The sequence below is a fragment of the Vicia villosa genome, linkage group LG3 (genome assembly GCF_029867415.1).
Source record: "Vicia villosa cultivar HV-30 ecotype Madison, WI linkage group LG3, Vvil1.0, whole genome shotgun sequence".
NCBI classification, from domain to species: Eukaryota; Viridiplantae; Streptophyta; class Magnoliopsida; order Fabales; family Fabaceae; genus Vicia; species Vicia villosa.
In genome coordinates, this window is record NC_081182.1 from 33,613,293 (window position 1) to 33,757,471 (window position 144,179).

At 33.2% G+C, this 144,179-nt stretch overlaps 9 protein-coding genes, 1 long non-coding RNA gene and 1 pseudogene across 21 annotated transcripts; 7 read left to right on the forward strand and 4 right to left on the reverse strand.

Moving 5' to 3' along the window:
- The first annotated feature begins 8,195 nt into the window (after positions 1 to 8,195).
- LOC131655359 (F-box/FBD/LRR-repeat protein At1g78750-like) lies at positions 8,196 to 9,492 on the forward strand. The gene is made up of 3 exons (XM_058925242.1): positions 8,196 to 8,598; positions 8,686 to 9,125; positions 9,214 to 9,492. The coding sequence occupies exons 1-3, from the start codon at positions 8,196 to 8,198 to the stop codon at positions 9,490 to 9,492; spliced, it is 1,122 nt and encodes a 373-aa protein (XP_058781225.1).
- Positions 9,493 to 13,207: 3,715 nt separating this feature from the next.
- Positions 13,208 to 14,162, reverse strand: LOC131657849 (uncharacterized). The gene is made up of 2 exons (XM_058927205.1): positions 14,129 to 14,162; positions 13,208 to 13,974 (listed from the first exon to the last, which is right to left on the reverse strand). Exons 1-2 carry the CDS (start codon positions 14,160 to 14,162, stop codon positions 13,208 to 13,210), a joined length of 801 nt encoding a protein of 266 aa, XP_058783188.1.
- A 3,845-nt stretch (positions 14,163 to 18,007) lies between these two features.
- Positions 18,008 to 30,381, forward strand: LOC131657851 (F-box/FBD/LRR-repeat protein At5g53840-like; annotated as a pseudogene).
- Positions 30,382 to 37,639: 7,258 nt separating this feature from the next.
- LOC131655360 (uncharacterized) lies at positions 37,640 to 41,178 on the reverse strand. Of its 10 annotated transcripts, XR_009299739.1 has the most exons (10): positions 40,921 to 41,127; positions 40,653 to 40,726; positions 40,390 to 40,535; positions 40,006 to 40,167; positions 39,783 to 39,903; positions 39,308 to 39,548; positions 38,975 to 39,108; positions 38,724 to 38,879; positions 38,375 to 38,515; positions 37,640 to 38,273 (listed from the first exon to the last, which is right to left on the reverse strand). It is a non-coding gene; the product is annotated as an uncharacterized LOC131655360 (long non-coding RNA). The 10 variants fall into 10 exon arrangements; XR_009299738.1 differs by lacking the exon at positions 40,921 to 41,127 and adding an exon at positions 41,152 to 41,178 and having other exon boundaries at positions 40,390 to 40,726; XR_009299743.1 differs by having other exon boundaries at positions 40,006 to 40,158; positions 40,390 to 40,726; positions 40,921 to 41,132.
- Positions 41,179 to 47,289: 6,111 nt separating this feature from the next.
- On the forward strand, positions 47,290 to 49,041 carry LOC131655361 (F-box/FBD/LRR-repeat protein At1g78750-like). The gene is made up of 3 exons (XM_058925243.1): positions 47,290 to 47,365; positions 47,501 to 48,521; positions 48,633 to 49,041. Exons 2-3 carry the CDS (start codon positions 47,544 to 47,546, stop codon positions 48,840 to 48,842), a joined length of 1,188 nt encoding a protein of 395 aa, XP_058781226.1. The 5' UTR covers positions 47,290 to 47,365; positions 47,501 to 47,543; the 3' UTR covers positions 48,843 to 49,041.
- Positions 49,042 to 58,649: 9,608 nt separating this feature from the next.
- On the forward strand, positions 58,650 to 65,642 carry LOC131660920 (ubiquitin carboxyl-terminal hydrolase 17-like). The gene is made up of 11 exons (XM_058930277.1): positions 58,650 to 59,329; positions 59,927 to 61,346; positions 61,433 to 61,521; positions 61,774 to 61,859; positions 61,975 to 62,137; positions 62,223 to 62,343; positions 62,540 to 62,697; positions 63,764 to 63,848; positions 63,946 to 64,158; positions 64,425 to 64,486; positions 64,767 to 65,642. Exons 1-11 carry the CDS (start codon positions 59,040 to 59,042, stop codon positions 65,425 to 65,427), a joined length of 3,348 nt encoding a protein of 1,115 aa, XP_058786260.1. The 5' UTR covers positions 58,650 to 59,039; the 3' UTR covers positions 65,428 to 65,642.
- A 22,015-nt stretch (positions 65,643 to 87,657) lies between these two features.
- On the reverse strand, positions 87,658 to 89,708 carry LOC131660921 (AT-hook motif nuclear-localized protein 17). The gene has a single exon (XM_058930278.1). It carries the CDS (start codon positions 89,500 to 89,502, stop codon positions 88,654 to 88,656), a length of 849 nt encoding a protein of 282 aa, XP_058786261.1. The 5' UTR covers positions 89,503 to 89,708; the 3' UTR covers positions 87,658 to 88,653.
- Positions 89,709 to 98,932: 9,224 nt separating this feature from the next.
- Positions 98,933 to 104,579, reverse strand: LOC131660922 (uncharacterized). Of its 3 annotated transcripts, none has more exons than XM_058930281.1 (8): positions 104,498 to 104,579; positions 104,116 to 104,223; positions 103,921 to 104,012; positions 103,802 to 103,844; positions 103,552 to 103,608; positions 103,367 to 103,406; positions 99,333 to 99,460; positions 98,933 to 99,248 (listed from the first exon to the last, which is right to left on the reverse strand). In XM_058930281.1, exons 2-8 carry the CDS (start codon positions 104,215 to 104,217, stop codon positions 99,225 to 99,227), a joined length of 486 nt encoding a protein of 161 aa, XP_058786264.1. In that variant the 5' UTR covers positions 104,218 to 104,223; positions 104,498 to 104,579; the 3' UTR covers positions 98,933 to 99,224. The 3 variants fall into 3 exon arrangements, with proteins under 3 accessions (XP_058786264.1, XP_058786262.1, XP_058786263.1); XM_058930279.1 differs by having other exon boundaries at positions 98,933 to 99,255; XM_058930280.1 differs by having other exon boundaries at positions 98,933 to 99,255; positions 104,485 to 104,561.
- Positions 104,580 to 114,563: 9,984 nt separating this feature from the next.
- LOC131657852 (serine carboxypeptidase-like 2) lies at positions 114,564 to 114,989 on the forward strand. Its single transcript, XM_058927206.1, has one exon. The coding sequence runs from the start codon at positions 114,564 to 114,566 to the stop codon at positions 114,987 to 114,989; it is 426 nt and encodes a 141-aa protein (XP_058783189.1).
- Positions 114,990 to 117,676: 2,687 nt separating this feature from the next.
- Positions 117,677 to 122,353, forward strand: LOC131657853 (serine carboxypeptidase-like 19). The gene is made up of 12 exons (XM_058927207.1): positions 117,677 to 117,824; positions 119,288 to 119,364; positions 119,464 to 119,586; positions 119,658 to 119,760; positions 119,856 to 119,992; positions 120,082 to 120,168; positions 120,694 to 120,828; positions 121,124 to 121,193; positions 121,352 to 121,472; positions 121,632 to 121,745; positions 121,853 to 121,898; positions 121,971 to 122,353. Exons 1-12 carry the CDS (start codon positions 117,677 to 117,679, stop codon positions 122,052 to 122,054), a joined length of 1,245 nt encoding a protein of 414 aa, XP_058783190.1. The 3' UTR covers positions 122,055 to 122,353.
- A 19,877-nt stretch (positions 122,354 to 142,230) lies between these two features.
- On the forward strand, positions 142,231 to 144,096 carry LOC131655362 (RING-H2 finger protein ATL43-like). The gene has a single exon (XM_058925244.1). The coding sequence runs from the start codon at positions 142,271 to 142,273 to the stop codon at positions 143,516 to 143,518; it is 1,248 nt and encodes a 415-aa protein (XP_058781227.1). The 5' UTR covers positions 142,231 to 142,270; the 3' UTR covers positions 143,519 to 144,096.
- Positions 144,097 to 144,179: the final 83 nt, after the last annotated feature.

Consider the following 144,179-nt stretch of genomic DNA (forward strand, 5'->3'; position numbering starts at 1 on the left):
TTACTTGAAATCTAGCTAAAGTTCATGTTTGTACGATTATGGGTAGAATATGATTTATCTTCAAAAACATCATTTGAAAACTATAAGATTTACAAAAAAATTTATATTTATTTTAAAAATATTAATCACTTTTATAATCTAACTACAAAAATAAATAAATCCCTAAATATATGGTTAATAAGAAATGGTGAAAATATAATATTTGAAATAAAAGATAAAATTGAAATAATACAAAAGATAAAACAAAAATCAAATAAATGAGAAAGATAGAGAAACTCTTGGGAATCATGGTGGGTTCAAATCCTAGAAGATATGGTGGGTTCAAAATGTTCTTTATGGTTGAGGGCCCTTGTTAGCAATGGGGAAATGAGGTATCTAAAGGCTTCTTGAGGTATGTTTCCTACAAACTTAGTTTTGGCACAAACATTCCATTCTGGAAAGCAAACCGGTTAGGACAAAATACTTTGGTAGTCCTATTGCCAAACATCTTTCAGTGCCAGATTAACAAGTCCATAGATGTACGGAATGGCAGGCAAATGAGTGGCATTGGTGTGTACAACTTAATACCATAATGCACGGACCCCTTGACATTTCTGCCACCGAAGAACTTTTGAAGCTAGATCAGAGTTTGACACAAATTGTTTCTAGATGCAATGCAATTGATGAGTGGTTTATATTAGTGCAGGAGAAAAGTTATTTAGTGTTAAAAACTGCTATGGAAAAATCTCACAGGGGGTGTGATAACTCAGATAGAATAAGTGTGGGTAAAAGCAATGAAACTGGTGTGGGAAACAAAAGCTCCAGAAAAGTTTAAAATTTTTTGTTGGCGACTTCTACAAGATAAAATTTCAACAAGACTGCACATAGAAATATTATGCATAATGTTGAAGATTTGAAATATGTGTTTTGTGGCCAATAGGTGGAAGATAGTGAACACCTTTTCCTTAGATGTTCGGTGGTACAATGTATATGGAAAAATGTATGCATCTGGATGGAATACGATCCATCCGACACGCCAATCAGAAGGTGTGTCCCGCACCTGACACATATCGAACACTGACACGCGTACGACACACGTATTAGACACTTTTTTGAAGTGTCCAACGGAAAAAAATTAAAATGCATCTGACACGGATACGACCCACTATTTCAAATAACAGACACATACACCAACTCTTAAATTCTCAAAATTTTAAAAAATAAAAACGTTTTTTACTTTTCATATTTTATTTCCCCACTATAAAAACAACTTATATTCCTTGTTTTTTCATCCTTTGTGTTTGTTTTCATCTTCTTTGTTTGATTTCATCTTTGTCGCATGCCGCTTCGCCGCATGCTGATATCCCATCGTCTCCACCGTCCTTCTTTTACTCTTTCTCTTCCGACACTCATTATTTTTCTTTCTTAATTGAAAGTACTCAATTTAAGTATTCTTTTGGTTGATTGAAAATACTAAGTTTAAATATACATAAATTTTGATTTTCATTTTATACTCTTTATAAATTGTGCTCATAATTATTTTATTTTTTTAATATATAAAATATATATAATCGCGTTCGTGGCCTATGTTTTTTTATATTAGCGGCGGTCCTCGTGTCTGTGTCGTGTCTGGGCTTCATAGCTGAAGACACAATTGTAGACCATTTCAAGAGGTTGAGGTTGTGCTGAGGAGGGAAGGTTGATAGGAGGTATTTGAGTATCATTGATGGCTTTTAGTTGGTCAGTGTGGAACAAAACAAATGTCATTATTTTCAACAATTCAATAGCAAGCGTATCGGAGATGACCTTCAACATTACTCCCTCCGGCCTTATTTATAAGCAAAGATTCTCTTTTTAGATTCATTGAATAATGAATGTATCTTGTCTTTTATGTAGACTAGATACATTCATTATTCAATGAACCTAAAAAGAGAACTTTTGCTTATAAATCAGGCCGGAGTATTATCACTTTGTCTTGGTTTTGGCTTAGTGCTGATTTTGGTACCAATCAAAAAGGTAGTCTTTATGATTGATATAATTATTACTTTCTTTGTCTAAAGCTACTGTGATTCATTGGCTTGGCTGTATTTGTTTACTTCTAATATATACATCCTTGCTTATTAAAAAGGGTTAATAGTAGTTTACCCCCTGTAATATGAGCGTGTTTCGGTTTACCATCCACCGTTGCCAAAGGCAGGTTTTGGCAACAGTTTTTTGAAAAAACCGTTGTCAAAAAGTAGGGAGGGGGAAAACAAAATTCACTAACATTACAGGGGTGATCAATTACTATTAACCCTATTAAAAAACAAGATCGAGAAATAAATAAATATAGAAATACAAAAATCTATTATAATATTTTAAATTCATTAAAAAACATGTTTATAATGTAAATTCTTTGAAATTTAAAATTAGATTTTTTTTTGTTAGATAGTCTAATGATTAAAATCTGATGAACATATGGGATGTCGCAGGTTCGAACGCGTGGCTCTATAATTAACATCTCTACATAACTACTAACCGAATTGACATAACTGTGAATTGACATAACTGTGACAAAACGGAAAAAAAATTTAATTGAACATAATTATTTTTAAAAGTCTAATAAATCAATATAATTCTAAAAAAAACTGGTGTTAAAATAGTCACTTAAAATCTCAATATAATTCTACAAAGTCTCAAATTTTCAAAAAATATTTTATTGTTAAAATAGTCTCTTAAATCTCAATCAAATACATATATTTATTATTTTCTTATTTAAAGAAATATTTTGAAATTATATCACAATCCAATAAATATTTTAAAATCTCAACAATGAATATTTTATTTTTCCATCAAAGATATTGTAGTCATTACAATTATCTTAGACATGTCAAAATTATACTCTTATTTATTTATTATAAAAATCACGTCACATTTAAACAATATACAACTTTATTTTAAAATATAAAATTAAAATAATGATTTTTCTTGCATAAAAAATATTTAAATATGTTTAACCAAACCCTTGCATGAAAATATTAAAATATTAGGCTAAATTACAGTTTTAGTCCCCCTATTTTATTTAAGGAAATTTCTTTGGCCACCTCCCAACCTTCTAGCCCACCTCTGCTGAAAAACCCAAACTACCCCTGACTTCGGAAATGCATTTCCGAAATGCAAGAAAAATGTGTTTTTGGAGATGCATCTCCGAAAGCGCCATTTTTTTAAAAAAAATTTGACTTATTTCGGAAATGCACTTCCGAAAACACCATTTCGGAAGTTCATTTCCGAAATATTGCGCGTTTTGCAGATTAAGCAAAACAGCCCCTTTCCCCCAAATCATTTACCCTAAACCAATATCAAACTCAACTCCTCTGAGATTTTCTGCTAACACACTTCCAAGGCTGCATCAAAGGCTCCAATAACCTTGCTATACTACATTCAAAAGGCCTCAAATCACTCAATTTGTAAGTTTTATATTTGTTAGATCCATATTTCAAATGCATGTTAGGGTTGTTTTCAATTGCATAAATGATATAGGGGTAGGTTGTTAGTAGTATTTAGGTTGTTTAGAAGCATTATGGGTTGTTTTGAAGTTTGATTTTGGGGTCTGCCATTGGAGGTTGCAGAGAAGTTCTGCGCAGGGGTGTTTCGGAAGTTCATTTCCGAAAACACCTCCATCCCAGTTTTCGGAAATGAACTTCCGAACTGTATCAGAAGTGCAATTTTTTTTTGTTTTTTCTTTTGTCTCGCATATTAATCGATTTCAATTGTTTACAGGAACATGTCAGGCAACCAACCAGCACGCATCAGACAGGGTAGAGAGACCCAGACTGCGTCGGCTAGACGCGAGCGGGCGGCGGCGCAGCTGGCGTCGACCCAGGGACGGGGGCAGGGCCGGGGACGCCGTGTGCGAGTTCCCGTGGACATGGGAGAGGGTACCTCTTCATCTGGATCTAGGAGTCGGCTGGCTCGGGTATCTTCCCGCCAGCGAGAGGAGGAGGTGGCAGTGCCATACCTTGAGCCGGAGGGGGTACCGGATGTTGACCCTCCACCTGGGGAGGAGGATGAGCAGGAGGACAGCTACCCGGGAGGGCCCATTGACACTTCCGTGCTGATATCCTACCGCGACCACGTCGCTAGGCGTATCTGGGAGGGAGAGGTATTTTTTTTAATTTAACCGCTTATTCGATATTTTCTTAACAGTCTATTTAACATATGCTTTTATTTGTTTTTTTTGTAACAGGAGAGAGATCCTTTGAAAATGGTGAACCATACCCGAAATATTTTCAGTCTGTTTAAACCAGCAGCTGAGTGGTTTAACGACGCGGTGCGAGGTTCAGGGCTTAGCGGGCTCTGCATGACGGGGTACACCACCATCAGCCACGGCATGCAGGGGGCATTTGTGGAGCGCTGGCACAAGGAGACGTCTTCTTTCCACTTGCCGGTTGGGGAGATGACGATCACCTTGCATGATGTGCAGTGTCTTCTCCACCTGCCCATCAGGGGGCCGCTGTTGACCCACTCCCGGATCCAGAGGGTCGAGGCCAGTCAGTGGATGGCGCTCTATTTGGGCATGGAGCCCGAAGTTGCTGACTTTGAGTGCGCCACGACATCTGGGCCTCATATCCGGTTCACCACACTGAGCCGCTATTTCGAGCACCACCTGGACGCGACGGCCGATGCCGAAGCCGCGGGTGACGATCTATTCACACAGTATCACCGCGGCTGCGCTCTCCGGTGCTGGTACATGCATGTGGTAGGCGCTGCATGCTTTGTGGACAAGAGTGCAAGGTACGTCGACGTGACCTACCTCCGCTACTTCATGGACCTGGATACCGTTCACCAGTGGAACTGGGGGCAGCTACTCTGGCATACCTCTACCAGAAGCTGAATGAGGCCTCCAACTGTAGGACGAGACAGTTGGTTGGATCCTGCACACTACTCATGGTACGTTTCATTTTAATTGTTTCGTATTTATTTATGTTTCGTATTTGTGTTTCGTATTTACTTATGTTTCGTATTTATTTATGTTTCAGAGCTGGATCATCTCCTACTTCTCCCGCATCCACGGTTTCCACATCGATCCTGCGTACGTTGACGCCATGCCCAGGGCCGCCAGATACGTTCTCCAGAGGGGGAACAATGCGGTGGGACCATACCGTGGGTACCTGGACCGCACGATGCACGACGATATCACCTGGAGGCCGTTCAGCAACTACACTCAGATTGTCCCCTTTGACGGCATATCTCTATATTCTGGCTGGTTGGCATGCGGGACTACCATCATGGTCCGGTATCTCCCTGAGCGGTGCATGCGGCAGTTCGGATTCGTGCAGATGATACCCAGGTCACCCTTCGAGGCTGCTCCCGACACAGTGACCAGAGTGCAGCTCACTGCCATGTGGGACGATTGGGAGCATCATGTGGTACCGGAGGAGTACCGTCTCATGCGGGTCACCCAGGACTGGCACAGTGTGGAGGGGTACGTCACATGGTTCTACCGGGTGTCTCATCCTCTGCTGACACCTGACGCTCCCGGCGCTCCTAGGCCAGCACACGAGGAGATCCTGGAGAACCAGCAGGCCGAGGATGACCACGCCATTGATCTCCTGCCGATCTGTCAGCGAATATAGATGCTTGGGCGGGACGCGTTGGATCGAGGTGTCGTTCATCAGGGCGGTCCAGAGGCAGTCGCCGTGATGGAGATGATCGTCACTGATGCGGGCCGTGCGGCGGCATACAGGCGGCAGAGGATGGCCCAGGGTGAGAGGGTTAGGCACACCCAATAGTGGTCGGGTTTATTTATTTTTTGTTTTCGGATTGTATCTTTAGCACACTATTTTTATTTGGATTTGGATCGGCTTGTATATATTACTATTTTTATCATATTAGTATTTTATGTTTATATGTCGCTTATTTTATTTCCTAGTTTCCTTTAATTAAAAATACGAGACTGTGAAAAACATTAAAAAAAACCAGTTTCTGCATAATTCGGAAGTTCATTTCCGAAACCCCTCAAAATCTGAACAAAGGTGTTTTTGGAAGTTCATCTCCGAAAACACCCCCCATGAGGTGTTTTCGGAGATGCACTTCCGAATTTTGGAAATTTTATTTAAAAAAAAAGTGCTTCGGAAGTTCATTTCCGAAGCAGGGGTTATTTGGGTTTTTCGCTGGGGGTGACCCCCATAGGGAAGTGGCTAAAGAAAAAACCTTTATCTAATTCACGAAATTAGTCCCCCTATTTTAAATTCAAACAATTTTGGTCCTCCTATTTTAAATTTATACAGTTTTAGTCCCCCTTTCATGTTTTTTCAAAGAAAATCGATGAGATTTTTGTATTTTTGAGTTTTATTTTTATCTACAAAGTTCAATAATAGGTTTATATACGATGATTTGTCATATTTTACAAGTAATTTATCATTTAAAATGTAAAAATAACGTTATTTTAAGTGCAAAATTATGAAAAGGGGGCCAAAACTGTTTAAATTTAAAATAGGGGGACCAAAACTGTTTAAATTTAGAATAGGGGGACCAATTTCGTGAATCAGGAAAAATAGGGGACCAAAACTGTAATTAAGCCTAAAATATTTAATAAAAATTATAATTTAATGATAGTATACAGTCAATGCAAATGCAAAGAAGTATTACACAAACCTATATTCAAAATATTTTAAAGTTTCAAATCATATAAATAAGAGTTTAAAGGTAGTGTGTTATGAGTGTAAAATAATTTACACGGTCAGTGCATCACATTCTTTAAAATGAAATATTTTATGAGCTTAAAGGTAGTGATATCTATGTAAAATATTTTACACGGTCAGTGCATCACAACCATTAAAAAGAAATATTTTAATATAATTTAAAGAAAAAGTCAAAATTTTACTATAAAAATTAACGGTTATGATTTCATCGACGGTGTAAAACTGCTTTATACTGTCAGTATATTTCCATTAAATCCATATTTTATATGTGATCTAAAGAAAAAGTCAAATTTCTATAAATTTAACGGTATAATTTACTCGGTGTATTTTCATTAAATTCTATATATAATTTAAAATTTACATTCTAATTTGGCTGAATACATAATTATTATTGGTTCACTGTATAAAATTAATTTATACTAAAAATAACTTAAATACTAATGCCATCTCTTAATGTACGTGTAAACAAAATTTATTTAAAATTTTAATTTTATTTAAAAGGGTCCTGCTAACCAGTGCCTCAGGGGCACTGGATAAGGAGTATTAAGTGATCATTAATTATATTTTTATTCTTATAAAAAAATGATAATTAAATATATTTAATTATTATGTTGACTCAAATTAATTTATTCATTCAATTTCACTTTTATATGCAACATAATTTATACACGTGAAAATTAATGAATTTGGGGTTCAAATATTGAAACTTCATTTCAATACTATTATATTTCAATGAGAATTTCATTTACTAAAAACAAAATAAGCAAAATTAAAACTCATAAAAAATTAACAATAAAATATTTCAAAAACAAAAAATAATAACTAAAAAACACACAAAAATTTATATTCAATTTAAATATTCAAATATTTTGATAAATTTAAAAAAAAAATATAAAGAAAACTTTATCCACTGTATATTTTTTAAACTAAATATGAAAACAAATAGTAGTGTTATTTGAAAATAAAAATTACTAGGCATTGAAAATAAAATGTGCACAAACAAGTAGCAATAAATAAAAATTGAATATAATAAATATAACGTATTAATTTTTTTTATGGTTTAAAAAATTTAAATCTTTTGTCTTAAATAATACAATTAATAAACTCTTTTTTTAAAGATTAATAATGAATCAAAAACTAATTAATGATCCTTATCGAGTGCCCCGGACACTCGTTAGCATTGCCCTATTTAAAATCATGTATTATAAATAAGTAACATGCCATTCAACTAAATAATGAATATGCACCCAACTAAACTCTAGGGCAATCGTTGAGTGCAAACCCTAGAAGACGCAAGTCACAATTCTCCAGGTATTTCACATTTCACTTTTCTATTTTTTTTTTTATGGTGTTGATCTGCTGCTATCAGTGCAGAAGTATTTTCTTCTTTTTCCTTGCTGTTGTGTGTTTTTCCATATATGGGGAATCGGTTTCAAAACAATAATTCCGTTTTTTTTTTGTCGTTTTGATTAGGTATTTATCAGAATGTCTGAGACAAAGAAAGTTAAACTCAACGATAATGAACTTATAGACATGCTCAGCGACTTACCGGATTGCATTATACTTCACATACTTTCACTTTTGAATACCAAAGATGCAGTTCAAACTTGCATTCTGTCGGTAAGATGGAAGGATCTATGGAAACGTCTTCCTGCACTTGTATTTCATATATCAGACTTTAGAACTATCAGGAAATTCACCAAATTTGTGTCTAAGGTTTTATCTCTTCATGATTCCTCATTAGCGCTGCAGTATGTGGATTTCGATAATACTGGACCCTTGCGGCCTCATCTAATCAAAAGGGTTGTGAATTATGCTATTTCACACAATGTCCAGCAATTAGGGCTCTGTGTGAATTGTAACATTCCACAAATTCCTCTTACATTATTTTCATCTCAGTCTTTAACACATCTTAATCTTTCTATTTTCAATCAAGACATTGACATTGCACAATTTTCTCTCAATTTGCCAGAATTAACACATCTTAAGCTTAGGCTTTTACTCTACCCTTCTGAGGACAAAATATTGTTTCCAAAATCTTTCAATTTACCTTCATTAACAAACTTGCATCTGGAAAGGTTTGCCTTTTGTGCAGACGATAATGTACGCGCTGAACCATTTTCAGCCTTTAACAGGTTGAATAGTTTGATCCTTGACAGTTTCGCTGTGAGGAATACACTAAGCCTCTGCATATCAAGTGCAACCCTTGTCAATTTCACTACAAAAAATTACTCCGAAGATTATTTTGAAATTGAGCTTTTAACTCCAAGTCTTGTTACCTTTGTTTTTACTGGTAGACCATATCAAAAAGTCTTTGGGAGTGATCTTTCTTATCTTAAGCATGTAGATATTGATGCAGTAGTTTTTTCATTGGAGGATATCAACCCTTCTTTGTTACTACTAAGCTGGTTGTTAGAATTTGAAAATATAAAATCATTGACGGTCACTACAAGTACTCTTCAGGTACGTTACATTAAATTGTTAGTATTTTCTTGTGATATTTTTTCTTCTTTATTGCATAAGACTGATTTACTCTATCCTCGTTGCTTAGTTTCTCTCTTTAAATTCTAATTTATTGAAGACCAAGCTCCCTTCCTTTGGCAATTTGAAATTGTTGAAAGTGAAAAAGAAATCACTTGTTTATTCGTTTGAATGGCAACTGATGGAAGCCAAGTTAGAGAAAATGAAGTCACGGAAAGAAGCTGCTAAGTTACGAAAATCATTTAAAGCAGGATTGGAACCGTCTGCACCCATACCAGATGGAATAGTAGACTTGTTGATTCAAAATTCGCCATCAGCTGAAGTTGAAATCATTGATTATCCACTGTGAAAAACAAAGTCAACTTCTTAAGAAGGATTTATTTTACTGCAATCCACTGTGAAAAACAAAGTCAACTTCTTAAGAAGGATTTATTTTGCTTGCAGTAAAGGCACATAATTACATTGGTTGAGTAGTGAAAGGTTTGGTACTTGTTTCAACTTGTTAGATAATGCTATCTGCCTGTCTGTGCAATCAACTCTATTTGTTGGCCGCACCATGTTATACCAAACAGACTATAATTGGCAATTTTATTTTTCTTTAATCTTCGCTTGTTATACCAAACAGACTTTAACATTATTCTTTCATCTTAGCATCATAATAGAAACATTGGATAAAGGAAAGTTTCAAATAAAAATTAGAAGTTGGTATAATCTTGTATCTAATATCCACTGTTGCCAATGTTGAGGCTTAAGGCGAAATTAAAAGTCAAATATTTATAAAATATTGAAATTATAAAATAATGAAATAAATTATCATATTTTATATTAAATTTTTTTTATTACTTTATCGACGAATTTAAAAATCAAATGTTTGTTTTTTAAATGAGTGTGTGTTGCTCAAGTGTCGACTTGATTATACTCAAAATCATTTATCTACTATACAAACAATTAATTAATACAAACAATTAATAAAAGATTGACCAATCTGACTATTATGCCTTTAGTTAAAAAAATTTTTACAAATAAAAAAGGGCAATTCGGTAACTAACAAAATCACATATCACTTTTTCAACCTTTCAATAACCAAGCGCCAATCGTCGGCCTCTCATTGGTTCAACTTTTTAACTTTTCAATAACCAACTTTTTCTCCCCAACACACTTCTTCTCTCTCTTACTTAAATTTTCAAATTTCTTTCACATTTCATTTTCCCACACTTTCTTACTTTCATTTTAATTTTTTTTCATTTAATCACAAAAATTATTAATAATCTTTTTTTTAACTTTAATAAAATTAAATATTTATTTATCTCACGGATCAATACAATATTTAATTTATTTTAATCGATCATTACACACTTTCTCTTTCTTAATTAAAATTTCAAATTTCTCTCAAATTTTCTTCCCACACTTTCTTACTTTCACTTTAATTATTTTTCTCTATTTATGTATCAACTCTAAAAAATAATTTATTTTTTAATTTTATAAATTAAAAATATTGTAATATCACGGGTCATTATCAACATAATACTTTTTTTATTTTAATCAATCATTGTTTTTATTAGAGAGATAATATCCTTATTTTTAATTTTTTTTTCTTTTCTTCATTTCACGATTTTTTTTAAAGATTATTTAATACGATTAAATTCATATGATTATTTTTCATTTTACATTTGTATTTAAATATATTTTATATCAGATCAAATAAATTTTTTATTTCACGGGTCATTATCAACAAAGTATCTATTTTATTTTAATCAATAATTACTATAAATTGAGAGATAATTTTTATTTTTAAATATTAAAATTTCATTTTTTTTATCTTCATCTTCCAAATTCTTTTTTTATATAATTATTTAATATAATTAAATTTATATAATATTTTTTATTTTTAATTAAATTATTTATTAAAAATTTATATGTATCTAATTAATTTCATACAATATTAAATAAATTTACCCGTGCGGAAGCACGGGTATCTTACTAGTTTATAATTGTAATTGATTTCACTCAAAAAATTTGCATTCAATAAATAAATTATTAAATTTAACTAATTTTTTTGGTTTTTTTTTTTTAGTTTTCTAACTTCTAAATTTAAATGTTAATTATACTCTAAAACAAAAACTAAATATGTCACTATAGGTTAAAATGAAATAAAAACTATAATCTAAATATAAATATGATAAATATTCGAACAATACAACTTAACTACCAATATGTTATTTTGTATAAAAATCATTTTATACACTGCTTTTCTACCACTATAGTAAAATTGTTGATGGAAATTAAATTTATATAAGTAAAAATGAAAAAAAAAACACCTTTTTTTTTAATGTAGTTTGGAATTTTCTTAGATTTAATGTTTAAGAAAATGGGGTGATCTATGGATGAGATGGATGAAATTGTTGATTTTTCATAGCAACATGTCGGTGTTGGTTAACGGGAGCCTGACTAAAGAGTTTGTGATGGAGAGAGGGTTGAGACAAAGGAGATCCGCTTTCACCGTTTCTTTTTGTTTTAGTAGCAGAAGGGTTAACGGGGTTGGTTAGGAAAGCGGTTGAGATTGGGGAATTCAAAGATTTTAATATTAACGGTATTTGCAAGGTTGATATTCTACAATTTGCGGATGATATTTTATTGGTCGGAGAAGGTAGTTGGAGGCATGTGTGGGCTATCAAGACGGTGTTGAGGGCTTTTGAGTTAGTGTTGTGTCTTGGCATTAACTATCACAAAAGTAAGCTTATATGTATCAATATTAGCAAAAACTTTATGGAGGACGCGTCGTCTTTCCTCTCTTGTAGGGTGGAAGGTAAAGAGTTTAATTTCCTTGGCATTCCCATTGGCTCCAATCCTAGGAGGATTTCAACTTGGAATCCACTATTGATCAAATTGAAGAAGCGACTTTCAGGGTGCAAGAATCATTTTATCAACCTCGGGGGGGGGGGGTTATTCTTCTTAAATCGGTTTTGTGTTGTCCATCTATCTTCATTATGTCCTTTTATAAAATACCGATAGCTAAGCTGGAACTCACCCAAGTATCTAATTCTGGAACTCACCTTGCATCTATGGAGGTTAAGATGATAGCTAAGCTGCAAATGAACTCCCATCATGCTCCAAACTTTATTTCCACCATCATCGAATCCGTAGCCCTCTTTTGTCAACTTTCAGCATCTCATGCTCAACTTCAAACATGTTTTTCTGTTTCAATATAGACATCCAAGCAACGAAACTCATATGCAAATTGAAGGGAATTTCGTAAGCTTTCTGAAATATCTGGAATCACTTAAATCAGAGTTATAAGCAGAGAGTTATTATCTGTTTAGTGAGAGTTGTTCCAAAGTTACAAAAATGGAAATATGAACATGGTACACTTGAGTTATTTCTCTTCTCTTTCTTGCTTCTACCCAAATTCTGATTTGATGGAATAAGACAATGAAATGGGCATCCAAACAAACCCTTAATACACTTATTCAAGTGAAAAATGACCATGTTACCCTTTAACTAAGTGGTATTTACCAACTTGTCATGTAGTCAGATTCTAACTATTTTCTTTTGATTTCAACCATTCTTCCTTAATGGCCACTTAACTAATTTAAACGACAATTATCGGTATCGGAGAACCAAGGTATTACAATTATCTTAGACATCAAAGTTATTCTCTAATTTATTATAAAAATCACATCACATTTAAACCATTTATAACTATTTTAATTTAAAATATAAATTAAAAAAATAAAATTAATTAATATTTTTTTGCATAAAAAGAAGAAGAAAAGGAGTATGCACTGACAGTGTAAAATATTTTTACACTGTCAACCAATCATGAGCTTCTATCCCACCAAGTCAAATACTAATATTTTTTCCAATAGGCAATGAGATTAAAGAGGAGTAAAAGGGGTACTCTGCCCGAGAAACAAACCGGAAAGCATCTACTACTCAAAACAAGTGAGTGGTAGACCATTCCAAACGTAAAAATTACAACAAACTTTTAGCTTGTAAAAAGAACATAACCACAACCACGAATTAGAAACCACCGCTGAAATACAATTGGTAAAACTAAACGACTCCTACTTAAAGATAATCGCATTTCGCTCCAACCAAATGCCCCACACGGTTGCTAGCCAAATAACCGCTATAGTAGCCCTACAATCTGTACTTTTCACCTTATGCATAGCAAAAGGAAACCTAAAAAATTCCTCCAATGATAAAACATCAATGGCACCAATCCACTCGAAGACCTTCTTCCAAACACCCACGACTACCACACAACCTCCTAAAAGATGAGATAAATTTTCGTCTACCACGGAACAAAAGACATAGTTTAAAACACTACTATCCAAAATACCCCTCTTATGCAATTGAGCCTTACTAGCGATTCTATTGTGAATAATCCTCCACCCGAAAAAAAGAAGTTTAGACGGAGTCTTTACCTTCCACAAAAGAGATGCAGCTTTAACAATAGAAGGATCGATGGAGAGTCCAAACAACTTGGCTTTGAACCTCTCATAACAAGACTTAACCGTGAAAACTCCTTCGTTAGTGATACTCCACACAAAACTGTCTTTAACAGTGGGATTAGGGATAATATGCTGAATGGACAAGTACATCTCTTGCCATAAGAAGTCTTTAACCGCGCCAACATCTTCAAAAATGGCGTTGCCATTCCAAACCCAGCCTGTGCTAGTGTGAATTCCTGCGTCAGCAACAGAAAGGCCATCACGGCCAGCCAACATATAAAGCTCCGGAAATGCCGCAGTCAGTGGCTGATTGGCAGCCCAGCAACAGTGCCAAAACGGAGAGTCAGCCCTGCTACCTATGTTACACGAAACAGCACCTGAAAAATTATGGTTGAGTAATCATATATAATTGTCAGATAAGAGAATATCCCTCCACCAAATAGAGTCGGTCTTCTCGATAACCGAAACATCCCCAATAAGAACCTTCCTCTTCACATCCCCATATCTAGAAATAAAAATTATGCGCCAAACCGCCTCCTCGTCCGCTAAAATCCTCCACTTCCATTTGCTTAGCAACGCGACATTCATCACCTCCACATTCTTCACTCCTAATCCTCCCTCATCTCTCTCTTTACAAACCATATCCCATCGAACCCAATGAATTGTCCTTTTAAATTCGCTACCATTCCAAAGAAAAGAACTTTGTATAGCACGAATCTCATTGAGAACCTTCGAAGACGCTTTGTAAAAAGACAAAGAGTAGATTGGTATGGCGTTCAACATAGAATTGATTAAGCACACCCTACCCGCTAAATTAAGGTTCAATCCTTTCCAAACATCTAGTCCCCACATTCTATAACAGGATCCAACACCGGATCCAGCTCTCGCTCCCCCACCAAGCGAACCACGACTCTAATACTCCTGTTGGGGAGTCCAGGAGAGTCGAGAGCACCAACGGGAACAATGCTCCAGGATCACAAGAGAGGTAGACACCACATCTCAACCCATAACCTTAAGGTGTTAGGTAAATGAGTCATCTCTCTTATAAATCTAACATTCTACCCATTCATAGACAATGTGGGACTTTAATCACTCACACTTTCACCCAATAAGTAACACTTAATCAAATTGATGATTTAATGTCATACATTCAGTTAAGGAGCATAAATAATATTAAAGTGTACTATTAAAAAATTATATTACTTGTTATAAAAATTACTATAATTATTTGCAAGGTGTTCAATTAGTCTATGATTTATATATATATATATATATATATATATATATATATATATATATGTGTATATATATATATATGTGTATATATATATATATGTGTATATATATATATATATATATATATATATATATATATATATATATATATATATATATATATATATATATATATATATGTGTGTGTGTGTGTGTGTGTGTGTGTAAGGACAAGCCTACACTCATCAAGAAGTTTTCGATTCATGGCAAACATCTTAAGTGAACAAATACAAAAGCACAAGTGAATGACTCAAGGAAAAGTAGGATTTTGGCTATCTAAGACACTTTAGGTCGACCTACCACTTGCCCTGGTCGACCTATAAAGCTTCAGTTACTCAGCATATGGTTTTGTATCAGTTAGGTCGACCCAGCTAGTCCTTAGGTCGACTCAAGCTGAAGCAAACAAAGAAGATTCACTTCTGTCCCATTTAGGTCGACTCAACCAAGTACTCAGGTCGACCTAAACTGAAGAAAAATCCCAAGAACCAGTTTCAACTGATCTTAGGTCGACCCAAATCCCCAACAGGTCGACCCAACTGGCAACAATCATAACTTGGTTGAATCTGCTCCATTTAGGTCGACCCAATCAATGAAGTAGGTCGACCTATCTCCTCAAAACTTTCCAAATTATGTGTTTGCTCTGCATCAACGTACCAGCACCTATATATATCTTTTTTCTGTTAATTATTCATCTTCAACACCAATAACTGAAAGATACACAAAGGCTTCTCATCTTCGTTCTTCTTCTCAACTCCAACACAATTACACACAATCATTCTTGCGTTGAGGGTTTGTGATCAAGATCGATAACGTCCATGGAAAGGAATTGAAGGTTCCTAGTGGGTGAAGATTTGTGGGGTTTTTGGTGAATAAAATCAGCGGATTTTGTCCTCCAATATTGGTGAATTTTGGGGGTTTTTATCAAGAGGCTTCATCAAGGATTCAACTGAGTGTGAAGATTGAAGAACAAAGGTTCGAGCAATTCATAACACTGCAGAAAGGGAATCAACGATAAGCTCTTGGAGGATACTTGATCTGACTTAAGATCAAGGGGAAGAAGATACAAAGAATCAACATAATCGGTTTTATCGTTATTGCTTTGTTATCTTCTTTGTACAAACTGTTTTCAATCATAATGAAAGACATCCCAATTCCTGTTTGGAATTGGAGGCAGATGTAGTCGTAGCGAGGACGATCGACGAACTGCCTGAACAAATATCGTGTTCTTATTGCTTTTATCTTTTTGTTTACGTTTCGCTTATTTCTGGTTATAATTGCAAATTGATTAACTTGTTAAGTGTTAAACTTGTGTGATAAGATTCTGCATAATCATCACAAGTCACCACACTTTGAATCATAATCAATTTGGACATTATCACCAAGTGTTTGATACATTGCTTCAACTATTATCAAGTCATTGCAAACAAAGTCAATCAAGCAAATAGTTAAACGATCTATATTAGCTTAACCGATTGATTCTCAGAATTGTTTTCATCTTTAATTCATAACTATTTTGTAGTTTAAACACATATCTAATTCTTTCAATAGTGGTTCGGAATAGACGCGAGTCGATCCTGAAACGCTTTCGCCTAAGTTTAAGAAAAGTCCGAAAAATTTTGAGGGATCTATTCGCCCCCTCTAGATCCTTAAGCCTAGCGTCTAACAATAAATATATATATATATATATATATATATATATATATATATATATATATATATATAAGGTTAAATAACAGTTTTAGTTCCCCTATTTTATCTGATTCATGGAATTAGTCCCCTTATTTTAAATTCAAACAATTTTGGTTTCCCAATTTTAAATTTAAACAGTTTTAGTCCCCCTCTCATGTTTTTTCAAAGAAAATCGACGAGATTTTTTATTTGTTAACTTATATTTTTATCTACAAAATTCATTAATAGGTTCATATAATTGTCATGTTTTACAAGTAATTTGTCATTTAAAAAGTGAAAAATATCATTAATTTTAAGTGCTAAAGTATGAAGAGAGGACTAAACTGTTTAAATCTAAAATAAAAGGATCACAATTATTTAAATTTAAAATAGAGGGATCATTTTCGTGAATCAGGAGAAACAAGGGATCAAAATTGGAATTAAACCTATATATAATAATTATTTTTGTTGAAATATATTTAGAGTTCATGTTTGTACTTTTGTGGATAAATTATAGAATTCATAAAAAAAAATATTTGTTTTAAATAAGAAAATATATAAATTCCAAAATCTATCCCTAACAAGGAAGGATGAGAAAACAATATATAAAATAAAGTAAAATCAAAATGATAAAAAGATAAAAGAGAAATCAAATAAATGGGAAAGATGGAGAAAATTTCTTAAAAATCATAATAAAATATAATAAATACAAAATTCTATTAAAATATCTAAAATTCATTAAAAAAACAGAGTTGTAATATAAATTCTCTGAAATTCAAAATTCAAAATTTACTGAAATTCACCTTTTAAAAATAAATTGGTGGAATGTGGCAGGTTCAAACCCATGTCCTTGCAACTGATTTTCCAACACAACCACCAATTAATTTAATTCAACGAAGACAAAACTGGAAAAAAATGTTAATTAAAAACAATTATTTTCAAAAATCTAATAAATCAATATAATTCTACGAAATCTTAAATTTTTAAGTTTTTTTTACCTAAAACAATCTCTTAAAATCTCAATCCAATACATATTATATTTATTATTACAATTATACATGTCAAAATTATTCTCTTATTTATTATAAAAATCACATCCTATTTAAATCATATATAACTATTTATATTTTAAAACTTTTTTTTTCATAAAAAAATTTAAATATGTTTAATCAAACCATTGCATTGAAATATTGAAATATTTAATAAAAATCACTTCTAAAATACTACTGATAAGTTTTAGTTAAGGATGGGGTATGCACCCAACTAAACTCTAGGGCAATCCTTGAGTGCAAACCCTAGAAAACGCAAGTATTTCATTCGGTGCCTACCACTCAAATCAACAACTCAGTCACAACTCTCCAGGTATTTCATATTTCACTGTTCTATTTTCTTTTTATGGTGTTGGTCTGCTGCTACAATAATTACGTTTTTAAGTCGTTCTAATCAGGTATTTCCGTATTTATTAGAATGTCTAATTCAGACTATGAGATAATCATTCCACCTGAGAGGAAGAAAGTTAAACTCAATCATAATGAACTTATAGACATGCTTAGCGATTTACCGGATTGCATTATACTTCACATACTTTCACTTTTGAGCACCAAAGATGCAGTTCAAACATGCATTCTTTCAGTAAGATGGAAGGACCTATGGAAACGTCTTCCCATGGTTTTAAATTGCGGTTGCGGCTGCGGATGCGGTTGCGGATGTTGCGATTGCGGTCATTGCGCTTGTTGCGATGCGCATTGCGGCCGTTGCGGCGTGAATTTTTAAAAGGAAGTGTTTGAAATATTATATTGAAAAACATGTTTTTTCATTATATAAGAAGTAAATTGAGTTTTAGACTTCTAATATATTGATTTTTGATGAAAATACTTACAAAAACATGATTAAAATTGTCTGATGGGGTTCCTAATGCATCCGGAAGCGAGACTTTAAAATCACATCGCAATTGCGGTCCGATGCGGTTGCGGAGGCGACCGCATCCGCAATATTGCGGGTGCAATTGCGGTTGCGGACCGCAATTTAAAACCATGCGTCTTCCTGCACTTACATTCGGCTGATCAGACTTTAGAACTATCAGGAAATTCACCAAATTTGTGTCTAAGGTTTTATCTCTTCATGATTCCTCATTGGCACTGCGGTCTGTTGATTTCGACAATACTGGTCGCTTGTGGCTTCATCTAGTAAAAAGGGTTGTGAATTATGCTATTTCACATAATGTTCAGCAAATAAGACTCGCTGTGAATTGTAAAATTGCAGAAATTCCTCTTACATTATTTTCATCTCAGACTTTAACACATCTTGAGCTTTCTATTTACAATCAAGACATTGTCATTGCACAAACTTCCCTCAACCTCAATTTGTCAGCATTAACCCATCTTAAGCTTTCAGTTTTGTGCAGACGATAATGGACGCGCTGAACCATTTTCAGCCTTTAACAGGTTGAATAGTTTGTCCCTTCACAATTTTGTTGAAACTGTGACGGATACACTAACCCTCTGCATATCAAGTGCAACCCTTGTCAATTTGACTTTGAACAATTACTCTGACGATTATTTCGAAATCGAGCTTCTAACTCCAAGTCTTGTTAACTTTGCTTTTTATGGTAGACCATATCAGAAAGTCTTTGGGAGTGATCTTTCTTATGTTAAGCACGTAGATATTGATGTGCCAGTTTTTTCATTGGATTTCAAGCCTTTGTTACTACTTAGCTGGTTGTTAGATTTTGATAATATAAAATCATTGACGGTCACTGCAAGTACTCTTCAGGTACGTTCTTCTTTATTTCTAATTTTATTCATGAAAATCAATTGACTTACATAAGACTGATTTACTCTCCCCTCATTGCTTAGGCTCTCTCCTTCGATTCTAATTTATTGAATATCAAGCTCCCTTCCTTTGGTAAATTGAAGTCGTTGAAAGTGAAAAAGAAACCATTTGTTTATTTGTTTAAACGGCAACTGATTGAGGCCAAGTTAGAGAAAATTAAGTCACGGAAAGAGGCTACTAATTTACGAAAATCATTTAAAGCATGATTGGAACCGTCTGCACCCATACCTGATGGAATAGTGGACTTTTTGATTCAAAATTCTCCATCAGCTGAAGTTGAAATCATTGATTGTCCATGGGGAAAAACAAGGTCAACTTGTTAGAAGAGATTATAACTGGATTAATTTTGCTTGAAGTAAGTAGTGGAAGGTGAGTTACTTGTTTCAAGTTGTTAGATGTGGAAGACAATGTTCATCAACAGAACTTGACAGATGAGTATAGTATGTCAAACTGTTTATCGCAATCGATACCAGACAGACATGACATACGACTATAATTGGCAATTTTCTTTCTCTTTTAAATCTTCACTTGTGAAGAATATGAAGTACTTTAACACACTTTAGTGTCATAATAGAAACACATGATAAATGCAAGTCTAAAAAATAATTCAAAAGACAATAGAAGCAACTGAATACCAGGAAAATTAGAAGGTACTATAATGTCTTTCTGTATCTTTCTGTATCTAACATCCGATGTTGCCAATGTTTTTCTTGTCAAACTATAGAAAAATGCAAATGTCCAATAAATTTCTAACGTTGCAAATTAGAGTTTTTAAAAAAATTATAACTTTACATAATTCAAATGCTTTAATTGAATTGAATTTATTTTAAAAATTATTTTGCTTGTTTAAAGTATTAAAGTTATTCATTGGTACAAAAATTTAGGTAATTTTTATAAATTCTAAATGTTTTACATCAAATTAATATAAATGATTAATTTGTAAATTTTAGGGTCAATTTGAAAATTTTAAATGATATAGCGATCATCTTGTAAAAGTTTAATGATTTATAATAACCAATTTAATATTCAAATTGTATAGAATAAAAGATTAGTTTTTATGTGTTATTTGAAATTCTTTAAATTTGACTTTGATTAAATATTTATAAATTTTTAGCATTTTACCAATTCTTCATTTATTTTTAAAAAACAATAAATTTTGGTCAAATCATTTAAATGTTCTTAAAAGTTACTTTTCTTCATTCAAACACTTTGAAAAATCTTAATATTTTAGGTGTTTAAACAAAATAATAATAACCACTATAAACTCGAACAATTATAATATCACAAATCTGATCTTGAATTTTGTTGACTCTCAAATTGAGTCTCTTAGGGAGGTGTTCAGTGCCTTTTCTATTTGAGAGTTGAGCATGGTGTCATCTCGGCGGAGGAGTTTGAGACGAGGAGTAAGGCTTCCTTGGATCTTTGGGCTTCTTCGGATCAAAGATTCTCATACTTTTCAAAGGTCTAGAGTAAAATGGCTCAAGGAGTGTGATGGCAATGCGGATTCTTCCACGTCTGTGTTAAGAGTAGGAGCAAAAGGAATGATATCCTAGTTCTCAAGGTCGTGGATGAATGGAAGGGACTGAGATCCATTAGGTTGTGGTTGAGCACTTTCTAGTCACTTTAAAGAACCCTATGATGTCCATCTGTAGTTAAATGAGGTCGCATTTTGTTCTTTCTATGAGGAGGATGATGTCAGGCTTACTATGTCTTTTTTTCTAACGGGGATTGATCGAGCGATTACTTTTTATAACGGGAATCTTGACCCTGATGGTTTCAACTTTTTCTTCTTCAAGAGTTATGGCCCTTTCTCTGGGAGGAAGTAAGGGTGATGTTTGACCACTTTCATAAGTTTACAACTCTACCCCATAGCTTTTTCTCATCTCCTTCTTTATTACCATGATTTCAAAGGTTGACTCCTCTTCTCATTTAGGGGATTTTAGACCTATTTTTTTTGTTGGATCTTGCTGCACCATAAAATTTGCCCTCTTCATTTGTGCTATAAGTTATGGTAGACGATTATTTCTTCGTTCAAAAAGCAAGAGAAAAATAATAAAGAGTTTCTTTTTGTTTCAAGACAGTTTGGTGCAAAAGTCTATTTTTACGGTGCAAATGCAAAATTCATAACTTCTGACTGGGAGGTTGTATGGGCTTGGTTCTCACGAAAAACGAGACACTTTCGACGTTCTCTACATCTTCCATGTTCAGGCAGGAAGCCAATTCATTGAGGAAGATATCTGAAAGTGCAAATTACCTGAGATTTGAATCTACCGTTCCACTGTCTTTTGGATATTTGAAAATTCATAACTTCTGACCACTACATCATTTTGAAGTGAGCCATATGCCAAAAGTTTCATCTTGAGGTCTACTATGTCATGTGTTGGGGTCGACAATTTTTTCTTTGAGGAAGATCCCAGAATTCTCAATTTACTTGAGGATATACAGTGAAAAATATGTTGAACCGATGTCTTTTGGATGATAAAAAATTCATAATTTTCACACCGTTTACCCGATTGGGTTGAAACTTTAACAGGAATTATGTCTCAATGTCCCCGACATTTCGTATATTGGAACCTAAGGCAAATTATACACCAAAAACTCCAGAATATTGCAAAAGCATCATGATTTTACCGTCGAAATGCATTTTCAAGCACTATCTGATAGATTTCTGTATAAGATCCTCACTAAGATCTTGGTCTTTAGGCTCTCTGAAGTTATGAATAAGCTCATTTCCCCTAACTTGTTTACCTTCCTTAAAGGTAGACTCTTAGTGGATGGGGTGGTTTCTATAGATGAGCTATAGATGCCTATGGTACTACAACTCAAATCAACAATGGATAAGGACTAAGATTAAAGATGATGAATAGTGCCAAACACACACACACACACACTAATTCACAATACATCAACAATAAATTAGATGTAAGTGAATAAAGAATACACACAAAGGTTCTCTCAAGTTGTTGGATAAAATGGGTCTTGAATAATGATAGTTATAATGAGGTTGACCAATATTGAATCACTACAAGATTGATCAATTCACTTTCTCTGGTTTCTCTCAATAAAAACAAATTAGAGAAAAAAAGGTGTATAAAAAAAGAGATGTAATCTGAAATGGATTAACACTTAAGAAGTTGTTCTTCAAAAACAAGAGAAAGATTCAAATGTGTTAGCAAAAGAAACTATAGAGAAGGAAAGACAAATTGACATTTTTGTCTAAAGGTTCATCCAAACTTTCATCAAGAAAAATAATTATAATGAGGTTTTTGTTTGGATCCAAGAAACAACTATTTAAATATAGGGAAATTTTTTGGATTTTTGAAGTTATGATTCAATTCACTATTCAAACTCCTGACTCAAGTCAAGAGCAAACCATGATTTGAGTCATTCGGTGTTGTGAGGTCTCCCTCATAGGAACCTTGGGAGCGCGAATCTTGATTATTGGCGAAGTCTCAAATTGCATTGCCTCCAGGATGCATGTTATGTATCGGACAAAGGAAAGCATCGCCTGATGCTAAATCTTTGCCAAACGATCCCTCTTCTCTTCAAGAGGGACCTCCATCATCTTGCCTACAAATAATAAATATCATTAAAATATGAAAGAAAATAGAGTTAGGTCAGAAAATATTTTTTCATACCTAAATACTCATCCACTCCATCGCCGTCTTCATTATCCCAGTTAATAAGGATGCTAGACTCCATGGAGACGAAGCATTCCAAAACCTGAGTTACTTCTCGATTGAGGGGAAGATACGTAGATTATTAATTTATAAGGCGTTCAATTAGACCCGATAAACTATCCCTTAATTTATATTCATTTTGTATATCTATGATATATAATTACTATTTAAGTTGAAATCTATTAAAAGTTCATGTTTGTAATGGGTAAAATATGATTTATCTCCTCAAACATCATTTGAAAACTATAAAATTCATAAAATAAATAAATCCCTAAATTTATAGTTAATAAGCAATGATAAAAAATACAATAAGTATAGTAAATCAAATAAATGAGAAAGATAGAGAAAATTTCTTAAAAATCAAAGTAAAATAAATAAATATAGAAATACCAAATTCTATTAGGAGGTGTTTAAACAAAATTATAATAACCACTATAAACTCGAACAATTATAATATCACAAATCTGATTCTGAATTTTGTTGGATTCTCAAATTGAGTCTCTTAGGAGGTGTTCGGTGCCTTTTTATTTGAGACGAGGAGTAAGGCTTCCATGGATCTTTGGGCTTCTTCGGATCAAAGATTCTCATACTTTTCAAAGGTTTAGAGTAAAATGGCTCAAGGAGGGTGATGGCAATGCGGGTTTCTTCCACGTCTGTGTTAAGAGTAGGAGCAAAAATGATATCCTGGTTCTCAAGGTTGTGGATGAATGGAAGGGACTGAGATCCATCAGGTTGTGGTTGAGCACTTTCTAGTCACTTTAGAGAACCCTATGATGACCATCCCTAGTTAGATGAGGTCACATTTTGTTCTTTCTCAAAGGAGGATAATGTCAGGCTTACTATGCCTTTTTTTTATAACGGGAATCCTGACCCTGATGGTTTCAACTTTTTCTTCTTCAAGAGTTATGACGCTTTCTCCGGGAGGAAGTAAGGGTGATGTTTGACCAATTTCATGAGTTTACAACTCTACCCCGTAGCTTTTTCTCCTCTCCTTCTTTATTACCATGATTTCAAAGTTTTTTTTAATAAGCAATTGATTATAAGAACTCGCACTAGGGGTGCAACACTTACAAACCGAACAAACTAAACAGTATTGAAACAATCCAACGGTACTTTGTACCACTCATAAAAACTACTCGACAAGAGCGGATTAGAAGAAACCATCCAACTCCAAGAGTGAAACATCACATTAAAACACACCTTGTCGAAACTATATTCAACCTTGTCGAAAATCATTACATTTCTCGTATTCCAAAGGCTCCACACAGTAGCAATCCAAATCGAATTGATCTTCCTCCTGATATTAACATTTCTCACCTTCTCATTTAGGGGATTTTAGACCTATTTCTTTTGTTGGATCTTGTTGCACCCCAAAAATTTTAATTGAACACAATTATTTTTAAATTCTAATAAATTAGTATAATTCTACAAAAAAATAATGTTGTTAAAATAGTCACTTAAAATCTCAATATAATTCTACAAAGTCTTAAAATTTTCAACAACAAAAAAACTTTATTGTTGAAATAGTCTCTTAAAATCTCAATCTAATACATATATTTATTATTTTCTTATTTAAAAAAAAATTGAAATCATATCACAATCCAATAAATATTTTATTTCTCAATCAAAGATATTGCAGTCATTACAATTATCTTAGACATGAAAAAATTATTTTCTTATTTATTATAAAAATCGCGTCACATTTAAACCATATTTTATTTTGCATAAAAAATACTTAAATAGGTCTAATCAAACCCTTGAATAAAATATATTATAAAAATAAGAGTTTAATCGTATTGGATTGTCAGTGCAAATAGGTATTACTCAATCAAAACATTTTAAACTAACAAATAATACCATTAATTTAAGATTTATAATCCCGATAATTGGCGGAACAAAATTTATTTAAAATCATGACATTCAATTCAAGGATGAGTATGCACCCAACTAAACTCTAGGGCAATCATTGAAGGCAAACCCTACTACCCTAGAAAACGCAAGTTTAACTTCTTTGATCGCTCCAAATTCGTTCGGCGCCTACAACTCAAATCAACAGTACGTAGATTTCGACAATACTGGACCCTTGCGGCCTCATCTAATCAAAAGGGTTGTGAATTATGCTATTTCACACAATGTCCAGCAATTAGGGCTCTGTGTGAATTGTAACATTCCACAAATTCCTCTTACATTATTTTCATCTCAGTCTTTAACACATCTTAATCTTTCTATTTTCAATCAAGACATTGACATTGCACAATTTTCTCTCAATTTGCCAGAATTAACACATCTTAAGCTTAGGCTTTTACTCTACCCTTCTGAGGACAAAATATTGTTTCCAAAATCTTTCAATTTACCTTCATTAACAAACTTGCATCTAGAGAATTTTGCATTTTGTGCAGACGATAATGTACGCGCTGAACCATTTTCAGCCTTTAACAGGTTGAATAGTTTGATCCTTGACAGATTCACTGTGAGGAATACACTAAGGCTCTGCGTATCAAGTGCAACCCTTGTCAACACTACGCCAAAATTGATATTTTGTAGCGCCTAATTTAATAGCACTTTTAAAAAAAATGCTATTAAAAAGGAAAAAAATTATTTATAATAGCACTTTATGGTCGGGCGCTATTATAAAATACAAACAATGTTATTTTGATAGCACTTAGTAAAAAAACGTTATTATTAAACTTCAGTAAGATAGCGCTTTCTGAAAAGCGCTATTAATATCGTACATTTAGATAGCGCTTTTTGAAAAATGCTATTAATATTATTTACTAAGATAGCGCTTTCTGAAAAACGCTATTAATATTCTTCACTATTTTTTTTGAAAAAAATATTTTTCATTTAGATAGCACTTTATGTAAAAGTGCTATTATTTTAGTCATCCCTAAATACTAATGTGGAACTTAATAAATTAATAAAATAAAATAAAATAAGTGGACACTTTTTTCCCTTTTTTCATTACTCTTATTTTCAATCCGATTCTCACAATTTTCTTTGGGAAATGCTAACCAGTGCCCACATGGCAATAGTTAAGATTTTAAAATAGTAAATTTATCCCGGTAATCTGCGTATTTAATGCATTGAAAATTGAAATATTAAAGTTTCTATAAAATATTTTCTTTTTTTAGAATACTTAACAATTGCCCTGAGGGCACTGGTTATTTTGATGTTAAATAGCGCTAATTTAATAGCGTTTTTTATAAAAACGCTATGAAAAATTTCAAATAGATAAATTTTTATTTGGTGAGTTTTTTTTTATGATTGTTCTTGAATAAATTTTTAGAGTTCTTTTGTGTGTATTAAGAGTATGCGTATAGTTACTGCATAAGTAAGTTGTGAATCTTTCAATTAATTTGTTTGGTTAAAATGACAAAATGAATTTGTATTGCCTCTTGTAAACTTTTATAGAATTTTTTTTTTACTCCAGCTCCTATACCATCATCAAATGAAAGTAAATATGGAGGCTATTACATAAAGAAATCTAAAAGATAATGTGTCTAATGAAGATTCTTCTACATCTTACACAAATGATTGTTCATACCAATCTCCGAAACATGCAAAAACAAAGATCATGCAAAGGTTTCCAAGTGCGGGTTACATCACAAAACCGGAGCATAAAGATGGAAATAATTGATTTTGCCTATTCTTGTCGAACTACTTCAAGGAGTGGAAATAATATATTTTCCCCTGTGTAATTGTATATTCAATGAAACCAACTCATATAACTTTATATTTATGATGTCATTTCCAATTTCCATACTTGTTAATTGTATTTGAAACTTTACTTTTATGATGCCATTTCCGTACTTGTTAATTGTATTTGAATTGCATTTGGTTGTTATATATTTTCTTAATGAATATGTTGAATTGTTTATATGATTAAATTCTTTTTGATGATCTTCGAGGAAATATGGGTTGGATTGAAAGGCAATGCCTACTTTACTCGTTACCGTTATCACATTTTTATCATGGCTGAGCAATTTTTAATATTAAAAATTAGGGTCTTTAATGGCACTTTAGTGTAAACTGCTATTAAAATCTGGGTCTAAAATAGCATTTATTTGAGAAGTGCTATTAAACACGAGTTATATATTAGCGCTTTTTTTAAAAGTGCTATCAAACATGAGTCATATATTAGCGCTTTTTTTAAAAGTGCTATCAAACATGAGTCATATATTAGCGCTTTTATTGAAAGCGCTATCAAACATGTGTCCTTTAATAACATTTAGTTTGAAAGTGCTGTCAAAATCACAACAAAACAAACGCAAAATGCATACTTCAATAGCGCTTTAGAAAAAATGCTATTAAAAATGGGCACTTTAATAGCGTTTTAAAAGTGCTATCAAAGAAAAAACATTTACAATAGCGGCGCGGTTAATAGCGCTTTTAAGTGCTATCAAAAACAAAAAAAAAGTGCTATTAAATAGCTTATTTGGCGTAGTGACGCTTCCTTTGGTAATTTGAAGTCGTTGAAAGTGAAAAAGAAACCATGGGTTTATTGGTTGAAATGGAAACTGTTAGAGGCCAAGTTAGTGAAAAATGAACCAGATGGAATAGTGGACTTCTTGATTCAAAATTCTCCATCAGCTGAAGTTGAAATCATTGATTGAGCTTTTAACTCCAAGTCTTGTCAATTTGAATTTGCTCAATTACTCCAAAGATTATTTGTTACCTTTATTTTTACTGGTAGACCATATCAGAAAGTCTTTGGGAGTGATCTCTCTTATGTTTAGCATGAAGTTGAAAATCATTGTTTCAACTTGTTGGATAATGCTGTATGTGCAATGAACGCTATCTTTTAATCTTCACTTGTGAAGAATATGAAGAAGTACTTTAACACTATTCATTCATCTTAGCATCATTAATAGAAACACATGATAAATGATAGTTTCAAAAATCATTAAAAAAAACAACAGAAGCAACTGAATACTAGGAAAAATTAGAAGTTAGTTGTATATTGTATCTAATATCCGATGTTGCCGATGTTGAGGCCTAAGACAAAATTAAAAGTCAAATATTTATAAAATATTAAAATAAATTATTATATTTTAATTTAGTTTTTTTTATTATTTTAACGATGAATATAAAAATCAATCGTTTGTTTTTTAAATGAGTTGTGTTGTTGAAATGTCAACTTGTTTATACTCCATAATATTTATTTATTATTGTAATTGATTTCACTTAATATTTTAGCATTCAATAAATAAATTATTAAATTTAACTAATTTTTTTTTTGTTTTTTTTTAATTTTCTAACTTCTAAATTTAAATGTTCATAATACTCTAAGAAAAAAAATAAATATGTCACAATAGGTTAAAATGAAATAAAAACTATAATCTAAATATAAATATGATGAATATTTGAACAAATAAACTTAACTACGAATAAAGTTATTTCGTGGAAGATTGGGCATGATGCAGACTTCTCGGTCCGTTCGTGTTACTCTTTCATTGCAGGTTCTCATCTTCTGTTTGGTCCACCTAACAAGTACGATACGACTTTGCCCATGGTTTGGAAAGTGGCGGTTCCGTTTAAGATCCAGGCTTACGGGTGGACAATTCTTATCAATCGGCTCCCGACTAAGGATCAATTAAAAATTAAAGGTATGACTTTTTCTAACGATTCTCTATATTGTATTTTTTGTGGGAATGAAGGCAAAAATTTGAAGCACTCCTTCTTTAATTGTTGCATCGTTAAGTTGATTTGGAAGGAGATACTGGAGTGGATAGGTTTGGTGTTTGTCTTGGAGTGGATAACTTGTGCAAGGCTTTGAAGGTGACTTTTGACGGACGCGCTCACTTCGTGTTCTGCTTTATTTGCGGGACACGATATTGTCTCCATTTATGATTATATTCTATCTATTGCTTTGTCTGGATTGCGATTTTCTTACAGGTGTATCGGATGTGTACTAACGCACATTCCGACTTTTGATTCGCTTTCACACCAATGCTTGATGCTTATGTCAGATGATTAGACTTTCTGACTCGTCTTGTTATTGGTAACAGCTTACGCGAAGTTTTTTGGGTTTCTCGCTTTCGTTTGCCTGCTTATTACGGATTTACTATCCATTCGATAACGAATCTTGTTCCCTTTTATTCTTTCTCGCATCATCTATTGCCATGAGAAGTAGGATAGACATTCATCTTCTAGCTGGAAGTCCTCACAGGAGGCCATGTTTTTGTTTGTTTATATGTGTGCTCTGCGGTAGGGTGCCACGGTGCCATAAGACCTCAAAAGGGCAACATCGTTAAGTCCTCATGGTAGGCAAGCGGAGAGGGTTCGTAATAGTCCCCCGCCACGTTTCATCGAGTCTGTTCTGTTAGCGCGCGTTACACGTAATTGCTTTTGAACCGTCCCCCTGATCTTGTTATCGAGTATGTCAAATGGACAAGGATCTTGTAACCGGATCCACATGCTTTGTCTAGCTCGCGTTACCCGATGCTGATGCTTTGTGCACGAACGCATAGGTTATTATTTCCCTTTCTTTGCATTGATAGCTTGTTTGCCGCTGAGGACTTTCCCCGTGGGCTAAAGCCCCCCTTGATAGCTTGTTTGCCTCGGAGGACTTTCCTCGTTGGCTAAAGCTCCTTTTTAATGTTTGATAGCTTGCTTGCTTCGAGGGACCTTTCCCGTTGGCTAAAGCTCCTCTTTTACTGCCTTTTGCTTGTTTGCCTCGGAGGACCTTCCCCGTTGACTAAAGCAACCCCCAGTCCCCAAGTTGCTACTTTAATAGTTGTTTGCTTTGCGAGCAATGCTCGATTGTATGCCTTTGTGTGCTATTGTGATGTACTTGCTTGTCGTATGTTATCTGATATGTATGTTTATCTGTGATGCCTGTTCGTATGATATTTAGGATGTTTGTTCACATATTTGACATGTATTCCTGTTACATGTTTGTCATGCATGTATGCATGTTACGTGTATTTGACATTAGAACATTAACATGGTCAAACATAAACAATCTATCACAAGAACTCAATTAAGGTTTAAATATAAAAAATATGATTACCGTGAATTTGACATTCAATGTTTAGACAGTACATCAACAGTAGCAGAAGTTGAGAACCTGAGTTATCCCATAGATCTCCTTCTTTCCCCATTCTTACTGCAACCAACTCTGGACCGATTAACATAGGTTCTGCGGCTGATTCGGGTGTTTCTGGTGGAAGGGATGTTCCTTTCTCAGCGCCGTTAGGGGAGATGTATGGGAGGAAGGGAGGTGTCAGGGTTCAGGAAGGCGTTTCAATGGAAGGTGTGGTAAAAGAAGCGGTCGTGGGTGGTGCCGATGTTGAACTTTGTTGGGAGGAAGGAGGTTTCACGGAGTGAAGGGAAGGGGAAGCCTATTGAGGTGAAGAGTGAGAGCAATGTGCAGTGGGCTCTAGGAAAAGCGGGAGAGGATCGGGTTCATGTGGTGGTTTCGGAGGAGCAAGGCTGAGAGAAAGATGAAGAAAGGATGAGAGAAGAAGGTAGGCGTAAATGAAACAATCTTTAATATATTAAAACATAATACATGTTTAGGCGCCAACTTTAGACCAAAATCCCGCCTAAACACGTGCATCGCACCAATCCTAGGAGGATTTCAACTTGGAATCCACTTTCGATCAAATTGAAGAGGCGGCTTTCGGGGTGCAAGAATCATTTTATCAACTTCGGGGTGGTTTATTCTTCTTAAATCAGTTTTGTGTTCTCTATCTATCCTCACTATGTCCTTTTATAAAATGCCGATAAAGATAGTGAAAGAAATTACGAAGCTTCAAAGCAATTTCTTGTGTGTGGGGAGGGGGGGAGGAGTGGAGGAGAGAAGAAAAAATCATTGGGTGGGGTGGAAGGATATTTGTTTACCTTTTAAAAAAGGTAAACAAATATACGAATGCATCCCCATTCTTCCCAACCATGCATCTGTATTACAAACATGTTAAGGCATCACAGGAACATAAATTCCACTAATTAAACAAACATGCAATGGATTACTGACAGTTTCAGGCAATTCTTCTCACTACCCATTACATGTAATTCATCCATCAAATCCTACCTAAGTATCTAATTATGGAACTCACCTTGCATCTATGGAGGTTAAGATGATAGCTAAGCTTCAAATGAACTCCCATCATGATCCAAATTTTACTTTCATCATCATCATCAAATTTGTAGCCCTCTTTTGCCAACTTTCAACATCTGATGCATCTATTTGGTTTTACTACTTTATTTCATTACTTGGATAATTATGGGTAGGTGCTAAGGAATGGGAAATAGTTAGTTTGTAGAGGACCACATGACTTAGCAGTAACTTAATAATAACTCAGTATCAACAGTGATGAGGTAACACAGTAGGTTAGAATTTTAGTAGACAACAGAGGGATTATTCTATGACAGTAGATAGTGAATTAATTGGATAAATCGGATAACCGATAAAGAATTGAATTGTGTCCAAATTAACCCGGTTTGAATTGTGTTTTTAGTGACATGGTATTATAATTCGAGGACTTATAAGAATCGTGAATAGTATGACATAACCAAAGATTAGACAACCGGTAGTGACGGAAAATTTGTCCGATCAATTAATTAGAGATTATTAGGTGAATAATTTTGGTTAGTTGATAATGGATTAGTGAGTTAATCAAAATACTAATTTATAGAGAATTATGAGACTAATGTGAATTGACTTAATATGTTGATTTGTTGTGATGTACCGAAACATGATGATATTGTGATGACTTTGTTAATATGTGAAGTTATATGTTTGTCATGATATACGGAAGCATGATGATGTTGCGATGATTCTTGTTAACATGTGAAGTTATATGTTTGTTGTGATATATCGAAGCATGATGATGTTGTGATGATTCTTGTTAACATGTGAAGTTATATGTTTGTCGTGATATACCGAAGTATGATGATGTTGTGATGATTCTTGTTAACATGTGAAGTTATATGTTTGTCGTGATATACCGAAGCATGATGATGTTGTGATGATTTTGTTTCTATGTGATGATGAAAGATTATTTGTGACGTTGGATTACCTCTAGTAATTGGTAATTATCAGTGATATAGGCGTATGCCTCGTGGCGATGTGTGATTGTGATGAGTATGTTGTGTATATCTTGTTTGTCGAGTCACATTTCATATACATACTCTGTGACGGCCTGGATTGACAAATTAGTTATGAAGGCTTATGTCTTATGCCTCTGAATTGGGAAATTGGTAACGGGGCTGAAGCTCTGATTGGTACCACATGCATATACATGAGTCATGTCCCATGTGTCTTATGTGATTCATAGTTGTGACGTTATTGTATTTCGTGACTTGTTAAATGATGGAAGTATGTGGAGATGTGAATTGATGATTTTATGAATAGTATGATGATATCAATATTTGTGAATGTGATTAACTAAATATGTCTGGTGTGACTTATATGTGATGTTTTGTGATTAGATGTATATGTGATGTTTTGTGACTAGAGGTATGACTTATGTGTTGTGGCGTTTTTGGACTGAAATTGTGATTTATATTTGTGATTTATATTTCTAATGTATCATGACTTGGCTTACAAAGTGAATTAAGTATATATATATATATATATATATATATATATATATATATATATATATATATATATATATATATATATATATATAAAATTGATGTGATTATGAAGGGTTGTGACTTGTGGTGCGATGAAAAGTATGTGAGATTTGTGAGTTAGTGAAAGTATGAAGTGTATGTCAATATTAATACCTGTGAGGTAATAACCATATATGTCTAAATTCTATTATACAATTTATCAAGCGCTCACTTATATGATTTGATATCTCACTCTTTTCTTTTGTTCGTCGTTGCCTTTATATTGGTAACGTGCAGGTGTTCGAGTATGAAGATTTAGTTGTTGTTTATCGAGTCGGTTGTCGCTCTGATACGTAGCACTCGGGGGAATGATTTATGATGTTTATGATGTTGTTGTTAATTGTTTTTATCTTAGCTGAATAATATGTTATTGACTCAAAGATTGAAAACTATGATTCCGCCATGTTCTAATAAAAAGAGTTATTCTATTTTGAAGAGTATATTATGCTGAGTATTTGTTTAATTGATCAAAGAAAGTGCTATGTATCCGCTAAATGCGATAAAGTTTTTTAATTTGAAATGAATATGTGACGCCTCATATACTCAGATATTTTCTGCATTATAATTGTCGGATAGAAATGGGTGTTACATTGGTAGTTACCTTGTATATAAACTAATTATTTTGAAAAATAAAATAAATATGATAATAAAAAAATTTATCTTTTGATTTAGTAAACTGTTATCCATATTTGCCTATAAAATTTATTCACACCTCCTTATTAAAATAGTTAAGCATGAGATTCAGAAGAAAAATAACCATTTTTTCTTATTTTATTGGGGTTCAAGATAGTAACATTTGATCAAATAGACATTTTAATCCCATACATTCAGTTAAGGTGCATAAATAATACCAAAGTGCACAATTAAAAAATTGTATTACATGTTATAAAAATTACTAAAATAATTTGCAAGGTGTTCAATTAGTCTCTATCATATATAATTATTATTTTCGTTGAAATCTATTTAAAGTTTATACTATTGGGGTAAATTATGATGTATCTCCACAAATATCATTTGAAAACTATAGAATTCATTAAAAAATATTTGTTTTTAAAATATTTATCAACTTTACATTCTAAATAAGAAAATAAATATAAATCTATAGCTAAAATGCAAGGATGAGAATACAATATTTAATAACAAAATAAAATTAAAATATTAAAAAAGATAAACGAGAAATCAAATAAAGATAGAGAAAATTTCTTACAAATCATAATAAAATAAATAAATATAATAAATACAAAATTCTATTATAATATTTGAAATTCAATAAAAAAAACATAGTTGTCATATTAATTTTTTGAAATTTAAGACTGAAAAAAAACAATTTGATCATGTAGCCTCATATATGAATTCACCTTTTAAAAATAAATCAGCGAGATGTCGCAGGTTCAAACCCATAATTGATGTCCCTATGTATCAATCAATTAAACTGATTTAACATAGATCAAATTTAAAAATCTTAATCTAACACAATTATTTTTAAAATTTTAAAAAGTCAATATAATTCTACAAATTCTTAAAATATTTACGATTTGTTTTTAAAATAATTTCATATAATCTCAATCCAATACATATTATATTTATTATTTTCTTATTTAAAGAAATATTTGAAATCACATCACAATCCAATAAATATTTTGAAATCTCAATCCAATAAATATTTTATTTGTCAATTAAAAATATTGCAGTCATTACAATCATTTTAGACATCTCAAAATTATTCTCTTACTAGTGTCTTACCCGTGCGTTCGCACGGGTACCCGTCGTTTCCGCGCATTTGGGTTTAGGAAAATCAAAAATATTATGAAAAGATTATAAGTTAGGTTAAAGGTTATCATAAAGAAAAATAATGTGTAAAACATAAGGGAATGGAAAAGTTGTTTTTGGGCAAGATTCGTTCGAGGGTATTGGTGAAGTTGCAAATATATTGAAGGACAATAGTGAAGGTGGAAGGTGTGACAAAGCGAAGGGTAAGCATGTGTGATCTTCTTCTGCTAGTGTTGATGAAAGCGTTGATATGCAGTCATACATAACTATTTCGTCGGATAGTGATAGGTAAAGGTATTGTGAAGTAACAGTGAATAGGACTAAGTTATTTATTTTGAGTTTATTTTGATCAGTAATTTAATATTTCTGTTAATATTAAATATTTTGATCAGTAACTTCATGTTCTCGTTAATATTCAATATTTTGATTAGTAACTTCATGTGTCCGTTAATATTCAATATTTTAATCAACAACTTCATGTTCCCGTTAATATTCAATATTTTAATTAGTAACTTCATGTTCTCGTTAATATTCAATAGTTTGAGCAATAACTTCATGTTTCCGTTAATATTCAATAGTTTTATCATTAACTTTATATGAAACAATTGCATTGTACCGCTGTGTTACGCGCAATTTTAAAAAATATTGCATCTTAAATTTTTTTTAAAAAACCAAAACAACGATATTAGTAACATAAATAATCAAAACAAAGATATCAGTCATTTTTTGCGCAATTGTATTAAGAAAATAACAGATATTAGTAAAGGATTATATTTGAGTTAAAATGGGAAAAAGTTATAAAAATACTAATATTAAAAAAATTGAATAGTGATCTTAAAAAGTAATTAAGAAAATAAAATTTATATTATTTTAGATTGAATAATACATTTAAGGATGCATTTAATAAGTGTATGAGTTTCATTGAGAAATGGTATGTGTAAAGAAAATGATAAGTAATTTCATGTTCCCGTTATTATTCAATATTTTGATCAGTATTTTCATGTTTCCGTTAATATTAATATTTTGATCAGTAACTTCATGTTCATGTTAATATTCAATATTTTTATCAGTAACTTCATGTTCCCGTTAATATTTAATATTTTGATTAGTAATTTAATGTTTTCGCTAATATTAATATTTTGATCAGTAACTTCATGTTCATGTTAATATTCAATATTTTTGTCAATAACTTTATGTTCCCGTTATTAGTAAATTTGTGTTTCCTTTATTATTCAATATTTTGATCAGTAACTTCATGTTCTCGTTAATATTCAATATTTTGATCAGTAATTTAATATTTCCGTTAGTATCAATTATTCTGATCACTAACTTCATGTTCCCGTTAATATCATGAAATATTTTAATAGCATTTGAAACATCAGAAAGAACTGCTTATTAACATGAGTGGAATGTTGTAAATTTGATAGTATCTATATAGTTGATAAAAATTTCAACATTCGGTTCTAGTTAATATTCAATATTTGAATTAATAACTTCATGTTCCCGTTAATATTCAATCTTTTGATCAGTAAGTTCATGTTCTCGTTAATATTCAATGATTTGATCAGCAACTTCATGTTCTCATTAATATTCAATATTTTGATCAATATCTTCTTGTTCCCGTTAATATTCAATATTTTTATCAGAAATTTCATGTTTCCGTTAATATTCTATATTTTGATTAATAACTTCATATTTTCGTTAATATTCAATTTTTTAATCAGTAACTTTATGCCGAAAACAGACATTAAGGACTGCATTTAGTGTTTTGGCAGCCACCATGCCCAAGAAAATGGTGCACATGTAATGAATATGGTATGGTACCATTATTGAATTGACTTGGATATGCATCATATCTTAGGGTTTCTTATTAAACATGACTTATATGAATATAGTTATTGGAAGTTGAATCAAAATATTCGAAAGCCATTAACGATTATGTTTAATATCCATTCATATCTTTTTCATTGTATATTATATATATATATATATATATATATATATATATATATATATATATATATATATATATATATATATATATATATATATATATGTGTGTGTGTGTGTGTGTGTGTGTGATGCTATATGTCCCGAATAAACTTTTCCTAAAAAAACTATAATCATATAAATAAAAAACCCTCAAAGTGAAACTTCATATAAAACCATCAAATTAAATTCATTCAAACACACCTAAAAATTCAATCTCTAATTTTAATCAAGCACTTAGTTATCAAAGAGTCACATTCTTTCTTAAAGTATGAGATAATTTTTTTTAGAAACACTCTCTAAAAAATCCAAAAGATTCTAAATTTCATTTAAATTTGTCAAAGAAGAAGAGACAAACTAAACTTTGTAAAAAATAAACATAGAGAGAAATAGCACTAAACATGTGGGTATTGCTTGTATAAAAAAAATACAAATTAGTGTTGCGTCATTCGTTATATGTTCGGGAAGTAAACGTTCAATATATATATATATATATATATATATATATATATATATATATATATATATAAAAGAAAATAAATTAGTCCAATTTGTTGGTGAAATCTAACCAAGTCAACAATGCATATGCTTCTTTGTGTGGGTTATAGTTTTTCAAACTCTTGAAAAGAGGGTAACGTTTTGTATTAAATATTGAAAATGATAGAAGTAGAACAATATAAATCTCAGTACAAAAGTATAAATATGTTGTACACATACGCTCATAAAAAAAGTCATATTACATATACATACATATATTTATAATGTTAATAACCATAAACTCTAAGTTATATTTATCTTTCAATTCTACGTAGTAATAACTAATACAGTACCATAAATTTTAAATACTTTTATTTGTAACTTCTAAGCTATAAATTATGTCATACCAGTACTATAAATAGTTTACAGAATTGGACAAATTGTCATATCAATAGCACTAAAAGTTGTAGTTGTAGAATAAAAACTTGTTAGTAGCATAAAAATTTGTAGCATTAGAATCAAAATTTGTCATACCAGAATAAAAACTTGGTTTTCCACATCCAAAAGGTGTGTATGCTAGATACTGCCATTTCTAGCTTTGTGATTTCCAGGTTATATATACATCGGGACATGATAAGAGTGATAGAAGCTCAATCAAACATTCACCATATCTTAGTAACTATTAACACAAATTAAGATATATAATACAATAGTGAAATAACATAAGTAAATAAATGGTCTGAAACACCATATCAGTTATAAATTATCAACTTGCTTTTGGTTCATATCATAGCCTATATTCTATTTTCCTGAGATGTAACCTAATGTCCTAACAGTCCTAATGAATGTATGCTCCTGACTGGATCTTTCCTCTATTATAAATCTTTAATTTATAATAATTAATATAATTGTAGTCTCAAAACCCCTCTCTTCAGTAAAAAAAACAAAAAACTCACAATATAATCAATTGTCAGAGACCATATCTCCATTAAAATAATGCAGTTCGATCATCCCAACACTCTTTGCTGGTATGTCTCCAAACATCCGATCGCTCTTTGCTGGTATGTCTGTGCTTGGCGCAAACATTCCATCGCTCTTTGCCGGTATGTCTCCGTTTGGCGGAAACATTCCATCGCTCTTTTCCGGTATGTCTCCATTTGGCGCAAACATCCCATTGCTCTTTGCTGGTATATCTCCATTTGGCGCAAACGACACTTCTGTAACAACATTCCCAAGATTGACCTCTTTGGATTGAAATTCTTCACAATTTCTGAAGGGAACATTGGTTTGGATTTGGTTTTCTGGATGCCAGAGTGAACTTTAGCACTTGCAAGGGATAGAGATACTCCATCCACAAAATTCTTCATATATGATGATAGTAAGAAAAGGTAAGAGTAATTTTTTAATAATATAATATGACATTTTCCATTGAGATGATAGTAAGAAAAGATAAGAGTAATACCGTTGGATCCATATCTTCATCGTCAGCAGCTACAGGTTTATTCTCTTTGACACTTAGTGTTTCAAGGTTTGTTCTCTTTCCAAAGAGATGAAACAGTTACTTTAGGACTGAGCTTCTCAATAGGAAATGTGCTTTTCGAGGCTGCAATTATGCATCATCAGCATTATAAGACCAGTGAATTAAATATTTGATCAGACAATAAATATTGATTCATATTTGGTAAGGAAGTCCTTTATTCAGCAGTGTAAAATTCCAGCGGCTAATACGTTACATGCTTTTCTAAAAGTATCTAAAAGTGACACTTCCTAGCTCTAAGTCAGTATTCAGTATTGAAATAGTATTTCGGTACCTATTAATGCCTCTGTATCAGCAGCAGTGCCTACTCCACAACAACTTGTCGTATACCGGAATGATGTAAGTGTGCGCCAAAACCACCCTTCCAAAAGGTCGCCACGGTCGTCCAAGATATGCATATGAAATTTCTTGGTTACTTGTGATAACGCATCTACAATGCCATCGGAGACAACTCAGTCGTGTAATAATACTTCAAAAGAAACATAAGATGAGATTGTTAACAATGGACCATGGTAACTTACACACCTTAAGAATACATAATCGGTTGTTTCCTCCGATGATTTTGTAGCCTGTGCGGTACTGAAACTCCACATATTTGCATTGAATAAGACAATGCTCCTAAAGAGAAGTGTTATTGCCAAAGATGAAGTCCATGCTTCCTTAAATATAGAAACGATATCAAATATTGTTTAGCACAACAGGACCTCTTCATCTCTGTTTCTTTTCATTTATCAAACCTATATTCCATTTCTTCTCAACAAGCAAAACGAAAAGGCAACAACAAATCTAACAAAATACTCACTAAATTGTGGAAAATAATAAACAACAATGCATTGATTGAGAGTAAAGGAACTGTACCGAGCAGTGATGCATGAGGCTGTTGTTTTTGCGTTGATGATGATGTTGAGTTGTGAAGCTTCAAATTTTGTTGTGGATTCGTGTTGCTTTGAACTTCTCTCGATGTTTCTAATCGCAGGTGAACGTGAGACTTTGAACTGATCATGTATGGATTGCTTGAAATATGACACGGATAATCGTCTAAGGAACTGTAGGGCATGCCAGACGTGTAATCCATTGCATTAGCATTTAGCAGGGACACCTAATTCATTCAAACATTAAACTTAAAGCTCTTTAAGAACAAAATGTAATATGCACTATCATTACTAACAAAATGTCCAACTTGAATGGAAGGTAAAATATTTGAAACCTAAAAAACAGAATATACAAATCAATATGCTCAAAAACTGGTTTCCATTTGAGCAATATAGTTGTTAGTATGTTCAATATAAATGTGTTGTGAGGGCATAAATATATTAATTTAAAGGCAGCATACCTACACCACGACCTTCCCGAATCTCCATAGTCATTGATCTTGAAGCTACATCTCTTGATGCGAAGCGAAATCCTTTGCAATAGGAGCATATATTTCCATAAACCTCCCACCTTCACTGTTCCTAAGAATTCCACCTTCACCAGTTATAAACTAAAATACTTTCACCAGTTAACCCTAAGGGATCCCTATAAAACCATAAAATATAGAAGAGAGGTTTTCTTACCCGGAATCAATTTGGATTCTCAAGAATCGGATGAAGGCAACAACCTCAACAAAACCTTCATTTTCGTAGCTACCCAAGTTGTTCGCATTCGCACGGGACACGCGTTTATTCAAGGATGCCAAATTGAATTGTGTGAGGTTTATGCTGACAACTCTCCAAAATCTGCATAAATACAAACCTTGTTATTAAAACTATTCTCCAATTTAAACATTTAATAAGAAACTACAAACTGAAGTTTGCAGAAAATTGAAAAAGTCACTCATCAATCATGTCGAACCCGACACCACCAAAGTCGCCGCCGCAAACTGGCGGCCACCACTAATCTACCATCGGATAAGAATGAGAAAAACACAAGGGTAAGAAATTGAGAAATTCATAGTTTACCTGCGTCGGAAACCACCGCGTCTCACTCAGTCCTACTGCCGCACCACTGAAACTGATTTGCACATCATTTTTGTTTTCGGTTCCCTTTTCCAGAACCATAAAGTCATCGTCGATTCACACTTCAGATCCGCCATCTCAAACGCAATCTCACGGTTTTGATGGAAAGATAATTAGGTTCAGATGGAGATACATAAGAAATTTGAGGAGAAAGATATGAAATGTAGAGAGCTGAAGCATAAAGAGGAAAGGAGAGAGTTGGAAACCTGTGAAGAAGAGGAAGAATGGAGGAGAGAAGAGGAGGAGCACGCTCGTCGAATTTGTTGGTTGCTTCATCCACCTGCCACAATGATATTTATAACAATCATGTTAACCCATAACTGTTTAACATTGTCAAAATTTCTCTAAAATTGGTCTTAACCTTTAATCAACTTTTTAAATCCAGATTTCGGCCGTAACAATGCTATAGAATGTACTAACATAAAAATCAAATTGCATGCATGTCAAGTTTCATCATTTCATGAAATCAACAACCTTTTCCAAACTTGCATCAAAACCTGCAGCATCAAAAAAGCAGGGATGCAGTCTATGCCAAGCTTGCATCATTTCATGAGCCAGGTAGCAGACAATTCAACCCAAATTTCAACGTACCAGCCAATTCAACATAATGCTACATTAAGTTTGCGAGAAAGAAAAAGACGCAAAGTATGTTTGATAATAACAAAGTAGATAAACATTGATGTCAACCAAACCCATAAATCTCACCACCACCGACGAATCTTCCGCCTTCCGAACATCACCACACCTGAAACAACAATTCATAAATCAAAAACAAAATCGAAGCAGTTCGAAACTCAATAATAAAAATGAACAAACATGAGTAAAAGATAAAGAACAAAGAATTGGGAGAAGTTTCGACATTTGTTGTAACCTATGAAACACAGATAGCGGAAACATGACACACACACATTGACAGATCGATACGATACGACACTAACAAATCACAAAATAAACATACAGTAAACAAAACTCAAAAAATTTCATAAAAACATAAAAGTAAAAAAAAACTTTACTAAGTCAAAACCCATAAAAACTGTTGAAGGAAAGAACCTGTTTCGGTCATCGAACATGTGCTTTGGAAGAACACAATCTTCTTCTTCGGTAGCAAGATTTTCACCGAGAATTACAACATTTAAATGAGGAATTCTACCAGCACCAGATGAAAGAATCGTCATCGATTACAAATGGCATAAGTAATTGTTAATTCTATGGTTGAAGCCATCAAATTCGTTCTTCCACTTCCACAATTGATGTTGCAGAGAAGAGAAGTAGAAGAAGAACAAAATCACAATGAGGATCGATTGAAGAAGAAGAGGGTTAGAATTTGTGGGAATTTTGGTACCCGTGCGAGAGAGAGAGAGAGAGAGAGAGAGAGAGAGAGAGAGAGAGAGAGAGAGAGAGAGAGATTTTGGGATGGTTGGATATGCAAGCCATTTAAACACATAATTACTGCAATTGTGCAGTTTGGAACGTGGACAGACACAGAATAATGGACCTTACATAACTGCAGCAACATGAGAAGCTGTGAGGGTGAAACTTCCACAGCAATAACTGCCGCAGCCCACCAGGCAGTTGAAGGATCAAAAATTCTGTAGTAACCACCAAAGCTGATGTGGATCAACCATAGAAGAGTTGCTGATGTGGATAGCCTAAGAAAGTCCCAAATGGTAGACTTCTCTTATATGATAGATTTATTATAAAAATCACATCACATTTAAATCATATATAAATATTTTTATTTTAAAATTGAAAATAAAAATAATAATATTTTTTTTGCATAAAAAATTTCAAATATATGTTTAATCAAATCATTGCATAAAAATATTTAAATATTTAGTTAAAATCACTTCTAAAATACTACTAATAAGTTTTAGTTAAATATCATACTTTTAAACAAAATTTATTTAAAATTTTAATTTAATTTAAAATCATATATTATAAAGAATTTAATTGAAATATATTAATCTATCATATAAGAAAGATAGATGTTCATGAAATTCCTAATTTACCCTTTTAACCAATACTAACCATTGAGGCTATCCACGTGGACTAACTAAGCTTCCAGCATTACTTCTTTATTCTTCCTTTTACGTTTTTGATATATTATTCTTTCTTTTATGTTTTTGATAAACACCCACTTTCTCATCACATGATTCTTTTTTACTGCTATGCATTAACTTTTCGTCAGATCATGTCTTCAACACACTCCAACCATTTAATTATTATTATATTTTTTTCTCACTCTTTTCTTATTTCAAATTCAAAATTGTATCTCTATATATTCACTTCTTTAACAATATATCTTTCATCATGTAAAAAATTTATTACTCCAAATTCAAGTTTGTTTCTCTATATATTCTCTGTCTTCAACAATATATCTTTCATCAAGTGAATATTTCAAATTTTATTTGTTTTCTTTGTGCAGGTTAAACAATTCTTTTAATTTCAACAAAAACTAAGTAAAATTATTTGTTATCCTCTTCACAAAAGTATGGAAATAATTATAATTTATTTTTTTCTTTCATCATTCGATATCATATAGAACAGTAAATGAATTTTTTTTTTACTAATCAACAAAAAATTCATAAAAAAATTTCTTTAGCATTTTATGAATATTTTAAAAGAATATGTCTAAGAAAATAATTTCTTTAGCATTTTATTTTATGAATATTTTTAAAAGAATATGTTCAACCATTTGAGAAATACACCTATGATATAATTAATATACTAGGCTAATGAATGGTTTATTTGTTTCTCTCTTTGTATAATTTCTTATCACATTGTGGTTATATTATTTATTTATGATCACAATACACTCTACTTATACACAAAATCTTGATCACAACATCTAATTGATACACAAAATCTTTATTGATTTGACATTTATCTTATCTTTAATTTAATATATATTTCTTTACAATTTTGATTTTTTATGCATTTTTCATTTCTTCTTGTTTTGTAATTTTTAATGCAATCTTTGTGTCTTTTTGTGTTCTGTTCTGTAATTAAATTTCTTTTTTTTTTTTGCAGTTAAATAATTTGTATTTATTTATTTAAATTTTTAAAACATTTATATCATTTAAATTCTAAACTACAATATTTAAAGAATTATATTTAATAATTTTAAATTTTGACTTATCATTTTTTATTATATATTTACATATTCTTTATTATCACTGTATAACACCATTATTGACATATTTAGTGGAGAAAATGTTTTATCTTGCAGGGTGTGTTTGATTGAGAGAAGAAGTTGAGAACAGAGAAATAGGTGAGAGAGAGTGTGAGAAGAGAGAAATAAGTGAGAAATATAGAAGATTTGATGTATTGTTTGGAATATGAAAAAGAAGTGAGAAATAGAGAAGAGAGATTTACAATAATTTTATGAAATGACAAAAATGCTCATATTTAAAAACATTTCATATTAATAATATAATATAAAAATATATTTTTTAATTTTTAAATTTTTATTTTACAATTAATTATATTACTTATATATATTGTTGTATATTTATTTAATTTTACTTATTTTAATTTTAATTATTGTTATTATTACATCACTTTTTGTTTTAATTTTTAAATCAATTTTTTTTATCAACATGCTGTTAAGTTAGAATCTGGTTTTAAAATATTTGAAGTTATTTTATTCTTTAAAAAAAAAAATCTTATAAATCTTATATATTGATGTAAAAATCCTTGCAATTGATTTTTAAAAGATTAAGAGGATATAATTGAAAAAATAATTAAAGAGCATCTTTCTATCACATTTCTTCTCAAGAGTATAAAAAGGTATAGGTCCCACTAAAATTTAGTCTATCTATCACATTTCTCTGCACATCTCTCTCCTATTTCTCTCTTTACTAATTTCTCTTAAAACAAACACAGCAGTAGTGTGGTGGGACATTTTAATTTTGTTGAGAGTACTGTGGTGGTGATTTGATGACTCATCTTTATCGATTTTGTCACTTGCTATTGCGGTTTTGCAGAATTTAGAGAGAATTTAGAGAGAGATATCTATTAAAGTGCCACCAATTCAGAGTTATTAAGTACTACAGACGCGTGGGAAGGTTATGGTGCCATAAATTTATGATTTCATAACAGGAATTCTACTTAAATTTTTTATTAAAACATAATAATTAGCATTATATTTAAAATTTGTATTATTTTTTATTATTTATAGTATCCGATCATTATTACAATAGTTAAGAAAATCAAAACAAACCATTTTTAAAATAATGTATGAAACTTAATGCATTAAAATATATTTTTTTAATTATTTATATTACTAATATTTTTAATTTGAAATTATTTTTAATTTAAGAAAAATTATTTGTTTAAAAAAATATTTGTTTAAAAAATATACGAAAAATGTAGCTATATAGTATTAATGTAATAATTTTAATAATATAAATTAATAAAAATTATTTCTAAATTAAAGAATGGATCTAAAATATAAACAATTGAATTTAAATACGGGAAACTATACTGTTATCATATATTTTTATATATGGAAAAAATATATTTATGCTCCAAATATAATTAAAATATATCTTTCTTTTTCTGAAAATAATAAATTGTTTTGGTTAAACAATTTTATTTGTCTTTCTTTTCATTCTTATCTCTATTTGTCTAAATTATTCTGTTATTTAAGAACAACAATTACAAAACATGGATTAATTGGTTGATTTTCATGGGAATCTCATAAATGGTATTTATGTTCTAAAAAATTTTGATCAAAAAATAGTATAGGGGAAAATATTTATTATTGATCTAAACATTTCTATATACTAAAATTTACTATTAATCCATTTATTTCTATAAACTATACCTAAACAAAAATAATATTTGTATATGGGAAAAAAATTGTTATTAATCTAAATATTTTTATATAAAAAATAAAATTTATGATCTAAATATTTTTTATGACATTGATTAATTTTTTAATAAAATTCATTATTTAGAATTTAATTGCATTAATTTCTTTTTTTCCAACAAATAATTAAAAGTGTTAGTTATTTATAAAATAATAATATTTGCAGTAAAGAATAGTATAAATACTAAGTTTTTTTTAAAAAAATAAAGAGAATATATGGGTCCGTTTGAAAAAATTGACATAGTAAAAATTATTAATAATATACATACATATACATACATATATATATATATATATATATATATATATATATATATATATATATATATATATATATATATATATATATATATATACTTTTTTAGGTAAATATGTATATATATATATATATATATATATATATATTAATTGTACAAATATTTTTTGTATTTGCATCAATTATACAAATATTAATAATTATTATTGTAATGAATATTATAAATGGTATAAAATAATACTAACTTCTCATCATTCTTTTTTTTTACACAATGGTATTTGTTTTGACTTGAGTTGGTGTCTTCTTGAAAAAAATTAAAAAGTTATGTGGTAATCCTTATTTTATGTAGGAATGTATAAATTGGAAAGAGTTAATAATTTTGTCCATGTGAAAAAATATTAAATATATATGATGGGCATAAGAATATACTAAAACGTCATAATGATATTGTCACACACCTTTTAAGTAGCGATAAAATGGGATAAAGTTGTATTATTATTATAGCAGTAAGGCTTGAAGTAAGATGATTATTTTGCATATCTGCAAAATATGATTAGAGTAACATTTTAAAATATTGTGTCAGTATATTACCTTATCTTGCCCCATGTATGTGGCAACTGTTTACTAAAACATCATGACCCATGGAACAAATATGTGAAATAATTGAAAAAGAAGAGGGAAATGAAATATTAAAGTGAGAGAAGAGGGAAGTGAAAAGTAAGAGAAGATGAATTTGAAAAATTAGAAATCATAAGTGAGAGGAAAAAGAGAAGAAATGAGACATGAGAGAAAAGAGAAGAAAATATTTGATTTGATATGTGAGAGAAAAAAAGAGAAGAGATGAGACATGGGAGAAAAGAGAAGAAAAGACTAGATGTGACATATCAAAAAAGCCAAAAAAAAATATGTTATAAATTAGATTTTGTACCAACCAACAAAAAAATCTAAAAGAAGAGAAAAAATTGTAAAAAATTAAACTTGGTGTTATAATTGTAATTGGTGAGTCATGAAGTTACATTTTTAAAATTATAGACACAATTTTCCCTCATTTTATACTGGTGGCAAAAAAAATATTGGGTAGAATTAATTGCTCCATAATATCAAATTTTCTTATATTATAGATTAATGCTTCTAAAATAAAATTAATAATATTTTTAAGTTAGTTTTAATATATAAAATGTGATGAAAAAATAAGATTATGTTTTACTAAATCTTTTATATACGGGGACATGAAGTTACTGATCAAAATATTAATTATTAACGGGAAATGAAGTTACTGGTCAAAATATTTGTTAAGGTATACGGGGTCAGGAAGTTATTGATCAAACTAATATTCCTACACGACACTTTGAAGTTATTGATCAAAATATTAATTATTAACGGGACATGAAGTTACTGATCAAAATATTTTTTTATTAATTATACATTTAATTATTATTTTTTCATGGATAATCAAATATTTTTCTATTAAAAAATATTAATATGAAACAAATGCGCGTCACGTACCAGAACCCGTGCGAACGCACGGGTTTGTTACTAGTAATATAAAAAAGTTTTATACCGACAATAAATTACAACCGTTAATTTATTTAAAATATTTGACTTTAATTTAAATTTTATTAAAATAGTTGATTTGAATAGTTATGATGTAACAGTATATACTAATTAATCTTTATTATAAATAATTAACATGACATTCAATTTAAGGATGAGTATGCACCCAACTATCGATGAGTACAAACCCTAAAAAACGCAAGTTCAAATCAACAAACTCAGTCACAACTCTCCAGGTATTTCATATTTCACTGTTCTATTTTCTTTTTATGGTGTTAATCTGCTGCTATCATTGCAGAAGTATTTTCTTCTTTTTCCTTGTTGTAGCGGGAATCCGTTACAAAACAATGATTCCGTTTTTTTGGTTTTAGGGTTTAGGTATTTATCAGAATATCTGATTCAGAGGATGATATAATGATTCAACCTGAGACAAAGAAAGTTAAACTCAACGATACTGAACTTATAGACAAGATCAGCGATTTACCGGATTGCATTATACTTCACATACTTTCACTTTTGAATACCAAAGATGCAGTTCAAACTTGCATTCTTTCGGTAAGATGGAAGGATCTATGGAAACGTCTTCCTGCACTTATATTCCGTAGATCAGGCTTTTCAACTAAAAGCAGATTCACCAAATTTGTGTCTAAGGTTTTATCTCTTCATGATTCCTCATCAGCACTGCAGTATGTGGATTTCGATAATGATGGGTGCTTGGGGCCTCATCTAATCGAGATGGTTGTGAATTATGCTATTTCACACAATGTCCAGCAATTAGGGCTCTGTGTGAATTGTAACATTGCACAAATTCCTCTTGCATTATTTTCATCTCAGACTTTAACACATCTTAGGCTTTCTATTTACTATCAAGACATTGACATTGCACAATTTTCTCTCAATTTGCCAGCATTAACCCATCTTAAGCTTATACTTTCACTTTACCCTTCTGGAGACGAAATATTGTTTCCAAAATCTTTCAATTTACCTTCATTGACAAACTTGCATTTGGAGGATTTTGCTTTTTGCCCAGGCGAGAATGGACGCGCCGAACCATTTTCAGTCTTTAAAAGGTTGAATAGTTTGCTGCTTTACGGTTTCGCTTTGAGGGATACACTAACCCTTTGCATATCAAGTGCAACCCTTGTCAACTTGACTACGAAAAATTACTCCGATGATTATTCTGAAATTGAGCTTTTAACTCCAAATCTTGTTACCTTTGCTTTTTATGGTAGACCATGTCAGAAAGTCTTTGGAAGTGATCTCTCTAATGTTAAGCATGTAGATATTGATGTACCAGTTTTTTTATTGGATATCAAGCCTTTCTTACTACTTAGCTGGTTGTTAAATTTTGATAATATAAAATCATTGACAGTCAGTACAAGTGCTCTTCAGGTAATGTTTTGAGTCTTCATTGTTACTCTTTTCTTGAGATATTTTTTTCTAATGATTTCACGATAATCAATTGACTGGCATAAGACTGATTTACTCTCCCTCATTGCTTAGGCTCTCTCCTACGATTCTAATTTATTGAAGATCAAGCACGCTTCCTTTGGTAATTTGAAGTCTTTGAAAGTGAAAAAGAAACCATGTGTTTATTGGTTGAAACGGAAACTGTTAGAGGCGAAGTTAGTGAACAAGGAACCAGATGGAATAGTGGACTTCTTGATTCAAAATTCTCCATCAGCTGAAGTTGAAATTATTGATTGCTCATGATGAAAAACAAAGTCAACTTCTTAAGAGAGATTGTTATCATTGGATTTGTTTTGCTTGAAGTAAGCAGTGAATGGTGAGTATAGTATGTCAAACTGTTTACTGCAGCAAGCTAGTTTTATCACTTCTGCAATCGATACCGCTTTTTGCGTATACTTTCTGCATTCTGAGTATGCTGTATTTGTAATGACATAAGACTATAATTGGCAATTTTCTTTCTCTTTTAATCTTCACTTGTGAATGCTCAATTATGTGTAGTGAACCGAAGAATATAAAGTACTTTAACACACTATTCATTCATCTTAGCATCATAATAGAAAAACATGATAAATGAAAGTCTCAAAAGACAACTCAAGCAACTCAGTAGAAGGTACTACAATGTCCTACCAAAAACATACCTTTCTGTATCTAACATCCGATGTAGCCAATGTTTTTCTGGTCACAGTAACATAGAAAAATGCAAATGCCTACTCAATTTCTAACGTTGCATTTAGATGAGTTAATTAGAGTTTTTAAAATTTTTGTAATTTTAGATAATTCAAATGCTTTAATTGAATTTTCTTTATTTTAAAAATTATTTTGTTTGGTTAAAGTATTAAAGTTGTTCATGGGCAAAAAAAATTAGGTTTTAAAATTTTTATGTCAAATATAAATGATTAATTTGTAAATTTTAGGTCAATTTGGAAATTTTAAAAGATATGGCGATCAACTTGTAAAATTTAAATGATTTATAATAACCAATTTAATATTTATATTGTATAGAATAAAAGAAATACATCAAATTTCTTTATTTTTATGTCATTTAAAATTTTTTAAATTTAACTTTGATTAAATATTTTATAAATATTTATCATTTTAATAGTTCTTATTTTTTGAACAAACAATAAATTTTGGCTAAGATATTCTAATTGTTCTTAAAATTTATTTTTCTTCATTCACTTTGAAGAATCTTATTATTTTAGGTGTTTAAACAAAGTGGTAATAATCACTATAAACTCAAACAATTGTAACATCACAAATTTGATCCTAAATTATGTTAGTATCCCAAATTGAGTCTCTTAGGGAGGTGGTGGTCAGTGCCCTTGATTTGAGAGTTGAGGATGGTGTTATCTCGGCGAATGAGTTGGAGGTGAGGAGTAAGGCTCCCTTGGATCTTTGGGTTGTTCTTCAGACCAAATATTCCCATACTTTTCAGAGGTCTAGAGTAAAGTGGCTCAAGGAGGGTGATGTCAATACTGATTTCTTTCATGTCTCTGTTAAGAGTAGGAGTAGAAGGAATGATATCCTAGCTCTCGAGGTTGGGGATGAATAGGTTGAAGGGGTCTCTGAGATCCGCCAAGTTGTGGTTGACCTCTTTCTAGTCACTTTAGAGAACCCTATGATGACCATCCCCCGTTAGATGGGGTCTCCTTCTGTTCTTTCTCAGAGGAGGACAATGCCAGTCTTACTGTGGCATTTCTTCTAACTGAGATTGATCGAGCGGTTTTGTTTTGTGTCGTAATAAGAATCCTAGCCCCGAGGATTTCAATTTTTCCTTCTTCAAGAGGTTCTGGCCCTTCCTCCTGGAGGATGTAGGGGTGATGTTTGACCAGTTTCATCAGTTTGCAACTCTACCCCATAACTTTTCCTCCTTCTTTGTTACCCTGATTCCAAATATTGACTCCCCTTCTCATTTAGAGGATTCTAGACCTATTTATTTGGTTGGATCTCTGTATAAGATCCTCACTAAGGTCTTGGTCTATAGGCTCTTTGAAGTTATGTATAAGATTATTTCCTCTAACTAGTATGCCTTCTTAAAGGTAGACTCTTAGTGGACGGGGTGGTTGCTATAAATGAGCTTGTGGATCTTACTAAGAGGAGTAAAAAATGTTGTCTCACCGGTTGATTTTGAAAAATTCTATGACTCTTAGATTGTCCTTTTATAATTATATGCTCTTCAAATTTAGGTTTAGTGATAAGTGGATGAGCTGGATTAAGGCCTGTGTATTTTATGGCAATCTTGCAGTCTTGGTTAATGGTTCTTCGACCCAAGAGATCAGTATCCAAAACGGGTTGAAGTAAGGAGATCCCCCAACCCCCTTCCTTTTTCTTTTGGTAGTCGAAGTCCTTAGTGGTCTGATTTCTAAGGCTGTAGAGTTACATCTTTTTTAGGGTTTAGAGTGGGTTCCTCGGACTTGGTCGTCTCCCATCTTCAGTATGTGATGACACTATCATTTTTGCAAATGCTACTATAGATAATATCTAGACCATCAAGACTATTCTTCGTGGGTTTGAGCAATCCTCAGGCTTACGTAAGAATTTTGCCAATAGCCCATTTATAAGGGTGCATTTTGATTAAGCTTTCTTAGACTTTTCTTTTGACTTTCTCCAATGTAGGCAGAAGTCCCTTCCTTTTAAATATCTTGGGCTCTTAGTCGAAGTCAACCCCCATTTAACTTGTACGTGGGAACCTCTAGTTAATCTTTTATCTAGAAGGCTTCTCTCGTGGTAGCATGGGTATCTTCAACCAGAGTATATGAAGACAGCCATTCTTCATATAGTTGTAGTTGGAGATATTTAACTATCAAAGTGTCCAATTTTTGACCCTTGAAGTGATGGGATGACATGCTATGTTGTGAATAAATGCAGGGACTCTTTAACCAATGGATTGAGTCTGATCAAATAAGGAAGAGCTAACATCAACCAATGGATTGATAGAGGTAAATGACACATTATCATCAACAAATAAGTTGATTTCAGAAATAACTAACACCAACTAATATATTGATGAAAGTCGACAAAATGGATGGACCAACCAACTTTAACCAAGGGATTTGTGAAGGTTGACGAAAAACTGCTCTCAACAAATGGGTTGCTTTGAGTTAAATGGAAAATAAATGACAAACTTCAACCAATGGGTTGGCAAGGGTCGACAAGAAGATAAATGGTAAATTTCAACCAAAGGGCTAAAAAAAAGTGAAAGACTATCTTCAACCAATAGGTTGATTCAAATTGACAAGAAAGTTAATGATTGATTTCAACTAATGGGTTGACAAAAGTTAACATGACAATAAACAACCAGCTTCAATTAATGGATTGACGAGGGTTAGCAAGAAGAGAATGATTGCAATGGATTTGTTAGGGAATACTACGGACTTCCATGATTGGTCACTAAATCCATGCATGCTTTGTGATGATGCATGAAATGTTTTTGTTTTTGTTTTAGAGTGTATTAATATGCATGAGATGATGCATGAATGATCAATGCATGTAATGAGTACCTGAGTCCAATGGATATTGGGCTTTTTGGGTACATATGGCGGTCAGGACTTGGTTTTCAATGGAAAAGGCTGAGCAAGATTAAGCTTTTTATTGTATATGCTTATGGGAAGATGCCTCATGAATGAAATGCATGATTTGATGCTAAGGCGGTGCATGATTAATGAATGCATGAAAATATGATTGAGGGTAAATGATTTGAATGTTTCAATAAGTGCCCCTGTGATGGGTCACAAATGATAAAAAAAAAATGAAAAGGGTTCTGAGCCATGAGGCTTTTGTTACTGGGAAATGGTCCTCTGGTAGGATGTTACGCAAGCATGATTTATCGACATTCATTTTGAGATCGGTAATCGCTGATATATGAAATGGTCTTAGCAACTTGAAGATATTGAGAGGTCTTGGCCTTCATCTTGCCCCAAATTTCTAATTCCTTGAAGAAACTTGCATCAACAGGAGTTAGAAACAACTAATAACCTTCAAATGACATGCCCCAGTGCTTGGAACTTTGACGTGGATTGCACCTGGCTAACTGATCTTTGAGGTGGCTTGCCCATGTTGGACTGGATTTTGAAGTGATGTGACCTTGATGGTACCAGTTTTAGGCTTTCCAAAATTATTTCCATTGTTGGAATTTCCTTGATGTCAAAGTTTCTAGAATCAATACCAAAACTAGAACTCTGATGCCAATTAAAGGTAAAGAAACATAAGAAAGAGGGGGTTTGAATTAGGTTTCAAGATTAAAAACTTTTTCTTCAACCAAGACAAACGAACAAAGAACAAGAAATAAAAATAATTGACACAATAGTTTTATCATGGTTCACTGTTAATAGGGGTGGAAATAGGTCAGGTTGATAATAGGGGCCTACAGGCTAGCCTATATAGGCTCAGGTCAGGCTACAAATTATTTTTAATTAGAAAAGGCTTAGGCTTTTTTATAAGCCTATTTAGTTAAAAGGCTAGGCCTCAGGCCTTAAAAAAGTCTTTTAAGTCTATCAAGCCGGCCTATTTAAATAAATATGAATACTTTTTTTATTGTCATTATGTTATGTTTTGTACTTTGAATTAAAATACATTAATAAAACTTAGTTATCTTGAAGAACTTGTAAAAATAAGATGAAAACACATGATGAACATCATTCTCATACGTTCTTTTAGTTAGTTAGTCTATTTAAACATATTTTAATTGCTTAATTACATATTTCTAAAACAAATAGGATTTTATGTAGGCTAACAAGCTAACCAGGTCTTCGGAAAGGCCAGACTCAGGCCTAAAAAATAAGCCTACGACAGGCTACAGGCCAGGCTTAAGCTTCAGTTTTTTGACAGGCCAGACTTAGGCTTGACAAAGTCTAGCTTGGCCCAGCCTATTTTCACCCAAAACTGTTAACAAAACTACCTCCAGTCCACTCACCAAGTTGATTTTGCCTTCTCACAAGGACTTAATCCACTATAACCAAATTGATTACACACAAAGAGCTACTATCAGTGTCTTCTTGAGAATCCAGACTATATCCTAGTCTCTAAAGGAACAAGATCAACTCATAAGTTGAAATACAAAGGTATGTTTACAAAGATGCTTCTTAATAAACATATTACACAAATGAAATACAATGAATAACACAAAAGTGTTAAGAGCAAGTATATGAACAAAAGTTCCTTGCTTTGCAGCTTTTCTCACAAAAATGAAATATAAAGAGATTGTGCGACATTCACATGAGAGTTATATTGAAGGTTCTTATCAAAGGTTCTTCTTTTTCATTCTTGCAAGTCTTCTTTATATAGGCATGAAAATATCCGTTGAAGGTTGAAGATGAAATTGCACATTTCATAGTTGTATTCTTGCATAACGGTTAGTGAGAGTGTGATCGGTCACTAATTCTACTTATTTTCCATCAACTATTTGGCAAATATCTGTCATTCTGATAACATTGTGGTTTTTTTAATCATTTTGTTTAAGTTATTTAATCTTTCGCAAATTTGTCTATGTACGGTTTTTAGTTGAATTTTATATCAAGCATATGCTATTGATATCTTAGTTTGGTAGTTGTTTGTGATTTCAAATGTAAGTGAAAAGCTTCAAAAGAAGTAGCACAAAGGCGGAAAATGTATGAAGCCTCAGGCGGAAAAATATGAAGAAAAAATGAAGAATACACACGTTGGGAGAAGACGACACGGGCGCGCGTGTCACACGTCACGGCCTATGTCAAATTTACTGAAGAAAGCGAGAATTAGAGTGAGGAGGCAGAAGCTGACACGGAGGCATGTGTCACACAACACGGCAGTGTCAGCTGATACACTCAGTTTTTTGGATTTTTGAGTTTTCTAATTTTCTGACTCATTAAGGGTATTTTGGACATCTTGCATCACTGAGGAATGACCTATCACTATTTAGACCTAATTTTTGGAAAGCATTGGCATCTTGGATCATATTGGAGAGTTTAACAAAAAGAAGGAGAGCGGATAATGGTTTCAGAGAACGGAGATCTTCAAGAGCAATCGCAATTGAAGATCAAAGAATTTCATAATTTTTGTAATGTCTATAATTCCTTTTGTTTTTTCTTTGAATATTATGAGTAGCTAAACCCCCAATGCTAGGGGGTGTCCCTGAATTGCTATTATGATGAACCTTATTTCCATTATTTTACGTTATTGAAGTTCTTATGAGTTTACTTTATTGTGCAAAAATTTGATTCCTTTTCTATCAGACAAATAGTGATTGATTTACGGTTGAGATTTAGGTCGGACAAACTAACTCAATGCATTTTGCACAATAATACTACGGTGAAATCACTTAGGCAGGGGCGGAGCCAAGGCCCAGCTAGCCCGGGCAGGCGCCCGAGCTCAACCCCTATTTTCTTTGCACTCCTCCCAATTTAATAGTTGGTTTTTAGACAAAATCAAGGGCAAAATTAGAGGCAAAATTAATAAAAAATAGGGAGTAAAAATTAAAACAGATGAATAATCAACGGTGTAAAGTTTTTGCCCAAGCTGTCTAAAATTCCTGGCTCCGCCACTGCACTTAGGAATGAGGATTTAACCGTAGTAACCGTTTAATTCTTGGTAAAAATATTTATATTGCTTGATGTTAACTTTAATGCCTGATGAATTAAGATTAAAGATAAACACCAAAGATTTTCGATTAAGGAATTATGGAAAACAATTCTTGAGATTCAGTAGCGAACTATTCTAACAATATTTCATAAAATATGGATTAAAAGTTGTTACAAGGCAATTCAAACACTTAGCCCTTGCATGCTTTCTCATATATTATATACCTTTATTTTCCGCTTTGATTTAATTCTTTATAATTTATTCATTATATTTCTCAACAAACAACAGAACCCCCATGATATTTTGTTCAATTGAATAATTATATACTCCTTTTGTCCCAAAATAAATGTCACATTTGGTAGAAAAAAAAGTCTCAAAATACTTGTCACTTTACATTACCAATGCAATTTTATATTTAATCTTCCAATTGTACCCTCTAATAAATACTCTTAATTTATTGTTTTCTCACTTAATATTAATGTTATTTCAAATACACCAATAGTTAATCAGGATAATTTGGTAAAGTCACAATTCTCTCTCTTTCATTTATTACTGTTTCTTAATCTGTGTAAAGTGAGCCATTGCGACAAATAATTTGGGACGGAGGGAGTAACTTATATTTCCTACGTAGTCCTCAAGATTGATACTCGGGATTAATCCCTATTATTACTACATCGGTGAAAATAGTACACTTACTAATTTTCCAATCAGAGTGGTAGACAAAATTGGACCATAGTAGAACCCTTGTACCATAAAATCAGTGTAGTCGAAGGAATATTTGACCTTGCACCATGTACTCTTCACTCATGTAAAACCTTTTTGATGTTATCTTCAAAGGCTTCAGAATGCATGTTGATGAAGCATGTTTAGAAGTATCAAAAGCTTAAATAGAGTCTTCATAACCTTGTCTTCAAAACTTGTTCCAAATGTAAGAGCTTAAAAATCTTCAGAAGCTCCTTTATTAGAGTCAGAGTCAAAAGTCAATTGATGAGCATTCTATCAGAAGCATTGTCGAAGAGCATTCAAGAACTTGACTTTTCTTTGTAAACCTCACTTTGTTATCTCTTCAGAGTCAAAGTGTGTTGATTCCAGAAACTAATGACATCACACACCATTCTATCAGAGTCAGAACCTGTTAACAAAAGCTACACACTAAACAAAAATTATTCGGGTACAAAATTATTCTCTAAGAAACAATGTATTATCATCATCAAAATTAAAGGCCAGATGCAGAACCAAATGTTGTTCTTACAATAAGGTGGGCGGTGAAAACTTCAGACAAGTCAGACCAAGAGTTTATACTTCCATTCATACGAGACATGTACCAGGCCACAACTAATTCATTTAGAGTTAGTGCAAAGAGCTTACACTCCATGACCCTATCAACATGATAGTAGTGCAGACAGTCGTCTTTATGTTTGACATGTTCATATGGATCGTTGGTCTCGTTGTAGCTTTAAAGCTTTGTTGACTTCTCCAATTACTTAGGGGTTCTGATGTCTAGGATGCGGATAGACAAGGGATTTTTCTTCCATGTCTGGATGAGAGCATCATCCTTATATCTTTCCTTCCTTATAGGGTGGCGAACCTCAAGAGGAGTATGACTACCTCTTCCTTCTTCGGAGTTATGGGAAGGAGTATGGTGTTTGTGTCTTCGGTGACTTGGTAACTTATGGATCCTTTTTGGATCTCTTCTTTGTTCATAATAGAGTTTTTATGTGAATTCTCGTATTGTACAATTTTGTTCTTCGGACTAACATTATGTAAAAAAAATTAATCAAAGTCACCCTCTACACTAAGGCCTATGAGTTCTAGTGCTGGACCATTTTGTAGACAATGTTTATAAGGTATTTGTCTCATTGCAAGCCAAGACTATTCAACAAGAGTTGAAATCCATGAAGGATTTCTTGCCCGAATATTGTTGGTGGTGGTGGAGGTTTGAATGAAGGTTCTCCTATGTGAAACTATTGTGCAAATCCGAGGAATATATGAGGTTGAAACGCTTTTTATTCTTCACTAGGTTAGACAAAATATTGTGTTAGGAGAACATATGAAGCAACGATCAGGACTTGATTGCCCGTCTCTTGAGAAATAGGTGGAGGATTCTTGGCATCTTTAGCGACAACGTTAGTTTGTCATTGGACGGCAGAGCGAGTAGATTTGGAAGCCGTCGTTGTTGATCGATTTGATGGGGGATTTGAAGGAGGAAAGTTTGAATCTGACTTTGGCATAAGTGGTCACAAAATGAAGATTTGCGCTTCGACCGAAGGAGATTTGGATATCTATTGGAGGATATTCATTTAAATCGAGAGAAGTTAGACCATGGAGAATCGTAGGAATCAAAATCTGCTTCTCACAAACGACGATAATATTTCATGGTAAACTTAGAGTTGATTGCAAAGGATGAATTCACATTATGTTGCGATGGTTCGGAGCTTCTGATGGCATGTAGATGGGCTTACCTGCAAGATTAATACTTCAACCCATAAGTTAGTACAAGAATGAAAATGGATTTTGAGTGAGAAAAGATTTTAATACAAATGATTTGACACACTTTCTTCTATAAATATGATTAGCAATTGAACATGTGTGGCAATGCGTGAGATGTGGTTAATCGTTAGATTGATTTTGGTGACTGTAAACGTTACGTGAGACGTTACATATTTATTCGGAGAAAATAGTCCACCTCTTTAACGCCAAACACTTCTTCGAATTATTACTGAACCTTTATTTCTTGGGTCTTGTGGAAAAATATGTATGTAAAATTCTTAAACAATTCTTTCAATTTAAAAATAAAATTCCACCTTTTAAAATTTTAATTATTTAAAACATTTGTTAGCGTGGCTTCATAATGCTATGTTTTTATAGTTACTTCTTCATCTTGAACCATACAATAGTAACATGATGAGAGGATTTCAAACTCGCAATCCACCATTGTACAATGATATGACACTCATTTTCACTTCTCTTGAATAAAATATAAAAAGGTTAAACTATCATCATAATCTTGGTACTATATATGAGAAAATTTCTCATGAGTAAAGTCAATTATCGTTTCCTTATAATCAAAAGCCGTGTTGGTTTTTGTAGCCAGTACCAACCTACACCTAAGCAGACAATTTACTTCTAACTTGTAAATTGGTTAACTTATTAATTCCATTCCATAGAATCTCTCAACACACATATAAGACATTTTACACCAAAACAGAAAAAAGTAATACACTGAGTACACTTTTTGATCAGAAAACTGGCCCCACCTCCACCGTCTGATTCCCGAATCGGAAACCATGAGAATAATCCGTATTGACAACCCTCCAAACGAGGCCCACTCTCACGTGACAATCACTAAACCGGTTCGAACCGGTTTTGAGATTCGTGATTCGAACCGGAATATTTCAAACGAGGAATGGAGAATGAACTTATCACTCTTTCCAACAACCAAATTCCTTCAACCTCGATGGTCTTAATATTAATTAATATTAACTAATTAATGAATTAGTTAATTACTTATACCCTCTTTTATTTACATTTACCGCGCTATTCTTTCTCTCTCTGAAACGTTATTTTTGATCCAACAACCGAAGAAAACAATATACACACTCGCAAGAATCAAACCATGAGAATTGCGTTTTGCTTCGTCTTTTTCAATTTTCAGTAGCATCTTCAGTTTACTTGCAAACGCGAACAACAACTACAATTCTAGCTCAGCGGAATCGAATTTCGTTGTTAATCTAACTGTTACGGTATTTGGCATCTTTGTAACCGTCCAATCAAGTAAAGGTTTGTGAGGTGGTTGCTTCGCTGTGAGGTTTGCTTCCGTGTGCGGTGGTGATGTAGCGGATTAGGTTTTTTTGTTGGTTATGCTGGATGTGTGAAGGGGTGAGATAAATGCGTGTCACCGGGGATTTAGGGTTTTCGAACCTAGTCCTTGTGGTGGTTTGTGTGGTTTTGCCTGTGATTGGTTTTGTGATTCACCGGAAATGGCAGGTTGCGGTGGCTAGGAATGAGGAGATCAAGAGGCTTTTGATTTTGGCTGCTGAGGAGACTGAGAGGGTTGAGAGAGAGGCGTTGTATGTGTCTGCTCCGGTGGTTTTGGCTACTGCTAACAATTATCAATGTGCTCTCTGTTATTTTCCGGCCACTGCAAGATGTGCTAAGTGCAAATCTGTCCGTTACTGGTGCGTTCTTCTAGTTGTTTGAATTTGATCTCTTTTTGGTTGCACGGATTCTGTTTTTTGGTTTTGTTTTCTTATGATTTTGTGCAGTATTTTTCTTGTTTACGGTTGGGAATATTGATTTTGATGTTGTTAATTGACGTGTATCTCTTATTTGGATTTGTGTTTGTTTATCATAGCCACATTCATAATCTTTAGGTTATTTTGCATTATAGGAGTTGTTTAATCATAGCAACCCAGTTTTGTATGTAAGTTAAAGTATAGATGGGCATGATGGCTGTTCCATTCTCATGACTAATTCTTGTAGCTTAGTAGAAATAAATGTTATGCTGCTACTTTTATAGGTGAGTGAAATTGTGGATGACTGAAGATGTTTATGATTTGGAAGAGAGGAAAGAATGGTTCTTATAATTTTGCTTCTCAATGTTCATACTAAATGTTTGTGACCTCTTTTACACACTATGCTGAAGGATTGAGAGGACTGTGACTGATTTGTAATAATGGGTTTTGAATGCATTATATTTCCCTAACATATGTTTGTTAGAGCGATTTCATGAAAATAGTATATCTCTCTCATTTGACCGGTTTCATGTTTTTCAGTTCTACTCATTGCCAAACCGTTCATTGGCGTCAAGGTCATAGATTTGAATGTCTTCCTCCCAGCAAAACACATCAGAGCGATGGGGGAATAAGTGGTATTGACAAGAGGGAAGTGGAGCAAGATTACTCTGTTATCCATGAGGAGAAATCTGAAAAAAGAGGTACAGAGTGTAAAATACCATTTGAAGGTACCATCTTTTCTCCCAAGGTTTCATTTGGAAAGGATGATAATATTAGCGCTGAGTTCCTTGCAGAGGAAAGTTTAGCAGATACTAATTCTGAATTATCTAGTAACTCATTTTCTGGATTTTCGGCTTCCCCGAGTTCTAGTGATTCATCGGATGATTCCTCTGTCTGTGAGAGTATTGTCTCAAGTGAGCATGACCGATCAGAGGGACCTATTTCTTTTGTTCCCACCCTTGACATGACTGATAAAACCACAAGCAATAGCAATGGGGATGCAGCAATGTCTTCTTCTCCAAAGTTTGCTAGTTTGCTTGATTCAGTTGGTGGTTCTTCTACAGTTCATAAATTAAATCATATCACACCTGGTTCTAGTAAAGAAGCGAGGGAGCTTGTGTCAAATGGTGCTTCAGGCTCAAGCGTGTGGAAGGGTGTGAAGATTGAGCCTTCTGGATTCTGGGATAAAGCTATTGATTCAGGAGGGATTAGAGATCACACTAGTAATAAAACTTATCCATCCCATTCTGATGAATCCACTTGTGGAAAGGCTGATTCTGGATTGTCATTCCGCTTTCAATTTGGCACCGTGCCTCCTTTGCATGTACGAGATACTGAGGCTAAGGAATCTTTGCCTGATGACACTCTTCCAAACTTTTTTAGGAAGAATATGCCACATTCAGGATCAGCATCATCTGAAAACAACAACATGAATTCTTTAAAGGCAGGGAACCCCTCATTCACCGATGGTGGAGATCCCAATTTTATTAGCAAAAGTCGCAGTGGTTCTGCATCTGATCAATTAGAATCTAAAGACAGCTCTGAGACACCTCTACATTCCTTTTCTTCTCAATCCCCCAGCATTGGCAAAGATCCAGGTTCTGCAGATACTAGGAGCATCCATAACTTGCAACCATCTGGCTCCGTGGCATCAAATCATGTTGTGGACAACCATGGCTGCACCTCTAAGTCCACCGATGTTATGTGCAAGGCACACGAGCTTGCTGATTCTAAATTAGCTTCTACAAATGAAAGACATTCACAACCAAGTACAAAACATAGGAATAATGACATTGAATATGGAACTGTCACTTCTTCTCATGTTAGCTATTCTGTTAATTCTAAGAGTGGCTTGAAAACATCTGTTTTAAAAGTCGTTGATCAGATTAGAGGATCAAATTTGTCAAAGCACACTCCTTTAGCCCTTGGGGGGGATATTGCTGGAAAATGCAATAACAAGGTTCTTCCAAAACAAATCTTAGTGCATTAATTTTTTATTTTTTTTGGTCTTTGGGGACCTTTACCATACACTTACAACTGCTGCAGGGTCTTTTTCCATATGAATCATTTGTCAAGCTTTATAACTCTAACAAGGTGGAGTTGTGCCCGTTCGGTCTTATAAATTGTGGAAACAGGTAAATTTAACTTAATGATAAACATGTCAGGGGGAAACTGGAGCAGACTTGTTTATGGATTTATAGATTTAGAATATAATAAGTTGTATAAAATAATCTTTGCTTGCCAATAAGGATAATTTATTTTTTGCCATGTTATTAAATGATCTATGAAAATGATTAGGTTTTTGAATTTGTTCTGGAATCGATTTCTCTTTTATTGTTCTGTATATTTATTTTTGGACTTTTCTAACTTTGTAACTTTTTTTGCAGTTGTTATGCTAATGCTGTACTTCAGTGCCTAGCTTTTACTCCACCCTTAACTGCTTATTTTTTTCAAGGACTACATTCTAAATCATGTATGTGTGAATGGTAGTTTCCATCATGGAATCATTACATGCCCTATAACTTGAGTACTATCTTTTGTAACTTGAACAGTTTCCCTCGGGTAAATATCTCCTTTGTAAATTTCAGGTGCAAATAAAAAGTGGTGCTTCACGTGTGAATTTGAAACTTTGATTTTGAAGTCAAAGGACACAAAATCCCCACTATCTCCAATGAGCATACTTTCTCAATTACAGAGTATTGGGAGTCAGCTTGGTAATGGCAAAGAAGAAGATGCACATGAATTTATAAGGTGCTTTTTTACACTTTTTTAGCTGCCAAAATCAAATTATTGTTTTATAATTCATTTTAAGCTAATTGTGTGACATACTTGGCAGACATGCTATTGACACAATGCAATCTGTTTGCCTTATGGAAGCTGGGGTTAATGCATCGGGTTCATTGGAAGAGGACACTACTTTAATTGGTCAAACATTTGGAGGATACCTTCGTTCAAAGGTATTTTTGTATTTCTATTTGGTAAATTAATAGACAAACTATCTGCTATGATTTTCTATATGCCCCAATATTTACGACATACATTTGTTGGCTTGTTTTTGAAATAGGTAATTCAATTATCATTTTAGTTGATGCATTATAACATTCATTGATTAGAGATAACAAGGAAAGTGAACATTCAGCTCATATTTGGCAGATAAAATGCATGAAATGTGGTGGGAAGTCTGTGCGCCAGGAAAGGATGATGGATCTAACTGTTGAGATAGAAGGGGAGATATCAACACTTGCGGAGGCCCTTCGACGTTTCACAAGCACTGAGACTTTGGATGGAGAAAATAAGTACCACTGTGTCAGGTTGGTTGATGTTTGGGAGGCCCTTTAAAGCTTTCAATCTTAACATATGATAGGAACTCAGATTTCTTAAAGAAAATATAGAAACTAGTTATTTCCAATGTAGGTTTATGTGATCTCTCAAACAGAAACAATCCAAGACCAGAAAATGAAAAAAAGTCCTCGACTCTGAATATGCCAGCATGTTTATACCTTCCCCCAACTAACTGATTCTTCTATCCGTTTCTGATTTGTTATTAATGTTACCCCCAGTCTCTCCCTTTTCTTTCTTTCACACGCTTGCAGCTTACCATTCAACCTAAAATTTGCCCATGCTAAAGGTCTATTATGGTGTCTCACTATAGGATTTCACACATTTGAGGTAATGTTCATGACTAGGTTTCTTTATGGTCACACTAGTGGTTTGATCGCATCACTTTGAATTGAGTATGTAAAACTAATCCTGCTTTCTATTAATAACTACATCAACTGTACGAAGGACATTGCTAAACTGGCTCTTAAATTGCAAAGTAAGAGAACTGGAATGACTTGTGCATGCCCTTCCTTTGTTGAGCCTGTACAAATCCTTTATTTTAAGATACATGTCATCATGAAGGAACTATCTTTAGTGTTCAGTTAAGTTAAATTGGAAGTTGAAACATAATGGCTATGTATTGATTAACTTTTTCCTCTATCCAAGTCATTGTTTAATGCATTGTTCTACTATTTTATTTTATCTTGATTGTTCATACTTCACAGAAGCATCACATGATGCTACTATAACAAGTTTACACCCACAAAAAGTGGAATTATCTTTCTCCCTTTGATGATTGACCGCTTAACAATCTGTCAAATCAATTATGCAAAGTTATCTTATTGTGCTCTCCAAATTGTGCCCCCGGCTTTTCACAAAATTTAGGGTTCTAACATCAGCCAAAAGAAGTACATGTTATTATTTCTGCTCTCTATGGTGTGATTATTTGTCTCTGTTATGTTATTTGAATTTTGTAACTGATGTTAGAATATTTTTTCAAGTACCAGTACTCATTATTTTCCATATTATTAATCAATCAACCATTTCCCTTTTAAGATGTAAATCTTATGAGAAGGCCAAGAAGAAGCTGACAGTTTCAGAGGCACCTAATATTCTTACAGTTGCATTAAAGAGATTTCAGGTATTTTGCAAGTTAAATTTAGACATAATGTTATTATCTACATTTTTTGCAGGCTGTATATGCAGAGTTTACCTTATTTATTACATTTGTGTCGCAGTCTGGAAAATTCGGGAAGCTCAACAAGCCTATTCAATTTCCTGAAATACTTGATCTAGCGCCTTTCATGAGTGGGTCTAGTGATAAGACACCTGTATACAGATTGTATGGTGTGGTTGTTCATTTGGATATTATGAATGCTTCTTTTTCAGGGCACTATGTGTGCTACTTGAAGAATATCCAAAACAAGTGGTTCAAGGTTGACGACAGTGTGGTAAGTCCCTCTGTTTCTTTTTGTTCGCACATCTTTGAAAATATTTCTTATGGTTTCCAAATGTACTTCTCGATTTAAATTTTTCGTACTTAGTAGCCCACGTCCATGGTCTTTGTAAGTTCATAAGCTAAATGCATAGCCAAAATTTATTGTCAGCGCGGATTACAACATGATAGCTTCACTTTTGAAAGAATTCCCTCAGGTGTGTGTCTCAGTGACATTAATATTATTGGTTAAAGCATTTCCTATGTATGTATGTCTTGCAGGTGACAGCTGTTGAAGTAGAGAGAGTCTTAACAAAAGGAGCATATATGCTTTTTTATGCAAGGTAACTCGGCTATTTTGTGCGTGTGTATGTGGGGTCAGGATTTATATATGAAAAACAGTACCAAAGATCTATTATGGCTAAATTCGATTTAACCAGCTAATGACAAATAACAAATTGGACTGCATAATAAAAGATAATAATCGGACCAAAAACATAGTAGGTTCGAGGGCTGACTGTTTGAACCACCAGTTCTTGAAAGATTCAGGGTGGCTTGAATCAAGGTTCCTTTTAATTATATTATCATTTGCCAGCTTCTCTGACCAGTTGAATTATCTTGTAGGTGCTCTCCAAGGGCCCCTAAATTAATTAGGAACATGATACTATCCCAAGATTCAAAAAGCAAGGTCAATGGAAAGTCTCCTACAACGAAAGCAAGATCTGCATCGTCAAATTCTGGTGCAGCTGAACCCATCAGTAGTTCAGTTTCTTCAGACAGCTCACCCACCTTGGAGTCTTTCTATTCAAGGTTTCACCACCTGAAAAAGGTTTTAGAAGAAGACTCATCAAGTGATAGTTCATCCCTTTTCAGCAGCAGTAATTCTGATGAACTTTCTTGCAGTACTGATAGTACCCGTGATTCAACTAGCATGGACGACTTCTCCGACTATCTTTTTGGTGATTCAGGGCATGGATGGAGTAGCCCGTGGAGGAATTCTGATTCCGACTCGTCCTCATCCTCTCCCTTGAATTACAGACATTCACCCCTATCTGACATGGGCAAGTATGATTCAGTGTCTCCAGATACAACTAGCTTGCGAATTCCCACATGTTCAAGTGTGAATTCTGATACAATTTTACAGAATAAAAAGTTAGATAGTAGTAGCATTAGCGGCAATAGGAGTAGTAGGGATGGTGACTCGTCTCTGAAAGTAGGATCTAACCATTCAAATGATAAGAACTCTGGTGTATCGAGTAGAAAGTCAAGGAAAAGAACGGATTGAAAATTTTATCAATAGGAAGCTCCGGTTCAAATAATGAAGGGGATATGATACTGCTAAGCCTAATAATAATGCATTCGTGGAGGTGGCGTTCTATTAACATCCTAATTACCCACACCATTTTGCCAATAACTTTATTAGATGTAGACATGTAGATATACATTGTAGATCACCGTAACTATTTTTTTAGTTATAATAAAATAAGTTTTTATGAATTACATCATTTAATGATTTGTTTTTCTCAATTTTCTTTTATCCAACTGGTGAATTCTCCATAAAGCGAGCATTCGAGGACTTCAACTGGTGTGAATTGTCTATGTAGAAGCGTATGATGAGTACAAGAGATATCTTGGTACAACAAAAGATTGTTGTGTTTGTCTGGTAAAAGAATTCCCCCTTCAAAATCTTTCTTGGTTTGGAGGCTTTTACCAAGCAAAGTCCCAACTGATGATCAGTTAAAAAAGTTAAAAATGAGAGGCTTTTCTATTCCTTTGAGATGCATCTTGTGTAAAATTAATGAAGAAACATTTTCTTATTTGTTCATTGACTGTAGTTATGCTTCCAACCTTTGGTTTTGATTGGCTTATGTTTTGAAGATCCATATTTGCATTAAACATTGACTGTATTTGTTCTTTCAGTCTGCTACATCCGCGTACCCACTTCTGAAGCCGCCAAGCTATTTGTGGTTGGTTTACTCGATTACGAATGGTGTTTACTTTTTATCATATTTGGGCATATGTGTTGGTCTCCTCGAGAGAAAATACTCATCACCATCCATGGCATGCGACCAACTGAGTTATTTATCTACCCGCTTAGTGATGAATGTCTGCCCTCATATAATTTTTATTGAGAATTCGATATATTTTGATTTAATTTGAACTTAAAGTATCTAGGTTTTGAGAGGAAATTAAAGAGAAATGAAGAAACAAGAGAAAGAATGAAAAATAAAAAAATTGTGAAGAATAAGCACAAAGCTATTGGAAACTTCGTGTTCAATTTCAAACCATGAATGGAAAAGAAATCATCTCATCACACCATGACATAAAGATATTGTGACACAATGCGAAGGTCGCCAGCACATCGTTACACGACAAAAAGACCTCATCCAGTCCAAATTCGGGCACATTAAAAAGACAATTAGATAACTTTTGACGAGGTTGGAACATTCTTGTACGAATTCAGAAGCCTTTTTGACGGAGAAGGAAGATATTGGAACTCAAGAACGAAGGGTTTTCGTCATCGGAAGACAAATTTCTTACCGAAAATTCATTTTCATATGTTATTTCTTTTACTCTATTGTATGAATTATGATCCAATGAGTATCAAATTTTCTTTTCATTAGGTTTTAGGAGATGAACATATATTTGATTTGCTAGGACGTATGATTTGTTTATGTATTATTTGTTTAAATTGATATTGCAGTGCTTATTTGGTTACTCTTTTGTGCATTGCTTTGTAAGTGTCGACGAGCGCGTAAATTGAACCTAGGTTTGTAGCCTAGGAATTGATGACCCTAACCCTATACACTTGATCTAAGTAGTTGTTCGCCTAAGTAATCGATTTAGAAATAAACAATTCTAAGTTGAGGATTGTGAAATAACGTTCTGATTATGCTTAATTTAACTTTGAATTTACCTAAGGAATTAGGGAGTTATCGTATAAGTTAGTGAGTTATACACCAAAGGATTGTGTATAACAGTTGTGTTAGTTCGTCATAGTCATGTGAGATTAATTTAAAAGAAAATAAGCATAGTCCTCAACAGTGAGACTTACGGGATTCGAATAAAATCTGATCGCTTTTAAAATGATATTTTCTTATACCGTTTTACTTTTATTATTCATCAATTTTTTTTGCAAACCCTCAAATTTTACCTTTTAAAACACTTTTTAGTTGTTTTGTTAAAATACAATAATTCATGTGGAGATGAGTCATATTTATTATTTGAGATAACTTTTAGCACACTTTCTAAGAATCCATCACTCAGTATAAAATTTGAGATCCCTCGCACGTGTTTCACTTCATAAATGAAGTAGACGTCTAATAGTCTTCCGAAAGTGTCGGTGATAACTGGGGATCTTTTAAATTTATTCTCTCTCTCACTCACTCACCCTCGGTCTATAACAAGAATTATGACCAAAATTCTACTTAAGGCATGTTATAGTGGAGTTAATGATAGTCATTTGGTCTGCAAAAATAGTGAAGAGAGTCACATTTGTTCAAAGTTATATATTGAACGTGTTCATTACCTCGAAAAGGAGTCTGAATCGTATATTCACATATCTGGTTAGATTATCCTTAAGTTGAACAACTTAAGAGTCACTATTCGAAATTGATCTAACTTCTTCTTCACTCTAATCAAGGCCGAACATACTAACTCTCCTCAAACCTCCTTCTGCCACCTCCGAAGTGGTGAGGAGGTTTTCAAGTGTGGGTTTTTTTATTGCTTTCAAGTCAGCGTTGGTCACGAGTGGCTTTCCGTCGTTAATGTAACACAATACTTTAAGGTGCACTGGAGAAGACACATCATCTAGCTTTGCCATGAAGGATCTGCGAAGGATGTCACAAAAGGCACTTTTACACCAAACTGCCAAGAAGCTAAGGATTACCTTTCTCTCATTTTCTCTTTCTTCAAACAAGGCAAACTACTGATTCGTTGAAGGCCAAGAGATCTCCGCTAGTGCAAGGACTCATATCTGGTTGATGGAGTCCTAGTTGCTCAAGTGTGTCAACGTAGATAACTTTACACGAACTTCAGTTATCTATGAATGTTCCTGTTACTGTGCGACTCTCTACGGTGACCATTATACCAACAACAACTCCGAGTATGTTAGTGTAAATGACCTTCTTGTGATCTTGAGATCTTAGCACCGACATGTCTTTACTTCATGTTCTAGTGCTAATGGTTCCTTGCATGAGGTTCTCTGGTGGTGGGTCTTCGTTAAACATTGCTTTCGTGCGATTCACATGGATGACAGAAGATAGAGGTGGTGTAGGATTAAAGAATTCGATAGAGTTCTTCAATGTGACAGAGGAAGTTATCACATTCACCTTATAGTGGCTATGAAAGAAATCTGCCATTGGATCAAGAATAATCTTCTTCATGGAGTTTGATCATGAAATTTCACAGGAATTTGATGTCGATTCCTACAAATGGAGTCACTATTCCATATAGGAAACAAATTTTGTGTTGATTGATGATGTAGAATTCAGGAATCATGATGGTGACTCCAGTATGGCGGCGTTGGGTGGACCTACCAGGTTAACACTCCAACGTCTAAGTTAGTTATAGAGTCGAAGATCACAATAATGAATGTGGAGACTAGAAAATTGTACCCTGGGTCGTACATGTGGAGGCTATATATATTTGATCATCTCTATTAGCCGAGTTTTTATCCTGCCACCCCCAAAATTTGACTAGGCACCCCACTGGAGCATTACTATTATCGTTATGCCTATACTAAATAATTCCAGATTTTTAAAAGTATGTAAAATACTGAATTTTCAAAGGAATACCGAATGTTCTGCGTTTATGTGAAGAAATACCATATACTGTGGAAAAAACCCGAATATTTTGGGAATTTTTGAAGAAATTTTCAAAACGCATTTTTTTGAAGAAATACCAGATTTTTTTAACTGTTTTGTAATTTTTCCGGATTTTTGGAAAATGGAAGTAATTTATATTCGATAGGCAAAAGAAATTTAACGCAACCGGATTTTTCAAAATATTTTGTAGTTTTTCAAATTTTTTGAAAAATGTCGGAAAACTACAAAACATTTCGAAAAATTTGATAGTGTTATTATTTTTTTTTGCTTATTGAATATGGACTATCGGTTTTTTCAAAAATCCAAATAATTACTCGTAAAACAAAAACAAACATAACTTGGAAGTTTTATATTTGAATTTTAGTTATCTAACGATATTTATACTATGATTTGCAGACTGTAATTCAATTTTTTATTTCATTATTATGGAAAAAGAAAATTATACTTTACGTAAAATAATATTTGTAGAAAAAATCTCCTGCATTCATAGTGGACAACAATTTTACGGAAAAAAATTACGTAAATAATTAGGTTTAAAAAAAATTACTCAAAAAACCACATTTTGAAAAAATTTACTAAAATGTCTAGGTTTGGCAGCACATCCTGAAGTATGCGTCAAATCAAATGGCGCCAATGTTCAAAATTTAGGTGAATGCGCCATTTCAAATGGCGCCTATGTACAACCCAAATTAGGTTAGCTATTTGAAATGGAGTCTATGTACAAGTGTTTACACATAGGAGTCATTTGAAATGGCTCATGTGTGTTAGGGATTTTTTTGGAAAAAATACCTCATTCCCTTTCATTTCCACACAGTTTCCAGTTCTGTTCATTGATTTTCTCTCTGATTTTTCTCTTTGTCGTTAACCTTAATTATTAATATTTTTCATTTAATAAAGTAAAGTTCATTGCTTCAAAATATTTTACAAAGTTGTTACAAAATAATTGTCCTAGGGCATACAATTAAACATGCGTTGAGGTTGTTCCACGACTAGGACATTTGTTTTTATTGGCAAATGCTACACTTTCTTTCCATTTTGTCACGAACATCCACTTCGGTTCGAATACGAGTACTGTTGGGGCGACCCTTTTTCTTTCGTCGCATCATGTCATTATGCCAAACTACTTCCCCATCATACTCAGGCCAGTAATCCTCCTTCGCTACCATTGGAAATGCGACATTGTATACCTCGAGCAAGGTGTCAGTCTTGTAAATTGGAGATAGTAGTGACAATGCATCTCGATGCACATAAGCACATGCTGCTAGGACATGTGAGCAGGGCATACGAAATACTTGAAACTTTACACAGTCGCACCAATGCTCATCTAGTAGAACCCTATATTGTTGTCTCGGTAATCCTTCATTGTGATCAACTGTTTCTCTAACACTAAATGTGCGGTTGAATCGATCGAAAGTAGTAACATGATGACTGTTGGCCTTTGTTGTTTGTTCTTTCAAAAATTTCATGCAACTCTCGCTGAATAGTTGTCCTGATTCTCTAACAGCACTCCAGCTCTGACCTCATGTTGAGAATAGCGAAGCCATCCTAAAGTAGGTTGTTTCCACCAGTGCAGTAATAGGAAGATTTCGAATGCCTTAAAGACACCATTCATGGATACCACAAGATTTGTTGTCATGTGGCCCCATCGTACGCTGTTGTCATAAGTCCTAGTCCATTTCTCCCTTGCAAGGTTACCAATCCAGCTTCCAGCATCCGGATTTGACAATACAATTTCATCCCGATAATGTTGGAATGTGGGTTGAGTTAACGCATATCCTGCATTGACTAGTCTTCTAGAGGTGCCTATCCTTAATCTCCCGAATGAAATTTTGGGCAATGTGTCGAATACAGTATACGTAGGCGCCATCTGAGATGGCAACCCTAATTAAGGGTAACACATTGGCGTCATCTCAGATGGCGCATACACCTAAAAATAACACATATGTGCCATTTCAAATGGCTCTTACTCCAAGGGATTCTGCCAAACCTAGACACTTTGGTAAATCTCCCCAAAATATGATTTTTTTGGTATTTATTTTTTAAAATCTTGTTATTTAATTTTTTTTTTTCAATTTTACTCTATCAACAATCACATTTATATTTTAAAACTATTTAAATAATATAGCAAATTATTGATTTATTATTAGACACCAATGTATTTTACCCTTCTGAGTCTGATAATGCCCATTAAACTTGTAATTGTAACCAAAAGAAAATTTTGTTTCTACCATTCCTAGATGAAGAAGGTTTTTCAGATCCTGTAACTGGAATTAAATTGATTAACGAATTAATGTTAATGTCCAAAAAAGAATATGAATTTAAATATTTAACTGAAATAACTAATGATTATATTTATATTATTACCATTTTGTTCCTTCCAATTGGATAGTTAAGTCCTACTAATTATTTTTCTAACTTTAAGCTAAGAATTTGGTTGATGCAAAAGAGAAACTTAGAGTTTACTTAAAAAGAACAATTGTGTCCTCCTCCATAACTGTTCCACACCCTCCTTGACTAGTTGTCTATTTGCAGTATCTAGTCATATGGAGAGATAAGATCTCCTCACCCCCAATGTCCCCACTTTTATTTATAACACAACTCAACCAATTCCGATTCAACGAACTTAACGATTTATTTAACTATGAGCACTGTTGTTCTTGTGAAACATTTAAACCAAACAATTAAATCTATTTAACATTTCATTTATTTTTTTAAGTACGGTTTCCGCCTGAGCTGCCGGGTATATTCACCGCAGCCTGAGGAGAAAATATGTCCATAATAGAGAAAGACGTTCAAATTAATCCACGATCTTAATGGCGGTCAAATCAAGGTCTATATGTATGTATGAATGATGAAACGCGGGTGCGTGTGTATCGTCTAGCGGTGAAACGCTTGAGTCCTAAGAGTTTGCTCCTCTTTATCTTGTGTAGAAAGATTATAGACTCTAATATAATAAGAATGTTAAAAAATTTTGCAATATAAATACCATATTGCAATTTTTTTTAAAATTTTGAGAATAAATTTTAAATTTTTATAAAATATAAAGATAATATTACAAAATTTAAAATTTATTATAAACAATTTAACAATTCACATTATGTAGAATATGGAATAATTTTAAATTCTTTATTTTTTTAAATCATTTAAAAATTCTAAAACCAACTTGCAAACCCGTCCTAAAAATTCTATAATCCACCTACAAAAGGATATAACTTCAAATTCAAAGTACAAGCTCTTTAATTTTTTTCTACCTTGAATAGTCACTCATTTAAGTGTTGTGATAGAGTATTAGCCGCAATAAATTCATGACAAAAGACTCATCAGTAGGTATGACAACAAAACTCGTATTCGTTGATACCCACCCAAACTCGTTCTAAAATTGACGGGAAAAACTCATTTTAATTGGGTTTAAATTCGGGTTTGAAAATTTTCCAATTATAAAATATGGGGACGGATTGGATAACCCACTCTATTTATTTAATTACGTAAGTTATTATTTATTTTGTATAATTTTGATATTATATATGTGACCAATATTTTGATAATTTAATTTGCATTTATTAATTAAAATATTTAAAATGTATGTACGAAATATTTTAAAAATATTTTATTTTATTATTTATAATGTAGTTTGAGTTTGGAAAAAATAAATATTTTTATTAAAAAATTTGATTTTAATGAATCGATGGTGGCGTGGCAGGAATACCTGAACCCAACTCGGATTTGTTTGGGACATATTTGAGTTTTAATTTTCCATCTTCAATTGAGTTTGAGACAGAAAACAGAGATTATTTGACATTTCGAATTTGTATTTGAGAGCGATAAAAACGATTCACAATCCACCCGTTGCCATGCCTAACCATCTGTCATTCATGAGCTACTAAAACATTTCATTACATTCGGATAAATAAATTCACTTAAACATATTATTACATTCGGATAAACAAATTCACTTATCCTCATCTATGGTCTAAATTAGATCATTTGTATTTCATTTCAAACTTGAAACTGTATTATTATTTTTTATTTATCAACGTACACTTTTTTTTTTTGGTAATATATGTGAAAACTTAAAGCAAAGTAGTTAAAAGCAAATTAGGATACATATATGCATGCATGAGCGACAAGCTTTAAACCTATAATTATTATTAGTAAGAAAATATAAAACGACAAGACACAATCAAAGGTTGAGCAAAGCCAAAGATGGAGGCTATGTACATAAATTATGGGACAAATGTGGACACACAACCTATCTATATATCGCCTAACACAACAAAATTCATTTATTATATCTCTATCATCCACTATTCAAAAGAAAACAATTCCATCCTTCTTTTAGTTATCTTTTGTCCCTAATTTTTGTTTGACAAAATCTTTTTTGCCCCTTTTCTATTGTTTGTCTTGTGAAAAGAATACAAGTGCCGCAACTAGTAAGTCCCATAACCGTAATATGTTGAAAGTTTATACGGTAACACATTATGGGTGTTTCTGTTTAAAAGATGGTGCTGCGAACACAAAGTTGGACAAATCTTGTGTAACAATTCATAGCAAATTACTAGCCGACAGAGTAGCAACATAATCATTAGGATTAGGTTTAGTGACATTCCCCAAAGGGTTGAAAGTGTTTGATTTGGTAACGTGGTGGCAGCGGTCTGAGAGGAGAGTAGTTTGACTCGCCTGTGCCCCAATTGTTGATAAGATTTCTTTCAAGGAGCTTAAGGTCAAACTTGCACACTTAAAATAAGACATGAATTCTCTTATGTTTTTTTTATCACACTTTAACTAAAGAGTGCGGATGACAAAGAAAGAAGTGATCCAAATTTTATTATAATAAAAGAAATTTATAAAATATTTGTCACGATTAAATTTAATATTTATTTATTTTTCCATAGTTTATAACTTTGACGTAATTTCAAAAAATTTTAATGATTCTATTATATTTCTATTTTTCCTATCAGGCTTCTCTTCTTCAATTACCAATTACTTCAATTGGGTTTGAACTATTTAAACTAAAAATTAAAGGAGTTAAAGGTCTTGCAGTTTATCTCATACAAAAGAGAAAAAATATTAATAATTAATTATTAACAATTTGTCATAAAGAAAATTAAACAAAAACGAAAAGAATATATCAAAATTTGAGAGTAAATTCAAATTTACAATCCGTACCATTATTTTTTTAAAAACATAGTGAGACAGTCTCATATTATGTTTTTAGCATGTCTTTAATTTTAAGTATTTTCATTGTTAATATATTTATATTTTGTAGATTTAAATTAAAGATTATGAAGATTTATCGAAAAGACCTGTTCAAGTTCAAATCATTTTAACTAGAAAAAATTTATAGTATTTTATAGTGAAAATTACCGTTGACATAGCAATGAAAAATAAAAGAAAATTATAAAAGACTGTCAATATCAACGCGTCAATATTCCATATAGAGGTTCTTTTCAAGATTAAATAATCATGGTGGTGCTACTAAGACATAGCGACGTTATTCTGAAACTCAATACTACATAAAACATGTAACACCTCGGATGCGATATGCATTTAATATAGGACATAGGATACTTTCCCAGTCTCCGCTCTAGAGTATCATCGGGAGAACTTTTTCCTCCATCCTCATTCCCGCGGGAAAAAATGTCCAATTTTAGTGTTCCAAACAGATATTTCTCACAAAAATTTCTATTAACAAATACAAATTGAACTCCCTAATCTATATGAGTGTACTATCCATATCATTATACCATAATAATATAATATGAAAAACAATAAATACTAATAAGTAATGAAGTGGTAGAATATATATATATATATATATATATATATATATATATATATATATATATATATATATATATATATATATATATATATATATATATATATATATATATATATGTGTGTGTGTATATTATTAACCATAGATTTTTTTGAATATGTAACGGATATATTTGAAATCGTAGCACTTATGAAACCATGTCAGTTGAGATGTTTGACAAATTTTCTCGCACAGATATATACATCAAGATTAAAAAAAAATTATATAAACAAATATGGCATTAAAAAAGCACAAGGGGTGCTACCCAACAATTACAAGAAAAGAGAGTCAAAGACATCTCTCAAACAACAACCAACCTACAAAGCCCAAACTATATTCTAATACAAAACTCCGGCTTAACGCACCAATTCACCCAAATAATGGAATCACACACTTTATAAAAGGAAAGAAATCATTCCCAAGCAACAAACCTATTCATTCCTACCATGTCAAAATTCGACAACATAACCCCATTAAAAACAATATCATTTCTACAATTCCAAACACCCCAGCAAAAAACCATACCAAAGAGCCAATTAGTATCATCGTTGAACTTGGACTTACAAAGCGACTCCAAAAGAGAAAGACTATTAAAAATATTACCCGGAAATAAGGCGGTATCAAATCCAAGTCAATCACAAAACTTAGTCCACAAAGGAAGGCGACCGGACAAGATGCAAATAAATGATCTGAATCTTCCTCCTCCAACCCACAAAAAGGACATATGATTTCAAGCAACGATGACAAAATCATCCTCTTTTCTAAATTAGCCTTCATCGAAAGTTTATCAAGCAAAAGTCTCCAACCAAAAACTAAAACCTTACTAGGGATTTTCGTCTTCCAAAACCGATCCAAAGCCTTTACAAGAGAGTCTCCCAACCTTGAACCCCAAACTCACCCCTTCAACAACATATCATAAGCAACCTTCATCGAATACCCTAAGAATTCTTCCACCAAATGAACAAATCATCCACCCTAAACATCAACTTAAGGGAGTGATCAATTCATACAAGTTCAAACAACACAATTCCGATCAAACTCCTTCCTTATTCCAAGTTGTCACAACCAAAACACCATACTTATTAGCACAATTATTCCATACTCTTTTTGTTTTTCTTTTTCAAAATTTTTTCTCTTTTTTTCTTTCTTTTTCACTTTTTTTCCGTTTCTTTTCTTTTCAACCTTGTAGCAACTAACTACAAGTGCACAATCATTTTTCTCCCCAACTTGAATACAACCACATCATAATATGAATACACACTACTTTCTAAGGCAAGGTAAAAATTGATACAACAACACAAAGTTAAGGGTTCAAGAAAAAAGAATCAACATCCATACAAAAACAAGTGAACTAAATTTAGGCAAAGAAGTTCAATAAATAATATGGATGTTGACAAGAAGCTCAAAGGGGGTTAACAAATATTTACACACTCACAAGGTGAATTGACTATTTGGTTAGGGTGGTTGTGCTTAAAATGAAACAAAATGCCTTGATCATTTTCATGCTTTCATAAAATCAACATAAACAAAATATTAAGCATAATAAAATCTAGTTAAAACAAAGATTATGGCCTCCAGCATATATGAACAATAGAAAGCTTCCTCACATTTATGGTTTGGGAACTAAAGTGATTCAATAAACAAGCAAGTAATGCAAAAGAATGAATGACATGGTAATTGTACAAATGAAAAGTTTCCTAAACACGTTATGCTATAGAAAGCGATAAATGAGTATCTTGAATGATACACTTCAAAAATAATATCCTACCATACATCCGCAAGTTGAAACACTAAAGCTTTGGAAAATCACCTAAAAAATCTTTGATTACCGAACAAAATTTGAGTCTAAACAACCAATAAAAGAATTAGAAAAATGAATACTAGTATTTACTACTAAATAGCCTTGGTGAAAGTGGGAGAAAGGCGGGCCAAATGGAATCCACTGGCACCAAGCAAAAATTCTGCATTTTTCTGTGCTCTCTAAGCGATCACGGCAAAAACCAGAAAAACCAAAACAACAATAGCTCCTCCAGTCACTCTCCACTTCACCTAAATACCTCATATGCAAAAAATTAAACAAAACTTAAAACCGTTGGGGTGCCTCCCAACAAGTGTTTGTTTTACGTCGTTAGCTTGGCGCCTTTATTGTTTTGTCGTGCTTGGAAAGTAACCTCCTCTCATCATGCCATGGTGACGTATCACCGTGCAACTTAAAGAAAGTATCCTAACCAAAACACTTAACATACGTTACGAGTGCAAATATATACAACAATTATACGAACATAAAAGAAAACACATATATACAAATATGTACACAAACAAACACATATATACAAGTATGGAACACATACATCTATTATTATACAAAAAGAGAAAAGTTGGCAAATGTTGGATATGCAAGTTGAAAAGTGAAGATTTATAATTAAAGATCTAATTCGAGATCAATATGTTTCACCAACAAAAATATACTTATATGTAACATATACAAGTAAACCTATATGGTGAACATAAACAAGTAAGCAAGTACAAGTGAAATTATACAATACATACAAAGCTCAATACCACAGGAACTATTGCGATGCAATTCTAACAACCATCCCCGGCAACTCCGCCATTTTGTTGAAGCAGGCATAGCGGAAAGCAACAAAAATTTTGAAAATATTTATCCGGAAATTATCATGTCCACAGAGAATGGTGTAGAATGCCATTCAACAGTTTCTATGGTTTTGAACTCGGGTTTGAATGAAAAAAAGTAAAAAACAGAAAAGTAAATATCAACACAAAAGAATTCATTCTTCGGAAAGAAAATACTTATCAAGCTTTGCATATAATCTACTTATCACAAACTTAAACTTATGGACCAGTTATACCCAACATACGATACTCGTCAATGTCATCATGTATCTCTCACATCAATGTTCATCTCTGAAGCACCTACGAGACAATATCACAACCAAGGCTATCTCTAATGCAAAGTTGCGTGACCATCTATATTCTCACGTCGACGATCTCTCGCGCGTCACACAAACACGAAAGCATTAAGGACAGATACACAAGTGATTGTTGGCTCTAAATCTATCTCTAGAGTTCACAAACTAATAGATAATCATACTAGATAAGGATTCGAGAAGTTTATCTCTAAGGCAACCCAAACCCCAAGCACAAAGCAAAACTCTAGGACAACAATCAACACCGATTTGTAAACCAGATTAAATATAACGCCATGGGCTACAAATATACACGAGTTCAAATTAAATACATACACAAAACTCAAATATAAGAGAAAACAAAGAGGAAGAGTGTCATACCCCAAAATTTGCCCATGCTATTCAAAAACACAAAGCTCCAAAACACAGTCTCCTACATAGAAACTCTAAACTAGGGTTTGACTAATTCAAGGGAAAATCATTGAATCAATGGCTCAAGGTGGTTCAATAAGGTCCCTAATATCCCAAAGTATCTCCATGTAAAGTTTCAAGTCAAACAGAACAAGTTGGTCCCTCAAATCGTGATTAGGTCAACAGTCGATCCCCAAGGGCAAAATAGTCATTTCAAGTCCAAATACAGTCAAAGTTCAAGATACTTGGTCAACAACATCCTCATAACCCTAAAATCATCATTTGATCAAGGGTTGATCATGATGATACAAGAAAAGATCAGAAAAGTCAAAAGTTAAAGGTTACTATTTTGGGCATGAACTGAAAAAGTCAACCAAACTTTGAAAATTCACCAAGTATTCATACTTCATCAGAAAAATTCCAACCAAAGCTCATTTTGAAGGGAATTCATTCCTCTATCCAATGGTCCAAGAATCAAAGCCCATAGGTCAATGGTTTAAGAGATATGGCCTTAAACATTAGAGGTCCTTTTCAAAAGTCAACAAAAAGACATATTTTTTTAAAAAAGGACATAAAATGAGAATGGAAAAGGATTTTGATATGAGACCAAGGGCACTGATTAGAGGACTCTCTAAGGTTTCTAAAAAGTTCTAGAACACTTCTATACCTCAAAAATGGAGAGAGATAGGTCTTATCAAAGTTAGGCTATTTTGGAGGGAAAAATGTGAAGGAATTTGAAGTTTTTGCAAATGGGCCCAAGAGATTTTTATTCAATCTTGCTTCCCAAGTTACCCAAAGCCTAAGAATCAAGTACCACGAATTTATTTGAATTATGTGATTTATTTTGAATTTTTATTCATAATAAAAATGAGTAAAAATAAAAAAAAATCATATAATTAGAGAAAATTGATTTGATTCTATTTATGACTCATTCCAATCATCAATTAATGCAAAATATTGGTTCAAAATTCGTGGAAGGAAGATTGGCATAATATTGGATTATATTGGCTAATTTTAGAAAGGATCCATGGCAAATTTCAATAAAATTTTCATCACATTCAATTATTGATTCAAAAGAGATTTGATCAATTTCTCTTGACCTAAAGCTCTCCCTATAAATACAGAATCGATCCAGAAGGTAAGGGTTGGAAAATCTGGCTCTGAAGAACCCTAGTTCACGTACAAAATCTCAAGAGAAAGTGAGATTCGGTTTCCAATTTACAGGCGTTTAGAGGAACTTTCTTTAGTCACAACTCGTTCCCAGGAGTACACTGAACGATTCCAGATTGCTATCACCCCTCCTCGTGCCAAGAACTCGTCACTGTAAGTCAATTTTTGAGTTTTTAAAGTTTGCATCGATTCCGTTCATACACGCACGATTCATAAATTCTATTGGTATATTTGTGTTTGTTTTGATATAATGATGGATTCTGGAACTTTACTCATGCTTTTATGCGTATTCGAGGCAACCACCATTGTTAGGGTTTTTGCTTCTGTTTTGGGGCTTTTTGCTACAGGTGTTTATTGGCCAAATCAAGGTCATAGTGAGATTCGTGAGAGTCATACGAACTCAACGGAACCCTCGCGAAAGATTTCTTTGTCCTCTAGGTCCTGTTCGTTATTTTCCGCAGGTGTAGAAAGTGTGTTCTATTACAGCGCATCCACAAAAGCGGTGTAAAAGAACATTTGCAGGTTTTTGGTGGAGAAGATGACGTCGTGTCATCTTCTGATTGGCCCATTCAAACGTTGGCGCGCGCGAAGAGAGAGGGGTTGCTGCCAGATCCTACGCGTTAAGACATACGCGCTATCCTACTCCCTCAGCATCCCAGCCGTCAGATCCCATCGTCTCTCCATCCAACGCTGCAGACAGCGCAGGTGCACCATGGATTCGCAGAGGCGCGCTACACGCGATTATACGCTAAGTCCCTCAAATTTTTTTATATTTAATTATACAAACTTCTTTTTTTTTAATTATTTATATATTCATGTATATATATTTGTTTTCTATTTGTTTTTTTTATAAAAACTATATATTATTTCAAAAACCTTTTTTTTTATTAATAATAATATTTGATTTTAATTTATTTATTTGCTTTAATATATTTATATTGTTTAAATTATTTTTAATATATTTATTCATTATCTTTTATTAAAATTACATTTATTTATATATTTTCAAAAATTCATATTTAATTCATAGAAATTCCTAAAAAATATATTTCACACTGGATTTATTTTTTTATCACGATTAAATTAATTAGGTCGCAAGACCAATAATTAATTAAATCAATTCATCATTATACTCCATTTGAATCTTAACCAGGATTGATAATACACTGAAAAATATTTTCTTTCTTTTGTGCCTTGCCTTTTCAGGGTTATCGACATGGTTCACTCCGACAACGCGCCCAATCAAGAACCCAGAGCTAAGTCATTTAAAATTAAAGTCTATTTTGTTTTCTTTTAAAAGCTAGGGTTTGCCTTGCCTTCACATATTTTCTGCCTTATTTCAGGGTTTACCTTCAAGGCAACCTTCGCCTAACAACCATGTCAGATCAAATTCAAATGCAAAGCTAAGTGTTGTTTATTTATTTATTATTAATTTCTTTATCCTTTATTTTTATTAGGGTTAACCCTATTTGCCTCCGAACCGATAATGCACTCACCCTTCTCTGTTTATTCTTTCTTTTCCAATTTTCAGGGTTTGTCAACTGCCAAAGCTACGAGTATTGGTAACCCTAAACCCTATTCACAAATTATTACTTGTGTTAAACCTTTTGCCTTTTATTTTTATATCCCGCTGGTTTCAATTCCCCTCTCCTCCGCTGGTTACAATTTCCCTTCCCCATTATTATTGTTATATTATTGTGTGGTTAGTAATTCTAGGGAGTGCAAGCCTGTTAATTGAATTAGAATAACTAATTATAAGATAATTTGATTGAATTAACCACGTGATTGTTGCACCCACGCACACTTTTGGGGTAACCTCCCTGTTGCCTTGTTGCCTGTTGCCTTTGTGTTTTGCAGAATAAGCCATGTCCCTCGAATACGAGGATACCTCAGCCATGTTGCCTCGATAAAAAGGTCATGACCCTAATGATGCTGCCTTCGATACACAAATGACCTCGACCCTCGGATGTTGCCTACGGAAAAGGCTGAGGTATCTTCTGGCTGCCTACGAAAAGGCTTATTCTGATCCTTGCCTTAGACTACCTGCCCTTCTATGGCATGGGACAGTCTTATGGCAAAGGATATTTCGATGACCCTTAAACCTCCAAATGAAAGGCTTCCTGCCCTCTTATGGCAAGGATAGACCCTTTCGCTCAGAAAGGCTGAAAGAACAGATTTCTCAAATATAAGGTAAATTGCTCTTAAATTGCTTTGCCTTGCTCTAAATATTTTCAAATATTCTTTCTCAAAATTCTTCAATATGGCTACGCTCATTTACGAGCTAAAGTCCATATCTTCTTCTTCTACCTTTCTGAAACAAAAAGAGCAAAGCAAGTTAAGAGCCCATGGATAACCATGGATGCAAAGGGTGCCTTACACCTTCCCTTTGCATAATTACCCCCCGAACCCTATTTTATTTAAAAGGTTTTTCCTGTTCTTTTAGCCTTTCTAATTAATTTGGATAAAATAAAAGTCGGTGGCGACTCTTGCTAACCGCGACATTTCGATCGATAAAAAGTCAGTTCACCGTGTTACAAAGAGAAATGAATCAAAAATCTTCTAGTTTGTCAGCTCCGTTCGACGATCAATCCACCTCCAATCATCCAAATGCAAGCTCCATAGTTGTTTTCTAACCTAATCTAACCTAAAAATGAGAGTTTGATGAGTTGGAAACAAATTCCCCAAAACATAACCTAAAAAATGCGATTTTTGCCCCTTTTAACGAGTTTTTGTTTTGGGCAATCTCGCTTAGCCAGCTTAGCTCGCTAATAGTAGGAAAAAACCAAATTTTATTTTTGCCATAACTTGAGAACCCTAACTCCGAATTACGCAGGGTTTGAAGCGTTAGAAAGCTTATTCAATGCTCTATCTAACAATGACTAAATGGCAACCAAATTTATGATTTTTATCATCCTTATTTTGAGCCTTATTCTTTGATGAATTAGTAAAATTTGCATTCTTGAAGCTTAGCCTTTTTCCCTTATTACTCAATGCTCTAAATATGCATGAATACCTACAAAATAAATGGAAAACTATTAATTGGTAAACAAATTAATGAAAATCACAAATATGCACATATTTACACAAAAGTTGAGATTTTATCATTCGGAATGAGCCCACCTAAGCACTAGTAGAAATGTTATGACTCGAGTTTCTTTACCTTCGATCCACACTTACTTTGCCATAAATTTGTCCTAGTTATTGTCTGCGTGCTAGAGGATAATGAACAAGGTTCAGTCTAAAGAATTTACCGGCAAGACGAATCTTATTTCTATACATAATTTTGATAACCGGACGACTTCTCCACCCTCTGCTAGCAACTTTCTTCTCTTATGATTTTTTTGCTATAGGTCGAGAAATTTCATACCGTCAACTCTTCCTAGTATCTACCCGTCGCTAGCAGCATTAGAGCCTCTATCACTAAATTAGTGAGCTTTGGGAAGAAAAGATTAAAGAAGAGAGGGGAAATCTCACTCACGAAACACTTTCATGTTCCAAAAAGACCAGAGTCCGACACTTGACAATGAAAGAACAGACAGAAGTGGAACGAGGGGGGAGGTGACGGGTTGGTAGCTCACCTTTTCCTTTGTTGCAGGCATAGACAATGGAAAGGTCCACTTGATGATCGAGTTCCAAATTCCCTTCCCCTGTTCTGGCGAGTGACTCTTCCGGAAAATCGGATCTATTCAATTACTCGCCTCCGACTTTCCTTGATATTTAGACAATCTTTATTTCTATTATGCTATTTCAAAGCATCTATCATTGGCTCCCTTTCCTACGAGACTTTCTTTAATCCGAATTCCTCAGGCACATACACAAAATAACAACATTTTGGCACTTATCACCATTAAATGATCATTTGATCATTTTTAGTACTTTGATGATAAGTTTGTCTCAAGGTATCATGAAGAAAGTGATTTGAAGTAATGATCTCATCTCCTTTGCTTTAGTGCTTGATCAATTCTCCATTCTCTTCTCTTCCTCTTCATCTCTTTCTTTTTTAATTTGTTTTGACTTATGCTACTTATTTTAGGAGAATGATTTCTATCACTTCTTTAACAAGTATGGTACATAAATTGCTATTGACCAACCACATATAGGTGCTACTTCTAAATAAGAACACTTACTATGGCTCAACATAGTGTTAAATTGTTCCAAATAAATTTATTGATCATTAATACTAACATTGACCTATAATTATGCTAACATTTAATTTATGCACTTTACTTTTATGCATTTACTTTAATGTCATTTATTTTATGTCACTTACATTCATAGCATCTTGCCTTTCTTGCTATTTACTACTCCGGCTTTATTTATAAGCAAAGATTTCTTTTTTAGGTTCATTGAGTAATGAATGTATCTGGTCTACTATGCAGACCATATACATTCATTACTCAATGAACCTAAAAAAGGAATTTTTGCTTATAAATAAGGCCGGAGGGAGTATTTCTCGCTCTTTACTTTTATGCCTTTTTTCTTTTTTCCCCTTAGGCTTTTATTTTCTTTTTCATCAAAAGACCAAAACATCTAAATATAAGAAATGTAACACCCCAATATTTTATTTAATTATTTAATTGATTATTTGGTGTTTTGATGTGATTATATGAATCATAGTGATTTATAGTCGATAATGTGTAATGTGTGATATTTATGTGACGTGTGTGGGGTAGTGAAGTGGAGGTGTTAATTAGAATAATAATATAATAATCTAATTAGCATTGCTATTATTTAAATAAAATAAAATAAGAGATAATATGAGGAAGATTTAGTAAGGGCATAATTGGAAATTCATAATAAGGGTCCTAAGGCTAACTAGGTAAAAAGGAGAAAATATGAGAGATTGTTCATTCAACGTAGAATTTGGAGAAAACGAGAAAAAAAATAGAGTTAGGGAAAGAAGAAGATAAGGAGAAGATCAACCGTAGGAATTCAAAAAGAGAATATGTTCAGCTAATAATCTAAGGTAAAGGGGTTATCGTCATTATTATGTTTGATTTAAGGGAATGATAGTTATATGTTGGAGTTTTGGGTTGTTCTTGATGAAATTGATGAATCCATGTTGATTGTTGTTTGATTGTATGATTAATATGTTGTATGATGATGATAATTGTTATATTGGTGATTGATAATATAAATTAAACTCAAATCCACCATTATTGAGGATTTGGAGGTTTAGGGCTTGATGAAGATATTGGAAGTATAATGAATGTTTGTAATTGGTGTTTGAAATAATTAATCCATGCTAGAAATAGGTTAATAGGCCTTAAATCGCATAAAATAATCAGTTTTGGACAAAGGGTTGGATCTGGTATGTTGCAGGTCGCGCAAGAATTTTCTGTAGAATCGCAGAGTCCGCTTTACGCGCTTTGCGAAATAAAATGGGTCTGTTTATAGTAGGGAGCCTGCTTAGCGCGGTCCCCTGAAAATGAAAAATTATATTTTTGAAAAACGGTTTTAGAATATGGTAACTTATATTTTATTATAATTTCTGAGAATTTTCTGGAATTTACTATGCACGTTTGGGTAGGTTTATAAGGCATTTTGTATGAAACTTGACCTTGTGAATTCTTGTGTTTCTATACTTGACTTTGGTGAATATTGTTGTGATGATTGATGATGTGATGTATTGATGATTATGTGTTTGAATGATGACATGACTTTGTTAAATACATGAATGATGATGCCATTTTGACTAGTCGTGGTCGTTGATTTTGCAACGTTGAGCATCATGCATTCATAGCATAATTATAGGACGAAAGTCAAGTGATGTTGTAGGAACTTGGTCCAGTGATGGCCCTTAATCCCATTGTGTGGATTGAGTGCAATTTGTTGATGAGCTCTGGTAGCGGGAATCGATCATATGGTGGGGATCTTTGGAGATCGATGACGGAGTCATCAGTGATGAATTGGTACCACATGCATGAGTTCATTGTTGTTGCATTGCATTGTTATGATGATGTATGATTTGATGATATTGACTATTTGTGATGTGGTGTATCTAATTCATAATTGTGATTGAATCATAAGGTGATGTTGTGAATAGGTGATGGTGTGCAGGTGTGGGTAAGTATACGTATATGATGGATACATTGTATCGGTATATGTTTGATTGATTATTTGTATACAACTACTATATCTATTCCTTATGTCTTACATAATGATTATGGAATACTCACCCTTTCTGTTTGAATGTTGTCTCCCGGTGGGTAACATGCAGGTCATCAGGAGTAATCTGTTGAAGTTTGAGGACAGCTTCATGGCGTCCTTTTACCGTTGTTTAGATTGAAGGGAGTCTTGCTCTGATACGTAACATGGGGAATGAGATCGTTATATTTTGAATTATTATGTTCTCTTTGATGAATTGAGTTGATTTACCTTTTGATGTTGATGTTTTTAGTTGTGACTCATGAATCATGATGTCCAGTTGATGTTTATGAAGTTTACTTCAAAGATGTTTAAGTTATGAATTTCGCTGCGAAGTATTTGAATAAATATGTTAAACTGTCATTTGATGTATATTTTAAAATTTATGCAACCTGTGTTATGGAGCAGGACTATTATTTGTGATATTTTTATGACGATGTGACACCCTTGTTTGTGATTTTATTGATGTTAATTCGTATTATATTGCGAATATTCCTTGTGGGTTAGAAGGGCGTTATAAGAAAACCCTAAAAACTCTTAAAAAATTTGTGTGGACTTGATGTTACTATCCAATGCTTATGGAGTTTGGACTTTGACTTAGACTTAGGAAGCTTTCCCTTTGCTTGAAGATTCATCTGAAACTTTAATTCATCTGGACCTTGGACTTTCATCTGAGAACTTGGCCCTTATCTTGATAAACAGTTGAACCATTTACTTGGGATTCATCTGGTGCTTTGTGATCTTCATGTTCATCTTATACACTTGTGGTCTTGAATTTTATCTCATACTTGTATCATCTAATTGGATCCATCTAATCATATTGTTTTGCTTGCTTGCTTGTTGCTTCTTGTGGCTAAACTCCAAAGGGAAAAATGAATGCTTATTTTGACCAATGTCAAATGCTTGCTTCATCTTGTGGTTAGTTCACTTGCACACACTAAGACTTTCTCTTGGGCTACCAAATAATGAGACCTTTTATTTCATGCTCTAGAATAGTCTCTTTATCTCCTACCCCATTCTTCAATTTTCAAAACTTCCCTCTTTTTCAAAACCTTCTTGTTTTAAACTTGAAATATTTTCATAATAAACCTTGACTTTGTCAAATGATCGTCAAGTTTTTTTCTCAATAAATTCTAAAATACTTAAGCATATTGAAACACTTTCAAAAACATAAAAAAGTCCAACATCATCAAACTCTCTTGTGCCTAAATGCATTTTTTTCTTTTTTTAAAACTTTTTTAGAAAGGAGAAACATTAGTCCAATTCTTGCAATGATGCAAACCCTAAGCCCCTACGATTTGAGGTTGCAGATGTTGATATTTTTCACTTGAATGTGAGACATGTTTGTTGATTAAATCCAAGTAAAGCTCTCCATATCAAGATGATACAAATATATACTCCCTTATACATGTGGATGGCCAATCGTTTTCCACTCGAAAGCGACAAAATATCTTTTCCATTAAAACAAACAAACAAACCTCCGTATTTCTTTTTTAGCAGAACTACAAATGCTCTGACTTCTCTATTGTACAGAAAGGGTATATATGCACAATATGCGATGTCTTACTTAACAGATACAAAAATAAAAACATTTCTTTTCTCATCAATCTTTTTTTTGCAAACTTTAACCCTTTAGCCTAAAAATACAGATTTTCAAAAGGTTCATGTGGAGTACCACAAATGTAAGAGGTGTTAATATATTCTTCTTGCATAACCAACCTCTATATCCAAATCTTTTCTTTTGTTGAATTTTATCGATATTTTTTTATTGAAAACAATAAAGTTCAGTGACAACTTTGGCTTTTGCGAATTATGTTAATCAATAGTTTAATCTCAAATTTCCAACCGCGACAAATACAAAGTAGAATAATATATTAAAAGTAGCATGTTTAGTAATAATTAAAAGATAATATAACTAGAACAATAAAATTAAATCTAAAAATGACATCTATTTTAAAATAATTATTGTTAAGTGATACTCCATTTATTTTTAAATGGAAGAATTGTTTATTTAAGAAAGTTGACAACATCCATCTACAGTCACTTTGGATGACTAAAATACTTTTTCCACGAGTTTCTCTTCTTTTTTTCACTTAACTTTTTTCATTAAGAAAATATAATTAATATGATCTCGATTCTACCTAGCGATTCCAAACCATTACCAACAAAACAAACATTCTATTTTGAGAGATCTCGCCCTATAGTTATCAAGTTACTAACATTAACCATATGCATTTCCAAATATAAATACAATCTCCAATTTAATAAACTAACTTTTAAAACACTGCAAATTACAACTACACACCGACCAATATTATACATGATGGGGGTGATTCTAAAGCTAGAAACAAATTTGAATGGGTGCAAGTTTTTCACTATTAATTAATAAAGTTCTTTTTGGAGTTTCTCTACCTCTCTTTAATTACAAACAAATCAGAAGAGTCGATGACAAAGAAACACAACAAGTACATAAAGAGATCAGGTGATCAGATAGTATAAAGTAAAGTAAATGAGAATCGAAATAAATAAGTTTGGTCTTTGATAGATCTCTTCCTCACTGAAAAGATACTGCATGCACTATCACAACCCTAGCTAGCCACGTTCTTCACTTTATACAAATCAAGAAGAAACCCAACCCAACGTACTTTGAAAATAGAAATTTCAGGTCATAGCGGCAGTCTATATCTCATATAGCCACACAGCCTGCATCAGCTTTTGTTATCGTCATCCAATGACACTCACAGGCCAGACCTATCACATGTACAGATACTAGCTAGCACTACTGCACACTCTACGCATATTCCCACACTTCATCATCTTTCTTCAAAACCAATTCATCATCTTCATAAAAATACAAATAAAGGCCTATTCTAAATCTTGACATAGAAAGCATAACTACCATTTCCCCATTTCTCATTTTCCTTTTCTTCCTCAAAAATAATTAATGGAGAATATAAACTCAAAAGTAATAGTACATGATGAGAATTGAGAATGAACAAAACAACTAACACTAGTTACTTAAGTATTGAAATGAAATGATGATATCACTGAAAATAAACCAACCTAGCTAGCTACATAACTACGCTAAACTAGTATCGTTAAACCTAATTATAATAATAATAATTAAACAGAAATAACAATAATAGAACAAACAGCATGTAGAAATAGAGAAGCATGATTTTGCAACAAGAAATGAAAATGTGATTCAATTCTCAGTAAGGTGGTGGTCTTGCTGAAGGAGCCCAAATCACATCCGACGGTGGTAAATGACAGCTGTACATAGACATCCCGCACGACTCAGCACCGCCTTGACCTTGACCGCTATCCACCGCACCGGAAACAGGTGGAGAAATTCCGTCACCGCCTGACACCGAGTTTCCTCCTTCTTCCTCCGGAGGTAACCTGTGATACGACGGATTATTAAACGAAGCAGCAATAACAAACACCGTTCCCGCAGCTATCAAGTTTCCAGCAACAATTCCTCCGACGATCTGTCCCTGCGGACCAGCGAGTGAGATGGAGAAACCACTAGGAAGAGATGGAGAAGAGCCACCTGATGATGATTGCGGAAGAAAAGTAGCGGTTAAGGATAGAATATCAAACCGGCCGTGAAAAGTAACGGTGGTTCCCGGCGTAGTTGACGGTTGACGAAGAGTAACATTAGCAACAGCTCCTGAACCAGTTAGTACACACAAGCCAATATTTCTCCGATGACTAAACTCAGCAACCGCTTGCACGACGTCGTTTCCTGCAGAAACTTCTAGAATAAAAGGACTCATAGCAGGCTCAGGATCGCGTGTTATGATAACAGGCGGTTTAGGCCTGTTTTTAGATCCAGGCGGACGTCCTCTCGGCCGCCTGACAACCTCAATGGTAGCTCCGTCGCCAGAAGAGTTCGGTTTCTGAGCGGTTGCGCCACCGCCGGAGCGGTTATCGTCTTCGCCGACTGTTTGACATTCATGATGAGAGAGCTGGAAAGGAAGAAATGGATTGTTTTGTGACTGTGACTGTGTATGTGACTGGTGAAGCTTTGAATGTTGATCTACGTACTCTCCTTTCATTGTTAATCTGTTAAACTAAACAAATGAAAATGAATTTTTTATGTTTACTGATCCCAAGAGTTTGGATTTAAATGGATAATATATTGCAGTAGTTGAAATAAAGAAGTTGAAGAAAATATTATAATAGGGGATGAAGAGAGTTTGAGAAGGATAGAGAGGAGAGAAAATAGTGTTCTGGTGTGATGAGGCAAAGAGTGTGAAGAGGTGTTTGGATTCGGTTTATAGAACAAGAATTTAATATTTATTTTTATTTAATTTTTTTATTGGAAAAAGGGAAATGGTGAGAGAGAGAGATAGAGAGAGAAAGTGGTGGGTGAGATTGAAGACTAATGGCGCCGCTGGTAACAAAGTGGGTCCATGGGCCCACAGGTATATAAAGATGGATATATATGGGTTGAAGGTTCTTACAAATTGGATATTATTGGTTGGATAAATCTACCACCGCCTTTCTTTTTCTTTTTTCTTCATGTGTAGTATAAGTTGTTGAGCATGATTTAAAAAAGGGACGCGTCACGATTGCGTAAAGGTTTTTGTAATTTTGACCATATAAATGTTGTAATATTAGTTATGGATGTTTCGATATGAATTAACCACAATTTATTTACTAATATAAAAATCGTAATAATGATATTGATATCAGATCAAAATCGTTTTGTCGTTGTCGTTTTATCAATAGTGGATAGTTTTTTTAAAACATATCTATTGAGAGAGTACAATATTGGTGGCTAAATTGATAAGGACACATTTGATGGGCTTGGATTTGGGTTATGGGGGATGGATGCTTCTTTTCGCAGTACGACCATTCTACCGATAAGTAATGAATTCAAATATTCTGGTCGGGTCATTTTGTTTTGTTTTGACATGTTGAACTTCCTCATTGTTTCCTACACTAGCTGACATTCTTTGTTTTACCTTTGGAAGTTGAAAATTCAGACCATTATGCTATATCATTTTGTTTTATGTAAAATGGTCATTGGTTTTATGATTGTGTTTACCTAATGGAAATGTAAGTTTTATACTTTTAAGCAATCACAATATATTTCAACTTTGTATTATTTGGATTTAGTTTATCAAAGTTGAAATTGTTGGTTTTCTTATTCTTGTAAACTGTTTCATAATGGAATTTTCAATGTGACTTTTTTTAACCAATCAATTTCGATCTATAAAGTGAACCCACTAATCTGATTTCGTGGTTAAGATGAACGATTCACTGGCCAAATTTTATTTCTATAAAAATTCAAATTCAAGAAATACCCAAACGATTCGCCCTTCGTGATTCAATGTGACTTCGTAAAACAATAAATAGAAATTAGAATGAATGCAAATTGACACCGTCATTAACTAAGCATATCCAAACACGGTTAATTTATAAAAATATATAGATGTTTGATTGGGTTACATAAATCTCTTACTAAAGAAATTATATTAGTTTCATAATACTAATTTACTTTGTTACTATCCAAAAATATTAATTATATTTAATATATAGTTATTTATATTTATTTAACAAATCTTAGCAAAAATATATCAATTATATATATATATATATATATATATATATATATATATATATATATATATATATATATATATATATATATATATATATATATATATAAGAAATAGAAATAATGATAATTGTGGAAAATATTGTTAGAGGTAAATCGAGGGGGTCAACGAGAGAACATTTTAACTTGAGACACACATTTGTGAGAGACACAGTACACATTCACCCAAAACCTTAAGGTGATAGGTGTGTGAGTTCTCTCACCTATAAAGTGTTCAATCTTCCCTTTTCTAATCAATGTGGGACTTCTTTCTCACACTTGATTCTTAACACTCCCCCTCAAGTGTGAATCTATACACAATACTCCCCCTCAAGTGGAAGCTCTTTCTTCCACATACACTTGTACGACCGTAAATACTGTTTAACGGGACACCTCCTATCCACCACTTGTGGGGGCTACTTTCGAAACAAGTAAGTCGGTACCTTCACTCGAAACCAAAGGTTCGTAATACCAGTGTTAGAGGCAAATCGAGGGGGTCAACGAGGGAGCATTTTAACTTGGGACACACATTGGTGAGATACACACCACATATTCACCTAAGACTTTAAGGTGATAGGTGTTTGGATTCTCTCACTTATAAAGTGTTCAATCTTCCTTTTTCTAATCAATGTGGGACTTCTTCCTTACACTTGATTCTCAATAAATATGACGGAACAAAGTTTCTGATGCACTTCGCAAATGCAACATCATGGATCAAAGGTTGTGATCACCATGCTTCTTGAATAAGAGGTATTGGTGCTAATAATCGATATTTCTATCTCTGATAGGTGGACGTAAAAGGGAATACTTGCATGGTTAGCACTCCAATGTTCATGTCAGTTTAGGGTTCACAATACGTGATAGTGAAAGTAAAGATTAGAGATTGTGCACTTGTGAACACTTTACGAAGGTATTATTACCTTGGGCCTGGCGGAGTAGGCGAGCTAGTGGGCCTCGTTCTATTGGGCTTTTGACAGACAAGGAGTAATGGATTTGAGCCTTTGGTCGACGCGAACGAGTGGGTCCTGGATCTTGGTCGCCGCAAACAGGTAAGTCTCGGGTCTTTGGACGACACGGAACAATTGCTCCCACGATTCTCCAGGCATGTTTGATGTCGGGGGAGTCTTTCAATAATAGTGGTTGGTCTTAAAGGAATTTCATACAGGCGTCGGCTGGCGTGCATTGCTTTGGTTTTGCCAAAGTGTGATGCAAATATGAACATTAAAAGCAGTCCCAAATGCTTTGCAATTTTTCTTTGGCGTGTATCCTTAAAAGATGTGGAGTGACGTGACACAACTTTCTGTGTACTCGAGTATGGGTTTCTTACCCAGATAAATCTAACTACCGATTTATCTCTATTTTCTCCTTTGATCTCATTCGTTAGATTGCCTTCGCATATATAAAGATAAAGACGAGACATGGGAAATTTTTTTAGCTCTTCCACGGATTGAGTTTCCCTTGTCTCTTTGAGTTTTTCCCTCCTTGTTTGAGAGCACTTACTTCCTTAAGTAGTCTTCGTCGCACGTTCATGAATTTAAAGTGCTATAGCTTCAATTTTTCAGCTCCTTTTCTCATTTTAGAGCCTTAGCCTTCCTATTTCAAGGTACATTCTCTTCTCCACGACTTCTACTCAAGTTTTAATATCTTTTTTATTACAATGAGTGGTAACCCTATTATCATCCAGAGTGACCCGGAGGGTAGTGTTAATTCATCTTCGAAAAGAGGAATGCGGTATGAGTCACATTCCTTCTCCTATATCAATGAGGGTTTTGAATCACAAATCATCGCATTGAGTGGTGATTCAAAGGTGGAGGAGTAGTTTGTAGAATCTCTGTCTGATGGAACTCTTTCTATGAATACTTTAGAATCCTTATTCCCTATGGAATTCGGTGGTGTTAGTGAAAACCTTATCGAGAGATTGATGACTCCCCCTATTTTGAATGAGGCAGAAATAGAGGTTGCTCGTCAAAGGAGGGAACATGTTAGTTGCTTTGTTCAAACATACTGGGACTCAATTAGTCACAACACTAATGACGCGGGGATTTCTCGTCACTTGGAGAGTTTAGGGCGACAGGATATTGTGTCTTGGGCAATCCTGGTGATCATCATAGAGACGATGTATTGACCCGTAGGGCTCTTGAATTAATAGCGTCGCCCAATGAAAATAGATATCCTTGGATGGCCGACAAAATATTCAGGACTCCTTATGTCCTGAACACCATAAAAACCTTAATTCAAGCCGACATCATAATGGGTGATGCGTTGGATTAGGAAACTCTGTCGGTAGGTTCAGTTGAGAGGGTATGTAGCTCTTTCGAGGGTTGCTCGGTTGTCTTGTACAAGTGTTTCTTTATTAGTTTAGGGGTGCGTTTACCCTTATCTGATTTTGAGGTGGCCATGATGAACCACTTAAAAATTTCCATTCACAACTTCACTTTGGAGCTTGGGCCTTTATATTGATGTCCTAGCTTTGTGTTAGGTATAAGCCTTGGAAGCCTTTGTTAAGGCTCTTTTTTGACCTCTTTTATTTGGCTCGTACTTCGCTGGACAATGCTCAGGATCAAGGATTGATCTATCTCCAACTCCAAGTACTTTGATCCAGCCCTTTCGTTATTTACTAGGGCTATTTCCTAAAGCATTTCATTGGGTTTGTATATGTATTTACTCTGAACTTATGTATATTTATCGCCCATGGTGTTCTATAAAACTTACTTTACAAATCATTGTCGATTGTTATTTTAGATTTTTGCTATATGCTTGGGGTTTTGGGTTACTATAGACATATATTGCTCGAATCCTTATCTAGGGTGATTATCGGTTAGTTTCTAGATTCTAAAGATAGATTTAGAGATAACATTCACTTGGGTATTTGTGCTTAATGCCTTTGTGTTGGTTGTGTTATGTTGAGAGTTCGTCGGTGCGAGCAACACGGTTGTCTTCTGTGTTGTCAAGGTGTGTGGAGAGATCGCCGCTGAGATGATACAATGGGTTATTAGCGAGTATTGTAGGTTGAGTAACACTGGTTGATAAGTTTAAGTCTGTGACGAGTGAGTATGTTTACATGGCTGGTAATTTAATTTTATCCAAACAATGTATTTATTTTCTGTTCATATGTTTTATTTTTCGATTTTACTTTCAACCCGTTTAAACTCGAGCTCAAAACATAGAAAATGTTGAATGGCATTCTAATGACCATCTCTGTGGACACGATAAATTCCCAGAGTAATACTTCAACAGTACACACCTATTATTTCAAAAGAAAAAGTGTGATGGAAGCGAAAATCAAGACAAATAGTACTTGGATTATGAAGTCAGTCCTATAGCAAAGAGAGACTGTCTTGCAGAATCAAAGCCTTTGGAATCAAATGCTTAGAAAAAGAAAATTCCACATGAAAACTATGTATGAAAAGTTGAGAGAAGATGGGAAAGATATTTTCTGGAAAAATTTGTTGTATAGGAACATTGCTCGTCCTAATGTTGTTATGACAATGTGCCTAGCATGCCATGGCAAATTAGCAACGAAAGATAGGTTGCATAATTTTGGTACGGTGGACAACACAAAATGTTGCTTTTAGTGAAAATGTTGAAACTATAAATCATTTTCTATTTGGTTATGCTGAGACAAACAGGTTGTGGAGGCGGATTTTGGACTGGATTCAAATCACTCATGTGCCCAAGAAATGGAATGAAGAAGTACAGTGGCATGTGGCTTATTGAAAGGGAAAGGGATGGAGGACAACTATTCTTAAACTTGCAGTAGCTGAAACTATATATGGTATTTAGAATTATAGGAATGAAAAGATTTTTGGCCAAAGTGTGGATAGTACAAAATCATGAGGAATATTATTGATATGATTGTGTATAGAGGTTTGTATAATGAGAAAAATAAGAAACACATAACTAGATTGATGACTTCTTAGAGTGATTTTTAATCTATTTGTCTCTTTGAGGGCTGGATCCAAACAATCACCTTGCATTAACTGCTTTTGGAGTAATCAAAGTTTGGTTTCTTAAAAAAAAAAAATGTTCTTATTTAAATGAATCTCTAGAACTCAATTCACCTAAATATTGTACATAAAGAAATTAAAATTTGTTAATAAATAAAAATATGAATAATACTAACTTGTATTGTCATAGCATATGTTAAGAAGTCTATAAATAATAATTTTATGTGGAACATAAAAACTTTATCTTAAAAATTGTATTTTGATTTGATTAAATTTTTTTAATTATTTTTTTCAACATAAATTTTTCATTTGATGTTGTTAACATGTGGCATATAGGAGAAGTTAGCATCACTCGAATATTTGATATGTTATTGAAATTAATGTTTTAAAAACCGAACTGAATTGGCTGGTTCAATTGGTTGGACCGTGAACCGAAGATGAATTCGGTTAGGTCAACCTTTTAAAATCGTTAGTGAGTCAAAATCAGAGTAGAATTGAAAAATCGGATTGAACTGTCCAAAATCATTTGAACCATAGAACTTGAGTCGATTTTGTAAAACTGTCCGGTTCAAAAAAAAAATATACCAAATTGGCCTTTTTTTTTTTAAAGTTTAAAATATAAATATCAAAATTTTACATACATTCTCAAATCACGAAAAAGAATTCTGTGTTTTTATTACACATACAAATTTCTAAATTTTGTCACTCCGTTATAGTTTTTCTTTCAAGCACACTCCATCAGATGTTTGACGTAATTCAACTCGAATTTACTTTTCGATGCTGAATTAAGTGTATTATATTGTTTATGTTTTTGTATTCTATCGTTGAATTTAGGTATTCTTAATTAATTGAACTTTATTTTAATTATTATGTTCTATGATTTTACTTTTGGTTTGAGTTAGTTTAACTTATTTTATTGTAATTATTTAATTTGCTCAAATTATTCTAAAACGAAAGTTGAAATGAAGTGTACAATCATCTTTTGTTATTATATGTATTATTGATATTGTTGTATTAAATTTGTAACTAAGTTTTAAAATATTTATTTTATTATGGTGTGAATATATAATGATGTGTGATATATCTATCAAAAATTAATTTTAAATTATTAGTTTATTTTGTAAACGGTTCGACCATAGATTTAATCGATTAAACCAATTAAATTTAAATCGAAAATTTTACCGGTTCAATCTCCAGTCCAATTTTTAAAACATTCGTTGTGGAAGTAAATCAAAATTAATGTGTTAAATATGTTTATTAAATGGCCATAGGCGTGAGAATAGTAAAGACTAAAGAGTGGGCAACATTCTTACTCTATTTAACTTTAAAAAATTAAAGTGATTACATCAAATCATTTATAGATACTACTAATGAACTAATAAATATAATAACTATCTCCATCAGAAATCTATTGTAACAACTATCAACTAATCCCTCCGTTTTTAATTATAAGTCGTTTTGGAAAAATATTTTGTATTTTAATATAAGTCGTTTTACAATTCCAATGAATAATTAATGTTATTTTTCCTATTATATCCTTAAATATTTATTACTCTCTCTCATTTCAATTATATAAATTTATCTTCCACATGTCATTAATAAAGGATAATTTTGTAAAAAACTTCATAATTTCTCATTTTCATACAACAATTATTATTTTTCTTAATATGTGTGAAAAGTCTAAAACAACTTATAATAAAAAACGGAGGGAGTAGTAACTACAAATATCCACTAAATATATTTAAATGGTTTGAAGTATTTGTTCAAGTCCACGTTCATTTGTGACAATATAAAAGTGAGAAAGGAGTTTTTTTTTTTTTAAATTGACTAAGTTTTTTAAAAAAGGATAACCATCCTTTTTGTTTTTGGCGATTTTGAATTTGTATTGCAACGATGTACTCTATCGATTTGAATGAATGAATATCATTTATTTTCTGTCAAAAAAAAACATATTGTCGCTGACGGAAGTGGCGACTACACTCATTTTAGGACCAAGTCGCCAATGGGGTGGAGACCACATTGAAAATTTTAATTTTTTTAAATAGTGGCATTCAAAACAGCCGCAAATATATATATATATATATATATATATATATATATATATATATATATATATATATATATATATATATATATATATATATATATATATATATATATATATATATATATATATATATATATATATATATATATATATATATATTTGCGGCGGTTTTGAACCGCCACAATTTAAAAAAAAAAAAGATAAAATTAGGTGTGGTCGTCAAATAGGGTGGCGACTTAGTCTTTTCTTAGGTGTAGTAGCCACCTAAGGTGGTGACAATGAGTAAAAAAATTGAAAAAATTGTCATTTCTGTAATTTTTTTGAAACATTAGTTATTTAGGTAATTTTTTGAAAAAAATGGTTATTCTAAAAAAAATCGAAAAAGGATCCATATTTCTCTCCAATATTCTTTCCTTTGAATTAGAACTCAAAATTTATTTTTTTTTAAAAAAACTAACCCAAACATAAAGTGTACATGATTGACCATATAGAAAATTTTATTCCAATTCCAAATACAAATAAAACTTGCATATCTTTGATGTAAAGTTATACTCTTAGATTAACCATTTTGCTACCCATCCATCTCAAAAGCACAAAAAGTGATGTAATGTGCTTTAAACTTATGACAAATTAGATTCATTAAGCACATGGATGGAGCATGGAGGAGAGTGTAGGATTCGATTTGCTCAGCTAAACTTCCTCTAAATGGTAAGAAAAATAAAAGGAAGAGTAAGACATGAAGCAACAATATTCTGCGCTTTTTCCTAATTGGGCAAAAGAATAATCGCTTTCCTTTTTTTACTACAAATAAAAAAAAATTAATTTGAACATAAGACATTCTTTGGCTAAAGACAAACAGATAAGTTGATTCGTTTCATTTTAAAAAGCAGTATGAATATGTGATTCTTAATCATGTTTTCATAGTACGCATTTATAGACCAAAATTAAGAAAAGAGTGCCCTCGAAGTAATCTTCTAAAGAAGCATACAATATAGAAGAGATTTATTACTAAGATTTAGAGATCATTAAAGACACATGAATTGTACTAGTATTCCTTTTTGTTTGAGACATAATAAAACACTAACATCCCAACAAGATACGAATCATAATTAATGGTTCATCATAAATTAAATACTAACCAAATTCACTAGATTCAACATCCATTTATTGGTTGGATACTTCAATCAAAGTTACTATAACTTTCTCATTAACATTTACTACTATCAAACTGTACTATTAAAGTACACACAATACACAAATCAAATTCATCAAACACTAGTCCAAAATAAGTTTAATATTTTTCACCTTTCAAAAAAATAGTTTAATAGTTTTCAACTAAAGTGAAGGTTTGGATTATGAAAATATTCTTATGTAAACTTCAAGTTCAAATTCTATTAAGTGTTAATAATTTTTGTGTTTTACCAATTCAGAGTTTAGCTCTGACTTCAATTAGAACTCCCACAAATAGAGAGTGGGACTAGTCCCCAAAATTAGTCGGTATGAAACCAAATACCAAATTTTCAAAAAATAACTTTGAAAATCTAACAGTTTTTTCTTCTAGTCTCTGTAAAAAAAACTGTCCTTAGAGATTTAAAAAAACTGTTTTCATCCTTGTGTTGGTTTTAGTCCCTAAATCATGGACCACTTGATTCCAACCTGAAGAAATATTACACAAACTAAAAACCAAAACAAATTTTCCTGTTTCAAGGACTTTTTTTTTATAGGATTCAAAAACTGGTATTTAGTGAAAGACATTTAAGCAAAAAATATTGTACCATCCATTAGACTTTTAAAAATAAACCAAAACAATTGCCATTTGGTTTTTTTTTTTCCCCAAAACCATCACTAACAGAAACTAGCATGCATAGGTCAATGGTAGACCACCCACCTCAATGACTCATAAATTTTACTGCACATTTTCGTCTTAAATGACGATTGGCTCCATGTGCTTGAAGAAGAAATTTCAAAACTACAGATTAAACAACCCTTAACAAAGTATTTGACTAAATGAACATGTCCTATTACAAGAGAATGCATTACACAAGTTCTCCACATGCCAACAACACTTCTCCATCCTCGCAAACATGGAGTTTTTTTTTCAATTACCCCTAACTTTGATGAATGGTGAACCAGTTGGAGCACTGAGACCAAGGCTTTGCATCACTCTAATCCTTCGGGAACTCAACTCTTGGAGCTTCCCGGTGGCTGTTTCCTGAGAACAATATAGTAAGTTAATGGATCCAATCAACCAAAACACAGAATAAAAAGGTTTCAAGTCCATATACTCACACAACTTGGACTGCCCAGATCATCTTCCTTTGACTCATTTTGTTTTTGGCGCTTGACTTTGGTCTGCTCCTCGCCTTTCTTGTTTGACTGTTTTTTGCTACTACTAGCCTTCTTACTTGGAGTTCCGGCTGAAAAATAATTATAAGAATTGTTTGTTAGGCTACTTATATGTGCTGAAATTTATACATTGATTTAAAACCAATTAGAGAGTGATCTGCAGTAACAATAAGTAATATTCAGCTTTATAATCAGTTACTTAGCATTCTGATATATTCAACCTAACATAAATGTTATATTTTAACCACCCCTGAACCTTAAGCTACTATCTTCTCAGCTTGAGCCAAATAAACCCAGTTAACCAGTGGTAGTTGAGTCAAAAGTAATATATTGTATGTATAAGACCATATAGACATAATACAAACAGTACCAAAACATAGTGAACACGTGTCAATTGTCGAAACAGCGCAGATCCAGAGAGAATAAGCCAAGATAGATACAGATAAAAGCTGATAGGGGTTGTATAAATAGTGAATGAGTAGGCTAGGCCGGAACAGGACTGACAACCATCTATGTCAAAGTTGCTGACAAGTTTGGTCGGAGACATGCCTTCATGTGATGGTGAATTGGTGAGATACTGATTGAAACCAACTGGTATTATTACCAAAATGAGAAAAAGAACTATGATTACAAACAATTCCTGGAGTATTCGAGAGACTCTAAACTCACCCAAATGTCTAAAAGTCCCCCAACTATTTCCAAATGACTAGATAATCCTATCTCTAATCACTCCTCTCAATTTATAGGTAGCATTTCTTAATTCACTTAACTATCTTCTAATCCACCCACTAACTGACCAATTAATTAATTGCCTGATAAATAACTAACCAAGCCACTTAACATTCAGTAACAGAACATACTTAATCCAGCTCCAACTCTGGGTGAAAGATAAATAACCCAAGCAGCCCCTCCCTGACCCCATTTTGCATGCAACTTAAGGATATAGTTCTCAATTTATCAAAAGGTCAGGATACTATGCTAGGTAAGAATATGGAACCCCTAGAATGAATCATGCATGGTTTTAGTTGCAAAAGAGAACTGAAGTGTTCGTTGGATTCCATGCATGCCCTTTTTCATGCATGCCTTGGCCAGTAATGATGGATAGAATACCAGCTGAATGGAGATCTATGATGTCCCAGTCAGCAGTTGTATCACTACACTTATTAGAGACCAAGAGTCATACAGATCTCTTTTCCTTGAGGCCCGTCTTTTCTCTTCATTAAATTGAACCTGTCCCATTAAATGACAACCTTGGCTAAAACTTTGAACTTCCGATCTATCTTTCCTTCTCTGTTTTCCTCATACATGTCTATCTTCTTAACCTGGATGCAACCCAAATGTTTAATAACATCCAAAGAGAAAACAGCTCAGTCAACCAGAATTTTGACACCGTTATAACCCATCTCTGTCCGTGGTGGAGCTAGCTTTCAGCAGCACCTCCAACAATACCACTGCTGCTGTTACCATCTCTTTGCATTACCGGCTATGTTTCCTTTTTGATCTTGTTAAGTGGAAACTGTTTAAGCTTTCATCTTTGACACTGGAAAAACGTTGATGACAACCTGCACCAACAGCATTCACATATTTATCGTCACCGGCGTCTTGTTCCCCTCCTCAGCTGAGATTGATTGTTGGTTCCTCCCTATCCAATCTCATCAACGTTACATCAGTATCACAGCTCATACGGCCATTGCTGCTTCTGCTGTACACTGCCAGACAACCCACCTCTGTTGTGCTCACCTATTGTGTGATGGTATCGCTCTCTCATATTCCGCTCAATTCCTGAATCTGTTTCTATTTATTGATGTAGTGGCTGTCTATTCACCAGCTTGCAATCTTGAATAGTAACCACCTACATCCAGCTTTCTTTTTTGGTTTTGATCTTCAGTTTTTCCCTTTCATCAAGTGGGTGCATACGCTGTTGCTCTTGTTCTTGGTGTGCCTTTGCTCCAAGATCACTGGTTTCTCCAAATATTGTTCATTCTCTTTTTCAATTTCTTTCCTCAGGATCATTTGGTCATGGCCTTCTTCACTGTTAGAAACAATTTTTTTTGCTCTGATTATTAACCTTTGTATATTTCCCCTAACTTCTGGCTTAAATTGCTTGAGAATGACCTTTGAAAAATTCAACCAAGAAGTATTTGGATTGTTCTCCTTCCAACAAACCAACCATCCATGAGTTCCTCCCCCCAATGCAAATGCATGGACCCACCAAAGTTTCATTTTTTCACGCATTCTTGTTCCAAAATATTGCATTGCAAGATTCATTTTTTCGTGCATTCTTCTTGTTCCAAAATATTGCATTGCTTGGATCAATTCTGCAGCCATCTTCGCACCATAAAATACCTACCCAGCTCCTGAATCCCCTAGACTAGATCAAAATCGCTTTGATACCAATGATAGAGACGAACTGGTGGACTAGGAATACTGTTCAAGTCAAAGCTGGGTACCAGGATGACCGTTCAGTTCCGATTTGAATTGTAGTCCTTGTTCTGATACATGTGTGAGTTAGGAGTCACACATTGCTTGGAAAAGTAGAGGTTGAGCAATATATAAGTGAGACGACCCATAAACATAATGCCTTAGGATTTTGGATGAACATGTAGTGTCTCTCTCACTTGTGTGGTTGTTCTTGACCCAATGTGGATGCCCCCTCATGACCCATCAGTGATATCAGAGAGTCAATGGTTCAACTAAGGGGACAGACTCCTTGTATCGAAAGTCTTCTTTACTAGGTGGTGGTCAGGCGGCCTGTCTTGTTGTTGCAGTACACCTGACGTGAATAATTCCTGACCCATCATTCCTTCCAACAAACCCACCATTCATGAGCTTCTCCCCTCAATGCAAATGCAACGACCCACCATAGTTTTATCTCTTCGCTCATTCTTCTTGTTCCAAAATATTGCATTGTTTGGATAAGAGACCAATAGTCCTCCCTTCCATAAAATCTTGGAATCAATTCTACAGCCAGCTTCACACCACAAAGTAAAGCCTCCAACAACCATTCAGAATGTAAAAACCGATCTACCGCAGCATCTATCCACGTGGTGGTTATCATTACATTCTTAACAATGTTCATCTTCATGTGGTGGTCCCCAAAACCCATCCTACTCCATTCACACTGTACAGACAAATATTGTTCTATTTGGATGTTCCTAGAAGCTTTGCCCTAAAAGATGAAGGGAAACCTTGTATTTCGTGTTTACACATGCGAACAACTGTTACTATTAGTTGTTCGGAACTTGGCCAAGGCCAAATCTGTATTGGACCGGGTTACCCAAGTCATGAGCAATTAGGCGGGCCAGAGAATGGGCACACTCTAGAGGCACACTATATAAGGGTTGAGTAGTCCTTGCAGACCGTCAGATCATGGAACCTAAAGAATCCATCAACGCCTGTCCATGGAGTCAAGTATCCAATGGGCCAATAAGAACATAGTCAATGAAGCATCCCGGAGTGACATTAATACGCGGTCTGAGTGAAGACTTTCTGGTAACGGTAAACAATGCATACCATTTGTGAAAGAAAAACAGCAGTATATACAGGCTAATAGGTGAAAATAACAAAATAGAGAAAGCACTTTTGGAGTAGGGTTTTCCAAGTCACAAACAGTTATTTAATTGCAGAGATGCAAGAAATGCAGAGAGAATCTCTAGAAGGTAAGGAAAATACTGCTGGAAAAGAGTAAACCAACTGGGATACACACCACCAAGTTTTAAGAGAATGACGAGATGCAATAAAAGAAGAAACGTGAATGGGAGATCTAGGAGGTAAATGCCATTGGAACAAACACACAGCAGAGGGAGTAAAAAAGATAATAAAGTATTCAAAACAACCATAACTGATAGCTGCAAAAATAAAAACAGTCTCCCAAAACTAAACAGCAGCTAAAGAAAAAGCAAAAAATGAACATAGATATGCTATTTCTACTTCGTAAAGCATGGAAAACCATTGGAATTACAAGATAATGTGCTAACCTTTAGCCTTCGATGCAGGTCTCTTTGAGCTAGGAAGGCTCTTCACCCATCAAAAATACAACAGCAAACAGAATTAATTCAATATTTTGAAGACAACTCACTGCCTAAAAGAAAGAAAAAAAAAAAGACGCGGATAACACTTAAAGCCTTAGTATTAACAACTAAAATAAAGAAGCCACAGTTACCTTTTCAAGACCTTCGCCGAGTATTTTTTGGAGATCCCCATTATTATTCTTGAGAATCTGAAAACTTAAATACATAAGCACAAAGAAAATCTAGCCAAATCCATTAAATTTAATAAAGAAGACCTAATTTCTTGAGAATCTGAAAACTTAAATACATAAGCACAAAAAAAAATGTTGCCAAAATCCATTAGATTTTAAAAAGGGACACAAAATTAGGTTTACTTCAAACAATCACAAAATATCAACTCACCGTCTCAAACTCATAACAAGATTTAACCGGATCCACATTCAAGCTGCGGAACAAAAAAAAACCACGTCAGTTCAAATTAACGCGCAAATCATACAATACATAAATGGAACAGTACCGACAACAAATGGCTTCCATAAACCCGAACAAGAACCTCCCCCTTCCGACAACTCCTAGGTTTCAAGCTCGAAACCACAGCCCCATCATCAACAACCTATAACATTATCAAAAAATTTAACCATCAGCAAGTTAACATCAAAGAGTGTATCTAATCTAGGTCATTCATACAATAGCACAATACAATACAATTGACAAACCTGAGCAGGCCACCAGAAACCACTGCGAGGAAGCTTGACATAAATCATATCCCCAAATGCAACTGAATAATCTTCAGCAACCTGATTGCTACCATCCTCCATAGTATACTTTAACAATTCACCAAACAAGAAAACACAAAGATCCCAAATTGTTAGTTTCAAAGCTAACTAATAGATTCAAGAAACCATAACATGCATCATATACTAAACCGTTTTACGCCATTTCTAACCGTTTCTCTAAGAAACGATTATCAAGGAGCAAGAAAATGTTGAAGATTTTTTTCGCTTTAACGCAGAAAATAAATTGAATGACAAAAATTTAAAGCATAATAATAACAGTATCTAAGAAACGAAGTGTAAGAGAAGTACAGTGAATACTTACGGAACGTGCGCGAAAGAAGAGAGAGACGAAGAACTGAGAGCGTTGGAGCCAAAAAAAAAAATTAGCGAGAAAAGAGCGCAATTTCACTTGGCAACAAAAAATAAAACAGTGAGCCTTTTATAATTGGGTATTTTATAGACAAAATAATACTCTAACATAAAATAAAACATTTCATTTTTTAAATAAAATTTACATGACATTTATCAAATTTATGTGGGATCATATAATTTGACCAAGAAAATGTGTAGGAATGTATGTTTAGAAAATTGTTTAAAGTATTGCTTTTTTTTAAATATTTCCAAACACAAGAATATGATTTTGTTGGGAAAAAAAAGAAATAAATATTAAATTATTTTTTTACAAAAATGATATTAAGAATGTTCTTAAAATAAACTTATTTTATTGCAAAAATTTATATTTTACTTTTTTTAGAAATAATCTATATATAACTTTAATTGTTTATTCTTACATTACATGTTTCAACTTCAAATTTGTCATACATATCCAATTTTTTTTTTGTGTAAACTCTTATGATTTTTTTTTTTTTTTTAAAAAGCTTTATTGAGTTTGGACTTGAAAGATGTAAATGATTTTATAATTACTATTGATTTCGGTTTAGAAAAATGCAAAATTTTAAGATGTAACGATATTTATAGAGAAAATAAAAGATGTGCAGTGTAAAATCATATTCAAAAAATGACATATTTTATTGAATTTTACTAATATTTTAAGATAATTAAAATAATTTAATAAATAGGAATTTTTATTAGACAGCCGTATAAAATTTATTTACACCTATATTCTATTAAACTCATATCTATAATATTTATCAAATATACTATCATAAAATATCCAAAACATGATATCAAAAACAAAATACCACTTAGTCCATAGTTTCAATAACATAAATAAAAGTACTTGACTTTACTAGTAGTTATTTCAACAGAAACATGTATAAGTAATTTGATTTATTGATGTTTGAACCCAAAAAAAATTGATTTATTGACCATATAAAATTTATTAAACATGTAATGTATTGAAATTAAACTTAAATACAAAAAAATAATTTCAATATATTAATAATTTAATTTGTATATATTTTTATTTAAAAATATTTTACATTATCAAACAATCATAATTATTGTATTTTTAAAAATATTTAATTTTATCATAATTAATTTTATCATTTCACAACGGTGCGTAGCAATTAAACCCTTTATTATGTGTTGATGGTCTAAGCTTGTTTGCAACAGTAAATAATTAACAGTCACACTCATTGATTAATATTTAAAATACAAATATTTATATTTTTTGTAGATAAATTTTAAACTTTTTTAATTCAAAAAAGTGTTTATTTTTTAAACTTTTAAATAATATTTAAAGTACATAAAAATAAAAGCAGTCAATTGTAACCATAAAAAATATCTGGCTTTAATTATAACTAATTAATACGGTCAATGTTTTATATATTCACAAAAGACAATGATACAAAATAAATCAACCGTCGGGAGGGGGATGGAACCACTTGATGTCAGAACTCGCCCCTGAACCGGACTAAACCGGTGGTATAAAGCCAAAAAATAATAATAATAAATCAACCGTAATTTATTTTTGAATGTTTATTTGTCTAGTGGTAAAAAAACACTTTTTACTTCATTTGAATATTTAAAGTATATAAAAGCAAAAAAATTAATATTTATAAACAATTTAAGTTTTTATATAATTAAGTAATATTTGAATAAAATTTAAAAAAAATAGTCACATCACAATCATAAAAATTATTTGACTTTAATTATAAGATAATTTCAATTTTTATTCCTATGTTTTATCTTATTAACTATAATAATATGTCCATTTTAAATTTTAATAAATTTGTTGAAATATTCATTTTTTTTATTTCATATTTTTTATATGTAAAATTTTAAACAAAAATATTTCTAACAGGATATAGATACCAACATTATGTATTTTCTGACAAATACAATGACATCTACTATGGAGACTAGATAAAATTAATATGGCCACACTTTTCATTATTACTGCTATTTTCATCACCTTTTCTTGAAAATGGTCAAAAAATATCTAAACTTTGTTGTTAACACCATAGTTGGGGTTTTTGCCAGTGGGGGAAGTTTCAGCTCCTCTCGGAGAAAATATGTCAAGCAATTGTTGACTGTGAAAGTAATATCCCCATGACTCTCTAAAACCCGGTGAAGAAGACCAGAGACTAGCATCATTTTCTTCCACAGTGACGCCATCAAACTTTTCCCTCATGGCCATCAATATGCAACACGACAACTAAAGTAGTTGAATGTTCATTATAATTCGTTGGCTGGTGGATGCCAAATCAGAGAAAGAGAGGAATGCCATTTTTGGTAAGTTTCCTAGAAATCTTGTTTTCTTTGATTTTCTGCTTGAATTACTCCTCTCATGATGTCTTCCTTTGATGGTTGTGCAAATGTGATGGAAAGTGAATAAGCAATGTCACGGATAATGAGAGAGGTTCGGGTTGCTTCTCTTTTGGATGACATTGCGAGTACCTTGTCTACCGAGGAAGTTTCTACCTCGGATACACTCATTGGTACACCTTATGGTCTGATTGTCGGTCCAAATGTTCGAGTCACTCATGGTTAGACTGAGGGTGTTGAAGTTTTACACCCTTTGCGGCTGTATGGAGAGCAAGGATTGGCTCTTATCCTTGGAATTGAGGAACTTCGGGTTTAGAGGCCACCTAGCAAAATTCCTTGGCCCATGTCTACATGAGGGCGAGTTTCTATTTGAGTGGAGTCAAATCTCGTGTAGATAGTTCGTCTTGGCCCAAGGACGAACAGGGAATTTCGGACCTTAGTTTCTGACGAAGATTACACATACTTATCAAGTCTCTCAAAGGAATCCTAACAAGGGGAATTGGCAGAGTTGACTTACCATACTTGTTGGGCATCAACCATTCTGGTGCTCGAGGCTACTGGACATGGAAAGGCCTTCTTACCTGACCATCTTCGATAAGAGATAGAATCTCAAGGACCAGGTCAATGCTCTTACTGTTGGGAAGAATCAATACATTAAGGAAATTTAAAGTGCTTCTGACTCGTTTTTTTCTATGGAGGTTGTTGTAGAGCCTTTTGAGTATTCAGGCACTTTAGACGAGAAGGTGAAGCTGCTTGTGCAAGAAGTAATGGATAACAAAGGGATTTGACTTATGCTCAAACATCTTTATCTAAGGTGGAGACCGCTCTAGATGGAGCAAAATGGTCTTTGGATCATGCTTGGAAAATGATACAAGAGATGAATAAGTCTTTATAAAAGTCTCAAGATAGTAAAAAAAATGATAAGGACAACCTTCATGCCATGTGCCTCAAGTATAACACCCCCTTTTTAACCCCAAAGTATAACATAACATTCACAGAGTAATCATGCATAAAGGAAAAAGGGCGTCACAAGTTAATTTCCATTGCAATGAAAATCCAAAACCAACATGCAACATTCATAATATGCACTAATCATATTGTAACACAAATTGAAAATCTCATGCTTTCATACATTATGCATAACGCTTGCGGAAAACAATAGGATTGCTATCAAAAGTTTCAATAAATATATCACATACTATATTCATCTACCAAATTCAATTAACATCTCCAAACATGCTATTTGAAATTCACAATCTAGGCTACATAGTCTTAAACAACATATCCAAAATATCAAACAAAACATAGAAAATAGCAATATCCAAATATAAGCATAAGTCTAAAGAAACCCCCAAGTGTTACATGATCAGAGCATATGACTTGCTACCTAATCAACAACAAACTCGGAAGCTCTTCGGCTAATCCTCGAACAAGCTACTACTCGTCTGAACATGCACGTTACCAACAAAGGGCAACATTCAAACAGAAGGGTGAGAATTCAAATTATTATAGAAAACATAATAATGGGAAATGCAAAATAAGACCCAGCAATACATTTCATAATTCATCACTCTTCTTGAAAACATGCTTTCATAATCCATATATTCATATTAACATGTTTAGAATTAACCAACCCAATTCCATCATACAAGTAATCATATTCAATTACCAACTTAACAATTGTAATCCAATAATGAAATATCATCAAGTATACAATTATCACTTCATAAATTTCCACATACATGCATCAATCAACAAATAATCATTCCACACAAACATATTACAAAATCACACCAAAATATAATTCACACCGACACGTGCGACTCAAGTGTGACTCTATGCAATATGCACGTGGATTCCTCCGTTGACATTTTCGACAAGCCGATTGTCAGTCTCAACAGACTAGATAATCAGCTCAAAGCTCCATTCGGTGTTAAGCTTTCAAATCTCTTTCGGCATTAGATTTGGGACAAGTAAATAACCTTCGCGAGATCACCCAACATTGCCACTTTCAAAGACTCATGCTTGTGTATGTGTACAACCAAAACAAGACTCATGCATTTAAGACAATTTCTCTATCTCTTAAACTACACAATCACATCTTTCCAACGTTGCACAACATTACACAACACAACATTAATCCAATTCCTCAAACATCAACTAGCATTTAGCAAATCAATTACATAATTCATGATTATCATACCACATAATACATCCATAAATATTGGTCACAATCAATTCATCTATAACATGCATTCATAATTACATGTTATTCACAATTAACATCATAATTAATTAAACAAGTGCCAACCAATCCTATTATATCATGTAGACAATCATTTTAGCTTCAATATGCTTCAAACGGCATGTAAAAAGGCTTCAATATGCTTCAAACGACATGTAAAAAGGAGTTACAAATCAAAAGATGCATCATTTCAAAGTTTCAAAAAGTTTCACACAGCATGGTTCGCTTAGCGGACTCAAGCACGCTTCTCGAAACTAAAAATAGAAGTGAACATTTTTCGCAGCTCCGCTTAGCGGAGCAGGGGCCCCTTAGCGGACATGCGATTTTGCAGGAAAAAAATACAGCAAACACAGAACTGCGAAAACCACATCCCGCTAACCAAAATCACTTCCAGTCATCAATAAACAACAATTATAACCAGTATTTATCATCCTTTAACAACATTCATCATCAAAATCATGTTTAAACTTACAAATCCATAGAAACTAGCATAAACCCTAACATTTTCTAAATTTCATGAAATTGAAAGACGAAGAGATTACATAACAAACACATTACCCAATCATGTAACCTATATTAACTTGGATTCTAACCCTTACCTCTTGATTCAATCCACCCTCTTGATGAAATCTACAATCCTCTCCTCTTTGTTCTTCTCTTAGCCTCTTTTCTCTTCTTTCTATCTTTATCTCTTTTCTCTAATTAGGTTATCTCACAAAATACTCCATTAGCTCTAATTGTGTTATTGGGCTTAACCCACCCAACTATTCTTTCTAACTCAATTAGGCTCTTTAGCTAATTTACTATATTTCTACCAATTACTAAATTAGCTCAATTAACATAAAAATACACATTTAAATAATTATCATACCAAATAATAATTAAATAAAACAAACAATTACTAAAACATCAAACAAGGCTAATTAAATAAATAACTAATAAAATTAGGATGTTACATCAAGAATATTGATCTTTTTAAGGAATTGGCCAAGTCAATATAAGAAAGTTACTGCGTTATCGTGGACTCTTTTGAGAGTGCCTTGAAACGGGTGAAGTATTTTTATCCTAATGTGCCAATTTCTCGAGAGCAAGTTCATCTTGACCATACTATAAAAAACGAAAAGGTGGTCTCCTTGATAGATTAGTATTTTTTCCTTTTTTAATTTTTTTTTGTTTTTTATCAGTTTGCTTGTATTCGACATATATAAATCTTTTTTATTCTTATCCTATAAGATATTTTTTAGTTTTTTACTTACTCGTATTTCACCTATTTTTATGGCAATGCTTTTATTCTTGGGTTCGTTTCTCTAGGACATGTCTTTTTCTCTAACATTCACCAAACAACGTATACTTATATGTAAACATATACAAGTGAAAATATACAATATATACAACATATACAAAGCTCAAAATCATAGAAATTATTGTGATGAAATTCAATATCAAAACACCGTTCCCCGACAACATCGTCATTTTGTTGGCGCAGTAAAGCAACAAGCAAAAGATCTGGAAGTATTCCGAGATTTATCGTGTCTACAGAGAACTGTGCAAGGGAAAGAATGTCATTCAACATTTTCCGCATTTTTTAGTTGGGTTAAAATGACTTAAAAGTAAAACGTATAAACAGGAAAATAAATACATTCTTCATAGAGAATAACTTATCAGGCATGAATATAAACTACTCGTCACAAACTTAAACTTATCAATCAATTGCACTCAACCTACAATACTCGTCAAAATCATCGTGTATCTCTCACATCAGTGTCCATTTCTGCCGCACCTAAGAGACGTATCACAACCAAGGCTATGTCTAATACAAAGTTGCGAGACCAACCGTATTCTCGTGTCGGCAATGTCTCACGCGAAACTCAAACATGGAAGCATTAAGTTTCGATACATAAGTGATGGTTAGATCTAACCCTATCTCTAGAATGAAAAAACTAACAAATTTCCTTCCCTAATCGAGACATTTAATGTATATTTCTACAACAACACAAATCTAAACATAAATGAAAAAAGATTAAGGAAAACATCAAGATTGATTTGTAAAATAAATTTTATACAATGCCATGAGCAAAAAAAATACAGATGTTCAGAGTAAATATACAAACAAACCTAACAAAAGATAAATACACAAAGAAGAAGAGAGAAAAACCAAACATCTCACGAGTTGTCGGCTTTGATTGATGAGAATCCCCCTTTGATCATCCATATGCAAGATCGAATTGTTGTTTTCTAAGTTAATCTACCTAAGAATGAAATTGATGAAGTTAGGACAAATATTCCCCAAAACTATAACCTAAACAAATGCTGAAAATGAAAGATATAAACAAAATTCTCGCAGTCGTGCTAAGCGGGATCGTTCCGCTTAGTGGGCTGGCACTTATTAACATACTAAACCGCCTCAACAAAATATTTGGCTTTGTAAAAGTGATCACGCGTAGCATGTTTAGCGCGCTAAGCGAGCTTTAAAAGTTGGCTCCGCCTCTACCAGGAAAGTGGTAACACGCTGAGAAATGGGCTTAGCGGCCTCAGTCATTATTTTCTTCCGAAATCGCGTATTTGAGGCCGTGTCTTAGACACTTCATTGCTCGAGGCTCTAAACATGCACCAATACCTATAAATGAATGAAAAAAATATCAAACGGTACATTAATGAATAAAAACACAAATTATACACAATATGTACAAATATAACGAATACATACGAATTCAGGCACAAGTTGAGGAAAAAGAGTCGATAAGTTCCACAAAACTATATACAAAAATAACTACAATTTTCACTTAACAAGTGTTAAAGGGAGTATGAGCATAAGATTTGGAGCTGGAGTCAACATATTCTCTCTAAATAATGATGAGCACTATCGTGACACCAATATAAGTAATGTGACGCCACTTATTACTCATGAGTTGCATTATTTAAATAAAAAATGAAAGGTTGTGTTGGGGAAAATGTGACAAAAGTTTTAAGGAGGTACAATTTTCATTTTTTTAATATTGGTTCCTAAGCAAAACATTCTTAAACACATAATAAAAAATAAATAAAAACCTAATAGCAACTTCTTAGTCTCCTTGCAATCTTCAACCAACAAGAGACAAGTTCTATCACGCCTGATATTGGTAGCTTATACTTGAGATGAAGAGATGAAAAATTCTCCACTCTGATTCAGCTTACTTTTACACCAATCTCTACCAACTGTCTCTCTCTGAGTCTAAACTTTTTTTCATTTTCACCAAGAGGTCCTTTTATAGTCAGCTTCATCTAAGGTTTTGTGGTGTCTTGGATCATGGGCTTTTGAATATTCAATATGTCTGGCCCGTAAAAATCAGTAAGTTTCCCTCCAATTCTCCCTTTTTGTACCACTACTGAGCAATGTACAAACAACACGTGGGGGAAAAAGCATTGGGAGGCAGTTTAGTGGCGCAGGGAAACAACAGTGGTGCCTTGCAGTAGTCCTGCGTTGTAAGGAAATAAGATGCGCTTTGCATTGGTTGTACTTTTGTGCAATCTTTTATACTATAGTGCCTTGATCTTATCTTCTTTGCTTTTTTATTCAATTGTGCTCCAATTTGCTGATTGATGCTATGTGCACCCTAAAGTTTCATACACATGTACCAAACACATAATAACTCAAAATGAGAGCACCTATTGTGCTCTTCACAACTTACTTAAAAACAACAAAAGTTCATTAAAATTAACTTAATAAGTTACAAAATAAAAAAATAAAATCAAGTGTTAAGGCCTATAATACCTCACACATAGTGAGTTATCCGTCTGCTACCAGAGTAGATAAAAAATAGAGGATTTGTGGTTTGTTATCAAGAAATTTAATTTGCAAGGTTAATTAAGAAGCTTCGATTTAGGTAATCGAGAGATGAGTATTCAACTATGGAAAAAGCGAGAATCAATGTCAACTCCCATAGACGACGACATTGTTCCGCTAGGGAACCAAAGTTGATTGGTTGCGAGATGCTATGGTGGACTTAAGCTTCTTATGCGATGAGAGGTAACTCATTTGCAAGGTTAGCACTCCAACACTTAAATGAGTATGTGACTAAGACAAGAGAATGAAGTTTGAATTTTAATTGTACTTGAAAAATGACACGCTTCCTCTTTACATAATAGAATGATTATAACTACTCGCTGATCTTCATGTGTAGGATACATAAAGTCGTTGGAGAGATAACTACTGCGCATTTCGATTTTTATTTAGCATTCTAAAGAGCAATCTAACAAAATTTTAATAAATATTGTCCAATTATACCAGTTTGAAACATAATGCCTGTTATGCATTTAGAGATTTTTTTATAAATATTTTCAACTAATGCTTTTTTAGTTGACAATTTTCTCAAAAATTCTTTTCAAATATATTTTTTTGAGGAAAAAAATAATTTTAAAAAATGTTGTTCTTGAAAAAAAATTACTAATAGAGTTTTACTACATTGAAAATTTAAAACAATTTTTATTTCTTTAAACAACACTAAATATTTTATTTTAATGAAAAATTGTCCCAATAAATATAATATAAATAAATTATATAAATAATTTAAAAGAAAAATTTATAATTTTGCATCAATAATTAAAAAAGCAAAATTTAAAATTTTATAAATAATTAAATTTTATAATACTTAAATTAATGATGTCCATCAAAACCTAATATAATATTTCCACAAGATAATTGCATAATTAAAACAAATTATGTTTCACTTTTTTTATCTTTTAACTATATATCACTTTTTTTTTATCTTTTAACTATATTTCACTTTATCTAAGAATATTATATATTAGTAGTATAGGATAAAAATATTCAATGCTCAGCTGCTTGCTGAAATTAAAAGATGTATCTTTTTAAAATGGGTTACAGTTAAAAGATGTATTTTTTAGTGATGTCAAAATGGGTTACTTGGTCCGCATTGAGTCGGTTGGAGTCGGGCTCGGACTTTAAACGGGTCGGACTAAAAGGTCTGGATTTTAAAAGATTATAATTTAGTTGTTCAAGTTTCACCTTTTATGAATTACAGTTATTTGGATCGGTTCGAATTATATTTAATATATATTCTTTTAAATTAAAAAAAAATGATTATTTAATTTTATTTTTAAATTTGTATCCAATAACTTCTAAAGAGATGAATGAAGTAGATAATTTAATAGTGTGAAATTGTTAAAATTAACCAATAGAATAAGGGAAAAGATTGTGCTAACAGTAAAGTGTCACACTTAAATTTTTTCTTTAGCAGTAAAATTCACGTATAGAAAATAACATTCTATAGATAGCAGAGTTGCTGCACACAAGTGAAGACAAAATAAAATTATTATAAAGTAAAAGTACGTGAATCATTTCTCTATAATTGCGTTAAATTATTCCATGTTAAGGAAGGGAAAGTAGTTTGGGAACACTAAAATAAAATCTAAAATGATAAGGCTTGGTTCTAATTACAGTATTAGCAATACCACCAATGCTATTACTACTGCTACTATCTTTCTGCTTGGTCTTCTTCTGTTACACAATTCCTCTACTCAACTTATTCTTGCAACTTCTACTTCCATCGTCAAGTTCCTTCCTGGTTTTCAAGGACCCCTTCCTTTTCTACTACAAACTGGCTACATTCAAGTGAATGAAACTGAAACTGACGATGACACTGCTGAAGTGTTCTACTATTTTATAGAGTCTGAGAATAATGCTAAGGAAGATCCTCTCTTGCTTTGGCTAACCGGCGGTCCTGGTTGCTCCTCCCTCACTGGCCTAGCATTCACTACTACAATTTTGAGTTTTAATAGCAATAATTTAATAGCATTTATTTATAAAGTGCTATTAAAAATATCAAACAAAGAATTATAATAGCCCTTTTCCATTTGGCGCTATTAGAAGTTGTTACTAAGAGAAATAAAGTAACAATTTAATAGCACTTTTACAAAGAGTGCTAACAAAGGCAATTCATATAATAGCGAAAATCTAAAAAGCGCTATCAAAAGACTCTCAACCAATTTTTTTTTTTTAAATACCCAAGATGACGGTCGTGCGTTCGAACCACACTGACTGACATTTACAATTTTTGTGTAATTAAAATTTTTTAAGTAATATTTCTCATATATTTATAATATCTTTTAAAAGGTTACAAAAAAAAATGACGAACTATTTTTCTTTATTTTGTAGAACTCTGAGCTCTCTCCCCTTTCATTGTTTTCTCCAAATCTAGGGTTAGGAGTTTAATTGCATAGTCACAATCTCAATAATCAGGAATTACCTTATAGAAGTCGATTTTCTCGAAGACAACACCACCTCAACCGTTTCCCCTGACCCTACCGCCGGGATCGAAGACGACGCAACTCTCCATGTATTAGGAAAGAACTTAGAGTTTCCGGTGCCGAATAATTCCAAAGAGGATGTCTCGGAGAGTTTATATATGTACAAGAAGCTTTATAGTTGGATTCTGAAGTCGGTGGATGGTCTCATGCGGTTGAAAAATTAACTTGTTCGCGCAGGAGTTCAGTAGTATGACGAGGCTGAAGCGGCTGTAGACAAAGGTTTATTCACCGGGAATTGGTGGGTTGCGGTTGCATAAATTGAAGGGTTTGAAAGAGCTTGAGCTTTCCCAAGGTCCTTCAAGACCTTCTGCGTTTCCTATATTGACTGAGATTGCCGCTCTCAAGTGTTTGACCAAACTTTGCATTTGTCACTTCTCTATAAGGTTTGTGTTTTTTTTTGTATCTTCTCATACGAATGTTATATTTAACTTTTCTAAACTTTAGTTATTGGTGTTTAAGCTATGTTGTATCTGATGTGTTTTCAGGGAGAACTAGTTTGTGTATGGTGACTATCTTAAGTTGTCTTCTGTTTTTAACAGTAGATACCTTCCACCCGAAATTGGGTGTTTAAAGAATCTGGAGTATCTACACCCGATTTCATTCAATTAATTGAAGACATTGCCCTCAGAGATTAGTTCTTTGTAAGTATTAATAACCATGAAAGTTGCTAATAATAAGTTGGTGGAATTATCGCCGGCTATGACATCATTATTGAGGCTGGAGAATCTGGACCTGCGAAATAATAGGTTGACTTCGTTAGGATCTCTTGAACTTAGCTCAATGAATAGACTTCATGACTTAAATTTTCAGGTACCTATCTTTGATTTGTTAAATCCAGCAAATTCTGCAATATTAATATTTTTTATTCTCCGTTTTATTTTTTAGAAAGTGTTTTTTCTGTTTGTGAGTTTGCTTTGTCTATAGGTTATTATGCGTGTATATACAAATACATATGCTGGTGTTGCTTAAATGCTCCTACTTGTAGACTTTTTCTCAGTTGCTTACAAGAATGATGATAGAGGACGTAGGGCCTCATGGAAGGTTCTTTCCTCAATTAATCAAAGGGAGGAAACTAAATGGAACTGTGTGAATTTTTATCAGATTAAGAAATATGCTTTTGTTTGCACATGTCATGAAATATCCTTTATTTTCAAGTAATTTTTACCAACTCTCTTTAATCTCCTAATTAGGATTAGTTGATATAATCACAAGTTCTATAACTGAAATGGATATGATTTGCAGTTCATACATTATATTTCAAGTGTTAGGTCTCATAATAAATGATTGTATTCATATTTGTTCCCTGTTGTGAACTCCACAGGTTTCTATTAAAAATGTTTCATGAAACAAACAAAGTAGGAGGTTGAGATTTGAGGTCCACCTGTTAGAAAAGCATTTGATCAGGAAGGAAATCCAACGAAGGTTTAATTCTTGATTTTGATTTCTCGTATTATACCTTGTATTGTGGTTAAAATATGTTGCTTTAATTTAGTTTTCCTATGTCAGACTGCATATGGGTTTTCCCGTAAGTTCGATGTTCCACTGGACTTGGTATACATAATGGTCAGACCACATGTTTAGTGGGTTTGGATGTGTTCACTTTTGTCTTACTCATCTAACTGTTATTTTTTGTTGTTGATTTTTCATTGTACACTACTTGTTGATTTTCGAGCTGCCGCATTGATGTCGTTCAAGAAAATCGAAGAGATGATCGAGCTTAAGTTGGATATATCACAAAGGTTGACACCCCGGTCAAATCGTTGCCTAACGCACAATCCAAATCCCATCCTTAACGACAAACTGTTAGGCAATTGCGTCAACATCGGCGATGAAAGATAAGTTATCTTTCCACATTTAATTTTAAATTTGAGATAATTAATGAGTTTAAACATAGCAAAAAGAGCCAACTCATTTCACTTTGCTTTACCTTGAGTTAGTTGGATGCTTGGTTATTGTCATTGCCTATATCACTTGAATGAATCTAGTGGAGAATTTTGTTATGCTGTTTAAATGGTATTCTAACGGCATAATTAGAAGTGAACTCAACTTTATGATTCATTGTACTTTGTGTTAGGCTATATGTGTATGAGTATTGGGGACATATCGAAGATGTCGTGTAAGCATGTTGTATCCTATATGCGACATAATTGTTATTAAAATGATGCCATGTGTTGTATTGTTGTTGTAATTGCGTCCTATATATGCTTCCGTGTGATAATGATGCAGGTATTAAACTATTTCGCACAGCTGCTGAACCAAAATGTTACGACTGCTGTACCAAATGATGCAAGGGCAGATTCGAGTCATACAGCTGATATACCGAACATTGCAGGTGCTGAACCGTGTCGGACGACTGCTGAACCAGAAGGTTGAGCTGCTATATCAAATGTGGTAGGTGTTGTACCTATTGTACAACTGCTTTTGGTGCTTCTTTAGTTTCTCTTTTTTCGTGTATCTTGTGCCGTTGTAGATATGGAAGTGCTATGCGGGGCCACTTTTCATTAGAAGACGTGGAGCCGATTGGGTGGTAGGATTCAATATCTTATATTAGATATTTATAATTTCTATTTTATTGAGTACCTTGAAATATGAAACAGGTTCTGGTGCATAAATGAAAGCTAAATTGTTTTCAAATCTGAAAGAATATTCTTCTAAATTTTCTATTGTAGATGCTAAGGTTACTTTTAGAAGGATATTTTTCATGCTAATGTTACTCATCACCTAAAAATGAACTTTTGGAAGAATGAACGCAAGCTAATGTTATTCCACCATGTACTTTTAGAATAATATTATTTCATGAAATAATTTAGAAGAATATTTTGTCAATTACCCATTATAATTTTAAAACTTTTGTTGACATGAATGAACTATAGGCAATTTGATGTACGCGGTGGGATAATATTAGCCTGTATATCATTTTGGTGAGAAATCTCAAAATGCTTAAGTTCTAATGAATTTTAGGATGTAACTTTTAAATTTATAATGGGTAATTGACAGAATATTCTTCTACATTTTCTACTATAGTTTTTATAAAATCCTTATCTATTGTTTCGTTTTGATTATTGTTTTGGTTCTTACACATTACAGACTTGGCTACTACATAATTCCATCAGAGAATTTGAAGAGTGTCTACAGGTGCAATGTTGTGTGCTTTTTTTTTTCTTTTCTAGTAGCATATGATGAATAAATTCTGGTTTTTTTAAATAATATGACTCAAATTCTTGTAAATAATAGAAATAATTGTAATTAAATTTTCATTGAAACTAATTGATGATTGATTGATCATGTAGTTTCTTGTTATGTTGTGTTAATATTTTATATTTTGAGAAATATTGATGTGTTATTTTTGCAGAAATATTGAATTACAACATTATTATCTTTTTGTGCAGTACAAAATAAAAAAAACAAGGGCATTTGATATCACTTTAAAGTAAAGTGCTATTAAATATTAGGTCTATAATAGCGCCTTTCGTAAAAGCGCTATTAAAAAATTGGGTCTATAATACTAGCACAAACTAGACTATGATAGCGCTTTGATGGAAAGTGCTATTAAAGCATTATCTTTTAATAGCGCTTGAAAAGCGCTATCATTGGTATTCGACCTTTAATAGCAGCGGATTTAATAGCGCTTAAAAGTGCTATTAAATCCCAAAAAAAGCGCTATTAAATGTGTTATTTGGTGTAGTGATTTGAAATAGGTATCAGACACACCAATCACTGGCCTAGCATTTGAAATAGGTATCAGACACACCAAACACGACACTGACACTTACAATTATATATAGTTACATGCTTAATATATATAACTACTTGGTGTAACTGATGTTGTAGGTCCAATAACATTTAAAAATGAAGAATACGACGGAAGCTTACCGAATTTGGTATTGAGGCCTCATTCATGGACAAAGGTTGAGTTCAACATGCATCAATACTTCTTTAATTGGCTGAACTCAACTGATTTTCTTTGTATTTAATTTATGTTTGATGCAAATTTATGCTGTGAACAGGTAAGTAGTATTATATTTTTGGATTTGCCGGTTGGAACTGGATTCTCTTATCCGAATACAGAAAACGCTGCTCAACAAAGCACATCGAAGCTAGTTCGCAATGCTCATCAATTTTTTCGAAAGGTACTTAGTTTTTCATCTATCATAATATCTTTTTGCAACAAGTTGTAATATTATTATGTATATATATGCAGTGGTTGATTGATCATCCAGAATTTATCTCTAACCAAGTGTACATTGCTGGTGATTCATATTCTGGCCTTCCTGTCCCAATTATTGTTCAAGAAATTTCAAATGGTACCAACATTGAAATTAAAACTAACATTATGTAGTTTAGGAATATATGTGTATGCTAAAATATTTGCTTCTGCTTTAAATTTGTTTTACAATAGGAAATGAATGTGGTCTCCAGCCATGGATAAATCTTCAAGGATACATACTAGGAAATCCCGTAACTACACCGGACTACAAAAATTACCGAATACCATTTAATCATGGCATGGCAATTATTTCTGATGAACTCTACAAGGTGATTTTATTTTTCTGAAACAATAATCATAATTGTTCTGATAGACTTTTTTTGACAAAAATTGAGAAATATTTTGTTGATAATAACAGTCACTACAAAAGAACTGTGGAAGCGAGTACACAGAAATAGATCCTCAAAATGTGCTTTGTCTGAAAGAGTTTCAATCCTACAAAGAGGTAAGTTGCATGTAAATGTTGTGTTGTTTCTGTCATATGATTTCAGAATAATAAAAATGTGGTAGGCTCTGTGCCGTCTTTGACAGCGTGCAAAGCGGACAACCGTACAGGGCCTCACATTTGTCAAGGTTAAATTATAGTTAAATAGAGTGTCATAAAATATTTGTCAATTTAAATCGTGATTAAATAGAACCTCTATTTTTCCTGTCATGGTTAAATTACGACTAACCAACACAAGACCTCTAAAAATTTGAGACTACTCTGAAATAAGCTAGTAATACTCCATTGAGCTATTCAAATCATTCTCCATTTGCAAGATCCAGTCTTTTTCTTAATCGGTTGAGGATTATGTTGTTAAAAGAATCAACTTGATAATTGGTTTCTATATCAAATTATAAAATAGTATTAAATTATTTTTGTTTATAGAATAAGTTATTTCTATATTATCTTAATTTAACTACTTTATAAACATAACAAGCTAACTTAAATTGATATATTTTTGTTGTTGTTGTTGTAATTCCTCAGACTATTTCAGGGGTGAATAAAGTTCATATTTTAGAACCAAAGTGTGATGATGATCGGCATAATTCACGTGAACTTTCTAGAAAAATGCTTCTGATTAAAAATCCTTCTCCCACACTGCCACCTTTAAGCTGCCGGGTAACTTCTCAAAATTTATTTATTGTTAATGTTAAGAGTCTCACAAAATAAACTAATTTATTTAGTTATATAGACTATATATAAACTAAATACATTGAATATTTATTGAAATTTCTAAATATTAATCATTTTCAATTTTCTAAATAATATCAAATCATAATTAAAACAATTTTAATCTAACCATTGGATTAAATTTAATTTAAAGACTATGATTTGCATTACTAAAATAACTTACTCTAATTAAGTTGAATCCCACTCATTTATTTGATATTGTTCTTCTCTTTTTCATGGATAGACTTATGGATATTTCCTCGGTAGCTATTGGGCTAACAATGACAATGTTCGCAATGCATTACACATTCGAAAGATATATATATATATATATATATATATATATATATATATATATATATATATATATATATATATATATATATATATATATATATATATATATCACGACAAAAAAATATATGTATTTCTTAAAAATATCATATTTATAAGAGCAATATTTGTGCAATTCAGGGAAGTATAAGGAAATGGAATCGATGTAATCATGATATTCCTTTTAAGCACGAAACCATTAACAGCTTCCCATATCATGCAAATCTTAGCAGAAAAGGCTATCGTTCATTAATATACAGGTCAATATATATTTTTATTTATAATATGTCTATATTGTATCTGATTCCTAAATATTTTTATTATTGAATTTGAACATGATATAAATTGACTAATAACATATTTGATTTCATGTTGAAACAATTTAAATTGTGTGATTCTAAGTCAAATTTTGTTGACAGTGGGGATCATGACATGGTCGTTCCATTCATGAATACTCAAGTATGGATAACATCTTTAAACTACTCCATAGTCGATGATTGGAGGCAATGGTATTCAGATGGTCAAGTAGCAGGGTATATATATGTCACAACTATAAGTTAATGATTCATATAATACTACTATACGTCTATATTTATGAAATGTTACATTAATCTTTTCAATATTTAATTATTATGGATAGATATACAAGAACTTACACAAATCGAATGACATTTGCGACTATAAAGGTAATAATTTTAACATCATACAATTAAGAATATATATCATACTAATTTTCATATGGATGTATAAAATTGTAGGGGGGAGGACATACAGCTCCGGAGTACAAGCCTAAAGAATGCTTTGCCATGTTGAGTAGGTGGCTATCTAATAAGGAACTCTAAAAGTTATACAATAAGCCTAAAGTTATATAGAAGGCTCGTGCAACTAGTTTGGAATATTATAAGCAAAATTGCCTAAATGATTAGCATTATAATTTCAGAATATCCTTCCACAAGCAGCCATACCATGAATACCAAAGCACCATTTTTATTCCATTTTATCCAATCAAGCATAGAGGATGCAACATGACCTCTTTAATGATGTGGAAATTGAATGATGCACTTTTAGATTGAAAGCTTTCAGGATAGTGTAAAATCATCCCTAGATGCAGTTGAGACTTTGGTTGTTTCATTTTATTAAAGATCTACTTCTGATCTGTTGTTGAGATAAATAGAAAAGGAGACAAAAAAAAAATAACATGTTAAACTAATACTTAGGGCCCGTTTGTTTTCGCTTTTTTTAAAATGATTTTTATAGTGTTACATAATTTTGTGTAAAAATAATTTACAAAGAAACTTTTCATAAAAGCTTCAAATAATAATTGTGTTTGAATAGTTATTCTTAAAATGTTATTTTAGGTATTTCATCTTTTTATTGAAATTTTTTTTGGATATCAAATTTTTAAAAAATCATTTAATTTTAAAGCTATTTCAAATAGATTTTCATAAAAATCATTTTTGAATTACCACTTTTTGAAAAAATTGCGATTTTGACTATGTTTTATTCTTCATAATGTTTGTTTATGTTATAGGATGTCAAAATTAGTGTTTCATTTTAGAAAAAATGAATATAAAAAAACTTGTAATATTTTAAAATACGGTTTTGTAAAATCTATTTTAAAAAATATAAAGAAAAAATCCATTTTTTAAAGCTGAAATAAACTGGCCCTTAATTCAAACTAGCTCTTTATCATTTTCAATTTTAAATACATTAGCTTACTACTTGTTTAATTTATTATATTTTTTATAGGAACAATCAACTTGTTGTTTCATATAATATTTTCTAACTAAAATTAAGTTTCAAAAAAATATATCCACTTAATTATAGAATTATATCTCATCAAAATTAAACCCTTGCACCAATAAAAATAATTGAAATAGGATGGCATTTGTGTTGTAACATACACACAACTCTAAAGTAAATCAGTGAAGGAAATGAGTTAATTAGAGAAGATGAAGTGAAAAATTAGAGAGAAAGAGAGAAAATTGAGATGACAGTGTAAATTGACATCAACAATCAATGTTATACATCAGGTGCTTATATAAACTGAGTAAAAGAAATGGAATACAAAACAACTTAAAAATAAAATAAAAAATCCAAACATGGGTTCGTAATCGGTTACGCGAAATGCTGTAACCGGTTACGCCTACTCAAAACATAAAATGCAGAATTGAGATTGCCTTTTGTAATCGGTTACGCCTTTTCACGTAACCAGTTATGCCCTAAAAAAACCAGTTCCTACAGTCCAAAAGTGTTATTTTTTTTTAAATTTGCTCTCATTAGTTTGCTCCGAGAAGCTTATCTAATATATTTGAATTACTATGCACATCCAATACACCACCTTAATTCAAATGTTCCAAATACTTCATGCCCAAGCTCATCGCCAACTTCTTGAACACAACATTTGTGACTCCCTTAGTCAACAAAACCGCAACTTGTTCATCACTTCGACGGTATCTCAACTTCAGCTTGCCTTCACACACCAGATCCCTCAAGTAATGAAACCTCATCTCAATATACTTGCTCTTCCCATGTACAATGGGATTCTTTGCAAGGTTGATGGATGAAACGTTATCAACCAAGAAAATGACAACTTCTCCAACATTGATACCCGACTCTCCCAACAGATTCATAAGCCACACAACTTGACACGCACATAACGATGCAACAATATACTCAGCCTCACAAGAAGAAAATGCCACCACCGGTTCCTTTTTAGAACACCAAGATATTAGTGCTCATTCGAACAAAATGATATAACCACATGTAGAATTTTAATCATCTGTATTTCCGCACCAATTGGAATCGGTATAATCGAGCAAATCGCGTTTTCTGCATGTATCTACTGTAGCAAAGAAAATTCCGCATCTAAGAGTACCGTTGATGTATTTTAGGACCCTCTTAAGTCTTAACTTTTGCTAAGTGAGACACTTTCGGTCTCTCCATAAATTTACTCGTAATACCGACACTAATTGTCAAATCAAGCTGCCTATTGCACAAGTAACGTGATGATCCATATTCTGCTCATCTTCACTTTTGGACAGTTGTAACCTTGCTTCAGCTGGGGTATTGACAGCATTACAATGCTCCATATCACACATCTTCAATATCTCAAGAGCATACTCTCTTTGATGCATGAGTAGTCCCAATTTTGACTTATGGAACTTTATACAAAGAAAATAACTTATGATCCAAAGGTCACTCATTTCAAACTCTTCCATAAGTTCACTCTTGAACTTAAAGATACTCAACTCATTGCTTCCCATGATCAACAAATCATCAACATATAAGCAAAGTACGATCACATGTTAACTTGCATCCCTCTTCACATATACATCATGCTCGGAAACACAGTCCTTGAAGCCATTGTTGACTAGGAAACCATTTGTGCGTTTGTTTCAAGCTGTTGGAGCTTGTTTCAAACCATAAAGCCCTTTCTTCAATTTGTAGACTTTTCCCGCTTGATTTGTCACAGCAAAACCAAGGGGCTATTCTACATAAACTTCCTCCTCAAGTGGACGATTCAAAAATGCAAATTTCATATCCACAGGTGCAAACAACTGGTCTTATGGTTTCTATCCTATCAATAACTAGTCTTATAGTTTCCATCCTATCAACAAGTGCAAACACCTCATCAAAATCTATACCTTCTCTTTACCAAAATTCCTTTGTAACCAGTCGAGCTTTATGCTTGACTATTTCACCTTTGGGATTTTCCTTCCCTTTATAAACCCATCTCACACTGATTGACTTTTTTGTTCCGGTATCAACCAACCCCCAAGTACTATTTTTCTCAATGGATTCCAGCTCCTCTTTCGTCAAAAACACCCACCTTGGATCACTTAATGCCTCTTCCGTGCTAACGGGCTCAGAATCGGCCATAAGTGCAAAGTGAACAAAATCACCATCATTATTGATCTCTTTATCCCGGAATACTTCGCAATCTTGGAGTCTCTAAGGAAAACCTCTTTGCCTAGTTGATCGTCTACTGTTTTATCTGATTTTGGCTTCGACAAGTTGTTGTACAGAACCTCCTGCAACTTGATTTTATAAATTTTCATTACCGTAATCGATTACATGATTCTTGTAACTGGTTACACTTACTATCATATTAGTTCCAGCAACTTCAAGAAAAATAAAATGGCGCCCGTAATCGGTTACACCATTCTGATAACTGATTAAAGGACCTATCAAATGATTTTTTTTGCTGTCAAAACTCATCAGTTCGTCGACCACAACATCTCTACTTATCATGATCCTCTTATTTGTAACATCAAATAATTTATAACCTCCAGTAGGATGATAACCAAGCAACGTGCGGAAATGCTATCAAACCAAAAAACTTTCTAATGACTTAAGCTTGGTTTAAATCTAGACTATACCTCTTCTAGAGTCACTTTATCAAGCTTCTATGTAGGACACATATTCAACAAAATTGGCGGTTGCGGAAACGGCTTCACCCATAGCTCTTCGGCAAGTCTTTTCCCTTTAACATGCTTCTAACCATGTTCATTTTCGAACGATTTTCCTCTCGGAAAGACCATTCTGATGTGGCGTGTAAGGTGACACAATCTCACGCATTATTCCTTCCTCATCACAATACTTCCCAACAGTGGCGGTTCTTGGGCCCGGCCAGGGTGGGCACATGCCCAGGCTCGGGCCCCATAAATTTTGGGTATATATGGTTAAAAGAAAAATTAAGATTCAATTAGGCACTTAAATAATTTACACCACTCTTTTGTTTATACAGTAAGACTAAATAACCTTAGATTCTTAAGGCAAAGAAGTGAAAAATCTATATATCCAATTTTAGATCGTACCATTCTTATAGCAAAAACCAAAAAAATTGGTATATTCAAGCTCAGATATGAATTACTCCTTATGCAAAATTTGAAAAATTAGTATATTTGATCTCAGATCTATATCATTTATGAAACAAAAATTAATATTGGAAAAAAATTGATTAAAAGAAAGATTTGAGATGAAACAAAGACTTGAAAAGAGGAGGAGGGAGCATGTTAAAGAAAGATGTGCAGTAGTTTCTTCTTGGGTTTTATCTTGCTTCTATAAGACTCTGAAAGAAAATAAGTAACTTAATAAAGTATAGCAAGTTTTGAAGAATGGAAGGGAGATTGTTGTTTAGTAGTAGTTTTTTTTTAGAATATAATATAGAAATAGTAGTAAAATATTATGTTTATAATACTATATCAGAGATAGATATTAAACGTGAAGGCCAGCTGTAACAAAATATAAGAAAGTGAAAGCCAGCTGTAAAAAAAAGAAAAAGAAAGAGAAACGTTTATGAGATAATGCATTAATGACTTATATATTTTATTGTTAAATATTTTTTTCCTATAAAATTATGAAATTTAACTTTTAATTCTTATAAGAAAAATTATGTTTTAGTCTTACTAAATTATTTAAGTACGTAGTTTCAGTCTTTGTAGAAGGATTAAAAAGCCATTCAAAAATAATTTTATAAGAATTAAAATATGAGACTTTTTATAGAAATTCAAATTTAAAATATTTATGGGAACCAAAAACATATTTAACTGTTTATTTTATCATTGTAAAAGTGTAGTTAATAAACAGAAGTAGGAGTGGTAGAATGAATCCGACCAGCTATGCATGTCATTTTTTTATGTATTATTTTATAGGGGTGGTAGAATGAATCCGGTCAGTTAAACATGCCAAACTTTTTTGCATTACTTTGTATGATGAATCAAGATTTTAGTCTTGAAATTTATAATAAGTCAATCCTTCGTATTTTTTTTAATATTCTATGAGCACGAATATTAATATAAATTTTTGTAATTTTTAAATTTTAAATATATATAATGCTTACACGCCCTCTCCGCTTCACCTTCACCTTAAACCTTAAATATATTAATCATGTTTGTTTTGTCCCATTTTTTGTTGAACGCATATGCTCGTCGGTCTCCTAATTCTTAAAAAAAAAACACAAGACTGTTATGTAAAACTCATCTTAATGCAACTTAATTGATTATGAACCACACTCATTATATTTTTTTTCAAACAAAGAGAAAATCCTTACACAAAATTATATACACCCTTGTTAGATAAAGCTATTTTATTTTGATCGATGACTATTTATAGATTATATACAATGCAAATTTGCGGTCTTTAAATTTTTGCCCAGACTTTATAACTTTTTTGGCTCCGCCACTGCTTCCCAAACTCATTATAGGTATATTCACCTCCACCATCCGTTTTGAGAATTTTGAGTTTGTGGCTACTTTGCCGCTCAACCATGGACTTAAATCTTTTGAACACGTCAAATACCTCATCCTTTCTCTTGATTATTTATATCCATAGTTTCCTACTTAAATCATCGATAAAGGTAACAAAGTACCTATTTCCATAATACAAGTCAACTTGCATCAGACCACACACATCGGAGTGCACCACGTCAAGGTGATGTTTTGTCCCATGACATGCATCCTTGCTGAAACTACTATTGTGCAGCTTCCCTTCAACACACTCTTCACACATCTCATCTAGAACATTGATTTTTGGTAACCCAATTATCATACCATCCCTTTGTAACGCGTCAAGGTCTCGAAAATTGAGATGTCCAAGACGGTAGTGCCACAACCTTTCTTCTAGACTTGTCATTGTAGCAAGACACATATGATCCATCACTTTCAAATCTATCTTGAAATTCCTATTGAAATTCATAGGCGCTTTAAGGACTAAAACCCTGTTTCGATCCAAAACGTGAAAAATTTTGTTTTCCATGCGAATCATGTAATTATTTTCAAGAAATTGGCCAATGCTCAAGAGATTACATTTGATTACTGGAATTTATAGCACATATTTGATCAAGTAATTCCCACCATCTCTTCTCATGATCAAAACATCATTGACCTCACCGGCCGCTAAAGTGGTATCATTTGTGAATTTCACCTTATTCTTTGTTCTTGGATTGATTTTGACAAACCAATCCTTTATACCTGTCATATGTGTTGAACAACCAGAATTTAAGTACCCCTCATCACTGCTTTGGATTTATCCTTTCCTCTTTCATCCATCCTTTGTTCATGAGCCTCAAGAGAACTTTGAATCTCCTCCTTCTCAATGTCGAAAGGTCATTCGATTCTTCAATTACCACTACAATATTGTTGAATCTTGACATAAAAGAACACAAGATCTTTGACACAACATTCTGCTCCAAAACGGTTTCTCCGCAAGACTTTATTTGATTCACCAAACGCGTAATGCGTGTTTTGAAGTCGGTGATTGTATCCTTATCTTTCATTTGAACCAATTTGAACTGTCGCTTGTGAGTTTGTAACCTTGATGTGTCCGCAAGCGCACGGATGTATCGAAGTAATATAAAAGATTATTGAACCCACAGAGATCAATGTCAACCTACTGTAATCTATTGTTGTTTTGTAAAGCTAAGGCTAATGAATGTTTGATTAAGGAGAAACTAAGAACTAAAACTGAAATAAAATAAAGACTAAGTAAATTTAAGAAAAGAGAGACCGGAATGTGATTCCGCGTTCTTCGGAGACTCTGTAACTCGTTCGCTTATAAAAATGTCAAAAATATATTTAGTAAAAAATATTAGCTTAAAGACTAAACCTCACACTCTCGTAGTTTTGAATAAAGTCACGCTCCTTAACTGTAGGATTTTGCTCTCGCTCGCCCACTTAAATCAAAGAACCCATTTTGAAAACTAAAAAAGTTAAAATTAATCCTAAAGCGCTCTCGCTGTGTTTATGATTAATGCCTAGTTTTTAATATATGATTCGACCCCCACGCTCTTGCAGTGCCGGTTCAAACCTTAATAGATATCTCACTTTCGTGACGAAATCGTGGTAGGTAATCTTTCGCTCTCGTGATAAGGTCACCTAAATTAATATTAAAAACATAAATCAAAATATAATTTTATAATAATAATTAAGCCAACACAATAATTACCAAGTACCGTCGGAGACGACGGTCCTCAAATACCGGACTCAAAACAATTTAGCAAAACATATCACTAGATGAAAATGCATTAAATATAACAATTGCAATCAAGACAAACATGGCAATTAAAATAACAATAATAATTATAAAGCAATAAATATGAACCTGAAGAAGACAAAAATAAAGAAACTGGAATTTAACTTCAATTATGTCGGCAAGCTATGATCTATGGGAGAAGAAGTGGAGATAGTGGGTGGTTGGAGGAAAATGGAGATAGCGGGAAGTTGGAAAAAGTGGAGAAATTGGACTTCTGTTTTTGTTTCTGTTTGTGGGCTCTTCTGGTATAATTAAGTTAAGCCTGTGTCGTTCGTAACACTGTGTATGCCGAGGGGCACACATAAATTCCTAGTGTCGGTCGTAACATGTGTGTGTGCCGAGGGGCACACATAAACTCCTTGTGCCGGTCATCGTGAAGGGTTGTGCCGAACGTAACATGTCTTCTGCTCTGTAGAATTAAGCAGACACTTCTGCTATTTAGCAGAAGTGTAACTTTTGGCCATTTTCTTCTCATTTCTTCCTCTTTTCTCATGCAAGCCTAGATAAATATAAATACCTGAAAACACACTGAAAATACCAAAGTGAAGCAACATAATATATGAAAACGGTAAATTAATTCATGTAAATTATGCCAAATACACGGTACATTTTCGTGTTATCAAACTCCCCTACCCTTGAACATGTGCTTGTCCTCAGACAAATAATCAATATGATAATGTATAAAATATGAGTTAAATGCAAATACATGACACACCATCAAATTGTACGCGGTTCTAATGTATTTTCGTTAGAATAATAGAAGCTCAACTCCAACACTAAAGTTACGGTAAACACACTAAACAACTCCACTTATGCAAACCATTTCGAATCATGCTATTATAGCTCAACCTAGTTCTTTTCGCTAAATTTCACCTGTTTTCATTCTAGCGCAATCACATTAAGCCTTGTATATTTACATACACATAGTAGAGTAGTCGGTTAGCGATTATGATCCTTACTAGCATGGGGTTCTGGCACATATTTGTGGTAACCTTTTCATAACCAATTGCAAGTTGCGGGAGATCGGACAGTAGTCCACTCTACCAAGTTCAGTACCAGATACTTCTGAACCAACTGACAACGGTTTACTTTGTTATTATTTGTAAGATACGCATCCTTTGTATTAAATGACCGGGTGAGGGTCACCTAACTTAGTTGGTGCATTCTTTAATCATAACAATAAAGCATCTAATTTTTTCAAATATTCGGGATCATTCACATATATTCATCGGATCTCTACATAGTTTATGTTTAAGACAGTGCAGACTGCTAAATAAACTACTCGGGGTTACTTTAAAGCTAAAGTTTAAGGTTTCAGTATAATAGGTATTCAAATTGGTCTTGCGTATACGGGAGTTATAAAGTGTCAAAACCGTAACCATTTTGTCTTAATTTCACTCAAATTTCTAACATATCTTAAAAATGGGCAACCTATATAATTTTCGAGTGTGTGTCATTCGTTGAAAAGAAAATATTGCTGTTGGAACTTGAAATTTTTGAAATTTTGGGGACATTCAATAACAACTGAAAATCACGTATAAAGACTCCACAACACAATTAGAAGACAATAAATAAAGCGATAAATGGAAAGCAGTAAAGTTCCTCCCCCACACTTAAACCAAACATTGTCCTCAATATTTTGATAAAAGATGGAAAAGGAAAAATAGAACCTGTGTGAATGCTATATCCTCTATGTGCCAAATCCTCTTTGATCCTTCTTTTCTTGTTCATATATTGGTGACACCACCAGCAGCAACATTCGCAGGAATGTCCGTGGGCACCAGGCTCATTTCCAAGATTATCATCTAAAGATTCTTCGCCTAGAGGTAGCTGAGACGTGACAAACGATCCATCTCTTTATTTTCTATAAATTCACACAATAAAAGGAAAACATTAAATTAAAAGCTCGTGGATTGCCTCCCACGCAGCGCTTGTTTAACGTCGATAGCTCGACGGCTTAAGAGTGCAAGCACTCATGGTGGTTCTCTCGAGAATGACTCCTCGGTTGAACTTTTAGTAACCATCGTTTTCCATGGCCACTTATCGAGCCATCTCACATATCCCTCACCTTTTCTTTCTTATGTGGGGTGGTTCATTCTTTTGAACTTGTGGTGGTGGTTCTGGATCTATCCTAAATATCAGCTTTTCAAGTTTGGGTTTAGTGATTTCATCCACCACCTCAAAGGTTAATTTACCCTCTTAACATTAATTATTTCCCTAGTTTCATGGTCCTCTTACTTTCTCTTCTTATGAAGACTTCAAGCAAGGGTGCATTGGTGTGGATATTTTCCAATACATCCACATACATTTTAGATTTGGAGTCTATCTTAGCTTCCACAAAACTTTGCGGGAAAGAAATCGGTGGGGTATAGGGAGGAGGAACAACAATAGGTGCTTCCTTCTCCGACTCTTCGACAACCTCCCCTTCGGGTGGTGTCGGTGGATTTTCCTTAGTCTCTACTCTTTTCTCACCAGGACTTTCCTCAAAATCATCATCACTATCCTCAAACTCATCATCACTCTCCTTAGGATTTTCACTTTGTTGTTTACTACTGGTTGCTACCACATGCAAATGTTCCTCAAGGAAGGGTCTTAGAGGTTTTTGTTCAAACAAGGAGATTTAAGTCTCCAAATCCATGTTGTGAGTCGCTAGGGACTCGACCACTGTTGTCAGTTGCCTAAGGGATTCATTAATTTGGAGACTTTGTTTTCTAAGATCTTTATTTTGGACATTTTGTGTCTCTACAAAGTTCTCTGTTATGGATTCTAGCCTAGTGTGAGTCAGTGTCGCATCGAAATCCTCCATTGATGTTTCAAAGTTGAGATTATAGGATTCTTGCGGTTCCTCAAAGTAAGTTAGCATCGCATTTTGTTTTTTAGCAGAGCGCTCCATCATCATAGATTCTAGCCTAGACCGAGTTAGTGTCGCAGAGAGATCCTCCATTAATGTGTCGAGAGTGGAATTATAGAGTTCTTACGACTCCTCAAAATATTGGATGTGGTGATTAGAGAAAATATGGTTGAGGATAATTTAGCGTCGCATTGTAATCCTCCATTAATGTTTCGAGATTGGATTTATGGGATTCTTGTGACTCTTCAAAATGTAGGGATTGGTAGTTGTATAGGTAATTTAGGTGAGAGTAAGTAAGTGACGCATTGAAGTAATACAAAAACTTGATGCATCCGCAAGCGAACAGATATATTGAAGTAATACAAAAGATTGTCGAACCCACAGAGACTAATGTCAACCTACTGTAATTTATTGTTGCTTTGTAAAACTAAGGCTAATGACTGTTTGATTAAGGGGAAACTAAGAACTAAAACTGAAATAAAATAAAGATTAAGTTAAATACAAGAAAAGAGAGACCGGAATGTGATTCCATGTTCTTCGGAGACTCTGTAACTCGTTGGCTTATAAAAATGTCAAAAACATATTTAGTAGAAAATATTAGCTTAAAAACTAAACCTCACACTCTCGTGGTTTTGAATAAAGTCACACTCCTTAACCGTATGATTTTGCTCTCGCTCGCCCACTTAAATCAAAGAATACGTTTTGAAAACTAAACAAGTTCTAATTAATCCTAAAGTTCTCTGACTGTGTTTAGGATTAATGCCTAGTTTTTACTATCTGGTTCGACCCCTACGCTCTCGCAGTGCCGGTTCGAACCTTAATAAATATCTAACTATCGTGACGAAATCGTGGTAGGTAATCTTTCACTCTCGTGATAAGGTCACCTAAATTAATATTAAAAACATAAACCAAAATATAATTTTATAATAATAATTAAGCCAACACAATAATTACCGAGTCCCGTCAGGGACGACGGTCCTCACATACCGGACTCAAAACAATTTAGCAAAACATATCACTAGATGAAAATTCATTAAATATAACAATTGCAATTGCAACAAACATGGCAATTAAAATAACAATAATAATTATAAAGCAATAAATATGAACCTAAAGAAGACTGAAATAAAGAAACTGGAATTTAACTTCAATTATGTCGGCAAGCTTTGATCCATGTGTTACATAAATTATAGGCCTAATACTAATGGTGTGGTAGTTCCTCAATGTGAGGAACTACCATTTTTACAAATGTAGTTTTCTACCTAAAATCTATGAGCAGCGCTTCCGCGCATAAAAACATGGATAGTGAAAATGTGGATGCTCCCTCCTTTTTATAGTGAATGGAAGAGGAGGTTATTTTCAGTATCATGGGAGAAGAAGTGGAGATAATGGGTGGTTGGAGGAAAATGGAGATAGTGGGAAGTTGGAAAAAGTGGAGAAACTGGGCTTCCGTTTCGTTTCTATTCGTGGGCTCTTCTGGTATAATTAAGTTAAGCCTATGTCGTTCGTAACACCGTGTGTGCCGAGGGGTACGCGTAAATTCCTTGTGTCGGTCGTAACATGTGTGTGTGCCGAGGGGAACACATAAACTCCTTGTGCCGGTCGTCGTGAAGTGTTGTGTCGGACGTAACATGTCTTATGCTCTGTAGAATTATGCAGACACTTCTGCTATTTAGCAGAAGTGTAACTTTTGGTCATTTTCTTCCCATTTCTTCCTCTTTTCTCATGCAAGCCTAGATAAATATAAATACCTGAAAAACACACTGAAAATACCTAAGTGAAGCAATATAATATATGAAAACAGTAAATTAATTCACATAAATTAAGCCAAATACACGATACATTTTCGTGTTATCAAACCTCATCACCTTTGCCTTATTAGCCCCTTCATAAGCTTTCTCCAAGATCTCCCACACTTGCTTCACCGAATTGCAATCACGAACTTTTTCAAAGTTGTCACCATCGACGCATGAGTAATCAAAAAGAGTACCTTGTAATCTTTATTCTTTTCTTCCTTGTGTGTAGCCTTCTGAGCATCGGTAGCTTTTTCCCCAAGTGGAGTAACTCCATTGTTAACCACTTCAAGAACATCTTGATAGCTAAATAACATCTTCGTTTGTTTGTACCCTTTATTGTAGTTCTTAGAATCAAGGGTTGGAAGATTAGTGGAGACTCAATCATTGGTGACGATAGTCATCTTTGCAGCGGATTATACACAAAATTCTAAAGTGAATCAATGGAGGAAATGAGTTAATTTGAGAAGATGAAGTGAGAAATTAGAGAGAGTAAATTGAGATGAAAGTGTAAATTGGCATTAACAATCAATGTTACAAATAAGTGTGCTTATACAAGCTTAGTAAAACAGATGGAATACAAAACAACTTAAAAAATAGGATAAAAACCCCAAACACGGGTTCGTAGTCGGCTACGCCAAATGCTGTAGCCGGTTACGCCTACTCAAAATAGAAAATGCAGAACTGAAATTGCCTCCTGTAACTGGTTACGCCTTTTCACGTAACCTGTTAAGCCCTTACAAAAACAAGTTCCTGCAGTCCAAAAGTGCTTATTTTTTAAGCTGCTCTCATCACTTTGCTCTTTGAAGCTTATCCAACACATTTGAATTACTATGTACATCCAATAATTTACATTTACACTTTATATTTTTTAACTCTTTAACATCAAGATGGATTAGTTATTTCTCAAGTGAACCAAGATAAAAAAGGATTTAATGATAAACCATTAAGTCCAAATTCCTCATATAGAAGCAATTCTTCATTTTTATATGCATGTGTGAATTGAGTTGTGCCAAACACCTAGAAAATTTAAATCATTATAAAATATATAAAATTTATTAGAAGTTTATTTGAGAAATTTATGTTGTTCAGAAAAAATACTAAGTTAAATGTTGTCTCTATCATTGTATTGACAATAGGTACCATCGGTAGTTCATTGATCAATGCATTTAAACTTTGCAATTTAAAATATTTTTTGATCTTTTATTCTTTATTGGGATTTTGTGAGTCTTTTCTTAATTTTTGAAGTGTGAATTTCTTAACCCACCCTATGCGTTTCTTACGCAACATGCAAATTTTTAAAAAGGCCCCTAAAAACTGGAGTTACATTTCAGCGGACGCACCAAAACCTTGAAAACATAGGTTTTGGTGGAGGAGGCCCTGCATAACAACTTTAAACTAACCAGAAATACAACTACATGTAGGAACTGGAGATGTATCTCCGAAAGCGCCCCAAATTCATATGAATTTTAAGACTGAAGAACGTTTACACACAGAAACAAATTGGAAATGCACTTATGGGATAGAACCGGAGATGCATCTCCGGTTTGTATTGGCACTTAAACGCGCGTTGCCTCCTCCCCTCCCACAGTTTAAAAAACATTTTCAAAACATTAAAATATACTAAACACCTCTCAACCCCCCATTGTGTCAAAATCATCCCATTTTGCAAAAAGTTCATCAAGAATCATCAAGCATCAGACAAAGTTCATTGTTCAAGCAGATTGAAGCAACAAAATCCATCAACTGTAAGTTATTTTTGAGCTTTTTGGAGTTACTGTAATTTCACCCAAAAATTGTGCTTTAGGGTCTAAAATTCTAGTTTTTTTAAATATTTGCAAGCTTAGGAGTCATAATAGACGTTTAAGAAATGTTTTTATTACGATCAATGACCAGTTTTTTTGAGGTCTTGGTTGCCAAGCTTCGCCACTAACAAAGCTGTAAAGTTGTTGGTGATACCAGAAATGCATTTCTGGTATTATTCAATGTTTCATTAAAATTGGAAATGCATCTCTGATTTTATCTTGTCTACATTTTTTCATTTGTATTGAGCTCGATTCTAATTATTAACGTTTGTTTCGTTATTCTATAGGAGTAATGGTTGATGAGAGAGCTTCTAGACTGAGACATGGCAGGCTTGCACAACACGCTTCTGTGCGTAGGGAAAGGAGTCATACAAATAATTGAAGATACAGATGTTAATCATTCGTTTGATAACCAATATCATAAAAGATCTCTAGAAAAGTTCCTTCCTCTTGAAAAGAAAAGAATGATCAATATGTCTAACCACGTGTTTCAACATATTAACAGACTTAATGAAACTCCAACAAATTCCAATTCTTCAACTTGGATATGTCATTATTGTGGTGAGTATGGTCATATTAAGCCATTTTGTTATAAACTGTTTGGAGATCAAAAATCTTTAGCTCATTCCAAGGCTGGTCAAATTAGCAAAAAGAGAAGTGTTAAAGAAAGAGATGTTGATCTTATAGCTCACATCTCCTTGAGAGCATCAAATAGATAAGACTGGTACTTCGACAATCGTTTCTCTAGACATATGTCAAGGGTTCAGAAGTTGTTAGTGGATATCAGATATCACCCCATAGGTGCTGTCAGATTTGGTGATGGTTTAAAGGAGAAATCAAAGGAGTAGGAAAGTTAACGTGTGCTGGTTCTCCAAATTTAGAAGATGTTCTTCTTGTGAAAGGACTATCTGCTAATCTTATAAGCATTAGTCAGCCATGTGATCAAGGGTTATTGGTCAATTTCTCCAAATCAGAATGTTTAATCAAAGATGAGAAAGATGTTGTTCTTATAAAGGGCATAAGATCTAAAGACAATTGTTACTTGTGGTAATCGCAAATAATTGCTTATTCTTCCACATGTTCAACAAACAATGAGGATGAAGTGAAGTTATGGCACCAGAAACTTAGACACCTTTATCTCATATGAATGAAGGAAATCATATCTGAAGGGGCAAGAGGTGTAAAACCACCTGATGATGATATGAGATTCTGTGTTTCCATCAGAATTTATGCTTCCATCTGTGTCTATTGCTTGTGTGCAATGTGTGTGTTACCATTTTTTACATTTACTCTATTTGTTGTCAATTTTTGGGTAAAAAAGGGGAGTAAAGTGTTAGTGTGTTTTGTTTATCCTAATTTTATGACATATGTCTTGACAAGTTTATTAGCATGTTGATAGGACTGTGCTACTGCTAAGGGGACAGTAGTTATTATGGTTGCTTGTTGGATGTAACTATTTAGGGAGAGCAAGAAAGTCTGTCATGCTAGTTCTGCTACTAGAGACTGAAAGACTTGTGTGCATGATGCCTTACTTGATGTTTTAACATCTTACCTGTTTTGTGAGGCTTTTATTATCATCTGTTGCATATGCCTCTGATATGTGAACTTGGGTAGTTCATATTTAGGTTGTCCCTCTGAGGGGGAGTACTTGTTCTGTATGACATGGGAGTAATGGATCTGTCTAATTGTACAAGCTATTGAGCTGTGTTAATGTGATGTCAAATCACATGTATGTACACCTTGTAGTTCGTACAAAGTTTACATGTTTTTATGTAGCTTGTGTTTGTGGTTTTATTCCAATCTCCATGACTTAATTGTGCTTTGGTTGTTTTAGCCAAAATTTTCCAAACTGGGAGATTGTTAGTTCCATGATTTTGTGATTGAAATTAATTTTGCTAAAACATGGTTCTTAACTGATGTTGAGTAAGATGTTAAAACATCTTGACCAACTGTCATGACAGGTTCAATTGTCATGTGTTTTGACAAATTTTCTATCAGATGTTGTGACATGCTACACCAGAACATCAAGATAATTCAGGTGGTTTTAATTCCTTGAAAATTTGATTGAAAAATATGATATTATGGAAGACTCAGGCACTCATACAGGCGCATCCAATCAAGAACATTTTAGGGACAATGCAGATTTAATTTGGTTTCATAAAAAGTATCTTGGAGACTTTTTAGGAAACTTGGATTTGATTTGATTTGTTCCTATTTTCTGTGAAGATCTTGCAGCTTATTAAAAAAGAAGACTATTGGATTTAATTCAAGTCCAAGCCCATACTGCAAGAGTCTATAAATAAGGACTTGCTAAACCTAGGGTAGCAAGCATTCACAACAAGAAACTGTGGTTGCAAATAAGGGTTTGGATTTTAAGAGTAGTTCAAGTTCTTTGTGTTTTTGTTTGTATGTCACTCATGTATCTTCTAATACATTGAGGTAGACTAATTGTTCCCACTCACGAGCTTTTAAGCAAAGAGTTGAGTATTGTTCTTGGTTGAAGCTTTTAAGCAAAACCAAGTATTGTTTATTGGAAGTGTAATCTTTTATTTGTTTCTTGGTACAGTCACTGGGATTGTGGATGGTGCTATCACTAAGGTGATCGTGGGAAGTGAGAGGGGGTTCTCATATCTAGGAGGTTTCTAGGTAGAAATTTCATAGGAGTGGTGATTAGGTGATAAGTTGTAAACTGAGATTATTTAGGCTTTGAACTAATACTATTATAGTGGATTTCCTTCTTGGCTTGGTAGCCCCTAGATTATGTGAGTTGCACCAAACTGGGTTAACAATTGATTGTGTTCTTTTATCTTCTGGATAGTTTCTATTTTAGTTAAAGAATTTTTCTGTCAGCGGGTGATGTTATAACATCTGTCTTGACATTGTGGTTTGTGTTGAGACATCTGTCTTGACATCTGTATTGCAAGTGCCAGAATTTCAATTGAGTTAGGTTAACTGTGACTGAGTCTACAATTTCCTTCTTCATCTTATAAATTTGATATTCTTGAGAAAGAAATGAAGACTTTAATTCATCGAGAGAGAGAGAGAAGAATTATGACCTAGATTTCACAAGGGAAACAAAAGAATTGTAATTTGTGGGAAGAGCTTCAAGAATTAGCTCAATTTGATCTCTATGTAAAGCTAGATCTCCGATTGACACGATTGTATCAACAATGGCGTTAACACTAGAAAGAAACTCATTAATGGTTCGCTTGCCTTTTAATAGAATTTGCAACTCTAAACTAAGTTGCCTCAAATTATTTGTCATCTGCTGTGCCAATAAGAATAAATTTTGTCCCACACTTTCCACGAGTAACAAAGAAGAAGAAAAACGATATAAAAGATACTTTAAAATGGTGGATAATAGCCATATGCATAGCAGAAAGTCTCGTTCCTACCAAGTTACATATCCAGGAGTTTATGTCTGTGAATCATGATCAACAACAAAGAGGAACCGCTCAGGGATTTATGGTCTAACCATATACTTCACCTTTTTCATACCTTGAAGTATGCCTTTAACCACATGTTTCCATTGACATCTATTTAATTTGTTAAGCTGGACATAAATTTGTTGTTTAGAAGTAGAATTAGTAGGGTTGTGACTTGATCATGATCATCATGTATAGCTTGTGACGACATAGAAGCCATGGCAGTGAGCACTCAATCCATGCATGTGAATTCAAGTAAAGACTCTATAATACCATGTTAGAAGATGATAATCATGAAGATAAGGAGAGGAACAAAGCAGAAGTACTATACAATTTGAAAAAATTATTAATTTCAATTTACATTATAGGTATTTATAGTTGGTTGTAGAAAGATAACTCACAACTGAGTTCCGAACTGAATTACTAACAGAGTTCTTAACATAATTCTGACTTAGTGGAAGAGAAGTGAATTGGGCTAATGTTCAATTCTAATTTCAAGGAAACTTAAATCATACTCCTAATAGAAATAAACAATTACTCTACTTATTATAATGTTTGAGTGTATAAGTCATACAATCATCACATATGCATCTTATCCAAAATGGTTGGGCAAGTGGAAAAATGGTTTTCCGTGCGCAAAAGAAGTTGGGCCCGAAAGAGAAAAAGTATTTGTTTTAATCTAAAATTTAATAGTACTACATTCAAGGTTGTTAAAATCGTGATTTAAAACTTAAACTCTAGATTTCACGTTTTTATGTGAGCACTTCGTGTTAAATCGTATGTAAAAACTTTTTAGCATAAAATCATATTCCAGGACAATTTTAAATTATTGAATTTTGCTCTTTGACCCGATTTTATATTTTTTTGTCCAATTTTAAAAAGTTCATTTTATATTCTGACGCATAAAAATTTCTTCGACGCTTTTTATTTTATTCACATTATACGACCTCTCCCACGGTTTTATGTTTTGGACATGAAAAATCATGATGATGAAAATATGCAACAACCCATGTTGTACTTAGAGCATGTTATGAATTTGTTGTTTCAAACAATCCTTCAACTCCACCTTCATAGATCCTGACAGACCCTCACATCAGGGCCGACCACTTGGTTCTAGAATGTTTGTATGATGAATTTTTTTGTTATTTTTCCTCTTTAGCCTTTTATTTCCTTATTCCTTTAAAGCGTGTGATTCCATCATATTAACACGGGTTAACCTTAAAGAAAAGCAAACCAAATTTATTTTTTAGGCTAAATTGCAGTTTTGATCCCCTGTTTTGACATTTTCACGATTTTGGTCCCCCTATTTTCTTTTTAAACAGTTTTGGTCCCCCATCCCAATTTTGAACCAACTGTTCATGTACGGTCATGTACTGTTCATGTACGGATCATGACAAATTAAATACATATATAAACCAAAAAATTTACTTTTCTTGTCCCACAGTAAAATGGCTCTACTATTTCACACATATTAAAAAGTATAATATTAAAAAAAATAGTATTTTACTAAAGTGTTTCATTATAAACAAATTTTATTGATTCATTGAATAATTAATGATTTTGGTCTAAATTTAGACAAAATATATTAATTATTTAATTAGGGATGGCAATTTAGCCCATCCCTAGTGGGTACCCACAAAAAACCCCATATCGGGTAGGGTAAATACCCATTAAAATGGGTATGGGCACGGGCACGGGTAATTACCCATTAAAATATGCGGGTATGGGTGCGGGCACGGGTACCTTACTACCCAACCCGCCCCATACCCACACTACATATTTCTATAATGTCATTTATATTATTATATAAAAATGCATGATTCTAATTTTTTTTTAAAATATATCGTTATTAAATCATTACACATTTTAATAAAAGTGTTTATTTGTTTCTTAACTCAACAATAACACACATAATTTTTTTAATATTGTTAAAAAGACTTAAATTATATGATATTTTGTAATTAAACGATTTAATTTTACTATAAATGCGGGTAAACGGGTATGGGCATTGAGGTACCCACAGGGTACGGGTACGGGCATGAATATTGATACCCACGCGGGTTTGGGCTCGGGTACGGGGGTTTTTTTAAACTGCGGGTATGGGGACGAGTACTATAGTACCCTGCCCAAACCCTGCCCATTGCCATCCCTATATTTAATAAATATATTAATTAGAACAATTAAAAAAAATTATATTATAAATTAAATTGTATCATTGATTTTTGGGACACTTTACTATTAGTGATTTTTGTATATTACATTACAAAAAGAATTTTAGTATTAACGTGTTGTAAAATATTATATATACAGAAATAAAGAAAATAACATACTTTATACTTTTTTCTATCTTAATAGCGGTCGTACTTGACCATTTAGTAAACATTAAGAAAAATAAAATAAAAAAATAAAAAGACAATAAAGTTTTGACAAATTTACTTTTATTGACCATCAATGTAATCTTATTACAATAAATATAAAATATAAAATAATAATTTGGTGCAGTTTACATAGACTGTATTAATTACAGATATAAATAGAAAAAATAAGTAAAGATAAATCAAAAATTAAAATCGCATTTTCTTGTAAATGGACAAATTTTAAAAAAGGCAATAATTAATTTAATTTAATTTAATTTAATTTTCTATTTTATATGGCTGGTATGGTGTACCCAATTCTGTCATTGAATTAAAAAAAAAAAAAAGTGGTGTATGCTTATTCATTTGTGGGTGTTTTTCCTTTCCATAGAATCTGTCCTAAAATAGCCACAGATTCTGAGCACTCACTCATTATCCTCCTCCTTCCAGAAATCAGTGTGCACTACCCCCAAGATTGAAATTTTTTTCCATTTTAAAAATGATATAATATAAATACAATATTTATTATTAATATATTTTTATTCACTAAATTTCATCTCATTTGACTGTTTTGTTTGCAATAATATTATTTTTAAGTATTTAATTGAGTAAAGTTGTAAATAAATAAAAAAAACTAAATTGCCAACAAATTTAATGATATAGTAAAGTTTTAAAATTCACGTATATCCCAATTCATGTAATTTAAAAAGAGTTATTAATACACAGTACTGGTACTGTACTCCATTCACATGCTTCCAACTTCAATTTCAATCGTCCACTCTCTCTGTCTCTCTAAATGGTGACAAACAACCACCGCCACCACATGGCTTCTTCACCTTCATTCTTCAAAACTCTCACTCTATTATTATTACTATCGCAACACTTTTTAACCGTTGTTATTGCTTTCACACAGAACATCACAGATACCAGTCCACCTCCGTCTCCCGTTCCCGACGACGCCGCCACTACCAATTCTCAACCTCAACACAACGCCTACACGCGAATAAAACCAAGCGTGGCGATTCTCGTTTGCGTTTTCACCGTTCTTTTTTCTCTCACCTCTGTTCTGCTCCTCTATGTAAAACACGTCAATTATATTGCCTCCCCTGGCGAGATAGGTAGTGTCGAAAACGGCGGAGGTTCGTATTTTAACGGCGGGAGAAAAAACTCCGGGATAGACCGTTCGGTGGTTGAATCGTTACCGATTTTCAGATTCGGATCACTTACTGGTCAAAAGGATGGTTTAGATTGTGCGGTTTGTCTCTGTAAATTTGAATCCTCGCAAGTTTTACGGTTATTGCCGAAATGTAAACACGCTTTTCATGTGGAGTGTGTTGATACGTGGCTGGATGCACATTCAACTTGTCCTCTTTGCCGTTCTAGAATCGATCCTGAAGATGTTCTTCTCGTAGTGGAAGATAAAGATTCATCATCATCATCAACATCAGCAACGCCGTACCAGATTCACAACCAGAATCAGAAGGACGAAGAAAATGAAAATGAAAATGCTATGGAAATTGAAAGAGGAAGAATGTCAAGAAGCGAGATTTTGGAGATTTATCGAAAGAGGCATTCGTCGGTAGGGGAAAAGGAATGGGAACGAGAACGAGAACGAGAAAGGAAGAAAACGGCGTCGTTCAGATGGTCTCTGGATAGTTCTAGAAAGAAGAGCGAGAGTAGCATTGGGCTTGGGCTTGGTTGTTTTGCTGGGCCGAGAAAAGACGGGATGTTGTTAACGAAAGAAGAGAGTAGCGTGGAGCGGAGAAAGAGGTTGGAACATAGGATAATTGTGTCACCTTCCGTGAGGCTCCACCAGAATCAACGGTGGAGTGATGTGCAACCGTGTGATATGTTGTATCTAACTTCAGAGATGATGATAATGAGTGGTGGAGTAAAGAATGTGAATAGGAGGAATAATGAGAGTAGTTGGAGTGGCAGGGGAGTAATTAATTCGAGAAGTGTGTCTGAAATCACGGGGCTCAACAGGTTCCAAAGCAACAACACACAACAACACAGCAATAGTAGTAGTAATAATAATTGTTAGTATTTCTAATAAGTAACATTGAAATTCATTTCATTAGTAATGGCAGTGTTATGATTTTGTTATTTAAGAGCGAGAGAAGAGAAGCTACTATGTGTTCTGACTCGACCTGCCACCTTGTTGGTGTATTTGTATCTTACCGTAGCATAGCATAGCATTGCCATTTCTTATTGAGAGAGGCTAACACAGTTAGAATATAAAAGTACTGGTACTTTTTATAATGAATGGAGTGTTTATTTTGTATAATATTTTAGTGTATGATTTTGAAAATGGCGACGTTTGTTGGATTTATTTGGGTGGAATAGAAGCAGGGATATGGAAGGGATGGATGGGTGGGGTAAGGTAGAGAGACATAACTGCGGATACCAAAGCGGAGAGTGGGGTCGGGGGATTTGTGGTGCGTGGAAAAGCACGTGATGTTAAATGGAGATCCCTTTGTCCTGTCTTTCGCAGTAATCAATTATTTCTTACCTTTCTCTATTTCACTCGCTCCATGCATCGCATTCACCATCAACACAGCATAGGTACAAACGTACGGACGTAAAGGCTAAAGTTAAGAGTTAGGATTCGTGTTCTATTGTAGAGCTCGAGGGAATATGTGTATGGCAACATCCTTGGATTTGAAGTTGATAGAAAAGGACCTAACAATTACAAGCTTTTGCAT

Coding starts and splice junctions, on each gene's coding strand:
- LOC131655359 (XM_058925242.1), top strand. CDS start 8,196: ATGCTCAGCGACTTACCGGATTGCATTATACTTCACATACTTTCACTT. Junction 8,599..8,685: donor TCTTTCTATTTTCAATCAAG/ACATTGACATTG, acceptor CTGAGGACAAAA/TATTGTTTCCAAAATCTTTC. Junction 9,126..9,213: donor TCACTACAAGTACTCTTCAG/GTACGTTACATT, acceptor CTCGTTGCTTAG/TTTCTCTCTTTAAATTCTAA.
- LOC131657849 (XM_058927205.1), bottom strand. CDS start 14,162: ATGGAAGTGGAGGATTTTAGCGGACGAGGAGGCG. Junction 13,975..14,128: donor TTTTAGCGGACGAGGAGGCG/GTTTGGCGCATA, acceptor ATAATTTTTCAG/GTGCTGTTTCGTGTAACATA.
- LOC131655361 (XM_058925243.1), top strand. CDS start 47,544: ATGATTCAACCTGAGACAAAGAAAGTTAAACTCAACGATACTGAACTT. Junction 48,522..48,632: donor TCAGTACAAGTGCTCTTCAG/GTAATGTTTTGA, acceptor CTCATTGCTTAG/GCTCTCTCCTACGATTCTAA.
- LOC131660920 (XM_058930277.1), top strand. CDS start 59,040: ATGCGTGTCACCGGGGATTTAGGGTTTTCGAACCTAGTCCTTGTGGTG. Junction 62,138..62,222: donor GATGCACATGAATTTATAAG/GTGCTTTTTTAC, acceptor CATACTTGGCAG/ACATGCTATTGACACAATGC. Junction 62,698..63,763: donor AATAAGTACCACTGTGTCAG/GTTGGTTGATGT, acceptor TTCCCTTTTAAG/ATGTAAATCTTATGAGAAGG.
- LOC131660921 (XM_058930278.1), bottom strand. CDS start 89,502: ATGAAAGGAGAGTACGTAGATCAACATTCAAAGCTTCACCAGTCACAT.
- LOC131660922 (XM_058930279.1), bottom strand. CDS start 104,217: ATGGAGGATGGTAGCAATCAGGTTGCTGAAGATTATTCAGTTGCATTT. Junction 103,845..103,920: donor GTTTATGGAAGCCATTTGTT/GTCGGTACTGTT, acceptor TTTGTTCCGCAG/CTTGAATGTGGATCCGGTTA. Junction 99,461..103,366: donor ACCTGCATCGAAGGCTAAAG/GTTAGCACATTA, acceptor ATTATTTTTCAG/CCGGAACTCCAAGTAAGAAG.
- LOC131657852 (XM_058927206.1), top strand. CDS start 114,564: ATGATAAGGCTTGGTTCTAATTACAGTATTAGCAATACCACCAATGCT.
- LOC131657853 (XM_058927207.1), top strand. CDS start 117,677: ATGCAGGTATTAAACTATTTCGCACAGCTGCTGAACCAAAATGTTACG. Junction 119,761..119,855: donor TGTTCAAGAAATTTCAAATG/GTACCAACATTG, acceptor GTTTTACAATAG/GAAATGAATGTGGTCTCCAG. Junction 121,473..121,631: donor TATCGTTCATTAATATACAG/GTCAATATATAT, acceptor TTTTGTTGACAG/TGGGGATCATGACATGGTCG.
- LOC131655362 (XM_058925244.1), top strand. CDS start 142,271: ATGGTGACAAACAACCACCGCCACCACATGGCTTCTTCACCTTCATTC.